Here is a 144179-nt window from a genome sequence, read left to right as displayed (position 1 = left end):
AAGGCAGCGCGGTGAGGTGTTATGAAGTAAAATGCCACTGATGTACCCTCATGGACTCTGCCTGCAGGAAGAGAACTTACTGAAATAACATTGAATCCTCTTACAAATGCAGTGAAAGGTGTTCCTCTGGCTCGGGACTGCTCCTTCCTTGGTGACAGCTCCCAGGTCCTGCAGCACATCCTGACCGACCCACTGTAGTCTTTGTGTCCAGTGCCCATGTAGGTTAAAGATCAGCCTTACAGATCTGTAAAGAGTTATATTTGCAGGCACAGACCATTTTGCAGTGAAAAATAGAGTAATTTAAAGTGAATATAGTTTAAATGAGATTCAAGCCCATTGACTGCTTTTGTATGAACTTTACTATAGTTCCCCAACACATTTCTCTCCAGCTATGTCCCTTGTGCCTGAACAAACTTCCTAATATGCCACCATTTAAGTGTGTATGGACTTAGCCACAGCACAGAGCAAAAGTAGTATTTGCTACCGTTGACATGAGCCAGAGTAGAAGTCACTATATTTCCAGTAAGCCACACACTTAAACACAGCACTGGGGAACTGCGCTTCCCCACTGCACGGCTTGCCATCTCCTCCGGAATCTGACCTTCAATTACTCCTCTGCTATCTTTTTTCTTTCACTCACATACTCATTTTTCCCCACTGAACACCAAAATTTTTCCTCAGATTACTTAGATTCTCAGCTTTTCTGCTACTACTTGATGCTGCCTGTTCCTGCTCCCTGCCACCTCTGGAAGTGCATGTATCCCAGCAATCAATTTCTCATAGATGAAATAAAATAGCTGCTCTTGTGGAGAGGAAATGGGAGGGGGGAGGGAAGCAGGAAAGAAGTAAGTCCCTTAGCTTTGAGCTCTGTACCCGCCAGTGCTTTTCTAGCAATGCCCTCCCAACTTGCCAGAACCTGTCAGTCTAGCCTTCCTACTATCACTTCCACTTTGAATTTCTGCTGGAATGTACTCGTTTGTTGATTTCCCATTTGCTGTTTGGCAAGGTTAATGAGGAGCAGCTGCAATACCTGTCCTAACTCCTTCATCTCTCCTCCTCCCCCCTGCCCCCCTCTTTTGAAACCAGTCGCAAATGTACAGCTGCTCTGGCTTGGAGACCCTACACAGAGCTTCCAAGCAATGTTTGTTAAACAGACCTTCAATTAGCTCTAAAATCCCCAGGTTCAGCTCTGGAAACACTCAACTTAGCAGCTGAGTTTTCAGTTCAGTCACCTATCAACTGTATTAATTTTTAAACCCCAATCTTCCTCTAAACTCTCAGCATTGAAGGAGGGTCTCGCTTTCTGCATCCACCTTTGCTAAATCACACAAGAGTGCATGAGGTGACATTTTCTGCTTTCTAAGAGGCCAAAAGACTATTTTGTTATAATATGTTCAGTCCTGCTTTTAATGCTTGCCACTTTCAGGTTCAAGTGACCTCAGAATCCATCCCTATCCATCATCTATCAGAGTCATTATATTAGGCCCATCACAGTGGCACAGGAGAAATGAGGTCACTTTCCTGGAAGAATAGTAAATGCTGATTTATTTAATAAAAAAGAATAATCTGTAAGCACAGCAAACTGCATAATGGAGTAGGATAGTGTGAGTGCCTCCCTCTGCTTGCTAGATATTCTTCTTCCTTTTAAATGCCAGTGATTACTTCTTTCCCCTAGGAAATCCCTTTTGCTCATTTATTGCTTGTATGTGACAAGACTAAAAGGAAAATCTGAGGCTCATGTTTGTATATGACTGTATTCAAAATTTTACTATGTTTTACTGTGTTGCTATGTCCAAGCATAGGTCCTCTCCAGTCCCATGTAAACACGTCTAATTATTTAAATATGGAGCACAAATTCAAGTGGTCTGGAAAAAACAAGACTTTGGCAGTGTAAAATGTTACAGAAGGTCGAGTGTAAAAGGCAAAGAAGTAAGCTAGTAAAGGCAAAATTGCTGTAAGACAGCACTCTGAGCTATTTACTTTCACAAATGCACACTGGCAAATATTTTATTTCACCATTAAAAAAAAAAAAGCCTAAAATACTTTCTACAACCTACAAACTTGTTTATCTAAGTTGCACAGGCTTTCTAGACATTCTAACACTGCTAATGCTGTTTCCTGCAAACTCTAAGGCTTTAGCGGTAGTAGAAGGGTGCATAGTAATCTGCAAATTTTTAAAGGAACAGGAATCTGAAATCATGCTTTGTTGCAATGAATATTTTCTCCTAAGATTCAACATGCTCCCTTCCTCTGCACACATCCATGACTGTGTCCTCATGCTAAGCAGGGTGAAACACTTGCAGTTCCTGGACAGCAGATCCACACAGCGTTTGAATGCCATGAAATATCTGAAACATTCAAAGCTTATTAAAAAAAAATATGGGAGTCATCATGAGAAATGTCTGTTTACTTCCCACTGGAGGAATTTGAGACAGTTCTGAGGAAGTAGCACTTAATAACAGCGCAACATTTTTGCAGTCACTGTGACATGGACTCAGTTTTTCTGGAGAAATTGCATAGTCTGGAAAACTATCAACACAGTGAGAGACGATATATCTTTTCCTGTTTAGAAAAATATGCTTTTTGGTATGGCAGAACTGCTATATTATGGGGATATTTTAAGAGCAGAAGGGATCTTTTAACAGAATTATAGTGAGGAAAATCAATCTAATTCATTATGGAAAGGGGAACAGTAAATGGAGTCAAATGTTTTAGAACTCTAAACCAAAGTGTATTCCATGGGGAAACTTTCTTTCTTTCTTCCCTTTCTTTATCAGTTAAATATAGCCTTGAACACTGTCAAACAGTTTATTACAGAAAAAAACCAAACATGCTTGTAACAGCGTATTGTCATCCTTGTGTCTAGAGAGTAATGAAATACATCCTTGCACCTTGATTCAAGATGAACATCTCTGATGAATTCAAGTAAAATTCTGGTGGCTTGCAGAAAATTTGCAGACAGAAGGAGAGGCCAACCTTGCTGTGTAAACTGTGGTATGAATTAGTTATTAAGCTTTATTGAAAATATTTATCAATCTTCGTTATTTAGACATTTTTGTTACTGTAGTATCTGAGTGCTTTACATTTTTGTGTTTCTTCTCTATACATCTCTGCACAGTACATCGATTTTCAAGATGAGGAATTAAAACAGAGAGACGGTGGCTTACCTTTACAGAGAGCTTGGAGGCTACCATGGTCAGCACTGCAGGATCTTATAGGCAGGTGCATTAACTCTTGCAAATGGCAGCCACAATAATTTTCTGTCACCTAGATTCTCTAGACAATATATCTAAAAGGATTTCGGTGCTATGATGCGGGATCACTTCATTTCAAAGACAATTCACTTGGGTCGGAAGCCATCTAAACTAGCGTATAACGAAAAGCCCTGGAAGGGGGTAAGCTGTGAGTCACATCCAAGCACAGTTGACATTAGTGATGGAGAAGGTACTTTCCTTCACAGCCCTTGAGCCTTCTCAAGAAGAACAGGTACAAATGTGCAGCTGCTCTGGCTTGAAGACTTTACACAGAGTCTTTGCATTCGAACCTGGTGATGGGCTACTCTTTCCTGTGAAAGGGCAGCTGGAGGATGAATATGCAGTTACAGTGGTACCTTGTGTCTCTTTGCATACAGTAACCCCTGCCTGAGAGGTTTCAAACTCCATCTCCTACTTTCTGTTAGAGTGCCTTAATCGCCAGTCTATAAACTAACTGCTGGGAAGTGAAAGGGCATGCAAGGCTCTCCTGCAGTAGCTGTTCCACTCTGGTTCATAGCTCTAAAGGAAAGGAGATGAAGCAAAATTCAGCCTTGCCAATAGGCTATGAGTTGCTTGGGAAAGAACTCTCAGTTCCCTGGCTAGCTGATAGGTTTCTCCTTACACATTTTATGTAATGTAAAATATAATCAGTAAACAGACTAACAAACAAAGTAAAATGTCATACTCTGCATATGTATATATCTCTCTGAGATCAGTGAATCTTGAGTTCTTTGCTATAGACTGGCATAGTTTTGCCAAGAGTGTTTTCCTTGTCCTTGAAAAGCTATACACAGCTGGATGATTAAGATACTCTGCTGGGAAGTTGCAGATAAGGGTCAAATGCTGTAGGGCAAACAATGAAATTCAACTTGAGTTTTCCACATCTGGGGTGGAAGCTCTAAAGCACTAAGGTCCTGAACTGAAACAATAAGCAGCAGAACTAACAAAATGTGTTTTGCTATATAATGCTACGGCTACACCTCGTCACTACAGTGATTTCAACTCTTCCCACTTTCAACTTTCTGTTCTGTTGCCTTTCAAAGCATTTCTGAACTTTTTTGATACATGCAAATGACCTCCTTTACTTTGAGATATGAACTGAAAAAAATTTAGTGGGATAAATGGATCAGGACTATCCAAATCAGATCAGAACAAGTACTATTCCTTTTTCTGGTTTAGAAGATGAGTCACCTTTTTCACTGGATGATCAAGTTGAGTTGTAAAACCCTGGCTCATGTTAGAGAAATCTGACTTGAGGCCAACCTTTTTCCTCATCAAAACTGGGGCTCAGATAGCACACACAAAAATAACTTTTAAAAGTATTTAGCAGCTGGTGAATAAATAAATCACAACAATCAGGTCTATGAATATAATATATTAGAAAGCTTGGAAAAGATAGCCTCTTCTTAATTACAGACTGTGAAACATCACCTCTTTGTGGTTGTAAATAAGGGTGACATTTGACTTTGAGTCTGAAGAAATATGGCATCTGCAGAAAGCATGTTAGATATCTATTTTTCTTATTTATTTTTCTTGACTTTTGCTATGACTGGTAAATCAGATCTGGTTTATTCTTGGGCTTGGTTCCCATTCTCTTAATTTTTTACCAAGTTTTTACTGTCTCTGCCAGCCTCTACAATATTCCTTAGAGACAATTAGGAGTGGCTTGCAATAAACATATAATCTTAGAATTGATATAAATGTGTGTGTACACACATAATCTGTCTCACTTTATAATTCTGAATCTCACTTTCATATTTCCTGAGTAAGACCAGGCCATTTGTAGGCACTGCAGTAGCAAAGGAATGAGAATTGTGCAAGCCAAAGGAAGCTTCAGATACTGTGATTTATTCATGCAGTAAGGCTGTCATTAACCACTGTCAGAAGATTTCATTTCAAGAGTTGTTATTATTGTGTGTCAGGAAAACTTTGGTGATGGGGAAACTATTATGGTTTTGTACTCAGTTGCTAAAAGGAATTTGGTCTGCTAGTGGCCAAAGAACTAAAAATTAGTATCTCAGGAAATGAATTGGGTATGATCACTAATCTGTCAGGCAACATCTCCCATTGATTCTGGGGCATCTGTAAATAGACTTTTGCCATTCTAAGTAGTGCTGAACAATAACCATTTGAATTATTCACTGTGTTGATTACCAGACTAATATATGATACTGCCAGGCTGGTGAACTGACAGGATCTCATGCCACAACTCTACAATTCAAAAAAGTATTCCAGAAAGTGGAGGAAGACTCAAGATGAAACCAGAATCCCAGGTGCAGAAAACCAGGAATAATGGTAAAACATGTGACCATCAAAGACATGTTTCCATAACTCAATAAAAGCAACTGAAAGAAAGAATCTTATCTTATTTTTTAGAAAACAAAACAAAACAACCTTTACATTGTAATTAAGAAGCTAAGCAGTCTGTTTTTGCAGATAGAGCAATCAAGAATACAGGCACACATCTTCATTCAAAGAAACAGATGACTGAAGACTTAAATATAAGGTCATAGGAGTGGGAAGACCAGTGGAAGCTAGTGAAGGACCAGAAGGAAGGACCACATGCCTTCCTAGGCATTCTCAACATTGATAAAATGTCTGGTATTATTTTCCAAACACTCATTAAAAGGGAGAATTTCCCAGTGTACTAACAGAGACCACATCTTTCAGCAGGCAGTGCCTTATCTTAGATTTAAGCTACATTGCTGTATATTGATTTGTTGACTCTAATCAGGATGTTCTTCTAAGCAATTAAATCTTGTCTGAATATGTAGGAGTTGTTACTTGCCTCTACTAATCCTTAGATTTCAATCATTATTGACATACAAGATTCAACCACTACTAGACAGAATGTGCTGTGACTGTCCATTTTAATGGATACTCTGTCCATTGTAAGACATATCCACTCCCATGCAAACTCATATCTTCTAGTGTAGTCTCCTGCCTTGAATCATGCCCTGAAGGAACCTGTCCTCCTCCGTTGACTGCAGAGGGAACCTGCACTGACTAGTCTCTGATTCTAGCACTCAGTTTGATGTTAGTCATGCCGCTTCTTTTCATCCCTAATCAGACTACCCAGAGCAAGTTCACATGGGCAGTGATGAGGGGAAATCTTTTGTTTCTTTGGCTTCTGCAGCACAGAGCGAATATTATCATTTACATCTCCAAGGCACCAGCAGAACATCAGTACCTTCCCTGGCCAGAGGAACGGGAGGGAGAAACTCTGACTCAGACATGCATCTGAGTCACAGTCCTCGCAGCAAACATCAGGGTGGTGCTGCTTTCACCATGCTCCTCTCTCAGAGCTGCGCTTGTACTCACAGCCTCACTTGCTCCCTGTCTGCATGAGACTGTTCTCATGAGGGACTGCAGTACCTGCCCTTGTGTACCCGACGTTAAAATTTGGACCACATTCTTTAAGCCATGGAATAAATGTATAATAATTTCTTTGAAAGAAAAAAAAATGTACCCAATAAATCCTTCTAAAATATCCAAGTCAGACCTTAAGCTGAGTCTGGCTAGACTTCAGGCACTAAACAAATATTTCTGCATGCCAAATAATCCTTTTTCAAGTTGGAAAGAGAATGCCATGGAGGAATTTAATTTAAAATTGACAGAAAATCCAAGAACAACACAGAGCTGGAGGTTTCCCAAACTGTTCTTCCCCTTTCTTACGTCAGAAGCAGAGGATGACATAGTGACATTCTTAGACACCAAATAAAGACCAAGCAGGTGGTCAGTATAAAGGGAGTGGTCATCCTCACACCTTCTGCAATGGCATGTACTACAGCTAACATAGTTTTCATAGTAACTAAAGATAAGAACTCTTGCAATTACCTATAGGACGTTATTTTATTTTCAGGTTGAATAAAATAAAAAACTATTTAAAAGCTATAGGCCAGGCACGTAGGACACTTATACTGCCTTATAAAGTGCACTGCTTCTGCAGTATTGTTACGAGCAAAGCTGGGAAGGGCTCAGATGAGAATTAAATTTAATGCAAGAACATGTCCCCATCTGCCATCGATCTCAAGGCATTCAGACCTCTACACAGATGCCTTTACTTCTAGCTTTTCTAGAGACAAAGCAGCCCTAAGACCCAGAAGTGAATCTGGGCCTTGTATGAAGATTCAGAGGGCTGATAGAAATAATAATTATTTGAGGGCCTGCTGCAATTCAAAAGAATGAGTGTGGTTCTGGTGGAGTTTGAGGTGCTCCTGTAGGAAATGGATTTATTTCTGCCTCAGAAGACTTCTGTGTGTGTTCTGAGATCTGAACAGAAAAAATGCTTTCATACGAGCATCTTTGGCAGCAACTTTATCTGTTTTCATTGAAATTTCCTTTTGGAATTTACATGAATTTTTCTAGTTAGGCAGCCATTACCATATACCCACAGTAAAGTTTTTATTCTCTTACATTTTTAAATAGTCTTGAACCAACATAAACAAGAGCACATAAATTTAAGATGGAAATTATACTAAGATACCAGAGGTTATATATGATATGTGAAAAAATGCTGAGTGTTGAACTGAAATTGTTTGCTTCATCAAACTATTTTTTTGGTTTCCTGTGTTGTTGCTGATGTTATTTAAAAGAAAAGAAGAGAAGAAAGCTCAGGTTTATAAGAATCAGGCTGCTGCATCATCAGCTTCAGAGTCATTATGCTTGGCTTTTCATTTATAGAGTGCAATCACATTTATAGTTAGGTCATCCCTGAAATGTGTATTTATTCAGCTGCGCCCCCTTTTTTTTTGAGCAATATCAGTTCTCATACTAGTAAGAATGTGTATTCTGACAAAGAAGTAGAAACAGAATGAATCCATGTTTGGGCCATTTGGACCCAATAGGAAGCATATTGAAAATGGGGCTGCCAACATGCTGGATTTCCAGAGACATCTGAAGAGAAATTTTTAAAGCACCTGAGCGATGATGTGAAATGTTCATCCTACTGAAAGCGAATGCAACATCCTATCAGCCACTTTGGAATTCTTGCTGGTGCACAGGAGATGCACAGAAATACCCGTGTTGGCTCCAAGCGTGCTGCCTCGTGTAGATGTCACCACACACTACTGGGAGGGGAGGCTGGCTCAGTCCTGCGAGCAGTGTACCAGCAACAGTGCAGCACAGTGCCATACCTGTGGCACTCATCTCAGCACAGGTTTTATTGCAGCAGGGTGCTGCCCTGCTGGCGCAGTTAGCTTGCTCCAGCTCTGGATGCCCATTAGTCAGAGGTGGTTTAGGGGTTTCTGTGGGGCATTCAGCAGGAGATGGAGATGAGACCCTGCTGCTGCACAGGATTGTCACTGACATGTATCACCAGAAACATCAATTTAGGCCATATAAGGATTAGGCTTGGGACAACCACTTGAAAAGTAGGACCCTTGTCAAGCAGCTGGTGAGCCAAGATTCAAGACAAGCCATATGGGGGGCGGGGGGGTGGCCAGGCCTAGGAAGTCTGTATCAGATCACATTTGTATCCCTCCTAGTTCAATGTCCTATTTCTGACTGCAGGCAGTGCCAGTTATTTCTAAAGAAATTCAGCTGGAGACTATTGCAATATATCCCCAGGGAAAGTCTAGTTTTATATTTATGGCTTGTGTCTTGAACAGAAGATTTATATCTATTTGAAAAAAAGCTTGATAAACATTTAGGTTTTTGGACAAGACACTCTCCAGTCCCTGGGGAGAAGCATTTTGAAAAGTCCTGGAAGGGGTGATGGGGGCCTCAGACAGACTGTTTAAGACTCAAGCCTCGGGGGTATGGGAGGAGCTTATGCAAGAGCAAAGTCACTTTAGGCTTTGCAGTTTTAGGCTAGAAACAGGGTAATTTCCAGGAAGATGTGAAATTCACATCTTCTGCCATGTTAAAGGAAAGTTTCTTTTTCAAACGGCATTTACTCCACTCTGAAACTGAGGACTGATAACCACCTCAGTCCCCACCAGTGTGAGGTGCTCTGCACTTCCCAGTGAACACCCAGCAACTTCCAGAAAGTTTGGTTCATAAGTCCGTTCCTCTCTGCCCTGCCAAACCCCATCTGCCCCTGTAAAGCATCAGACCCATCTAATCTGCAGCTGGATGAATGGTGATACACCTCAGATGAATCCTGTAAACCTGCTTCCCCCTTCAGAAGCACTCAGCTAGCTAAAGATTTACTAGACTGTCAGGGGAAAACAAGGCATTCAGGAGACCCTCCTGATCCCATCCTCAATCTCATTAATTTTCTGCTTTCCCAAGTGCCCTGGTGGCTGCGTGTTAATGAAGAGCTGTAATTGGTAAATGAAATTGATTACACAACTGTTTGAATGAGGCAAATTGTCCATCTCTAGAGAAAAGGTATAATTTTCTACTGTGCATAAATCAAATGCAGATCTCTTAAAAGCACTAGGTAAGTAGAGAGCATTTCAAATTGGCTACAAAGTGCTGGACAAAGCACTTGGCAGAAGGAAGGGCATGGACAAAAATGACCTTAGCAGCTCTTTTCTATCTCCAGTTTCTGTGATTCTATGAATTTTAATTCTATGCTGCACAATTTAATTACCACTTGCAAAGAGCTGCAGAAAATGGATAGCCATTTTCTACTGTAGGCAGATCTTTTCTGTCATCTGTTAGCTGTGAGGGTGCTTAATTGTTCCTACAGAAATGTGGACATAAAATTGATTCCTGTCTCTCTGAAAGACTGTACATTAGGGCATCACAGCTAGAAAAAGCTGTCAGAGCTAGTCCTAAAAAAACCCAAAGCCCTCTTCAGTAAAACAGTCTGAATCCTGCCACATTGCAAGACTACTCAATATCTTGTCCTTTAATCATCCTAATATCTTCATATGTCTGGTTTTGAATTGCTGCAGAATAAAGGAATCAAAAGGGAATCAACTCCCTTACCCACTTATTCCATTTATAATAGCCATTTTACTAATGCCTAGCTTTGCCTTTTCTTTCTTAGTTAGAGGAGAAATGTGTTTCTAGGCTATTTTTGGAAACAGGGAATAATTCTTTTTCCTTGTGAGATGCCCTTGCAACAGCATTAATGTCACACCTTCCACTCTCTACTATCCTTACAGAGGTCCTCCAAGCCTGATGTCACTTCTGTTCTGTACATTCTGGTTCCTTCATATTACGCAATTGCTCCTGAAGCTGTAATGACAGTATAGAGACAAAAAGGTCTCAGTGTCTGGCCATATAAATTCCTCAATTAGCCTGTTTATTCATGAGTTCATATCGTTTACAGTTTATTGCCTGTGTATCCCTTATATTTTCTGTTTGCTGCATCACGATTTTCTGATTTTTTTGGTCATTTCTACTGGTTTCAGAATTTCAGAATTTCAGATGTTCTTTGCAGATGTTGCTTTTTGCTGTTGCATCAACATCTGCCTTGTCCATTCTAGTGCTTCAAACATGGTGCGTTCTAGCACACAAGCCTGATGTAGTCCATCTGCAGACCTCTCATTCCTAGGACAGCCAACGTTTCTGTTATAAGTGATAGATTTCATGATTTAACATTTTTTGTGCATAAATATACATCCTATTCATGGTTCTCATGCTACATCTGGGCAGTTTCATCTCACAAATTCTCTGTTATTGCAAGAATTAAGGAACTCATGGTATTTTTGATCTTCTTATAGTAAGTCATATTTTGGGGGTTTGGTCTGTGCTTGTTGTAAGGTAACAGACTGCTCTGCGATATGAGTAGTGCTTTGTGATGGATGTTAAGCATGCTATGTTCTTTCATTCCTACTAAACTAAAAGCCTGTCACCTGTGGCAGCTGTGAGATAGGTTTTACAGCCCAGATGATACCCCCAATTATTATCTTATTTTTTCCAAGTGGAGCTATTACTTTTAAATGATTAACCTGTGCTCAGCAACAGCTTCTTATATTGTGCTTCTGTTGATATTTTTTCTCTTGTTTGTATTGCATTGATTTGTTTATGTAGTGTTTATATTTTATAAAACCTAAAATGATCCTAGACATAAAGCCCCTTCATCTTCCAAGATTTCTAAAAATGCCTAAGGATGGCAGGTGTCTAAATTTTTCATCAGTATTAGGAGTTTTACTCCATTTGATAATCGTAATAGAAATTATTAATTCAGCATGGTTCATTAGTCCATAAAGGTAACTACCCCACCATTCATTATAACATGAATTTGGACAAGAGGATTAGGACCTTAAGTAGCTCAGATTAGCTCACAGGAAGTTAGAGTGAATAGTTTTTTACAATGAGGCAACAAATAATCATTTGTATTCAAACGCTTTCACTTCTGGTGGCCTGATTTATTCCAACTCCCTGCACCAGAAAGGAAAGCACTATGTTCTGTGAATGTGCTGAATAATGAATTCTCCCTAAAAACGTGGTGTAACAGACAAATAAACACTTTAGCCATGGGAAGGCAGCAGCAGAAACATGTTGAGCCTTGCCTAAAGCCACACAGGGTGTTAGTGTTAGAGACCAGATTAGGATTTTGCAAGTCACTCATCAGCAATCTCGCTTGACTTGGTATCAGGGAGTTACTCACAAAGAAACTTGGCAAGCTTTGCCAGTGCTCCTACCATTGGCACTGAGGTGGGATCTGAGGACGTATATGTATAGGATAAAGATTCTGCCACAGCTTCCTTGCCCTGTAGTGTGTATGTGAAGACAAAAAGAATCTGGCAGAAAAGTGCAAAAACTTTAGGTAGAAGCTGTAGCATACATTCTGTGAGACTGTGAAGTAAGTTGTGATGGGTGGGGACTATGGTTTGCTGAAAAATCACTGCGAGCAGGGAGGTGGCCCTGCAATATGTTACCACCACCCCCCAGTTGTTTTGTTTCTTTTTTTTTTTGTCAGAAAATGGATCTCCAGGATCTATCAGAAAAAGGCAAAGCTTGCCAAGTGTAGTCAATCTTACGCTCTTTTGGACAGGATCCAGAAGCCTACTGATCTAATAAGTTACCTGGAGCTAGCTTATGACCATCACATCAAACTTACCAATACAGTTCCTGTCTCTGATACCACTCCTGTATTTGGGACATCTGTGCCCTAGTTGCCCTTCAGGAAGACCCAATGACCTAGGCTTGCTGAACTGGTTACTCAGATAATTCCCTCTAACAGTACTCCACCAGGCAAATTGACTCTGTTTTTTCTAGTTACTTTCTTTAAGGATTATGTGCCAGATAAAATAAGGAAGATAAGGATTTCTTAAATGGAGGATCACATCCACATACCTTCACACACATATACCATACCATTTCTAGAATCCCTGAAGGGAGTTACAAATAGGGTGTAAGGGGATAAAGCAAAACTCTAAGAGCATTTCTGCTCTCCTTTGTAATTCTTGCAACTCCTAAGAGCCTGTGGATTTTGATCGGTATCTTCAAGACAAAAGGCAAAGTTCCCTTTTTTGTTCACTCTCCAGCATTTGGTAACAGTTTAGTACTTGTAGCTGAAGAACATATGCCATTTTTAAAGCCTATTGCAATGTCATTTTTCTCCCCACACTGCAGCAGTTTGTTTTCCCCAGCTCCTTATGTGGATGAGTGAGCAAGGATGGACAGCAAGGGTTAGCATAACTAGTGGCAGTACCCACTGTTACACCAGCATAACTTGAGGTTCATGGGGCACCATTCCAGACACAGGACTTTGAGACCTACCAGCTTCATGCTGCTCAATGAATGATTTAATTCACAGTAATTGCAACATCTAAAACAATCTTCCCTAACCCAAGTGGAATTCATAATTGGACACAGACGTATTCCCCCAGCTGCACAATTCCTACAAAAGCACTATTTAAAACTAATGGGCCAAAGACATTCTCAGTGTAATTCCACTGAAACTGTTGGTGTGAATCAATCTGAAATTCAGTAAGTGGTGCCTAAACCCTTTCCAGCTATGGGCATCAAAGCCTGTGATGTGATACAGCACGTGGGAAATAGAGGCAGCAATGAGAGTGTAAGAGCAGAAAGTCTAAATGAGGAAAATCTAAGCCTGATCAGCATTTTTCTTTGTGGTCCAGGAAGGTTTGTCACACATATATTATACATATATATTATAATTGCATATATACAATGCAATTATACTGTTGCGCATAAACATTTGGAGGAATTTTTCTTAATTTCAAAGGTTTCCAAAATACAAACCTGGATAATATTACAGATATGTCAGGCAGATTGGGAGCCACCTTAGTTTTCAAAAACATTGCGAATGCCTTTATGAAATAGATCCTTTTTTTGGCTAGATTAAATCAAGAGCCATAACAGAGATGTAGAAATATTAGATAATCAGAGCGCATTTCAAATACAAACATTTTGTTACCTCTGCTCTGGCACCTATGCTCATTGAGAATATTTAGTTTGTTGGGAACTAAGTGCATTTTACTCTGATGGCACCTAGTCTGTGCACTGACACAATGGGCACGTGGAAGAGAAAAATGAAGCCGTTTTAACCACTAAAATGCCGCTCCACTGAGAAAAACAACTGAAGCTCTAGAGAGTGTCAAGATTTGTAATTCATGCCCAAGGACTGTCACAAGGTAAGCAGCAAATGACCCCAGAAGAGATGGTGGGGACTTAGAGGGTTCTTTTTCTCAGAGTTGTTCCACATGTGAGGCCAAGAAATCTTGGCAGCAATTCTCTGATGAGGTAATAGAGTCACTGATCACTTATGATCACTAAAAATCTACTGCCAGCTTTCATAAGACTGGAGCTGGCAGAGATTTAGGATTTCAGTGTAGTTAATTACATTCTACCTGCTTACATTACTCTGCATTTTTAATACTATAAAGTATTATATTTCTGCAAATTGCTGGGTATTAATTTTAGGAACAATAAGGAGAGCTACTCAGTGAGAGATGACTATCAGTTGTGACTTACAAGTTGAGGATAATTTTTGTACCTACAGCTGGGCAAATACTGCAAGGTATTTTAAAAAGTATAGTTCAATTAACCATTGTAGGAGCAATGGTTTGTTCTTAGAGAGAAGGAAAGAAACAAACATATAGTTGTTCAGATATATGTCAGGTGCATATTTATATTGTTCTTTTGAAATGCATTTCTTTTAATGCTTGTAAAAGTTTACATTGTCCAACCAGGCAAATTAAGTTCCCTGTTGCACAACAGAAAAAAAGATAAGACCAAACATTTAGACACGATTTTAAATAGAGAGTTTGCTGGTAAGTAGATGATTACAAAAATTCTCAACATGTTCATTGAACAATTATGAACAAATAAAAGAACCATAAAAAACAATATGCAAAAGGCTACATTCGCCCCCCAAAAAATCGCAACAAGATTTGCACACTTCTTTCCAAGCATGATCTTGCTCTGCTTGTAAAGACTGTAGGGATCCTATAGGATCAAAGTTATTATGTAAGTCTGAGGATTTGAATTAGAATTAAAATTCGAAGACTTTTTGTTTTAAGTGCTTCAATGTCTCAGTGACAGTGCTAAGTAGAAAATCCGCCTCACACAAAGACTTGAAAGGCCCTCCCACAACAGTGTCACATAGAAACACAGCATTATTACTCACCATTATGTTTTCTGTCTGGAATCTTGCCACAGTGAACTGGTCAGACTTGTCATTGCCTTAGCTTTGACCTTAGTAACAAATGTCATTGCTGTCACATACATGCTCAGTCCTATCAATCAATCAACTGAACTAGCAGTATGCAAGCTACTGGACCAGTTTGCAGTTTCAAGCCTACACAGCTGCTCCACTGGATTTTTTTCCACGCTGTTCATAAAATGATCATAAAATTCACCTGATTTGGAGCTTTCCTGTGCTGGCTACTCAGTTAAGTAGTTTAAGGTAAGTCATATCATTACATTACACTTTGCGTTGAATGAACCAGGGCCTCAGTTCAAACAAACATGAGCAGCTGCGTGTAGTTCTACCTTGAGGCTGACCATTCTCTAGAAGGTTTGTGAAGGCAGATGAAGCACTGTAGTTTGAACTCTTTCTTTCTTTTGTAGACTTTTGCGTTCTGTGTAATCTATAGTGAAACAACAAGCAAAGCTGAGTCGTGGATGGTATCCCTACAAGCAGAAACTGGAAAAAAGTGCCTTTGAGACAAACACCACTTTGGTCTGGTGCATTCAAAACCTACACATAGGTTGGTGTTTTACTTGGGACTCCTTTTCTTTGTAGAAATGGAAGCAAAGTCCCAGGTCTACACACTCCAGAGTGTTGCCTTTTTCCAACTTCCATTATTTTTTAGCTTTGGCTTGTATCTTTAAGGCTGGTATATACAGCATCATGGACTGTTCCCTATGGGTATTTGAAAGTGGACTAGTTAACTGTGTAGGTAGGTTGGTAGTAGATAGGTAGACAGGTTGACACAGTAGTTAAGATGTGCTTGAGAAAACAGGGAAGAAGAAGAATAAAAACAGCCCAGGACACTTGCCTCAGAGACATATCATGGCTGTAAACCATTCAGTTTCCAGTGAATTTAGGTCTCTGCCAAGTGTCTGCTTAAATGTTTGGTCCCATAATCTAGGCCTACCTTGAAAAGAGTTTGCCATTAGGAAAACTTTCTATCATCCAACTGCCTTGTTTCTTCTAGTCTTTTCTTTTGCTGCTCCAGTCAAAGTTGTTTTTCATTTAAATGCGGTAAACATAACAAGCCCTTTCATGAAATGTTAGAGGTCAAGTACACTCCCCATTTTATTTAGTATATATTTCTTTACTTCATTTAAAAGAACAATAGCAAAACCGCAAACTGAAACCAAATATCATCAAGCACTGAAAACACAAGGGTGCTTATGGCATTGCAGTGCTGGAAAAAAACACCAAAACATTTTATTTCCCAAAGCATTCAGAAAAGCACATTTGATCTTCTTATTTCATTCTTTGGTGCCTGATATTTCAGCCATCCATCCTGTGTTTAATTCTGTGTTGTCCTACCAGAAAATCTGGAGTCTGTTCCTGATTGTACTGCTTACCTACTGTGTGACATGGATTAAAGCACATATCCTTGTGATGCCTAAAGACACCTGAATTTAAAATGGCTGCAGAGTTGTATTTAAGAATATAGCTTGATGCCAAAAAGCTTACACATAAACAGTCTCCTTCTATTCATAGTACCTAAATGGGAGATAGAGTGGATCCACTTTGTCTCAATAGTAATTTTTTGGGTTTGGTGAAGATGCAAGGTATGCTCTGGCATTGTCCAATGCAAGTTACTCTGCATCCACCCTTAGGTGTTGGAGCAAGAGCTGCCCGGACTATGAGTACCATTTCTGTGGTTTCTCCATTAGAGGAGTCCCCACTCCTACTGCGCATGGAAGGCAGAAGGCACCCCCACTGGCACCAAGCTCCTTACAGCATCACAGTTACTCTAAGATATTCTGCTCACTCTTTCTTGCTTCCTCCATCCTCAATACTGAACTCAGATCTGCACTTTGATTAACTACTTTATTGGGAGTTCCTTTGCCTTAGACCTTCCTCATTTCCAGAATGTAAGTATCATTTTTGGTTGTCTCCTCAATATTTCTGTCTCCAGACTTATCATCTCACACTTCCAACCATTTCTTTTAACAATAATTCTAAACAAAATAAAAAATACAGACCCCAGGAGGGGGAAATAAAGAGAAATCCAATCTCCTACACCACTAATTCCAGTCCTTTTCTAGTTTCATGCTTCCTAAGATCTCTCATGTCTGGACTCTGTGTTCTGTCTTGTGTTTTGTCCACTCTAGGTCTAAATATGGCATATTCATTTGTTTGAATTTTGTCATGCTACTATTTTTGGTAATACTTTTTAATTTATTTTTTATCTTTTTACAGCCCCCAGTTCTGAAATGTCCTTTGAAACTATTTCTGTGGGAAGGACTGCTGAACTGCGCTGTTCTCTCACATCACAAGCCTCTAGCAGATATAGTTACTCCATAAATCAATAAAACCAATAAACAAGATGAAAGAGTTTTTGTTATCATAACTGTTAATTAGCATGATTTACCTTGTTTGATGTTCTATAGTTTTAATTTGTCATGACTTATATGCATTCCTATACTTTATATATTCAAGACAGGGATGTTTATGAGCTTCTGCCATTTTGTACTTTTTAATAAAAAGATATTAATCCATAAACTTCCATATTTCAAATGTTAAAATACCTTAATTTCAAAAAAATACACTTTTATGCTTTTTAACAGAAGTATATCTTTAAAAAACAGAAGCATTTTGATGATCCAGTATGTTCCTTTATAATTAGCCCTAGAGGCAATGGGAACATTACAAGGAAGACATTAAATCTATTTCAATTTCGGTAGTTTGCTGGGTGAACATGTATGTTATATCCACAGAATCAAGAATCCTCCAAACATTTTGAGTTAATGATGACGTGGAATTATTCAGCATCATGAGAGTCGTAACTGTGAACCATTTGTACATCCTTGCTCAGGTACTATTTGGTTTGCACCATTGGAGGAAGGAACTTTAAATTTCTCTTGGAGGGGTAAGGTTAAATAATCAGGAAAGATGAACTGCATCTGGATAAGTCGCAGTGGAAAGCTACCAGAAAGCATCAGGATAGCAAGCTCTTCAGAGGAGAAATAACAGAGAAGGATAATAGAGAAAGGTTTGTCTGGCCCAATAAAAGAAAGACAGAGAGGGATTGTAATTACTGGCTAGAAATATGAAACGAGCTAGAAGGCCAGTAGGGGGAGAAGAGGTATCTGAGCAAAGCAACAGAAGAATAAATGAATTTTAAGAGGCACTGAGGACACTGAAGCTATGTCGTTAAAGTATATTTTTAACCATTCAAGCACTTAAGTTTTTAACCCTGTTTCCAATAAAGAAAAGTAGCTATGAAAAGTGAATTATTTCTGAGCTGGACCATGGTCAATTTATGTAGAGTATTATATGTAACACAGTTGTTTGCAATAGGAGAGGACTGGGCTGTTGGGCCAACATTTCTATAGACTCAGTGTCTCCAAAAAGCTCGTAGCTAATGATGAGAAAAGATGGGGAGTTGTATGAAGAAACACCTGAGGAGTCAGATCAGATGTTAACAGCTCCTTCTCTCTTGTACTCAAGTGTTTCCCATTTAGACATTTCTGTAGATGACTGCTGTGAAAAAAAAGAGGAAAAAGATCCCTCAGTCAGCCTGGTAATCACATATGAAGACCAAGAGGACCAATAGCAGCACCTTAGTATTCTGCTCTAAAAATATCATAGTATGCCACTGCTATTTTCCAGTAGCTTCAGTGCCACATTCACGGTGAAACAGTTTGTTTAATTTTTACTTGCCAGTTCCGCTGTGTGTGCATCAACTCTGAGTGTGCATATGGTCAAGAGGAGAAAGACCTTAGAGTTTGAGTAGCGAATAGGAAAAGAGAGCCAAAACTATCAAGCAAGGGGGTGCCAACTACTCATCTAGGACACTGGCACATGCCAGGAGTTATCCTGTAACAAGTACTGAGTCTGGAAAAATGCTTTCTCATGGGAAAAGAGTTGCCTGCAAAGAAATGTTGGCAATAGTGGCTGAGGCATCTGTCAAATCATTTCCAGGAAGAAGGAGAAAGGTACACAAAGATTATAGGTCCATTGTTTCCAAGGGAAAACAAAGATGAGGAGAAAAAAAATTGACACTAACACATTTTGTTAATGCTCTAAGAAGTTATATAATCATTTTTGATAACCTAATTTCCTAAGGAAATGAAATGCAATAACATGTGTTAGGACTTCCTGAATCTGGTAGCCCAACAAAGGCAAGGCTGTCACAACTCCATGTCTCCAAGTCCAGCCAGTAACAAGGCTAAGCACGTATTCCCATTAGGCATACATGTATACGTATGCACAATATACATACACATGCACATACACATGTATACACATACACACATACACACATACACTGATGGCTGGCCACACAGATCAACACAGACAGCATCCATGCAAGTGCAAACAGCAACGGCCTCATCAACTCATCAACTTACCAGATGTCTGTTGGAAATACAATACAGTGGAGAGGAAACAGTCTAGAAGGTTCCTGGAGTGCATGGAAGATAACTCCCTGACACAGCTGGTGATTGAGCCAGCTAGGGAAGGTGCCCCACTGGACCTGTTGTTTATGAACAGAGAAGGACTTGTGGGTGATGTGATGGTTGGAGGCTGTCTTGGGCGTAGTGATAATGAAATGATAGAGTTTTTGATTCTTGGAGAAGTAAGAAGGGGGTTCAGCAGAACTGCTACCTTGGAATTCCGGAGGGCAGACATTAGCCTGTTTAGGAGACTGGTTGACAGAGTCCCTTGGGAGGTAGTCCTGAAGGGCAAAGGAGTCCAGGAAGGTTGGGCATTCTTCAAGAAGGAAATCCTGAAGGCGCAGGAGCTGGCCATCCCTCTGTGCTGAAAGACAAGCCATCGGGGAAGAAGACCTGCCTGGATGAACAGAGAGCTTTGGCTGGAACTCAGGATAAAAAGGAGAGTTTATGACTTTGGAAGAAGGGGCACGCAACTCAGGAGGACTAAAAAGATGTCATGAGGTTATGCAGGGAGAAAATTAGGAGGGCCAAAGCCTAACTAGAACTTAGTCTGGCTACTGCCGTAAAAGACAATAAAAAATGTTTCTGTAAATACATTAGCAACCACAGGAGGGCTAAGGAGAATCTCCATCCTTTATTGGATGCAGAAGGAAAGAGTGACAAAGGATGAGGAAAAGGCTGAGGTACTTAATGCCTTCTTTGCCTCAGTCTTTAATAGTAAGACCAGTTGTTCTCTGGGTACCCAGCCCTCTGAGCTGGAAGACAAGAGACAGGGAGCAGAATGAAGCCCCCATAATCCAAGGGGAAATGGTTAGCAACCTGCTACAGCACTTAGACACGCACAAGTCTATGGGGCCAGATGCGATCCACCCAAGGGTATTGAGGGAGCTGGCAGAAGTGCTCACCAAGCCACTTTCAATCCTTTACCAGCAGTCCTGGCTAACAGGGGAGGTCCCAGCTGACTGGAGGTTAGCAAATGTGATGCCCATCTACAAGGAGAGCCAGAAGGAGGATCCAGGGAACTACATGCCTGTCAGTCTGACCTTGGTGGTGGAGAAGGTTGTGGAGCAGATCATCTTGAGTACCATCATGCAGCATGTACAGGACAACCAGATGATCAGGCCCAGTCAGCATGGGTTTATTAAAGGCAGGTCCTGCTTGGCTAACCTGATCTCCTTCTATGACAAGGTGACCTGCTTAGTGGATGAAGGAAGAGCTGTGGATGTTGTCTACCTAGACTTTAGTAAAGCCTTTGACACCGTTTCCCACAGCATTCTCCTGGAGAAACTGGCTGCTCATGTCTTGGACGGGAGTATGCTTTAATGGGTAAAAAACTGGCTGGATGGCTGGGCCCAAAGAGTTGTGGTGAGTGGAGTAAAATCCAATTGGTGACCAGTCACAAGTGGTGTTCCCCAGGGCTCAGTATTGGGGCCAGTTCTGTTTAATGTCTTTAGCAATGATCTGGACAAGGGGATCGAGTGCACCCTCAGTAAGTTTGCAGATGACACCAAGTTGAGTGGGAGTGTTGATCTGCTTGAGGGTAGGAAGGCTCTACAGAGGGATCTGGACAGGCTGGATCAATGGGCCAAGGCCAACTGTCTGAGATTCAACAAGGCTCAGTGCTGGGTCCTGGGTCACAACAACCCCATGCAACGCTACAGGCTTGGAGAAGAGTGGCTGGAAAGCTGCCCGGCAGAAAAGGACCTGGGGGTGTTGGTTGACAGCTGGCTGAATATGAGCCAGCAGTGTGCCCAGGTGGCCAAGAAGACCAATAGCATCCTGGCTTGTATCAGAAATAGCGTGGCCAGCAGGACGAGGGAAGTGATCGTGTCCCTGTACTTGGCACTTGTGAGGCCACACCTCAAATACTGTGTTCAGTTTTGGGCCCCTCACTACAAGAAAGACATTGAAGTGCTGGAACGTGTCCAAAGAAGAGCAATGAAGGTGGTGAAGGGTCTAGAGCAGAAGTCTTATGAGGAGCGGCTGAGGGAACTGGGGTTGTTTAGCCTGGAGAAAAGGAGGCTGAGGGGAGACGTTATCACTCTCTACAACTATCTGAAAGGAGGTTGTAGTGAGGTGGGGGTCAGTCTCTTCTCCCAAGTAACAAGTGATAGGTCTAGAGGAAATGGCCTCAAGTTGTGCCAGGGGAGGTTTAGACTGGATATTAGGAAAAATTTCTTCACTGAAAGTGTTGTCAAGCATTGGAACAGGCTGCCCAGGGAAGTGGTTGAGTCGCCATCCCTGGAGGTATTTAAAAGGCATGTAGATGTGGTGCTTAGGGACATGGTGTAGTGGTGGGCTTGGCAGTGTTAGGTTAACGGTGGGACTCGATGATCTTAAAGGTCTTTTCCAACCTAAACGATTCTATGATTCTATGATTCCATGATCCTGTTCCCCTCTCTGGCTGATTAGGATGAAAGCCCATTAGTGGAAAATATATACATGTATTCCTATGGTAGCTGGTCCTAGACACCCAGTCTACCCCATATCTGGCCTCTGGATCCCCACGTTTTCCTACTTATTAGCACCTGGGCAAGCAAAGCCCTAAGACCTGCAGCCCTACTCCAGCAGTTGGTACTCAGACCTACACACACACACAGAGGCACACTACATAACGCTCTAGTAACTGGCCTCAGACAATCTGTGTATCCAGTAACTGGCCCTTGGATCCCCTTCTCTTCCAGCTGCATCACGTACAGACACACACACATGCAACATGTCTCTCTGCTAGCTTGTCCAGACCTAGTAGCTGGCTTTCCCAGGAGTTGTCTCTCAGACCCTCTGGTCTCTTCAGTATCCTGCCCAGACTTATGGTCACTCCAATACTTGGCCTGACATACACACACGCAAAATAGGCACACTCTCCACTTTCTCCAGTTACCAGCACCAGAGACAAATGGGACCTTGTGTCTCGTGGTGTCCTCTCCAGTGGCTGTCACTTAAGCCTCCATACACACATATGCACACAGAATAGAGAGCCCCTTACTCAGGAAAATAGTCAAGAACTTTACTAAGAAGATGGGACAGAGTGTGGTGACCAGGAACAGGGCATGGCCAAACAAGTGTACTGACCAGCAACCTGTTTACATGTGACAGCTGCTTTTATAACCTTTTCTGTCTGTTTTCCCACACCAGTTACCAAAGATCCCAAACCACCTTGATCCCTCCTTTTTCCAGACCTCAGTTTCTCCCCATCCCAAAAATGCTCTTCCCAGCATTCCATGATGAGTCCCATACCCCTGTAATCCCTTCAGTCTGTGAGGTGACCAGGGAGAACATCTCCCATTGACTCATCTGGTGGGTCTCACATCTGGACAATGGGGCTGATCCTCCCCTGCAACAGCCCTGGGAGTAGCTGGGTCAGGGTGCACCATTGGCTCTGCTCAGGTTTTGGGGTTCTCCACACATCATTGTTCCTCTGTGGCCTGCATGTCTGTGACTCTGTGGCTTGCTTTGTGCATCTGCTTCTCCTTTTTGCCCTTTCCCCTTCCCCTCCCCTTCCAAACACACATCTTTTAAACCAAAGATTAAATCACAACCATATTTTTCAGAGGACCAGAGATCTCAAAAATGCTAAGTCCTGAAACATTTTGTAAAAATGAGCTGTTGAACAGCAGAAAGAGACCCTATTAGTTCTTCACTCAGGGGAAGGATGGAGTATGAGTCCAGCCTTTGTTAGCTACAAGAAAATCTACACCAGGGATCAAGCTTAAGATATAAACTTATGGGAAAGTGGACTGTGTTAACTTCACTATAAATGGAATTAATTTGAGCAGCAGTTAGAGGCTCCTTGACATATTGGAACATTTCATGCTGTATGTATGAAGTTAAGAGCTCTGTAGCCAATATTGCCACAGTAAGAAGCTTTTTTCCTTGCAGCTAGGAATAAGAAACATGAACATAGATAATGTGATAAATAGCACATTGACTGGGAACTTCATTGCTTGGGAAGCCTATGATTACAGCAAGAAAAGCACAAAAGCTGTAACCGTAAATGGGATAAAATAAATTTGTGTGTGTGTGTGTGTGTGTAATAATATTAAAGTAAACCTAGATAGATCTAATAAAAATATTGAACACTGAAAACAGAATTAGTAACTTAGTCTGATAACATGTTGCATGTGGGCTTCAATGTCACATGATAATAGACCAAACAGCATGTCTCTTACTTTATTTGAATCCACATAAAGCAAGTATTGCTTTTAAAACTTAAATTCTGAAATAGTCAGTCTAATACTTCAGAGTCTCCCTTTCAGTTTTGTGTAAAATTATGTCTGTGTGATTTCTGTATTCACTGATAAGTATTAAAATGTACTGTTGTAATTTATGTGCCATCTATGCATTTTCTTATTTGTTCCATTCACACTGTTTGGAAAGACTGAAGGGAATAGTACAGAATGGCAAGATACTGGTTTCTTGTTACGCTAGGATTTTCCCTGAAGAAGCAAGATTTGCCACAGCAAGCACGATTAGAGTAACAGGGGCATTTAGAATTGAATTCAGGAAGTGTGTGTACAGGTATGCTTTTATGAATCTGATTTCAATGGGACAAGTTCACGTACAGGATTATATCAGATTTAAAGCAGTACTTGCATATCCTCATACTTCAGTGTAACAAAACTGCTACAGATCACTTCCTACCACAGCTCTGATAAAAACAGCTAAATATGGTTGGAATGTAACAGATGAGAAGAGTTGTTTTTAAAGGTTGCTTGCTATAGGTTATTGGGAGAACAGCAGTTTTTCATTTATTCCTGTGTAAATCTGCAGTGAAGAATTCCAGGGAAGGATACAGATTTAGCAACAAACAGATGAAGTGGTTGGGACGTCTTGGTCTAATGATATTTTGCATGAATTTTTAAAAAAATGGAAGAGTTTATTCCAGATCTTTATCCAAACATTTATTTGTTTAGGCAGTTTCCACAGTAATTGGCTGTCGCAAACACCCAGAGTCTTATAGGGCTGGCATATTGGCCCTGCTCTTAATTTATAAAAATAAATCACAACTTAGATGTCACTTTGCCGTTCCATGTAGGGAACTGATAGCCAGCTGGAGAATGTTAAGGATATTGTAGTTAACTTTTTTTTTTTTTCATACAGTGGCAATGAAATTTGTTTTCAAGGTTGACCGAAACATCAAGACAACATAACAGCATCAAGACTGGTTAGCACAAGTCAATATTTTGGGTCCTCATTGTTTCCAGTGTGGGAAATGGCTTTTGGTGAACTGTGCATCACAGAACTCTTCACATTAGATACACACAGACACAGATGCCATATAGTTGGATATCTTTCCAATGTAAGGCTATTCCCTGCTGGTAATTTCCTGAAGCTGTATGAGCATCTTCCCCAAAACTGGCAACAGGCACCAGCTAGAGCTGCCTGGAAGACAAGAATTTCCATTTTTATTAACATCTTAGAGGATTCAGCATTTGTTTTGTCCTGCTGTTTTTGGAAGAAAAAGCACATTGGAATAAAAATTGCACTGGAACAAAATCATCCTCTCTTAGGAGAAATAAGAAAGACCAGCCCTACCATTGCAATACTTATTGAGGGACAGACAGCACAACTGTGCCATTGAGGGAGACTGAGGTTCAGACCCCTGCTTTGTCTCTTTTGGCCACCTAGATGACTGCTGTGGGCTCTGGGCTACAAGATCAGCCTATTGTCATCATTAGTAGACTTTAAATTATTGATATACTAGCAAAATCAATACCAACCAAAACAAACAGCCTTTGTTGAAGTAGTAATTTCCAAACCTACTGAAATACCTCCACAACCACAATAATTTGTAATTGCTCACAACAGAACCACAGGATCCACGAACCCTATATTTGTGCAGGTAAAATAAGACAAACTTTATCCAATGCACTAAGAACTAGTTCAAAAAATAAACAACTCTTTTGCATCAGGATGAACTTTTCAACAACAGATAAAGGATAGGAACATTATTGACAGAACATTTTTCACTAAATAATAGTTCTATTTCTGAGCTGACAGAGATGATTTTGCAGGGAAGCACATCTTTAAAATGTGCATCTGGAAAACTGACATTTGTTATTCTATTAGATACTAAAACACACTGACCTGATACAGATACTGGTTTTACAGCTCACTATAATCTTGTCTCCCACATGCTGATCTGTCTCTACATCACATACATAGCAAAATAACCCTCTCCTCCAAAAAATTTAACTACTCTTTTTCATCTCAATTCAACTAAATTATCAGTCTAAATGGAATAATTTAAGAGCTTTTAAAACCTATATTTAGCTTTAAGTTTCATGCTTTGACAGACCCAATTGTATGAATTCTTTTCAGCAGCTTGTTTCTCTTTTCCAGCTATGCCTGCTGGAAGGGCTAAGAAGGTACTGTATTTCCCTATTACTCTTGCTTCTGTTTCTTTTTAGAGTATTAGTTACAACGTTCCTACTATTAAGATGTATTCTTCAAGTTTCATTTCAATTTCTTATTGTTAGCAATGAAGGTGAAATCTAGTGTTCGAAGCAGATTATGCTGTATCATCCTCCTGAAAGGGTCTTGCAAAGCTTTTCTATTGTTGTTAGTAGCTGCTGTCACATTTAAGATACCAGAAAATGCCACGTAACCTGTCTTCTATGTAACTCTTGTGTACTTGGCTAACTAAAATGTTAATAAAAATCAAATTAAAACCATCTGCCCATTCTGCTGCTGCTCCAAAGATGCCTTTCTCAGCTGTCTCTCCTCCTCTCGCTGCATGTGACATGCTATTGCTCCAAAGGCACCCAGTCAACACCCTATTTTGACACTTACGGTGACAAAGGGACATCTGCAAGACAGACTGGAAATAGTAGGTCTGTGGATTTTAGAGAGGTGAATAAGAAGGGATGCACCAGAAAGAACTGGTATAAGGAATGTAAACCATGCATTTTTTATTATTTTGACCTATAATTCAGGAGCAGAGGGAAAGCAGTAGAATTAAAAGTCAGTAGATTTAAAACTGATAAAAGGGAAGGGATATTTCAGCCAAAGTCCAGTTCAGCTACCTTTTATCTGTACCTATTTCGCACAGCTAGAAAGAGTAAAAACCAGTAACAGAATACTACATTTTTTTCATGTTAGAAAGTATAACTGAATATACCCCAGAAGTAGCTATCTTGAGTAAAAATGTATCATCAGACTTATAAAGCTACTTCAAAGCTTACTAAAGCTTACTAAGCCAGTTATTAATGAAATTGTTAATTTTTAAAAACACTAATGAATTTAAAAGTACATATTGCACAGTTTATAGTTACTATGAAGGGAGATCTCTAACATAACCTTTAAAGTCACTTGTTTCAGGACATGAAATGTTCAGAATAATGAACAGTCAGGATAATAATAAGGTAATGATGGTTTGCATACACTTATGTGTGTGTGAAGAATACTGTGTGTGAGGAAACAGAGAATTAGGCCCCATTCACTTCAAAAATATTTTAAAAGATTAAAAATTATGTTTTTAAACAATGGTAAAAAAAATCGTTTGCTCTCTAGTGTATTTGAGGTAAAAAAATAGGCTGCCATAGACTTTAAGAGGTCATCCAGTCCATTCTCCTACCCTAGGCAGGGTTACATATAAGCAAACTTCAGTCTCATAACTCACCTGGAAAATGTTTGTCTAAATTGTTCTTTAAATCTCCAGTGAAAAACTCCACAGCTTCCTGAAGCAAACTAATCTGGCACTTCACTATCTTGCTATTAAAAAGCTTTTTTTGCTAATGCCCACCCTAATTCTGTTGAGGCAATTCAAACACATCATGTCTTGTCTTGTTCAGAGTGGCTATTATCATTTTCTGTCCACATTCTTCCCTTCCCTAGACTAAACAAACCCAACTCTTTCAATCTTTTCTCACAAGTCATGTTTTCTGGACCTCTAATAATTCTTGTTGTTCACCTCTGGATTCTTGCCAATTGGTACAGACATTTCTCAAACTGTTATCTACCCTTAGCTGGACACAGTATCCCCGATGAGGCTTTATTCATATAGGGAAGAATTACTTCCAAACCTTATATAGCACACCCCCATTTATACAGCCTGTACAAGGATTCCTTTTTTGCAGTAGGATAAATCTGCTGACTAACATTCAAATTCCCTTTCGCAGGTCTGCCACCTACTCAGTTGTTCCACACCTTGAATTTGTCCCTGTGACTGTTCCAATCAAGGTGCAGCACTTCTTCATATTTTTCTTCACATTGGGGCATTTCTTTGAACTCTTGAATTAAAAAAAAGAGCAATTTCTGAGTTCAAAAGATGAGATGCTCCAATCCAAAAGAGGAATTGTACATAGGTTTATAGTGATGGAAAAACAGGGAAAAATATGTTGCCATATAAAATTAGATGCAGTTTCACTACTCGAAAGTTATCATTAACACAGTCTCTAATCTCTTATTATAAATGGTGACAGTAAAGTGACCTCTGGTACAAATTACCTCATTCTGGCAACATTTGAATTTTGACTTAATAAAAGGAATCAATAACTACTTACTTATCATTCATAAATAAAAAGAAAAAAGTATGTGATCATTAATCGAATGAATAGAAGGACTTCAGAGAAGAGTGAATGGATGCATGGGATGGGATTTCCAGTCTTGTCTAGAAAATTCAGAAAAAGAACTCCGTTTTCTTAACTTCCTGTTAAGGTTTTAGAGTAACAGTTTTCATTCTCTTCAAATGAAAGAATGAGAAAAAGTCTGTATCTACAAAGAAATACTTAAGTCACAAGCCATCTTCTTTCCTAAGAACACAAATCATTCCATGATCAGCAGAATGCCTGAAGCCTGATTCCCTAGATCTCCAGGTTTTCTGGTTGAGCTATCCTCTGAAAAACAAATTCTAGCCAAAGCTTCTTTCATGACTAGAGCACTAACATTGCCTTGCTGTTCTGTTGCTGCTCTGGTTTCTGATATTAAATTTGAGCTTCTGCTCCAGGTTTTCTCTCAGTAGAGACTGCTTTGGATCTTCTGGCGCAACCACCAGTTTATTGAAATTTGCAGTTTAGTGCCTCTGAAAACTGAAGTAATCTGTCAGATCTAGCTGAAATTGGAAAAGGGTTTCAAGATTATGAATAGAGGCAAGAATAACAGACATCAAAACTGGTTGTTAACATCAATCTTATTTCCATAGGAAATCAAGCTAGAAAGCTGTCTATGCATTATTATGTGTCTACCTATAAAATACACACTGCTTTGTTCAGGCTTTCTAGAAATAAATGGGACCAAAAATAAGGTCTTGCTAGAAAATAAATTTTTTGAGGATCTGAGTGTGAGATGAAACCAAGGAAAATGCTCCCGTTGGCCAGAGAAAGATTGGGTAAAAGTCATATGAACACTGAGACAAGAGGTAAAATGAACACTGAAATTTCATGCTTAATTGCAGCTGACATCAGTGAAATCCCCTGTCCTAATTCACTCTGCAGCAATGACAAAGACATTATAATCACTAACCTTTAAATACCAGTGATAATAACGCAGAAGAACAGACATGTTAGAATTTGAGCTGGCCAAAGCTTTTAGGTTTTCAATTTTAAATAATTTACACGTTTCTGTTATTTTCCCCTTTTCATTTAGAGCTATTGGGAACTCTCGGGTGTCAAAAGCAAACTGTGGAAAACACTATGAAAACGTGTAAGATCTCAGCCTAGATATTTTCTATGGTCATGTATCTGAAAAGTGAAGCAATAGCCTGCTTGTCAATTTTCAGTTGTGATGTATTGTCTTTTTCAAAAAGTAAACAAAATCCAGTCCTCCTCTCCTCCCTTCCAAACCAAATAACTGACAGGGTCTTAATTACATATATTTCCACTTAAACATTCATTTCTGAGGAAAAGGATGTTTAAAAAGAGGGAGAGGAAATAAAGTAGCAAAAATATATCTGATCTGTTTTGAACATGATCATTAAATTGGTAATTTTTCCTACCTTCTTGCTTTTCCAAGGTCCCCTCTGTCTTTCCTTTGGAAATTCCTTGCATTGTTTCAACAGCAGTTCCTAGTTCATTAATTCAGGCTTAGGCATCCAGTTCTTTTAAAACGGGGTTCCCTCAATCATCTTCTGGTCATGCAAGTAACCTTCTTCTCAAACACTATTTTTTTTCTCTCAAAAGCAAATCCACCAGTATTATATTTCCCTATCAGAGAACAAATATATGAATTACAAATTCTTCCTTCTCCCCCCCCACAACAGCCTGTTGATTTCATGCACACTTTCCCAGCAGCTTCACATTCTCCCTGCCCCCAAATCCATGAGGTTTCCCATTCCCACAGTCTACTCCGGCCCCTCTGAACACACCATGCTCCTTATTCCCAAGGACTCAATAAACAGCCCAGAAGCGGGGTATCTTCTCTGTCAGCTCTTCCGTATAACAGCACCAGTATGACAGTGGCAGCAGATGGGCTGCCTTGCAAGCCTCTGCTAACAGCACAACATGACAAACCAGTCTTCCCGTGGGGCTCTAATTTTTGGCTGGTTGGCAGGCTAGGAAGTGGGAGAATCCGACCTCCCTCGCTTCTGTACATTAGACAGGAAACAAAAGCCTTCTCCTCCCTCAGTGATTTCAGAGAGAGACAGGCTTAAGACCTTCACATTGTGCAGACAACATAGACTGCCCCATCCTCCTTTATTGAGCTGGAGAAGGTAAATGCTTCCCTCTGCTACATCGCCTGTCTTCCCATGGCATGCCGGAGAGATGATTCCTGCTGTATACACCTGCCTCTCTTGCTTCCAAACCACAGAAAAAGGACAGATTGCTGTTCCCTTGCTTCAGCGATGAGCAAAGTACAGTGTGTGTGTATGATAAAGGTCCTCAAGCCTTTTGGAGATGTTCTGTTTGAAAATAATAATAATGTCTATCGTGATACCTTGACTGTAAGTAATTAGTGAATTTCCAAGTATTCTGTTTCTTTAAGTTGTTTGCTTGTTGGATTTATTAGGTTCAGCCCTCTAAACATTTACGAATGTTTTTATGTTACTAGTGTTTTTATATGGAAATCAGTACAGGCAAGTTCACACAAATCAAAGAGAATAGTTGTTAGTAAATTTGACTGCAAAAATCAAGGTTATTATAATGAAAGTGAAGCTCTTTCATTTACCCACATGTCAGAAACAAAATTAAGACAATAATTTGCAATGTTACTTTGGGGAACAACTCCCAAAAGCTGCTCTTTCAAAGTAATTAATTTACATATTATTTGGTCATCTAAATGTAACATATGGGACTCAATAATAAACCCAGGGTGCTATATTCTGTTAGTAAATATAACTTTTTAGCATTTACATCACAGTAACACTAAATACTTACAACATGAAAAATTATTTTACTTAGAGTAATACCCTAAAATAAAATAAAAATAACTGATTTCTCACAACAGCTGACCTATTAAAAGTACCAATTTGCTGTCTTCTTTCTCTGCTTTGGAAATACACTCCAGTTCTGATAAACTGACAGACCATAAATAGTTACTAGCTAATCCTTGTGGACTGAAAGCTCCCAAGATTTCTTGTTCCCCTCCCCCTTGGCAAGAATTAAAGACTTCCTTTTTCACATGGCAAATCTCCCTTTCCACATATTTGCTGTCAGAGCTGTTTCACTAGGTCTTTTACCTTACAAATCCTAATTCTTTCTGTTCTTTTCTTTTGACTGAAATCTGTATGTACAGGCAATAGGAGTAGTAAGAATACACATACTCTTCCTCCTCCTGTCCTCCTCTTTCAAGGCACCCAGCTCTCCAATGTCCAGAGGTAGTTGGTTCCTTTCCTTGCATCCACTACCGTATAGGAGAGAATTAAAAGCCTTATGTTTGTAAGTTCATATATACTTTGCATATGTAGAGGAAAAATGCTGTGATTCCTGTCAGATCGCTCATCCATGTCACCTCTTCCTCCACAGACAATTTTAGCTCTATGCCCATTTCAGTTGCTTCCTGGCTGCTATCCCTAGGGAGAACAAGCAGCAAAGAGGTGAGCCGCACAGATGTGGAAAAATGTGGAGTGCGGGCTGTTCTGCCTCGATGGAGGAACTACAGGAAAACCAGCATTACCCCCAGTTTTACATTACTTCATAGCTGCTAGAAACCCCCTTGGTTCCTCAGTTGACACCTCCTTGCATCAGTGAGGCTTAAAACTGGAACAGTCCACCTTCCACATGAAATCCATCTGCAAAGATTAGTGTTTCTGCATGAAAATAGCTCAACAGTTTATTTATGATAGTTCCCAAACTTTTTCCCTTGGAAAAATATGCTCATGTGTTACCACTTCCACTGCACATTCATAATTCACCAACTGCAACCTTTAAGAATCCGATTATGTACAGTTCTATATAGCTGCATTATATGTGGATTCAAAACTCCCCTGTAAAATTGATCACAGTGTCTGTAATGGGCTTACAAAAGCTTCTGTCAATTTAGTCACATCCTGACTTTTACGGTGTGAAATGCACAGTAATTATTTGCTCCATCCATCTCTGTTATCTTTGGTGAGATGAAGCTGGATGGAAGTTGAAAGCTTGCAACTTCTACAGCCAACCTGAAGAGAGAAAGAAGAGTCCTACCAAAGCAGCTTTCTGAATGGGAGTCAGCAGAGATGTTAAAAGGGGTGTCAAAGGTGACACCTCAGGTAGGAGATGTTACCCTAGCTGATTCTAAATACCAGTCCTAATGTGGAACCAGCCTTGCCTTGAGGCTTTTTTTCCAGGCTGCTACTCACCTCTTCAGTAATACTTTTGAAGAGGCTTGACCTGGTGTTGAGACTGCACTTCTTTCAGAATGGGTCATCACATCCAAGCTCACAATGGATTTTGCTGTAAGAAATTGTCTTGTATCCTGCCTTTTGCATTAAGACCCTCACAACCAGCAGCTTTAAAGCACCTCAAACCTCCATCTGGCCACTCTGCCACACCAGAGATGCTCTGTAGGTGTGTCCTGCTACATGCAAAACATGCTCTATGAACTGTGAGTGAACTCACTCGCTGTGACATAAAGATGTTGGCAGGGAAAATCTTCAGTTGCTCTTTTTAAAGCGTTATGGCTATGCCAGAGCAGGAGCCTTAGGATGGACTACAGTTTAATTTGTCTTTGAAATGTTTGCTTTTAGCCCAGTTGTTTCTTATTAGAAAGCACTTTCATTTCTTGTCATTCATCAGCACTTTTGTTTGAACACAATGTTTAATAGTACACTATGGCCATCAACTTCAGACATCAGCTTTTTTTCTATTAAAAAAAATTTCCTTCTGTGTTGAAATAAATAGTGTGATGTCTGAATCTTGTGGATACATTTTTGAAAAGAGCTTTTTGTTTTATGCATCTTTATGTGCCAAAAATGCATGCACCCTGATTTACAACATACATATTTATACATTTGTGTAAGTAAGCAGACTCAAACACTAACTCACAGAACTCTACAGTGAGTGCTTAATGGTAAGTATACAGCCTAGCAGGCATTTGGCGCAGGCCATCTATCCCTGATGTGGTTCAGGGAAGGTCATAGCCCAAAAACTGCGTCCAACAGGCACTTCAGATGCAGCCACCCTGTTTCAGGGAGGAAGAAAGTTTAGGCACATGGACAGAGGGCCAGGCCATGGCACTTGGCCTGTCAGCCAAGTCTGGGGCACCAGTTTGAGGCTGTTTTGTTTAGTAGCACATCCTATGCAATGCGTTTTTGTATTTCTCCTGTAAAAAATAACATTGAAATAGGAGACTTTGATTAAAGGACCAATTTAAAACATGTAAGTTATTAATGCTTTCCTGCTCTGTTCTTCTGGCAAATTGTACATTAGAAAGGAGCAATAAATTATAAAAATATCATTTTTCCATTTTTGAGAGAACAGCTGGCAAGGGAAACACTAACATTAAAAAAAGAAAACAGAAAAGTTTTTTTTTAATACTAGTATTAAAAATGAAAAATGGTCAAATAAAAGTAATCTAGTTATTCAATTATTACTTTTTCCAATTAAAAAACATCCCTTAATAACAGGCTGTTGTATGCAAATTGTAACTCAGGACAGATCCCCCTGCTAATTATTGATGTTTTTCCTATTACTTTTTTGACTCCAGTTATTCCAATATTGAATGGAATCCAAGACTATGCATTTAATGTTCAATTGGCTAAACTTTTTCTCTGCTCACTTTCAGAGATTTTTTTTTGCAAGAGGCTTTTGCAATGTCATCAATCCACTGCATTTTGGGAGAACATGGACCAAGTTCTGCACTGATTTACACACTGCAGAACATGCAGTCCATTGGTATCTGTCAGGTTACACAAGATTGCATGGAACAGAATTTAGATCCAGTATATTCTTACTGCATGTTATCTATTAGTCTGCTTAATGTCCAGAGAAATAGATTTTTTTGCTCTAGAACAGTTTTATCTAACTGGATAAGTAAGCTTTACCTTCAGATTTTTTATAATGAAATTTCTTTCTTGTATATAATATAAGAATTCTAGAGAACCAATGGTAGTATTGAGTAATATATATTTATTTATTTATTTATTTATTTTTTAAAGCACTTCAGACAAAACCTTTTGAATACAAGGCATGACCGTATGTGCAGCATTTTCTGCAAGGAAGAACTTTGGAGAAAGAATACACCTGAGTCAAATTGCTCGGGTGGCAGGAAAGTCCTTTGGAAATGTGGTAATGACAACTTGTGAGTGCTAAGCTTTCTTGTTTCTCCAGCTTTGTCACTTGGTTTAATAAAATATTCTCTGTCCCTGCAAGGTTTGCTTCACTTAAGGTACTGATGTCACTATTAAAGCAGAGCTGATATACACTGCATACTTTAACTAAAGACTGTTATGATATGATAAAATTTTCTGTCTTCAGCATGCTAATTCTGTAAACCTGAAAGATAATTTTTCCTAAGGAGCTTCTTCATTAATACTGATTCTCCACTCTGCCATTGAGTCTTAACACTGTATAGTTCTACAGACTTCAGTAAAATCGTGCTGATATGGAAACATCGTAAAAGTAGAGGAAGAGACCATATCAATTTAGATTATATGGTTTAGAACCATGATTCTGGTTTTCCTTCAAAAAATTATGTGTATTAACTAACAGCAGTAGAATTATATTGGTCCAATACCTGTATAAGATCAGAATCAATCCTTACATAATATGGTCAGGCAGATGAAAGCTGGAACAAGTCCAATTGTTCAAATTTACAAATATCCGCCAGTCACTGTATATTGCTCTGAAAAACAAGTAGCAGCTGTAACCTGAATTTAACCAGTTAACCTATATGTGTTTGGGCATATAGTGTCCACAACGCTTTAACACAATGACATGTTATTTTCTGAGTTAGCTAAGTCTGACTTTGCTAACATTACTTACCACTTTTAGCTAATCCTTCCATCCACCAGGTTTACTCTAGCAAGGAGGCTGCTAGCTATTTGCTCCCGTGAAGGCTGTGCTTGCACTGCATATGCTGTGTTGCAACAGCTTGGAGTTGTTGCACTTTAAGGTTGATTTAATGTTTTGGCTCACCTGGGGCTCAGACAAGGACCCCTGTCATGCCCAGTCTGTTTCAGCTCTTCAGCATTCATTTCAGCTACTACACAGTCCACATGTCATTCAGGAGAAGCCAAGATAAAAAGGTTGCTAAAACACAAGTTTAGATGATAAATGTCCAGAAGAAACAGGCTGGAAGCAACACTTACAGCAAGCCTGTGTAAAAGTGTTCTCAGACAGACCACTGTCATGGTATTGGGATGGTTCAAGGTGATGTGCTATGTTCACTTATTCTGGCCATAATCAAAACCCTCAGGGTGAACATGCCACATGGAGAAGTGATCTACACCCATCCTGGACTTATACACATTTCAGGGTGGCTTTGCTTCAATGAGCTCTAGCCTGGTCCCATGGGCTGAATGTGTAGCTGGCATGCAGTAGGTGTGCTCCTGGACTTCTTCCAAGTTAATTTCATCCCAAAGGAATGCACTTCATGTGCTCCAAGAAAACCCTGTGATACAAGCCACAGCATGGTATTAGACTTACTGAGACCAAGCTTCTCTGGAACTAGTACCATAATCTGACTAAGAGAAGGAAAAGGCTGGTGCACACAGAAATCACAAAATGCCTGTCTTCCTAATGAATGTTTCAGATGCCCAAATTATTCCTAGTTATGAAGAATAGTATTCCTTTTTGATGTAAACTATGCAGCACCTTCACCATGCTAAAGCAACACTGGTATTTGAAAGAAATGCACTGAGCTGCATTTGCTGTACACTTTGAGCACATTCTCAAAGAAGAACTCCTTACCTACTCCATTTTAGCACCCTTTCATGCAGGTTTCCATCTTTACTTGCTCTTTATGTCCTGCTGCCTCACCGCTGACAATCTCCCTGGTAAAATAACTCTGGGCATCATTGCTGAAATGGACACCAACATAGCATCAAAACACAGTAAGCTGAACCTCTTGAAGTACCCACTCACCTCTTTCTTTTCATTCGGTAGCAGTGAAGGGTTGTTAGACATGACATTAAATAACCTTCCCTCACAATCCCAGCACTGTCAATGTTTTGCAGCTAATGCCTCCCTTCACCATCTGTGCATTTACACTTAACTTAGTGAATGCAGCTAGGTTATATGTAGGCAGTTTTTAGTAGGATAGCTTCTAGGTTGGAAGAAGAGTTATGGTTCATGGAATGGTTCATAGATATAATATTGCACTTCCCTATTTTCAGAAACCCTAAGTTGAATTACTCTAGCAGTTAAGTCCTTAAATTAGTACAAAAGGAAGGAAGGAGGGAGGGAGTTTGTTTACTTCTTAGGAGAAAAAACTTCTTAGGAGAAAGAAAGACTGTGGAAGAGACACTAGGATTTAGGAGAAGACACCATGAATTCGGAGAAGGTAACTTAATGCTTGGTTCTGCTGTAGTCTTTTTGTAGCTTGCATCATTTACCTTCATCAAGTCACCCAGACTTTCAGGGTCACCACGACCTATCTTCTGCCTGTTTATTATGCCTGCTGCTAACAAGAAAATATGATTTCCATCCCTCGCAGTCAGTCCATGGTTCAAAATTTGTTTCAGAATCTCAGTGAAATTTTAATCTGACGAAACAAAAACTCTGAAAACTGTCAAGTAATTAACAATCTAATGTTTCACTTGGTTAATGCCAAATGCTTGTTTCTGAAAATAATCAGTAGAATCACATTAAGAGCTGCATTAATCTCACATAACTTCAGAAACATAGGTATGTCATTTAGGGCATACTGGCTGCCAAGACTTGTTCTGCAGCTGATGGAGAAGATACCTAAAGAGGCAGCTCAACCCATTTTCCTGGGATGAATGAATACATTCCTGGAGGTGCTGCTTCTTTAACCACGGGGGATGCCTAGATATCTAGCATTGACTGGATACCTGTAAGACACCAATGTGAAATAATGTACAGTCTACACCAAGACACCTTAAAAACCTCATGAAATGAAACATAACTAGACGTTATGTTTTGACGTTATGTAAAAGAACAGGAAAACTGAGAGGTTTTGTTTAGATTTGAAATGCCATGGACATGCTTATTTTTTGAAAAATAAATGCTGCTTCTTCTTCAGTCAGGCTGCCAGAAAAGGGTTTGACAACATTTTCTGGCCAGTTCTAGTTATAGCCATGTGTGCTAGCTTGACAATGGTCTCTGGTCTTTTCATGCTCAGTGTTTGAAGAGTGTATAGTCCCAGGAGGGCTACTGTTCAGCAGGGTTTGTAGGGCACTTTGGTCAGCCAGACAATGATAACTAATTTACAAGCTGTGGACTTACAAATTTTATGAGTTCCATGAGAACAGGGTTTACAACATGCAGAAGCTTACAAGCACTGAAGAAACCACCTCCTATGCTCTGTACTGACTCTATCACATGATTATTTTTTTTACTGCTAAAGTGTTACATACTGGACTTCTTAAGCTCTTAAAGACATGTATTATTATATCCATATTATTTTCATCTTCTCTTTCTCTCCAAGTGTCTAATAATATTTAGTGTTCCACAGTGGGATGCAAATTTTAGTTTTTAATTTGCCAATAAATTTCAGAAAGTGTCTTCCTTTTGTCATAGAAAATTTCTATAGCTTTAAAATACTACTGAAGTTTTATGTCATTGCTTCTTTAAGCAATGTTTGGATGCTGTAATGAGCCAGGGAGGCAGATGCCTCGAAATTTCAGAAAAAAAGCTCACATTGTGCAAACTTTTCTGACTCACTGTCTTATTAGACTGTAGCTGAGGTTTAATATGGTCTGCTTCTCTTTGTGATGCCAGCTGTATTATTGTTTTAAACAACTGTTCCATAAAACTATCTAGCACCAATGTCCTATGAATCATTAACAATGTTGTTTGCAAGATGATTTTCATCTTCCTCATGTTTTGCTGTAGTAAATTTCCACTTTAATACAAGCCACAACTGCATCCTTAAGTGGAAATTCATTACCAGTAAGCTGAGTAGAGATATCTGCAAACAGAGCTTAGCTTTTGCACTTCTTGTTAACTATTAAAATTTAATAGGTTCTGACAACATGTTCAGCCAAGTGCAAGACAGAACTGAAGACAGCCCTTTGACTCTTAGTGATTAAAAAAAAAGTGACAGTAGTAGCATGTCAATTCAGACAGCTAGGGACAGAACCTGGAGTTACAAGTACCTGTGGATTTTATTCAGATACTGATTCTGTAGGTGACAGGATCCTGCCAGAAGCATAGACAATAAAAACCCTACAGATCACCACTTTTGTGGATACTTCTTTATGGCTCCAAAATGTGAGCAATAGTGTGAGTAAATCGCTTTGTCAGTACAGAGGAGGAAAACCGGGATAGGTACTTAACAGGAATAGAGAAATCTGTGGCCATGTAGGAAGTGATCCACTGAATTACTGGTTCTGAGGTGGCCACATTCGTGTTTTATAGATGCTTGAGCTGCCAGCCATGATTGATGGCTACTTATGACTGCACATAGAGTAAGCTATGACTGTGGTCTTTTCATCTAAAACTTTCTCTGATGGCTGAAGTCACAGCCATCACAGATAGCTGCTATTGTGTTTTGGCCTACATTGTTTGTTCTGTCTTTTGCCTAAATCATACTATCCTTTCCTTTTACCCTACCAACTGGATTGTAACGAAATACCCATCTTCGACAAGCCCGGTAAAGGCTGAGTGCTTCCTTTCTTAACCCTGAAGAAAGATCCTGAACATTGAGGAGAAGAGATGGTGAGAAGAGAAATTGCATATGGCAAGTAAGGGAAACTGTGTTGAGGCCACAGCAATTTTATATTTTTGAAATGCTAGCATGCCTTAACAGAGAATAATGGATAACATAATGGCAAGTAATGGTGGAGCTTTGCAATAATTTTCCAGGCATTTCTGCAATTTCAAAAATAAAACACGAAATACAAGCAAATCTGTAATTGCTTAGAAATAGTTTCTCCCATTTATTTTCCTGAACTTGAAAAATCAGTCAAAATTTAGGTAATTTGAAACATTTTACCAGCTTTGACCAGTACTCTTATTGATGTCCTTATTATTTGTATTACAGCACTAGATGGGAGTTCAAATTATGGACCAGACCACACTGTGTAAATGCAGCCCTGTACTAGTCCTATTGTTTCTGTATAATACAAGAAAAAACATCACTAAAGAAAAACAGGGCACCACAAGGAAGCAATGCAGCAATGCTGATTGGCATAGCAGGCAGATCATCTTGTTAACCACTAACTTCCCTGTAAGCATCACAGCAAAGGAGAGGCTAAAAGAGGGATGTGAAGAAAAGTGGCAACGTTTTGCTAGAGGGAAGTCCACCAAAAGGGAGGAAAGTTTGACAGAAGGGTTAAGGATGACTGTCAGCCAAATTTGATTAATGATTTGTGGAGACTGGCATAAAGGAGAGATGGAAGGGTCAGCACCTAAAAGCAAATAAGAAAAGAGTCTGGATGGGAATAGGGTACAAAATGCACTGAAAAAAAATAAAATCAGCACCTTACTTAGAAAGACAGGAGATGAAAACAAAGAAACAACATTCTGAGAACATACTCCAGGGATTGAGGAGCTCCAGAAAAGAACAAAGCCTGGCTTTCTTACAACTCATTCCTCAAAGAAAACCAAGCAGCTTATTGCTGTGAGACACAGGATAAAGAAATGACCCAGCAAGGTATATGCACTCAGTGGTTAGTGCAAGACAAAGGCCTGTTTTGCCTTAACCAAATGCATTTTCAGACGGGAGCATTTGTCAATTCTGAGAGATATAGTTCTGGGAGGAGTATCTGATAGCAAATATTTCTTTAAGTCGGATAGCATCTTGCAGGTGCTCCTAGCAGAACCAGACATATGACTGTACAGTGTCTCCAAGCACAGGTTGTGAGATGTTTTTTCGTAACGGCAAGGGGCAAAAAAGAGCCCGGGCAGCATAACACTACTGAGTTCAGTTTGCTAAGTGGGCCAACAGAGGGATAGGCTGCATCAGGAAAAGCTTTCCACACAAACACACAAACCCACAAACAGTTACACACACAGTTACATGCACACACAGTTACGGTTAACTGAGACCTTCCCCAGTCACTGCCTCAGTGAGACCACACTGTCAAGCCTGGGGAAAATGTAACACTTCCTCTGACTGGTCTCAGTGTTGGGATCTTGGATGGCAGCTTGACCCCAACACATGGTTCCACCTTCACATTCACCACTGCTTCTATTCAGTGTCAGACATCTAGGTAACAATATTCCCCCCTGATTGCTATTACCTAATATGGCTTGTTAGTCTAGCCAATTTAGAAGAGCCGTTAGAGAAAACTCCATACACGTTAACTTGCCTTCTGAGTAGAGCCTTCCTTCTAAGCCATGCTAGAAAAGTTGGCAGTCACTCTAATTTTAAAAGTCACTTTGTGGTTGCAACACCATGAACAAATGAACAAACTGACAGGCAACACTTAGAAGAAGCCCTCAAAATGTAAAAGCTCTGATAAACTCTCTCTAGTAACCCAGAAAGAGGAACACAAAAACTGAAATTTGCAATATAGCAAACCTCAGGGAGAATAAAGATTACTTCTATATGATAGGATATAGTGCTACTGTATTATCCACAGCCTGCAATCAGTTGGCCTGCTCACATTTTACTACTTCACCTTTCACCTCCAAGTGTCCTTAGCTCCTTTACATTCACAGGATGTGAATGTAAATGTCCTTTACATTCACAGGATGGATAGAGAGGAAAATAAGGTTATGTTCATTGAACAGTTCGCGCCCTTTTGGCCACACATTCCTACTTGAACTTTATATGAAATTGGTCATGAAACATAAATTAGTATTATTTAACTGTCTTTACAAATCACCAGCTATATTCAATGAGATTACTGTCCTCTCACATTAACTTGTGGTTTGACTATAATCTGGTTCTACTGTGAATGTCCCGTGGCTTTGCCCTGAAGGAAATTTTTTTCACTGCCATAGACAGTAAGCCTGAGTCTCCTTGATTCTTTTTTTTTTCTCAGTAGTTTCCTATGGCTTGCAGTCAGATTTGATGTCAGTATTTAAAAAGGGGAAAATTGTACTTTAAAACTTAGTGCTGCAACATTTGTATATATGAGTAGACATGTTCATGCAGAAACGAGCACTGAGCCCTGCTCAGCCTGAATATTTGTCTGGAGGTAGTTAACCGGAGAAAAAGAGTGTGATACTGACTCTGTAGGCATAGAGAAATTTCTTCGGTAAACCTCATTTACCTGTTGAAGGGCAGAAGGAGTACTTGCATGAATAAAGGCTGCAGTACATAGACTATAAATTATACACAAAACATAGGAAAGAAAATAAGAGGAACCTGCTAGATATAAGACCTGAAAAACTCTTTTTTTAGTCTACACAGAGACCCAACTTGGACATTTCTTCTAACTCTTCTGAAGCCAGCCTCATGTGCACAAAAAGCTACATGAAGACATGTGTGAGGAAATGAAGCTCTGTTTCTCTGTGAAGACAGATGGGTCCAGGACAATGAGAAAGCAGGGACTGAGTCAGCACACAGTGTGTAGCAGCAAGAACAGCGCACAGCATGTAACAGCCTGGATACCCAGATGTATCGTGGGACAGTGTCCTCAGCCTCCAGGCATCTAGACTGGTCTCAGCAGATTGCAGTATACAAACAGGATCATCGTACTGTTAGCTTAAATGCTTTTATATAATATACTGAGATTAAAACGTTTCTTTGACTACAAAGTGTATGCTTCAATTTGCACAATTACCTAGATTAAAACTCTTGTTACAAACTGGTTTTCATGTTTTCACTTCTTCCTGGGGGAAACTTGTTTAGGATTAACTCTCCTTGGAAAATCTCTATGTGCAGTTTAAGTGTAACCAATTTTGAGTTCACTGTGTGAAAAGAAAAACTTTGGCTTCAATACTGTATATAGCCTGACAAATTTTTACTCTGATAACTACAAGAACATTAAATGTGGAAATATGGAACTGAGCTTGCTTATAGTTCTCAGAGGGGTGATCTGTATTCATAACCAAACTGGAAAAAAACACTGCCTAGGGATTATATAGTTCTGTCTGTTTAAGAGCTGTGTACTGGGTAGTTACAGCAGCAAACATTAAGTTTGAGAATTTGCATTGGAAAAGCCAGTAACAAGAGGCATTTCCATTCAGCTGAGTGAAAGACGTGGGGATGATCTGAAGAGGACCTTCTTGGAGTTGCATATGTGAGGATCTAGGAGCCGAAAGCAGAATTTGGGGGCCAGAGTGTTTATCCAGTGAATTAAACACGACACTCATACAGTGGTGCACACATTATACCCAACAAGAACCAAAACCTCTTTCCCATGGCAAAATAATCTGCCCACTCTAATAAGTAATGAGGGGCAAAGAGGGAGAGGGGAGGAATCCCGATGCTCACAGACAGGTCTCAAAGAAGAGCTTTTCAATATCTTGAAAGACTGTAGTGCTCTAGAAATCACTCACGGCACCAGAAAAAGAAAACTTTTTCTCAATCCACTTTGGGAAGTGAAACTGGCCATTTAGCAAAGGACCAGGCCTAAGCTGCCAGAGCTTTGAGATAAAGGACATACTACTCTGAAGTATCAAATTGTAGACAGGAGCTGGCATACCCCGTAACAGATTGACTGGTCCACTCTTTCTTGTCTGGAAAGGCTGGAAGCCCTTGGAGTTTCCTCCGGCTGCCCCAATGCTTGTTTGTATTTAGAATTACCCTTAGGACACGCCAAGGTCAGGCAATCTGCTGGAGGGGGTGCTTCTGCGAACCAGTAGTCTTGTCTTTCTGTAAAAGTACCTACAACCTTTGCTCACTCCTCAAATCCAACTGCCAATATATAAGTAAGGGCGAGACAGCCGATTACACACCATAAATGTATGAAGTTCAACAGCATCATACCACTTCTGAATTTGGAACTGCTTAGAGCTGCTAGCAGCCCTTTTCCATGTTCCCCAGGCACAGTGATGTTGGAGTTGCTTTTCAAAGCTTGAAGTAAATGTTTTCTTACTTTTGTTGGTCAAAATAAAAACAGCGTGAGAGTGCAGACAAAGCTAACAACAAGGTCTTTGTGTGATCAGTTTACCCTGTACTTGCTTTTTGCAATTGAGAAGAGCTGTAAACCTTACCTAGAAAGCTTGCCTAGGAGGGAAGGTTTCTAAGAGTAGTGTTCCCTTGCAGCTTCCTCAGACAAGGCTGGCTGCAGTTTTCCCTGTGGGATGTAAAATAAGTTTAGGCACTGCCAAACAAATAGGACTAATAGTGTTTTGCGTTGCATTGCATGTCTAGCAAGATTTCTCTTCTCCAAAGTTCAGAGGCTGGATTCTGATTCAGAATTCAATGGAAAAATGACACTGATGTCCACAAATGTGGGCACATTCTACCTGAAGAGAAAATGAGTTGCTTTAGTTGTATGTGAAAAATTTCAGTCAGCAACAAAATGAATATATTCCAGGGACAGTAGCAGCAAATATCAATTCAGTGACTTAAGACAATAAGGAAACCTGTGTGTCAATCACAACAAATACAATACACCTGAGGAGAAAAATTACTTTCATCAGCTAAAAAAGGGCAATTATACTGGATGACAACAATTCTGCTAGGTAGAGGTGACAATGATACACATGAAGTTGAAGTAATAATGTGCCTTAATCACTTCTCTGATTCTTTATTTTGTCATTTTGGTTTGGAACGGGTGCATAAGTTAAGTTTCTAATATTGACAGCTGTATAAACTCACTTGACATAAATCAGCATAGCCTTACTTCCAAGCAGCAAAGTTGATTTACATGAACCAAGGTGCTGGCATAGACTTTTTGAATGTGTTCACATAACTTTATTCCTGCACATCTCCAGTTTTTGCCTGCCTGTCCGTGTTACATACACAATAGCTTTCAAACCCCCAAATAAAGGTTCATTGAGAATACCATGGAAAAGTTTATTAACTTCGAGCTTGAATTTTAAAATGCTAACCACAGACTACACAAACAAAATCACTGGAACTACATCAATTTAGAGCAGTGAAAAATCTGACAAGCAGTGACCTCTTTCTTAAAAATGCTCCAATTTTTTTCCACTGAGAGATCTCTTTGGTTTCTGTTTCTACTTCCTTTAAATATAAATTATCTGAGGACTGCACAGTAGAGAAATCTGTTATGTTACAGAGACTGAATTTCTTTTTCTTTTCTTCTTTTTTTATTCAAAGTACAAAGGCTGGACTGCTAAACTTTATGAGGCCTATAATAGGTCCTTGGCCTGAAAAATATTAAGGAATAAAAATAATTAATAATAATGTAATACCAAGCACTTATGTCATGCCTTTCATCTGAGGAAGTCAAATCACTTTATAAACAGCAATGAATTAATAGAGGAATGTTTTGCCACAGGCAAAAAAGCGAAACAAGAAACCATCCCTCTACTCCCTGCTGCCTCCTGAACTCCACAAAGGCAATAATTCTGTGAGTGAAAATTATACTGCTGTTTAGTGCTTATTTCCTAGCACTTCTGGAAACTTGGATCGTGCTGTTCCTCTACACAAAGTCTGTCAGTATGCAAGGAGCCATGTGGCAGGACTGGTTCAAGTAAATTTCGGGCCTCTGTAATTTTCTTTTCCTAGTTTTTCTGCTGTACCATCGAATACCAGGAAGTGAGATACAAATCACTGATGCATTGATTTGTTACTGGTTTTCTCCTTTTTTGCTCTTAGTGGTACATGGGTGAAAACAATAATTTCGTGCTCATGAAACAATGGGGTGCAACTGAAGAAAGTCCGGAGCAGAGCAGTAAGAACAACTGGATGCCTGAAAGAAATGACCTGTGAGCAAAGATCAAAAGAGCTGGGGGTGTTCATCCTAATGAGGAGTAAGGGCAATCACAACAGAAGCCTTCAAGTGTAAAAAGGTTACTGCAAATAAGACAGATATAACCTGTTCTCCCTGGGCATTGTAACTAGGATGAAAAATAGTGGACTTCAAATACAGCAAAGGTGGAACACTGTCAAAACAATGATGAGCAGTATGACAGCTAAGGCCTGGAATAGACTGCATTTACTGTGAAGTCTACATTATGGGAAGTTCTTCAGATTAGACAAATATCTCTTGTGTGGTGGTACTGGCATTGTTGATCTGGTCTTTGAGCAGGGGAATGGGTCAAGTGGCCTCTTTGGCCCCTTGAAGACTCTTCCAGGCCCTGCTTTCCATGGATCAGCTTTTAGGAAAACAGTGAGTTTTGCTTCCAGGGTCAGATTCAACACAAGGACTCTAGAGGCTGTAATCCTCCAGTTTCACAGTGCTGAAGTAAAGTGGATGAGAATTAGATGTTAAGTCATTAGACAGGGGTTTGGGGAGATCTGCACCTTTTCCTTATGAAAGTGCTTAAAAACACCAGAAGCACTTTTTAAAACTTCGAAAGACATTATGTTTAAAGCAGAACAGTGTCTAAGTCTTTCGAAACAGACAAAGTTTTTAGTTAATAGTTTAACAGAAAGTCTCTGAATATATTGTGTCTATGCACCTTCCAAGAAACAGTCAGTCAATAGAGTATTCAGCACGTTTTGTCCAGTATCCTGGCAAAGACAAAGGAGTCAAACCTAGGGAGATGTACCAGACTCATGTAACCATGCTTCCTTCTTGCATGGTCAGGAAAACAAATCCACCAGTTTCACAGAATTGTGACCGTATTGTTCTTAGTTCAGTGAAAGTCAAGTGAGTTTTGCTTACATACGCTCTCCATATCTAGTGAGGGTCTTTAAGGGGTAGACAGTGATCATCTTGGTAATGCTAGATAGTGCAACTTTAGGTGTAGTTTTTGCTTGAGATATATATATCTAAAGCATTGCAGGCAGCTAATCACACTGTTAGAGTTTTCTCAGGTGGTTCTCTTGAAAACGAATATCTAAATTATGTCTAATAAGCCATTCAGACTCTGCTGAACCTGGGGGGGATGTATATACTGTCTCTTCATTGTATGTGATCTGTGTTAGATACGCCACACAATTTAGAAAAGAATAACAAAGGGAACAGTATAGGGAGGGAAAATAGGGTGAGAGATGCTGGACATAGCCAATGGAGCCGTTATTTTTTAGTTAAGTGGGAAAGAAGTAGGACATGACATTACACTACTTGGGTAAACATACAGGATTCAATCTACTGACGGACTCCAGCCCTTTTCCTCCACTCTGCTTAGAGAAGGGCAATTTGGCAAGAGGTTGCTGCAAAGTTTGTGTGTGCTTAACCTATCAGAGACTGAGAGAGTCAAATGCCTTGGGTATCCTGCCTAGAACGAGGTGTTTGTTTAAGTACCACTTGTTTCCCCCTAAGCTCTCTGCATAACTAGGGGACAGAATAACACTTTTCCGAAGAAGAGTTTGGAGAATGTAAGACAGACAGCTGATCTGAATCATTCTCTGGGGGAGTCTTTTTCTTTTTAGTGATTATGGAAGAAGTCTGAGGTGGCTAGCTTCCTATTTTAAACACCTGAATGAGGGAGATGCCCTAAGTATAAAAACTTCCTCTTTGTGGCTGTAAGCATGAAATATCACAAACAGATTTGCTACCATATCATTAAAAGAATTAGCTAGATACAAACACAAGATTTTGCTCCCAGATTTGATGAGAAATTTTTTGCCTCCACAAGCTTGGGACACCAAGCTGCTCTCAATGCATGGAACCAGGACTACAATAATGTACTTGTGTTTTAGGGGGTTTCCAGTCCCAAAATCAGGCCTGTTCTTTTTGGAGTCTTTTATCAGCTCATAAAAGCAAGAGGAATTTAAAGCTGCATTTTCAAAATATTTTACCCTGTTCAGAAAGCTAAATATGCTTCCTTATTTGCAACTTTGTGCTATGCTGCTTGCTATACAGAGACATTTGGGAAACTCCAGATGCAAACCTCAGTGGTATAGATTTTTTTCTGCTCACATGTGAGGAGTAAGGCCCTGATCCTCTCACTCAAATACACTAGCTCCTGACATATCAGCTAAAAAAGAACATGTTTAGACGCTGACAGCCCATAGACTGCGAAATGCTAATGAAATGTTCCCATTCAACAACAGATTGCATACATTTTACCTAAATTATTTCCATCTTACATGGTTTCTTAGCACATAGTTTTTTCCTTTGAGCAATTCTAAGAACTACTTGATTGTGATTTCTAGCACCTTTTATTTCCAATGCATGCATCCCAGCACTTCCTACCAGCCCAGAGATAGTCATGTTTTCAGAAGTGCTTAGATGTCCTCATTATGCTGACACATCCACATTTTCAACAGGAACTTCTATCTTTGATTTCCTCTACTGTTGCGTGCCTTACACTAGACATGTTTGAGCTCAGCTATCAAGACTAAGACATGCATTCAAGACTGACATTAATTTCCACAAGAATAAAGGGTAGAGTTAATAAGGGAGTTGCTCATGGAAATTAACAAAATGTTATTTTTTCAATATTTAGGGGATTTTCATTTTGTGTAAAATGTTCATGATAAAAATTTGTCTTGGCAGGCATGGCAAGAGCCCCACATAACCTGAGCCTGAAGATGTATTTATCTGTACCTTTTTCTTTGAGTGGCCATGCTGAAAACAGTAAGAGGATTTTCAGATCTAAACTTCAGTGTTGTCAGAATACATAATTAGTACGAAGTCACTTTTTTAATACAACATAAAACTCTCTAGATAATACAAAAAAAAAATTTAGGAGTGAATAAATAAAACTCCCTTGGCCAACTGACCAGTTCTTTGTGAGGCAGTTTCTTTCTTTGGACTTGTCCTCAGACCAGCAGATATTAGTATCTTCCTGAGTTTCCATAAACTCTTCTCAATTCCCTAGAAAATCTGTGCCTTTTGACCACCCCTGAGGTTAGACTGTCTGCTGGTCCCTGCCTTCCTCAGGTGTTTCCCAGCTTTTTCCTCCTACATGAAGCTCCTTCCCTCTTTTCTATGACAGTATAGATGACTTTCAGTCCTAGACGTGTGATGCCTCTCATCAAGGTTGCAAATTCCTCTCCTTTCCTCTGATGCCAAGTGCAGTAGCTAAGATAAGGTGAGCAAAGTCATCTTCCTGCCTCCTGCCATAGTCTGTCAACCCAGCAGGTCATACAGCAAATGGGTGAACTCAGAAATAAAACAGATACCATTTCACAAGAAACAAAACCCAGGTTTTGTATAATACTGCTTATCACAACGCCTACATTGCCGTTTGTTGGGGCGATTATTGAGCATATGAGTTATTTAGAGAAAACTTCCTACTAGTCCTAGATAAAAGCACTCGCTTCTCTGTCATTGTGGTACAAAGGTAGGAACAGCACCCATCGTGACACGTTTTGGAAAATGTTGGCTAAATAACCCCATATAGAAATCACCTCTAGCATTTAAGAGGGCACTTTCAATTATAATATTCAGGAAATGAAATGGGAATTGAATGTAGTGTTGAATATCACAAAAAATAATCATCCAACAAAAGGTCCACATTTAGTTAATGCTAGGCAGGAGGAAGTTTAGGCACTTTTTTGAACATAAAAGTGAACCCAATTGTATTTGTCCAAAAGGCAGGATGGAGAATTAGTTTGCTTTATGAGTAATATGGGCTATCTCCAAAGGATGAAGTGTGCAGAGCTGGATATTTTATCTCTGTTTGTGGTGAGAAAGGATCCCGAGAAGGGCAGTGAAAAAGCCCTCAGACTTACTGGGAACCCCTCTAAACAAGTCAACACATGACTATAGTAATGTGTCTGAAATGTCACCCACTACCCAAGGGTCGACACACCTGAATGAGACCTGTCTGTCAGTACTGTAACTAGCCTGTATTGAATCTTTTTTTTGGTGCTGTTTTCTTCCAGATGAGCAGAACGATGTTTGTTCTGCAGCATTCAGCTATATGGGGGGCCATCTTCTATTGACATAAGAGCAGTCCTCCATAAAGTAGGGGAGTGGAGTTCTCTGCTTTCAATTTGTATTTCTCACAAATGCTTCTCAGTCATCAGTTTAAATGTGCATTCTGTCTCATTTTCAGAATTATCCTTGTCTTTTACCAAATGCATGTTCGGTGTGGATAAAAACCATCCATTAGCCAGACACATGTATGACCAGGAGTCTCTAGAGTCTTTTTCCTTCCTGTAATTGCACATCCCAAACCCTATAAATCCCTCTACAATTACAGAGCTTTAACAGAAAAGAACACATTCCTGCCATTGCTTATAACCTAATAGTGCCCTTTTCTGAGCTTGTGTAGGTTTGAGTCTTTTATGCTGAGGCAGATCTTGGAGACAGGTCTTTGGCTTCCCGGGCCAATGTGCTACTCACCCGTCCATAAAAAGCGAACCCCATATCATTGCCTTTGGCTGACATAGCAATTTGAGAAGGAGACATCGGCTCCTGTCAGTGTTTGGAAATGTGGGCCGTGGGATCCACACTGCATGTTAACTGGACCTTAGTAGTGCTCTGATGGGGGCTGGGTCCAGGTTGTGGCAACTCCAGCTCCATTCAGACCAGCCATATGTGTTGGAGGTGTTTAGGAGATTCATGCAATTTGGCATCTGGACACCTGCACCCTAAGTTTAGGGTAGTTGTGTTTCATCACAGCCAGATGAGGTTAGATAAACACACAAAGGTGTCCCTGCTGATATCACCTTTGTAAGCAGAGAATATTTCAGTGGTATTTTCTAGCAGTTTTATTTCTCCTTCTGTCTCTGTGCCCCAAAAACACTCCTCATGCCATAGAGGGATAATTTCATTCTGCCATCAATAAGATGTGTATGTTGTGGGTTTTTTTTTTCTTCCAAGAGTATCAAAGCCTACTAATCAGGAAGCTTTGTTCATCTATCCCTCAAGCAGTGAGCAGAGGTCAGATTTGAAGTAGAATATGTTGAATACAAGATATCTGTCATTGAAAGATAGCCTTAACATCAGCCAGATAGCCAAGATCTTGAGTTTACTAAAGATAAAACGACAACATTTTAACTCCCCTCCAAGTCTTCTTTAAGGCTCTTACTCAGCAAAGCACTGAAGCATGCCAGCAAATTTAGGGTTATGCTTGATCCCATTGACTTCATTGGGATTATTCGGGTCCTTAACACTATGCACAGGGTTGAGTACTTTGATGGATTGACATTTCATTCCTCTTAAGCATTTTGAGAGCTCACAAAATGATGTTCTGAACTGGTGGGGAATAGACTGTAGAAATATCTTCTTTTTCATGATAGCAAAGCTTCATAAATAAATCATGTTGTCTGAATAATTTCTCCAAGTTAGTTTCATGGGTTATGAATGGTCCTGTATAACCAGCTGACTTCCTGGTTTTGTGCAGAGGGAAAAAAAAAATTAAATTTTGTTTTCCTCAATGTCAAATGATTTTTTTTCAATTTTATCCCTCCTCCCTAAAAGCCCTGAAACTTGTTCACTTGAGTTAACCTAAGCTGTTCTGTTAATCCTGAAGTAAGTGATTTGGCTTCCAGTTTGGATATTTAACCATTTTAAAGGCTCAATTAAATTAACTTTTGAATGAAAAAGCCCCTCAAAAAGCCAAAATGTTTTCTATGAAAAAAAATTCTGAGCAACAAACATTTAAAAAAATGTATTTAGCTTTCTGCAGTGGAAACTAGTTATTATGTATTATATTATTTATGTGTTACTATGTACTATATTTTAAGGAAAAAATCCCTTCTTTGCCCTATTTTTGTATGTAGTCCTCATTCTAAGAACTAATAATTTCTTTAATGTTATTTAAATTCCATAGAAATAAATATTTTTCCCCATACAGGTAGATATTTATAAAAACTGAAGGCTGTCTTTTTATGGTTTTCTTTTTATCACTGTTTGGATAGCTCTGTAGAATTTCATCTCCCACTTCAGTATCTGCAATAGAATTAAAACCCTTTTTTGTATAATTATTATGAGATTCTTATGTGTCATTCATAGACATTTAGATTAAAATTGTTTTCTTATGAATTTGCAATGGCATTTTTCAAACTATAGAATTACTCAGCCTGCAAAATGCCATTAGTACTACAGATACAGGAAAAGTTTTACCAGTTTTTGCTCAATGAAGTGATCTCCTTGAAGTTAGAAGGGACTGCTCATACAAATAAAATTTTGCAATAACTGGGTTTTAAGGCTTATAAAACAGTATATTAATGCAAAGAACTGGGGAGGTTATTTGAGAAGAAAGGGGAGCACTAGTAATAAGGCTGATCTATTAGAGTTTTTAGGCAATGCCTAACCATGCAATAGTGAACATGGCTTTAATAGTATTCCTCTAGTGGCAATGAATCAGGTCACTTCAATGTAAATTAACAGATATAGAATTTCTTATGCAGTTAACTTGACAGGAGAAGGGGTTAAATAAGGTCTAAAAAGCAAAGAATTTTTCAATGTTTTTTCCATATTTGTCAGAGTTTTTAAAACCACTGGCTTTCATTTTAAATTGAACAAATATTAGTATATGCCTTAGGATGTACTAATGTCTAGCTTGTCCGGTGTTTTAGTACACTTTTATCTTTGATATTTAAAATGCAGCTTTCTATAAGAGATATGAAAAAAACAAGCTTTTGAAAATTTCTGAAAATGTTGATTGGTTCTATTTTTCTAGTTCTGTCGTACTCCGCTGCAAATAAAGTTGTGAAAAAATAGACTCATAGAACCATAGAATGATTTGGGTGGGAGGGGACCTTTAAAGATCACCTAGTCCAACCCCCCTGCCTTGGGCAGGGACATCTTTCACTAGATCGGGTTGCTCAAAGCCCTGTCCAACCTGACCTTGCAGACTTCCAATCATGGGGCATCCACAACTTCTCTGGGCAACCTACTCCAGCGTCTCACCACCGTCATCGCAAAAAATTTCTTCCTTATGTCCAGTCTAAACCTACCCTCTTTCAGTTTAAAACTGTTGCCCCTTGACCTGTCTTTCTTATAAGCCCCCTTTAAGTATTGGAAGGCCACAATAAGGTCTCCCCAGAGCCTTCTCTTCTCCAGGCTGAACAACCCCAACTCTCTCATCCTTTCTTCCTAGTAGAGATGTACCGACCCTCTGACCATTTTTGTGGCCCTCCTCTGGACCCACTCTAACAGGTCCGTGACTTTCTTGTACTGGGGACCCCAGAACTGGGCACAGTACTCCAGGTGGGGTCTCACGAGAGCGGAGTAGAGGGGGAGAATCACCTCCCTCAACCTCTTTTTCTGAAGCCCAGGATACGGTTGGCTTTCTGGGCTGCGAGCACACATTGCCAGCTCATGTCCAATTTTTCATCCACCGGTATCCCCAGTCCTTCCCCACAGGGCTGCTCTCAATCCCTTCATCCCCCAGCCTGTATTGATATTGGGGATTACCCTGACCAAAGTGCAGGACCTTGCACTTGGCCTCATTGAACTTTACAAGGTTCACATAGGCCCACTCCTCAAGCCCGTCAAGGTCCCTCTGGATGGCATCCCTTCCCTCATGCGTATCAACTGCACTGGTGCGTATCAACTGCACTATCAACTGACATCAGCTTGGTGTCATCTGCAAACTTGCTGAGGGTGCATTCAATTCCACTACCTCTGTCATTGATGAAGATGTTGAATGCATGCATTGCTCTCCCCCAGATGATTCTTCATAGTCAAATAGTTACAGGAATCCTTATTGTATTGTATAAACCTTCTGTCTATATCTTGCTCTGTCTCATGTTGTCATGGTTTAGCCCCAGACGGCAACTAAGCACCACACAGCTGCTCGCTCACTCCCCCCCCCCCCCGCAGTGGGATGGGGAAGAGAATCGGAAGAGTAAAAGTGAGAACACTCGTGGGTTGAGATAAGGACAGTTTAATAGGGAAAGCAAAAGCCGCGCGCGCGAGCAAAGCGAAGCAAGGAATTCATTCACTACTTCCCATGGGCAGGCAGGTGTTCAGCCATCTCCAGGAAAGCAGGGCTCCATCACGCGTAATGGTTACTTGGGAAGACAAACACCATCACTCCGAATGTCCCCCCCTTCCTTCTGCTTCCCCAGCTTTATATACTGAGCATGATGTCATATGGTATGGAATAGCCCTTTGGTCAGTTTGGATCAACAATCCTGGCTGTGTCCCCTCCCAGCTTCTTGGGCACCTGGCAGAGCATGGGGAGCTGAAAAAAGTCCTTGACCAGTGTAAATGCAGCTTAGCAACAGCCAAAACATCAGTGTGTTATCAATATTATTCTCATACTAAAACCCAAAACACAGCACTACACCAGCCACTAGGAAGGAAATCAACTCTATCCCAGCCGAAACCAGGACACACGTGCATGCATGCCTAACACACATGCACACAGATACAATATGCAAGGGAATATGTAGAGATATGAATAGAAACTCACTCTATTTGTCAGATGTTTTTTAGATTTCGTATCAAGTCCTGTAGATGCATTGCGTACTTCAACTGCATGTAATGTCTTACAGACCTTCTATAGTTCCATGAAAGAGTCAAGAGGCATGTGGGTACAGGAAGTTACCAGCAGAGTCACTAGCAGCTGTGCTGTGCAGTAGGTTCACAAATGATCCAGAAGTGAGAAGGCTGACTGGGAAAAATGTTGACATGAAATTTTAATAAATGCAAAATAATGTACATGGGAAAAATTATATTCAGGATTCGTAAATCAAGGTAGGTTCTTACTCGGTGTGAGTGGTATCCCCTGCTCCCGACCCCAGGTAAGATACCTGGGTGACACTGAGGGCATTATTTTGAAAGCACCAGAGAGCACTGAAAAAGAAAGAGAAATCTTTATTATGCCACTGTGTATGCATCTGATATACTGTGCACAGTTTGGGCTACTGCACCTCAGGAGGAACTCCATAGGACTAGGACAGATCTGGAGAAGGCTGGCAAGGGTGGCCAGAGAAATGAAATGTCTTCCACATGTGTAACGACTGAACAGATTACAACTCTTCATCTTGGAAAACAGATGTTAGAAGGGAGCTATGGTTGAGATCTATAAAGTACAGAATGATGTGAATAAGTTGACTGGGGAATGATCATTCATTATTTCTTACAGAACAAGTACTTGGGAATACCAGAGGCAGGATTCAAATGAAAAAATAGGAAATGCTTTTGCCCAAAATACACAATCAAATTATGGAATTCATTATCACAGAAGATTATGTACACCAAATATTTAGACACACTTAAAAAGGTACAAGAGAATTCCTGGAGGCTAGGCAGATATTAAACACCATCCTACAGATACAACCTCCAGATCTGGAAGTTTTTGTTTATGATTGTAAAATAATACAGCATCTCAGAGTAGAGATTACTGTACACATCCCTGCACCTAAACTATTTCCCTGTATATTGGGCCAGATGAATCTTTGGTCTCACCTAGCACATCATATCTCATGTTTCATTAATAACTATCATCTAATGTCCCTTAGCCAAAATATAACTTCTGGGATTAACCAATGCTTAAAGACTGATTACCTAGTTTTAGAGAGAGTATAATTTATTTGTTCAGGAATAACATATATCCTTTTATAGATTTAATTTAATCTTTCAAAAATTCCATGAAATCTTGTATGAAAATATCTTATCAGATAAATCCTCCTTTCTGACCATGTATCTGTCATCAGAAGATTTTTAAGAGTAGGTTAAATCATCACACAATAGAAAGACTGCTAATATATTTTTATTGCAAGATAAAGTTCTGATTCAGGAAATTGCTTCCTCGATAGATAAAGTTACTATTAACAGTAATACACCAGAAATTAAGTCTACTGGTTTATGGGCTATACCTCAGACAGTTAGAAAAAGAAAAGTCATTACCATGGCAAACCATTAGAAAAAAAATAAAAATAGCCAGGAATATCTCAAACAATTAGATGTAAACTGAAAAACCTGAAGTCAGTTCAGAAGAAATTGCCTAGTATTATCATCTGAAAAAAACCTCAAAATAATTGTGTTCCAGGCTGAACAGGAACTCAGTTTTCTGCATGATTGTACTTTGATAACTGACATGGCTGATGCTCAGCATCACTTTCTTTTAAAAGACCCAAGATAGATGTAAAAGTAAGGAATCTAGTAAGAGTGTTGCGGCTTCTGATCTAGAGGTATATGATCTGGTATTTCCAGTATCGTTGTATACAAATGGGGCCACCACACAATTCAAGACAATAAATCTGTCTGGTAAAACAAACTGCCTGGGCTTGCCTAAACAGAACTAGAATTAGGTCTTCTGACAAATTGGGATCTAAGGAAGATCTTCAGCAGGTTGATCATGTGCCTGCAAAAATGCCGCTCCAAACAGCTGCAGGCACAAAACTGCATGTGCGAAAATGGAAGGAAAATTAAGAAGCTTTTAAAAATAAAAAGAAAGATGCTGAGACTGGCTGAGGCCATTTTATGCTCCCAGCATTGTTTAAATCATTTTGAACAAGACACATATTAGTACTGGGAATCTTATGCTGGCATAAAATTAGCATCTTGCAGCTATGCCAGAAAGAAAAGAGATGTTTGAGGGAGAGAACAGGCATAGGAAGAATTTGGTTACATGTCACATTCTAGATTATATGACATGGTTTGGCAGCAATTCCCCAGATGACCTCTGGAGTCAGGGTGAGTTAGAGCTGGCCAAATGAGTTACGAATAAGAAATAAGGCGACAGAAGAAGCTTATGTAAAAACTGATTCAGATTTCAAGCCAAACCAAGCCCCTTTGTAAAGTGCTTAAAATGTAATTGGAAGTCACAAGAAAATAAAAATGCACCAAGAAGCAATATACAAGGAGAAAAATGTATTTAACATTTTTTAATTATTTGAATATAATTAGTGCTATAAACTATTTCCAAGGCTCTGGTGATTATTCAGGGAATGCACTTCCATTAACATTTATTCCTTTAGTTTGTGAAAGACACATCAAAAGATAATATGTCAAATCTAGCAGATATGTCCATTTCACACATGCAAAATATACAAAGCCTTATAAGCACTTGCACAGTGATTTATCTTTACTCACACAACTAATCCTACGGAGTTTGAGGGAATTACTTTAAGGAGTAAAGTTAAGCCCTGTGTGTTTGGGTGGGAGAGGAATGTTTTAAACATCCTGCACATAGGTAAGATAACATTGCTTATAGCAATCCTTAGGAAAGTTAGTAATTTTGATCTTTTTTCTTAATGTATTCCAGCTGCACAGCATTTAGACATATTTACAAAGCTGCAGTAAGGTTCCTTTGTTGGTTGCTGGAACCTCACTACATAAAGGCATCAGAGACAAACTGGATGGAGTTCAGAGGGAAAAAATAACATTGATCAAGGGGCAGGAGGAACTGGCACATGGTGAAGAGACAGATAGCTTAAGTAAAAGTTGACTAAAGCAGAGGCAATGGCTGCCTGAAAACACAGAATTTACCAAACAGAGAATGAAACATTATTCAGGATGCTATAATTAAGGGGACCATTCCACAGAAACAGAAGACAGATAGGTTTTCTATTGCTTTGACTGTATAACAGAAAGCTATCCTGAGATATCCAATGTCTTCCAGAGATACATTTTGGACAAAATACTTGTTTCCCAACTTTTGTTGAAATTTTCTTACAAACAAATTTGCAGTCATATATCATTTAATTAAGAACTGAAGCCTGTTATTTTCTTTGTGATGACTGAAAAACCTGTTTTAACAACTGACTTTCAGATAATTTTCTCTTTTTTCTCTCCGTTTTATATTTTTCCACTTGCAGTCTGCATCAAAAAAAGTTGCATTTGGAGAGACAAAAGTAAAACAAGCAAAAAATGCAAATATTTTTTTCTTCAGGTTAAACAGAAATTAGGAAAAATGTCAATTTAAACGTACACACTCACACACAAAGAAAAATAGGAAGAAATGTATAGAAAAGCACCAGAAATTGTATAACAAAACCACTTTTATACTCCTTTCAGTATAATACTTTGATTTCAATGAGATTTTCTCTTTCCAGTTTTTGTGGATTCAATTTTTTCTTTACCCCTGACCCCTGTGCAGCTGTGATGCTACTGGAGCAGACTGAGAGCAGGTTCTGGCTTTTTAGTCATAATCTGCTTCCAGGTCTCCATCAGCTCTGATGGGAAAAGGACTCAACACATCATTGATTATCCTGCACGCTGAGCTATATATACTTCCTTCCCAATATGTTAGGGAAAGAGAAGCAAAGTTTTGCCTGTACCATGTTCCAGATGATGTCCAATATCTAGGAAGTTATAAAATAGCTCAGCTGGATCCATTTTCCTTCCCACACTACACTGCCCAGCAAGCAGTGAGGAAAGAGTAAAATACAAGAAAACTGTAGTCATCTCATTCAGTGAATGTCTGATATCAATATCTGACTTGATTTGTTCAGATCAGTGCTGTATCTGGCTCAGGATGGCTCCCAACCATCAGCAGAAGCTGCAACAACAGCAAGCAAACTGACTCAAACTGCCATAGGAAACCTTGATTTGATTCTGTTATGAGGTGTAGACTGATAAGATCAATTCACTGTTCAATATTTTTGAAAATAGCTTGTTCCCTGAAAAAGAATTGGTCCAGTAATAACTCAGACAACAGTATGCACAACAAAACTAAAAGCAGAAAAGGCAAATTAGGTCTAAAAAGCCAAAATATTTTATTAGCAGAGGTGTCTGCCTTTTGCTTAGAATGGGGGGTGTCAAGCAGTGATTTTATTACATTGAAGCATGTAAAGCCTCTTCTTTAAAATGCAATTTATAGGGAGTAACCCAATGTATCTCCAATGCAGTATTCTCAGCCTCTCTCCCTGCTCAGCCCCTCCTTCCCATAGCTAAGTGAATCTTTACAGCTCTAGAAGAACTTTGCCTGTTATGTGGTAGGTGATAAGGTTAATGGAAAAATCAAAGCCTGATACGTGCCTAAAAGGTACAGTAGTGACGCTGGCCAAAAAGTTCCTCCAGCTGCAGACAAGCAATTCAAGCCAGCAGGAATTCCTCCCTGTGGCTGAACGTCAGGACTGAACTCTTCCCTGGATAGCACCTTCCACAAGCCACTAGCTCGACAGTATGGCAATTTCATTACCACTTTGCAGCATTTACAGAGTATTTCATTACTTTCCTACACCCCATCCCCGTTTTAAGATTTATTTAATCATTTTTGTATCTGTATTTTTAATGGAGAGTTCCGTTTCAAAATGGGCTTGAAGCCAGAGATGTAAATGGAGGGCACAATATATTGCTTCCTGAAAGATGACATGAGGTAGAGGGGAGAAGAAGAGGAGAGCGCAGGAGGAGAAAGGAGGAGGGGTAACACGTGGGAAAAAATGTGTTCTTAGGGTTCAGGCTAATTGAACACACCAACAGAAGAAGATAAATGATCCTCCTGGGCAATTAGCAGACTAAGCAATATTAATAAAAGCATATCTTAGAGGAGACCTTCAACAAAGATAAAATGGCTCAGATGGAGGAGCTGAAAAGAAGAGCTCTGGAGAGTGATGTGGGAGGGAAGTGAGATGCACAGAGCAGGCATTAAATCAAAATAGCTAGATTTGCAGCATTAGAGCCAAGTAAAAAGAAAGGTGATGCTTGACAGACAGGGTGGCCCTTTTGAATATTATAAGGATGCAATTCAGGAGGGCTTAGCCTTCCTAGAGATGAAGAGTTTCCAACATGCTGGGCCAAGATACAATTATAATGGTAGATTCAGAGTCAGCATTAGGTCTCTTTATTAAGCAGTTCTTCCAGTAGCATTTATGCCTGTCCGTAGCCCACTGGCTGCTGGCACAAATGACCCATCCTACAAGAAAAAAGAGGTCAGAGCTTGACAGCTAACTTCTGGACTAGTTTTTTGTCTGGTCTTTTTTTTGTTTGTTTTTTTTTTTTTACTCTGAGCTCCCTTTCTTTAGTGCCATAGGACAGAGGATTGAAAGGGATTTTCCAGGGTCATTGAGCCCTAACTACTGCAGCCTCAGGGAACATCATACAATCTCGGTAACAAACCCCTGGAACTCTACTTTAAAACCAGCTTGGATTATTGCCTCACTTCCCCTTTGCTCCTGCTGAATGGCTGTTGCAAAAATCTCTGTCCTTGAACATTTAGGAATGCTTATCAAATTTCCAGCCTAGACGTATTCCTGTCTAGGTTATACCCATTTGTTCTTGTGCCAATGTTTTCCTTTAGTTTAATCACTCTTCTCCCTCCCTGGTGTTTACTTAATTGCTCTTATCTGCTTGATTTAAGAGCTTGTTATGAAGTGGTTTTAACTGTCTTCTAGTTTGTTTCTAACTAGACTGTACAATGCCCCAAGGGGTTTGGCAGGGGCTTTCTGTTGTTGTAATTCTCCAATTATTCTTAATCCCATGAGCCATTCCTCTATCAGGGATGGTTTTGAGGTAATTAGAAATAGCACTGTCATGGTATCACTGCTTGGACCAGGATACTAAACCCAGAGTATTCTGTTAACCAAAACCCAGACCCATTTACCGCTGTGAAAATTCATAATGCAGACTCATTGGGGTCTATGGGATCCCATCAAAATGATGTTAAGACATTTTTCAATTTAGAGCAACTGAACTACTTCTTGGTCCAAGGAATAATTGGACACTGTTCAAATGGCTAGGGATGTTATTCAAATATGACTGGGGTCTAAGTAAATTGTTAGCTTTCAACAGATACTGAGAAACAAAAATCATATTATTGATAATATTCCTGCAACTGTTTAAACATTTATATAAATAAATATACACTTAGATCTCTTAGTGTATACAAGACCCCCCTGCTCTTTTCTCTCTCCAATTTATTGCCATTTCTTTACCAAGCAGGCTTTGTATCGGAAGATAAATACTGCCCCTCCCATTCATCCACATTTTGAAATGTAATTCCTACAGCTAGACAGAGATAACTATGTCTTTTACACTGAGTACTAAAACCAACAGCAGCTCAATGGAGGTGTTTTACAGGTGGAAAGCATCACACCAGTAATGTGTCTGCAAGACTGATATCTTGCATTGAAGTGTTAGAGCAGTTCCCTGCACAGTAAGTCCCTGGTCGCCTCCCATTTGCTGGGACTCTGCAGCCTGACTGCACTCATCTAGGCAGTATGAGCAGGTGAGAGATAACTGTAAGCTTTCCATGTACCTGTTTTGCTACTTCTGAGCCAGGAGACAACATATGTATTTGATTTGTTTAATGAATGGCAGTCCAATTTTAGAGCAGAGGAAATCACCAAAGCATGAATTTATGGTCTCTCTGAGGTCACCTCACTTGTTGACAGGAATTAGTGGTGGGAATTAATGTTGTGGCAGCAGCAAAGATATAAGGAAGAAGGTGTATACCTGGAGGTCTTCCGTGACTCCTAGGTGGAGGGGGGACAGGGCTGAGGATGTGCCAGCAACAGAAGAGGCTCAGTTGGCAGTGGCTTGCAAGCAAGTATCTCCTTGAGTCCAGGATGTTATGACAAGTGAAATAAGGAGACTTGGATAAAAAGTCCAGTATGTTCTGACAGCAGCCTGCCCCACTGTTTGGATATAACATGAAAAACTGAGTCATAAAGGACTGAAGCTATACAGTACAACTTTGTGCCCATTTTAGGCTACATCTTGAATTACAAAAATTACAATGACTTCTTAGAAAGGAAAGGCTTTCCTTTCTACTAATACACTGTAATATTTCTGGAAGGAAGCCAAGGTGTCAATTTAAGTACCCTCTCAAAGTGCAAGGGACTGTGATATTTCCAAGTCACAATGTCAGCTCAAGCCCTTCTGGAACATGTGCCAAAGTCTTTCCAGCGAGAAGAATGCCTTGCATTAAGCGTGTCATCCCTGGGCTGACCCTCCGCTCCCTCCCCAGCCCTGGAGTCTCAGCTTTAACCTTCATTCCTGTATCCCGTTTCTCAGCCCCATGGAAAAAAATGCCGTGGAAACACCCCCCATCCTCCTTTTACACATTAATGTGAAATGAAAAATTCTCATGGCTGAGAATTGTTCAAGAACAAGGCAATCCTGCATGGGGAATTTTAATGCCACGTTTTTTTCATGACCTGGATGATGTTGATGTATGCACATTGTACTCATCAGTACAGCTTATAACTTCTGTCTAAGGAACCAGCCCTGCAGAGGGTTTCACAGGTATGCAAAGGTCCACATTTGAGCTGTCCCAATGGAAAGCAGCAGTTTTGTCTGGGTAGAACTTGTTTCAGAAAGACTTTCTGAGACAGGATATCTCTGCCCATAAGAGCATTTCTAGACTTGTGTTACTTCCATTGATACATCAGGTATCTGATGTATATTTAGAAATCCAGCTAACCATCATGCACTTGTAGTTTAATGGAAATAAAAGGACAGCCCATTTTAAGGCCTGACTGATTGAAACTCAAGCCCTCAGAAGAATATAATTAGACATATTTTCAAATTAAACTGAAATTTTTATGAGGTCAGACTCCCAACAATTGATGATTCCTGATTTGGATATAATGAAATATAATCTACTTTGCACGATTTTTTAAATACTGCAAGATATTAGTCTGTGTCTTGACTTCTTTGGGCCTCAAATATTTTCCATTTTTTAAAAAACATTGGAGCAAAAGTGTGTGTGTGTGTGTGTGGCCAAATTAAAGGAAAGAAAGCACAGAAGAAACATGTCCTTGCAAGTACACAGCAAGGAGGTTTTACACTTTTTCTGTAAAAAGGAGAATGGCAGTTGCCCTTCCAGATCAGAGAGATGTAAAGATGGAAATGCACAAAGAAAAGAGGCAAAAGTGACCAAATGAAACCACTGTCACAACTGAATTTTCTACAGTCTCCCAATACCTGAGCTGATCCTTGGCAATTGTCATTACAGGCACTGCTAATTTCCTTGATTTCAGTTTCAGTTTCCCTGACATTCTCGGTGTATGTTGTCATAAGAAGATGAATATGAGAATGTCATCATTCACCATCAGTTTCAAGTAACTTTCTATAGTACTGGAGTGGTAAAAAAAGCCAAACCAGTCTAAAGAATTAAAAGACAATGAATTAAAACAATAGGCTTTTTAAAATAAACATTTTAACTCAGTTTATAATTTAGGGAGGAAGATTTTTAATGTTTTTCTTTGACAGTACTGCAAGATCAGTAATTACAGAAGAGAAGAAAACCTTAATAATTTTTTATCTAGATCTTTCTTTTTAAAACAGATTTTGACAGGAAATTATTTTTTCCTCCCTACACATCAGTGTAAAAAAACTAACTAAACAAAAAAAATGCCAAACCTTACATGGCATTAGGGGAGACGTTCAGATTTTTCTTAGTTAAGGTGAGCCACATCACTAACTTCCATTTAGGGTGTTCACCTGAAAAACAGGAAACCTCAGTCTGAAATATGTGTGTCTCCCACACTCCAGGAGGGTGCCCTAACTAATGGGCTATGGGCTGTATTGGATGTTTTGCATTGTTTTGATTGCATTCCTGTTATAGCCTTAAAGATAGTCACCAGAAAACTGCTTTTTTAACTATAAAAATTGAAATGTTCATTGTATCTTGCCATCCTAGGCATTGGCAATGATATTGTAAAGAACTCCTGTTTGAAAGTAAAATATACAGTTGTAGGATCAAGGTTTCTAGCACACGTAGACAAAAAACACCTGTTTTATTAGGCAGTTTCAGCAGTCTTGCTGCCAGAACATCATAGATTTGAAAGAAAATACAGGATATCACAACTTAATAGCAACGGGAAATTCACAGGAACTTCACCCTGGTGTGAAATTATTAAGCAGGTAGAAGTCTTCTAGGAAAACGGGACTAATAATCCTAATCTTGTAAAAAGTAACAGTTTAATGACTCATTTCCCCCCCAGGAGGCCCACATACACATTATGACATAGAGTGCTAACTTTCTGCTTGAGTGTGTATGTTCTGAGGTCTGAAAGATGAGACCCACCATGGTCAACATTGTGATATTTCACCCCATACTTGGCCATGATTTTAGCATCATTCCCAAGGGTTTATTATCACTTACAACTGATATGCCTTGTTCATTAGTGGTTTGGGTTTTTTGCTTTTGCTTAAAAAAAAAAAGAGTTTGGAGAGAGAAAGAATTGAATACCCTGGAGCTTCAATACCATTATAAATGGACATCATAAAGGTAGAGGTTATTTAGACAAGATGAGGAAAGACGCAGTTCTTGCTCAGTTCCCAAGTTTCACACCTTGAATCCTGGACAGCTGAGTTCCACCTAAAAATGCTCTGCTGGGGAAAGGGGTCTTTGTAGATCTAATCAGTCATTGTTCTCCTCAGTTCTATTTTTTATAATATGGGTGCAAAACCTAATTCTGCATTGGGTTTTGCACATACAGCCCAGAAGAACTGATTTCAGGTGTTATGTAAAAGATCAACAATTCTAAATCTCATTTAAACACATACATACCATATACACACATTCACATAGCTCACACATTCACAGAACTCACCGCATTTTTACTACCTCTCTTGAAAGAAAAAGCCAGGCAACTTGCATTGGGTTTTTCTGTTTTGTTTTGTTATTCAGTCCATCACTTTTCTTTTACAATTAACATGGAAATGTCAACTTTTCCCCCTAGTTAGATCTTTGGAGGGTTTTTTGTTTGATTGTTTGTTTGTTTTTAGTGAAGAGGTATAGTAAAGGAGATCCTCCACTGCTGTAAATCAGGATAGTGTCAGTGATTTAAAAAGAGACTGACTTAGGATCTGGTGTTTAGAGTATGCGTTCTTTTTTAGCTGGATATGGGATAAATTAACAAAACTAGATTTCTGCAATTGCTTAACCTCACAGAAAGATAATGGATTAGCCTGAAAAAGAATACATATATATATATATGAGAAAGAATATATATAACTTAAATGGAATATATATGCAATAAAAGTATTTAAAATAAATATAGCAAATAATAAATAATATAAACACACTATTAATACATTTAAGTTTATTAATATTTGAATTTACTTATTATTAATAGTTAAGTTTAGTAATAATAGTTTTATATTTAATATATTTACATCAAAAAAGTTGGTTCTTTGCTTTTTTTAAAATTATTTTAAACAAAAAGGAATTTAGGCTGACTTTATATCTGGGAGAAGTTAGCCAGAATAACACAGATCAAAATTCGGAAACCCACATGGGCACAACAGGCTGACCATGAACAACCTTGGAGTGTCTTTTGTCAAACTTTCCTCAGGCATAATTCGTGATCAAGCAATAAAACCAAAAAAGAAGAGTGTGGTGTCAATTAGCAGTCTTTGCTTAGAGAGAAAAAAAGTCTTCCCTAATGGCTAACTTGGCTTCTCCTTCTTCCTAAGGATAATGGCTCTGAAAAATTGGTGGGGACTCACCCTTCAAACGTAATGCGGTTTCAGCATTAGGGCTCCTACAGAGGAGGGGCTGGGACAGTCTTCTCTTTTCCCTGCAAGTGAGAGGAGCAAGTTGCTTGGAGCACTCACAGAGAAACTCTGAGTCCATTTCCTACACATTTTCTTTGTTCCTAAATTATCATTAACCTTAGGCTGTCATAGGCATCTCGCAGTCCCTCCAGAGACGGTCGAGCTCTCTTCTCAGTTATGCTGGTGAAAATCCAGAGACTGTTTTGGAAGTATCTTGTGTTTTAATATTTGTTTGGCTATGGCTACCGTGGGAGCTGATCCTGTAAGACACCGAGTGCTGCTATTAAAATTAAAGGTCTTGGTTGTGATTTTATGCATGCTACTTTTTCACTACCACAAACCCACTGGTTTAATTGGGCTTGTTACTGATTTCCACCTGCAAGGGACATTTACATGGCCAGAGTGACAGCTGAATGAAGTGACCTCCTCAGAGGACTGGGCCTGTGGTTTGTTTATGAGAAACCGATACGGGGCTGAAAGGCTGGAGTGGTGATTACACAAACCGCTCGCCTGCTTCAGCTCCGTCCCGTGTGCCAACAACAACAGTGTAATGCGCTTTCAGAATCAAACCTGTACATGAAAGCTGGGGATGAACAGAGGCAGCAGTCAATGAGCAGGACTCCTGCCAGCTTCCAGCCAGCACGGGAGTTTTGTTCCTTTTTAATTCACTCGGTAGCCAGTTTACGCTTGTCTCTGGTATTGGGTGCAATTCAGAGGTGCTGCAGGAAACCAACAGGAACGTTTTGAGAGCTTTGGCACCATCCCCACTGGCAGCAGACACCATCCAGCCAGTGTTATCTTTTTCCTTTGTTCATCCCCATGACGTTTCCCAACTCCTCCCAGCTCCTAATTTAATTTTACCACTGAGTAATGTACTGCAGCTTATTTGACTATATCTTCACATTTAAAATTTGAATGTTTGCATTTCCTTACCTATATCGATTAATGAAATTGAGACACAGTTATTGTGGGGGGAAGAGTCAGGAATATAAATAGTATAGATAGTATAGATAGATAGAATTAAGCATAGTTACCTTTAATAACTATATATATATATTTGCTTTAATAATGAAAGAGTGAGTGACGTATACATATATAAGCTGCCTATAAGTACTGTCTAGAGAGATGAAAGTTTTAAAATGCATAAATGCTTGTTGAGGACCATATAACACTTAGTTCTTCGTCAATGAAAGATGTGATAGAAATGGAAATGAACCTTTGAAAATCACTGGTTAATTTATATGCTATACCGCTCACCGCTAAAAGAAGACAGAAGTCATTACAGTAACAATGAAAAGGAGTTCAGAGGCCAGCACATTAGAAAAGCGAAGTAAAGGCCGGATCCTCATCTGCAATGAATCAATACACCTTCGATTGAATCAACAGAGCTGCTTTAATTCCATGCTCTTCCAGTTAAATAATTAGGTGTTTCTTTGTAAAAAATTTCCGATATATTTAGGGAGGGAAAAGATTAGACAGTTTTTTTATTTGGAGAACACAAACAAAAAGGCATACATTTTAATGTTATACACTCTTGTAGCTCCACTGAACCAAAAGAAAGAGCTGCTTACACCTGCTGTTGATCTAACACAGCTTAGCTCCTTCCTAAAACATCTTCTAATGTCTCCAAGCATTTGCTTAAGGTTTTGTCATTTTGTTTTAATTAGCTAGGGATAAAAAAACCCTCTAGAAAGATAAAGGGAAAGGCTTAAAGAAAGGGAATGCAAAGATCCATGGGCTAAGAGGAAAAAAAACCAAAACAAATTAAGTTTTAGGCAAGGGCAAACCACACAAATACTAAAATTTAACTTGTGAATATATTAAAACTATTTAGAAATTGCAAAACTCTTTAAGTGTAAAACTCCCTAAATTTTGAAACTGATCCTAAAAAGGGATAAAAATAAATATATATGGAGAAATGCATCATAATTACTACTATTTGTAATATTTTAAGAGAGTATATGATTTTAGAAAGGTGATATAATAAGATTTGCTTTACATTTTTGCAAAGAGACAAAACATTATTCATCATCTCTCATACACATAACTAGAAACTGGAGGCAGATAAATAGCATTTTTTGTGCTTTAAAGACTGTTCAAAACTGAAATTCATGTGTTAATATTGCAAAAAATGTTTGTCCTACATTGAGATACAAAGCCAAAATATCACTTTTTCATATATATTTGTCATTTAACCTTATGACCAAAGAGAAATAGTCCTGAGCAAATTATTTGGGAACATATTTCTTTTCAGCTTTGTTCAACAAACCTCCCTTCACTCAAGATCTTCTTAGGATTGTAGGAACCGTATTTTAAAGTTTTCCTGTCACCATTCTTTTGCAATCTTGGGTTGAACACTGTTTCCTGAGATACACTTTGCTCCTCTGATGTCTGTGACTGACATTTGTTAGACCTTGGGGTTAAATGCGATCCATCATGCAATGAGTTTGGCCTGCATAATGAGATATGTACGATGAGATATGATGTATGATGAGATATCAGTATGATGAGATAACCTGAACTGCAGCTCCCAGGAATACTGTAGAAGAAAGGGAGAGCCTGTTTAGTGTGAAACTACCCTAAAATAAACAATTCTGCTTGAAAAATATTTTAGCATAACTAATATCAATCCAAAAGGAGTGTCTTACCTCCCCTCCCGCCCCCTCCAGTGAACAACCAAAAAGTTCGGGGAAAACTCTAACTTCCTTCCTGAAAACGCATACAATGCTTTTCATAGAAACTCAGACCAGTAGTACAAGGCAGGAGTCCAGTTTACACTGCGATCACTTCTATATCACTCTGCTAATGAAGAGGAGATATAACACAAGCAAGAAATTACCTTAGGTTCACCAGTTTTATTCATTTTGTTTTCAACTGGATGTAAAGAATTTTATTCTCAGTGGATTTTAAACAGTTTGACACTAACTTTGGAGGACAAAGAGTTTCTGAACTACCTAAAACCTGATAAAGGGACCATTTTACCTCTCTGCTGGTCACAAAGCAGTTGAAGGATCAGTATACATACTCAATGCTCATAAAGCTGGATGACTTTCATAATCAAATCTAGTGGAAGAAAAAGGCCTTTTTGTATCATGTCTTTCCTCCAACAACCCAGATCAAAAGCAAGGACATTTCTCAGCAGAACAGCCAGTCACCAGCAAGGGATCACAATGTTTATCCACCTCCCTGGGGGCTGAAGTGTGCTTTTCCGCTCTTGTTATGTTAACCTCTAATACCAAATGTTAGTCTTGCCTGCCTTGTGTATGACATTAGCAGGCACAGGGGAGTTACAAAAAAAAAAAAAAAGAATATTTTGGCTCTTCACAGCAAAACAACAAAGACAGACCATTTGTGCATACTTTAAGATGCTGTCCTGTGATTGCTAAATATTTTCTGGCTGTGTTGTCTCAGTCGTATCCATCTGTAACACAGGAGGTCCAGTACTTAATCTGTGTTTGCAAAGTTGTGGACATTTTGTTTGAATCTTAGATATGTAGTGCCCAGGAGGAGACTTGTCATTACCATTCTGCTCGCATACAAGGAGGCGAGGTCAGAACAATCATTGTATAAGCCAGCAAACCCAAACTCTGCTTTGGTAGAAGTTATTAACAAAATATTCAGGATCAGATTTCCTGCATCATTTGTACTGCACTATGCCAGAACAGAGTCGTCAAAGGGTGTTAACATTTTAATGCAAGCTAGGTGTAAATCTATTAATCAAAATACAATTTTTGCAATAAATACATAAATACAAGGTAAGTATTGCAGTAACAGTTCATTCTCATTTAAGTTTTCCAAATCTTTATCTTAAAATACTCACTGAAGATTTTTTGAATGTCTGATCCAGATTGATCTTACTGATAACTTGCTTTTTAAGTAGACTTTCAGAACTGAATCCTTTCAAGTACAAATGTTTCGAAACCAAAACAATCTTTTAAATAGAGATTTCAGTGTTTGGCTTTTTTTTTAATCAGACCTAAAAGTACACTTTTTTCTCAGATAAAATGTTAATAAAATTTTTTTAGGGTTTTTTTTTCACAGAAACAAAACTGTTGTATATTTTTGTTAAAATACAGTGACAAAGTGAACATCTAAGTTGAGATCTTGGAAACATTCAGTACTAGCACCAACTGTTCATAATAACCTGGGACTAGTGGAAAAGACTATATTTTCATGTCAGAGCTAGACCCTGGGTGCATTTTTTAGTATAGAGGATGACTATTCAATTGTAGCTTTTAACAACTGGCCTGAGGAGGTGGTAGCGTGAAATAATTGCAAAAGGGATTGCGCCTCTGGCTGCTGTAGAAGAAGCAAAGTCATGTCTTATCACCTTCCTCTGCCTGTTGACATGACTTTGTAGCCTCAGTGTGCACAAAGTGTTATCTTTGTTTCTCTAAATTCCTCTAACTGCTGTTATTCTTGTGCTTTTCAGTACTATTTACTTCTCTAACTAGCTATTCCATTCACTTGTCTTCTTGTTTGCCTCCCAATTCCTACACACTATCAATGTACTTCACTTTTTTCACACAAAACCCAGAATGAGTCTTATGAAAGGGTAGGTAATGTGTTAAGCACTTGGTTGGGACCACAGAACATGTGTTATACACACAGTCCCACGTGTGCAGAGCACAAGGAGGTGAAATTGTCTATAAATAGAAGTCAGTGATAGCAGCCTGCATACTGAACAGCAGTTGCAATGATGGACCAGCACTTTAGAAATAAATCACTGTAGATAACACAGTATTGTTATATCCAGTTTATCGCTGTTGGGAGATGAAAAAAAGCCATGAACTGAAAAACAACCATGAGATTTTAGCCCAAGGCACCAATTACGTGCAAGCTGAAATTCATAAGCATGGAGTGAACCACACGGACACCCTAAAAACACAGACCATACAACCCCACCAGGCATCTGGGCAGTGAGGACCTCTCTGTTCGCATGCAGTAGTACAACTTCTTAATAAATTCACACTTAAATGCAAACCCTAATCTTTGAATGTTTTTTATATCTTCTTTTCACAGGGACAGCATGACTATCCCCTCTTTTCCTGCCCCCCCATCAGTCTGTGCATCCCACACAGCCATACACAAGACTGACACAAGCACTAATTGCTAACCACGCTCCACAACAGTAGGGGGTGTTTTAACAGCACAAGCCATTCATGTGTAAGCAGGGACTTGTCTACTGCCTTTTAATAAGTAACCCAAGGATAATTCCATAGAAGTTTTGAATGTTCTTCATTTTATTAAGCTGATTCAGAATACCATCCCTGGGAAAAACACACTGAAGCATGGAAATTGCCTTAAAGAACTTGAGACGGGACTGCAACAGAAATGACATGTGGCATTTCTCTCAGTGCGGAGTAAGGCATGTTGCATGGTTATTTTTTTCCAAGTGAAACAATTACAACTTGCTGTAGGTATCACATCACAGGACGAAAGCCTGGGGGGGGGGGGGGGGTAGGACTTAGAGCTGCATTGCATGCTAGGAAATGTTTTGGTTCTAGCTGGGCTTTTTTAGGAGGATTTTCTGAAATTTACTCACGTGCTTAGTCAGAACCCAGATCTGTTACCTTTTCAGATACAGTACAACATCCATTCCTTTCCTGAGATGTTTCGAGAGATAGAAGTCTTGTATGGAAGGGGGAAGGTTGCAAGAAGTTAAGGGAAGATACAGAGAAGGTATCAAGATATGACAAAGAAAGAGAGTTAATCACTGATTATGTGGAGTTTGGTATGGACAAATTTAAATGTGTGATTATTTGTTTAACATTCTGGGCCTAGCCCAGTATGGTCATGTTTCCATAAAGAAATCAGGAATTCCTGTAGTTTTGCTTTGTTTGGGGTTGATGGGAGCCAAAATATTTGTCTTTATCAGCTGTGTTCTGACTGTAATACTGACTAGTGCCTTGCTGCAAGAATAATCTCTGATTTCAGAAGAACTAGCCAGGGTTCTGGTTAGTTTTAAAGGTTTATTTGCTCTCAGGATGAAAGTTTCACCCTATTCACTTCATAATGTTTAGGCAGAGACCATGGTAATTAAGGGAAAGCCAAGATGCATACTTAGACTATAAATAATGTCATGAAAACTGTCCTTAGTACCTTTAGATTGCAACTACTTACACACATTTCAAGCCATTACACAATATAATGATGTCTTCCTTTATATTAAAAGCAAAGCCTGCAGGGATAGAGCCTGTCTTTAACAAACACAGCTGGCTACTTAGAGAAGCCATCCATACTGGGGAATTACCTTCAGAAGGAACTTCTCAGCAAGGATAAAAAGCATTGAATTAAGCACTAAAGCGAAGATGAAAATCAAACACAGCGTGTTTACTAGAGAGAACATACCATGCAATTACCTTGTAACAGTTGTAAAGCCCCATAAAGTTTCCTATTGTTACTTGTGTGACGAAGCTTGCATGACTCATGCATTAGGTTTTGCCAGTCACGGACAATTGTGTGACCATGCCCATCTTGCTGTAATAAACACTCTCTGTTGTCCTCTGCTCAACACGTGGTTTCTTCATTTTCCTTCCATGCAGGGCATTAACCTCAGTTGCTATTCTGGTCCTCGTGGTGCTTGATAAAGAAATGGCTCAACTACAGAACTGGAATGAGACACATGACAGACAACAAAACATGTAAGTAGGAACTTTTTATACAATCACAGGCATGGGTTAAACATCAATGATATTTGGGAAGAGAGATTTGCCATGACCGTGTAGCAGAAGAGTATTTGGCATGAGCTGCCTTAGACAGTAGAGAGAAGAGTTAGTTATAAACTAAGAACTTAACTTCAGGCATGGACAGCCTGAAGCACAATCAACCTCAACTGTCAGTAGTACTATTCAATCAAAAGAACATGCTGGATTTTTCCATTCAGTCTCTTTTTTTCACCATCCTCCTATGATGAGAGCTGGGGTCAAAAGCCTAGCAATACCATGCCATAAAGTCTTCAGGCTAAGAAGAAATTATAGTATTAAAATCCTCTATGCCTTTGCTTCTTTCCTTCTTCCCCCTTATTCCTTACAGGCTGAAATTTTCCTTCCGCTCCTTCCAAATAAAAGTGGGGAAGGATGGATTCTGGGTTAAAAACTTTTGTCCATTTACTTGGTTAAAAAAGAGACACATGGCAATGAAAAAAAGGTACTCTCTTTCTTTGAATTGAGACCAAAAAAGTCTCTGAGCATGCAAAAAACCCTGCTGCCTGTTCACACAGTTCCTAAGGAGTGGTCTTGACTGTAAGTGTAGCACATCCTTGATCAGCTATCTTCATGGGTGTCTCTCACACTGCATGCAGACCACCAGCACATACCTTGCCTGAGGCTCAGCACTGCATGATGCCTCCAGGCTCTGGTCCTTGGATGCCCACATGTTCCAGGGGGGAATCTGTGGCTATGCTAGAAGATGCCTTTGCAAGCTTGCTTTCCATATGCAGAGCCAATCTGAGCTTGAGAGCAGGCTCTGGACTTGTGTGTTTCCACTTAAGCCCATGCCACTTGCTCAATCAGGACTCTTCCAATAGTGCACCTTAACGAATTCACGTTGGGGTCCTGCTCCTACAGTGCATGGAAGACCTTGTTGAAATCACTGCTTACGTCTAATACTAATAAACTAAGCGTTCCTGGGCACTGAGATCAACCAGCATGGAGCAGCCCACGTCCATGCTAACGACCTGCCTACAAGGGGGTAGGGGCACACAGACTGCCTGCTGGGGATGGGCCTGGAACAGTCCAGCTGCCAGACCTGCCTGGCAGCTGCTGAGGAGACCATCATTTGAAACAGTCCCAGTTCAAGCTGGGAACTTCCTGGCAGTTCACTAGTGCAGACTATCACAGTGAGCTTAAACTTAATACTACAGACAGATGCATTAAATGTTTTGTCTGTAGACCCTGAAAGAGTACTTAGGCAGCTAGATGAATGTACTGCCTAAGTTTGGGAAATATCCTATTTTTTAAAAAAGATAGGTCAGAATTGACAGAGAGCATAGTTTGGCCCAGAATTGTTTAAAACCCCTGCCTGTACATCTGCATTAGCTCAAACAGGACTTTCAATTTTAGGCTGCCTGAAAGTCGATCCATGCCATGTTTGCTGCCCTGCCCCTCCTCCAGCAGATGTGATTTCACACTAAGCTTTTAGAGAATTAAAATGTAGAAGCTCAGCCAAATGGGCATCAACATCCATCAGATAAAACGTTCGAATAAAAATTGGTTTAATTTAAATAAAAGTGCCTTGTAAGGTCAGAACACACAAATACTAACTACAGGGTATACAAGCTAGTGCTGAGAAATGTCCCACTGACTTCAAAAGCCGACTTCTGCTATTAAACACACCTTGTCAGCTGTACTTTGAATCAAGATTTTTTTCTGTTCTAGCAAACATAATCTCAGAACAAAAAGAAGAACCTTAACTAAATTAGTTTATGAAAAATGTCATTACCCAATTGTATTTCCATTGTTACACTAACTTTCGTTGTTGCTTGCAGGCGAGCAAGGCTGGGGAGCATTTCTCTTCACAGAGTGTTTTACTGTTTTACCTTCCTTTCTTTGCTTTGCCTTATTTTCTATTTCTTCCAGTAGGGGAAACTGACAAATGAGAAGAACACCTATTTGTGACACTAAGATTAGGAATTTAAACATAAAAGTCAGGACACATTTCCCTGTGGCTGGTGTATTATCAGATGTATTGCATGGAACTGTGCCTTTCATTTCAGTGACAGGTTACCTGCTTGAATTTAACAGACACAGCTGATGCCATGTTGGCAAACCAGCAATGATCTGAGGCCCTTCACTTTGGAACTGCTTGACTTTGTGGTAGATATTTTTATTTTTATTTTTTATTTTGAAAAAAATATATTTGTCTTCTCCTTTTCCTTCATTCTCTTTCAACTTGCTTCAGCTATTATAGTTCCACTGGACCGCAAAGATACAGAAGCATCAGTCCAGGAGAGAAAAACAGTACTGAGGTTTACCTCCCTGCTGGGGAAATTTTAGTGTGTACTAGTCTTTTAGTAAGCAGATCTGCTGTGTGTGGCAGTCAATTCCCCCAGTGATAAAGTTCCTTAGTGTCCCAAACCAAGGCATATGGATATCTAAAAGAAAATTCCTGAAGGATTTCACTGGGCAGTTTTCTTCAAAAGCTCGGTCAGAGCACTAAGTACATGATGTTCCAGAAAATATTTGTTTTCAAAGATGATGTAAGTCACACAGTCATAGGAAAGATGGGCTGAGAGAGACTACCTAGACCTTCCCTTGCCCTAGTGCAGGATCAATTACAGCCTTATGGGTCCTGACAGATTTCTTTACCTTGTTGGTGTGGACCTTCAGTGAGGCAGATATCATAGCAGCCCTAGGCAACCAATTCTGGAGCTTGGGTTCTCCAGTTTTTCCTCATGTCTAACTTGAACCAGTCTTGCTGCAACTTATCAATTCTTGTCCTAGTCATTCAGGATGTGCGCTGGTCTCTTCTATGCAGAAACTTTTTATGAGCTTGAAGTTTTCAATCATAACACCTCACGAGTTCGCTCTTCTTTGGTAAGCAATTCCAATTTTTCATTTTTCATCATATGTTATGTTTTAAACTATATTACACATCTAATCATTGCTTCTGTCATTTTCCAGGTCTTCTCTGACTTGAACTTGGTCAGAACTGGATCCTACATCCCAGTTGATGTCTTACCAGAGTACTTTATGTGTCTTGCAGGCTAGGCACCTCTTTATAGGTCCCAGTGTGGAATTTATCTTCCTTGCAAAAGAATGGTTCTGCAATTCCAAGTATCTTCTTCCTCATCTAGGATCATTAAAAACTGAAGGTACCTCATCCCAGTTCCAGCATAAGTACTGGAACCAAACTTCTTCATATAGCTTTAATTTGACTTTTTTTTCTTAGCATTTATGTGAATAAGAAATGTCTTTTTTGCAGATAGTCGTGCAAGTACTGTTCAACTAATTTGGAAACCATAACAAATGAGTAGAGGCTAAAAGTATGCCTATTGTTACAAAGAAGATTTTTGTTTGTTTGTTTCCAGAAATGGTGCCTATCATCAACTAGCCTTGTTCTGCTGCAACAATTCTTAATTATTCCTGCAATAAAAACTGTCTCCGGGAAAACTAGATACCATCAGAAAAATACAAGTATTACACAAGTCCAAAATATGTGCTAAACTGATAAGTGATGTAACACATCAATATAGTAGAGAAGATCTGTAATGATCCATAAGCCTATTGCCAAAACATAGCTATATATTGGCAAGTGGAAGTCCCGCCTTGTACATTACTTAATATATGGCTTTATTTTGATATAGGAGTACAGATCCCTACATTCCATTAAGCAGGGAAACTTAGAAATGAAAAGTAGTTGTAAAACACTTAAAATCTTTGGCTGAATACTGCTATGTTGTGTGTGTAAAATATTTCACATGAGAAAGTGCTAGTAGTTGTACTTAGTAGGTACAAAATAGTCTGTTACTTATTATTTTAATTAACACTGTATTTATAATCCCATTTCATCTCACTTTGGTAATTCTCAGTCAAGAAAATAGGTTTACAGGTGAACTACATAAAAGCCAACTCTGTAAAGTGTATTGCTTTTAGGAATAGCTCTGAAGAGCAATGACTTTCAGGGTGTGACCTTAATTCATGGTTATTGCCCTGCATTTTTTCCATCCTACTCATGGCATGTCTACAGCTCTGGGTACAGGTTTTTCACTGTGTCATCTTTGATCTACCATGTTAATTTTTATGAGCTGTTGTAATTATTTTAAGAATTTATCATATTATTTTTTAATGAAAGAGGAAAAACTGCAGAAGACTAATTTCCAAGAAATGCTTGTCAGAACCAAATTTGACCTTGTGAACCTTGCTTGGAATTTCTCTTTAATACTTCTCATTTCTCCAGCCTGGGTGCAAGAATATAAGGAAAACTCAAATCTGAGCATACACGATGGCTCAAGTTCAGCACTAAGGCAAATGTATGGAAGGCCAATATCAATGAGGTTTCAGCAGTTCTTTAGGCTCTGAAATGGTACTATTGGTATTCTTGAAATAATATTTAAATAACGTTTAAATAAATAGTTTCTAAAATAACCTATTATTTCCCACCACCATTTCTACCAATTAAAGAAAACCATGCTTGGATTCATTTTTACTTTTAACAAAACATTTACAACATATGTCAAGGAAAAATCTTTTCTAGAGATGTTGTCAGACCCTTTATTAAATTCAGGAAACTCAGACAAAAGTGATTTTGACATTTGAAAGGCGAACAGCCTCCTGAATTGAAGTTCTTAGTTAGACAAAATGTTCAGAGCTAATCTTCTGCTTCCACATCTTCTTCTTTGTCTTCACTTCAAAACTACCATCTCATAAATGGAGGACCATATGGCTGGAACATATTTCTGTCGCAGGTAAGTGTGTTGTCGATGTATATCAAAACCACCATGGAAACAGCGCAAACTTGCTGAAGCGCATGTGGTGTCCCTACAGACATTCCCCCTTTCAGTTATCTATTCGGGACTTCAACCACAAAGTGGTGCTGTTGCAAAAGGTAACGTTAATGGGGAAAACCAACTCCCTGCTTTTATAATGACCCAAGGCATGCATTAAACCCAATAAAATTTTCATCCATTTACATACTCACATGCATATCTTCTTTATAAATATTCAATTTTTTAACATCAAACGCAATTACAATGGTATCTGCTAATATGTAGAAAAAATACACGTCTTCAAAGTATACAAAATGTTACATATTTTGAAGTCTGATCAAGTGCCTAATTAATCAGATCAATGTCTAGTAATTATTCCAATTAAAATCCCCAGAATTTAAAGATGACTTTCTACAGGACGCTTTGAGCAATATTTCAAATTCTTCAAGACAGAACAGAGACTTGTTCAAAGTAACAATTTTTTTTGCCATGTCAGAACTCAGATCCAAGGACTACATGTAAAATAAGGTGACCATTTGGGACCTTTATTGTTTCTCATGAAAAATTCAGAAACATGTTTAAAGTGTAAAAAAAAAATCCAGTTGTGCTAAGGGTCAGCATTAAAAAAAAAAACCAACCACACCCCGAATAACAGATGAAGATATAAAAATATCTAAAAAACCCAGCTTCAGAACAACAGAAATGTCTTTAGAGGAAAGGTTGGAAAACTGCAAGGACCGAACATGTCTCCATTTTCTGTAACTGTGAAAACACCCTGTCTACAATGCTTTTTACAGTGCACACATATTTGGCAAGATTAAGGTGTCACATCTCGAATTACAAGGCGTCTGATTGCCCACAGACCCACACACAAGTACAGGGCAAAACCCCTCAACTTGTGCAAACTGCCTGGCTCTGATAGGTTTGCCTCCCATCAGAGGTAGGCCATCCCTCTGCCTGGGACATTTACTTGTAGCCTACTTATTTTCCTTCTTTTTTTGCTGGGCTAGCTGCAAATGTGAAGTTTCTGGGCTAGGGCTGTCTTCAGACACTTAACCCTTTGCCTGCCTCTGGGGGAGCATTCACCAGCCACAGGAAAATTTTCTATTCCTAGCTCTGTTTGTCTACTTCAGGAGATTAAAGGCTGAGTCATATTTTAGGCATTTCTCAGGTCTGACTACAGTGCTGGGGCTGGTGTGGACAGGATCTCATTCTGATTCCCTCCTTTTAGCTGAAAAAGCTCTAAAGAGGATGGAAACTGCATTCAGCCAAGTGGGGAAGACAAAAAGGCTCTGGAGTTATTCAAGGTGTGAGTGGTTTTTTGATTGGCAAAGCAGCAAGTTTTAGTAGAAAATTTTTAGGAGGCAACAGTGGAAGATGACTCTTTCCTTCTGCTGCATCTGGGCAGTTAGAGGGAATAAGCAACTCAGGCAGAATTTATCGGACAGATACAGTTTGTAGAGTTCAGAGTTGCCTAAATAGGATTATTTTATGGTTGAAAAAAGTCAGGTAGAGGGCAACCACAACAAACAACTTGTACTGTGTTTCAATCCACAGTGGAAAATATTTCAATAAAACTGTGACCACTATCTACGTAGCTTAAAATGTCTTAAAAGGAGATGGTACAATGCTTTGACAGCATGAGAGGGCTAATCATCCTTACACAGGGAGGGGAAAGAGGAAAAACTCCTTGGTTAAATAACAAAAGAAAAAACTTCATGAGCTAGCAAAGGAAGTATTCTTTAAGGAAACAATCTGGTGACTCTTAAAATTTGAAGTGTTGTATCATATCTTGTATGACCGTGTTCTTATGGTTATGACTTGCTCAATTATGCTTGAATCAAATAGAAAAGAAAGATGACTTAAGCATGTAAATTTAGAGGGAGACTTAGAGGCATGCAGCTAAATTTATCAGCCATCTCTGTGAGCAATCACTCTAAATAAAAAGTTTGGAAACCAGTCGCTGCTGGTTGCTGATGAACTTTCCATGTTTTTGGCACTCGCCGTCCTTTACTTAATGGACTAATCTGCAAATCAAAACAGGAGGAATATCTGGACACAAATCCATCCTAAGGTCTATTCTTAACAGTGAATATTTCTCCAACACTTATTTTTGTGTCATGGGGGGGTGACTTGGTTGACAGAAATACTGACCAAAGAAATAAATTTGTCTAAGATTTGGAAGTAATTAAAAAAATAAATAAAAAAGAGGAGTCAGAGGGAGAGAGCAGAGGCTTATGGCATTCTAGTTCTGTGTCTCTATTTCACCTGTTTTACATGTCCTATAATGACTTCTGAATATGGGTAAGAATAGCAACACATGCTGGCAGTTTGACCAAAGGGTGTGCATGTGCATATGTGTAAGTGTGCATGTGGGAGACAGAGAGTATGGGGAAAAGAGGGGGGTGTGTGGAGTGGATGGACCATTAGAGTGCAAACACAGAGACATTCCTGCAATAAAATACTTGTCTTCTGAGAATCACAGTCCGGAAGAGATGGTTATGATTTAACAAAAGAATTCTCTAAAATGTTCCCTGGTGCTAATACTGTTCTTAATAATATGAAAAGATTTTGCCAGGAAGAGGAATAAAACCGTCAATCAGATTAAAAAAAGAAAATAGGCACATGATGGTTTTTTTAGAACACACAGGGGAAAAAAATGACCTTTATGATGGTTTTGTCATTTTCAAAAAAATGCCTCATTTTCTGAAATTCCCCAACCAGGCAAGGTTATTATAAATGGTAGGTAGGGAAAGCAGAGCGTGGCAATAAAGGGGTTAATCTGCAGAGCACAGAGCCATCTGGCTGAGCTGGTTTGTTATAATCGAGCAGATTATGTTCACGGGACTCAGAGTTTAAGGCTCCTCTCCCATAGAGCAACTCTGCACAACCCAAGCAGACCAACTTTGGGACTTTGAATGAACATATTTACATCCACCTTTCTCTTCATGTCGACTTTTCTGGAAACATTCACACGGATGCCATGGTTACTCCTACCACGGTAAGGGAAATTTGACGTTTTCTAATAGGGTCCTAAGAGGGCGGGGAGGGGAGGGGGGGGAGAGGGGTCCTTTAAAGAAGTATAATGGGGAGGAGAGGGGGGTCTTGTAAGCAGTAGGTCTGTCCCGAATGTTGTTGCCTTTCCCATTGTGCCTCCTCCTTCCCCCACCCCTACTTGCCCTATAGCTTGCTTTAGTCCTGAGGTTCCTCTCTCCTCCTGCTCTGCACGCTGTTGTTCAGGTCCCTGGCAAGAAAACAGCAGAGGAGAAATATGAGGTGCTAAAGGAATCTGATTTAAGAGGCAAAAGTAAAGGAGACTCTTGGTTTTATTTTAAGAGGGAAACCAGCAACTTCAGATATAACAAAAGGGGTTGCAAATCTTGAGTGTGCATTGCAGGAACCAGCCTCAGCATACGTAGCATGCTTGCCCTCAGGGAAAGTTAGAGCCCATGACAAGCAAAGTCAAAATTCCCAATTTCTAGACCTCGCCTGTCTCAGGTAACTAACTTCACTGGAGCTTTCTTTTTTTGTGTGTGCCAGACACTGGAAACCCTATTCATGACCTTTAAGTCAATCCCCGTTCTCCTCAAACCCAAACACTAAATTCTCTGGGAGGAACTGGAGATCAAAGGATTCCTTGCACATCTGTGTCTAGGTGAAAAAGATACACGCACTTTGTGCTAGGCTGGCAGGAAAACTATTCTTACGCTGCAATTTCCAGCTTTTGGTAAGTGCCTTCTAGGAATGCAGCACACAACTAATCAACACAGACACACATATAGAGAGCAAAATAGAAAGCTGTTTCTCATTTAAACAGCTGAAATGCAGCTTAAAGCATCAGTTACTGGCGAGTCCTTATGGAGACACCAAACTGCTATTAGCCAAGAGGGCAAAAAGTCCTTGAATGGTTTAGATAGTTTTCTGATCAGTTCTTAATCCTTCATTAAAATAAACGGGAAAGCTCTGTGTTGGTCCTATCTCTTGAACTATAAATATGCAGTATCCGGAGAGATGGATATTTTGGATTGAATAGGGCTGCTATGCACACATTCTCTGGTTCCTATATTGCAAAACCAGTTATTTAGAGATGAGTGTGTGTGTGTGTGTGTGAGGGGGGGTTGCTCCCCCCCCCCCTTTTTAAATAGACAGGGATGTGTGCTATATGGTCCAGTCAATTGTTATGAGCTACAACCTTTCAGAAAGCACTCTTTGCTCTTAGGCTCATGTGATTTGTTGCATGAGGAGTGCAAATGGTATGTAAAGTTTGCCTTTACATTGTGCCTTCAGGAAAATACTCAAACAAATAGGAGAGACATTCTCAGGCACAGAAATACCTGATCTGTGCAAGCCTGTAAGTGGAGGAGTGGTGCAAGAAACACCTATAAATACGATGTAAGAAAAAGGAAAACCTAATAATAAAAAAAAGAAAAACTCACTTTGTGGCAAGGCAGACAAAAGCAGTAGAGGATGGAAGAGAGTTCGGCATGGTTCCAGCTGCTTGTAGTAAAAAGACTGGTCTTAGATACACGTGTCAGTACCAGGAGCTCTGTGTGTGAGCATGTGTGTGTGGGGGGGAAACTAGGCATGATTGCAGGTGGTGGATCCAAAATATGGGGAGAAAAGGATGTACCAGCAGAGCTAGGAGGGGAGTGCTTTTTGTAGAAGGGTGCTATATGTTGAGGTATGCAATACATGCAGGTTTAGGATTCTTTTTCTCCCAGGGAAAAAAGAACTAAATGGTACATAGAAAGATAGATATAAGGAGTTCAGAGGCAAAGTGTTATATACTGAAAATAAACTGCTATGTATTAAGTATTGTGTATTGGGGTAATAAGGGCAGGTGAGCCATGCAAAGGTGGTCAGCTTAAAAGGGGAACTGCTGCAGGTCAACTGGAAAAAGAGGATTTTTGTGGGTGGAAAAAAGTTTAGGAGCTCAGAAGGGGAAGTAACACTTGAGAGGGATGGGAAAAGGTGCAGACTGGAGGCTGGGTGAGGATATGAAAGGGACATACAAGGATGCTAGGGTCTGCAGGGGGAAGGTAGGGTATGGAGTGGGAGTGGAGGGAGAAAAGTGAAAGCACAGGGCACAAAGGATATTTGGAGGAGGAAGAAAAATGTGAACTATTGTCTATTTGGAGAAAGGTATGGAAAATAATCAGCTACATGATGCTTGTGGGGGGCGTCTGAAGGAGACACCTTTGATTCTGTCAAGAAATAGATACGAGGATGCATTTGCGAGGAAGGTGTTAGAGTATGAAAGCAAAGGCTTGTGTGGTGATAGAAACACATGCCAAGGAGAGGAATGCAGAGGAAAAAGTGAGCTGGATGGAGACAGGGTGTGGTGATGGAAAAAGGGTATAGGGACCCATAAAGGTATGTGAGGGGGTAGTTGCTTAGAGAAATTTCAGAGGAGGTTGGAAGCCTGCTGGAGTAGTGCTATAGACATGTGCTACCTGGTTGCAAAGGAGAGACAGAACTGGGGAAAAAGCCATGTGAAGGCGCTGTGAGGAAATGCAAGATAATGGAAACCATGGGGGCAGGGTGAGCTGTGACAGGAATATAAAGATGTGGCAAGTCTTAAGAAGCATGAGAATGGGGAAAAATGAGGAATACAGGAGGCATGCAGATGAGATTAAGAGCTGGGTTCTCTGTAAAGATGCCTGGGCAAAAGGTGGGTTAGAAGAGGTACAGGGAAAGAGAGCACAGAGTGGGAGGAAATTTGGTTTTGTATCACTTTGTAGGCAATCAGTGAAAGTAGTGCAAAGGTGCAGGAGTGGCTTGGCCAGCAGAAACAGAGGATGCCTCTTTACTGGGCAGTTGGCATGACATAGGGGAAGAACAGGCAGTATGTTACAGGGGAAGCAGTTGAGGAAAATAATGGCAAGTAAGAAATGGGGAGGGGGGGGAGCAGGTGGAGGAGGAGAACACATACTCGAATTAAAAAAGTGTGATTTTCTGTTAAGGGAGATGTTACAAATGTGCTTATATCTCTGTGGTAGGTACTGGCTAAGTGAAGCAGCAAGAGGGAACGGAACAAATGTGCTAGTGGAGAAATGGCTAAAGCTATAAAGGGGTGGGAGGAGAAGGAATGGGAAGGGTAACTACCTGGAGGGCCATATAAGCCACATGGCTGTACTAAGTTCAGGAGTAAAGTGTAAAGTGTGTGGGGAGGTGAGTGGAGTTAGGAGCTGTAGGGCATGAAGTGGAAGTGGATGAGAGTGACAGTTCATGTTACAAGGGGTGAGAAGCTTAGTGTAGGTTGACATACAATGGTGTGTAAGCAAGGAAAGTACCTGCCAGTTTGTGTCTGGTTGTAAGGGCTGTGGAAGGGAAGGTGAAAGGAGTGAAACGTTTTGTCTGATAAGAGAGATTTGTGCACACAGCGTGCTCAAAGTAAATGAGAGAAGTACAGGTAAGGATTGCAGACCTGGGTGTGGGGCCTGGGAGAAAGAAAACAGCTTATGGGAAGAGTGATGAGGAGTGGGAAAAAGTTTATGACGGCTTAAGCCATCTGTAGTTATCCGCCTCAGTTTAAGGGAGGCTGTCTAAGTGTGCAAGGGGCCGTACATGCATGCATAGCAGCATGAGAGCAGGTTGGGAGTTAAGTGCAAGGGGAGAGCAAGTAGGAGGTACAGGTAAAGGCACATAGTCAGTGATGATAGGTGCACAGACATATGAGATGCTGGTTTTGTGTGTGGGTCAGGGACAGATGTATTCAGTGAGTGCTGTGCTTACATGACTGGCAGAGTTGTAGAGGGAGGGATGCGATGAGAAGGACCCAGCCGGTCTGCAGGAAGAAGCTGAAATCAGTGAGAGGCATGTAAGAGTACTGCGTTGCTGTAAGGGACGTATATCTGTGTGGAAGTTACCACAGAAAACATGCACCCAGGAAGCCGTGCTGATGTGTAAGATGACTATTGAAGGCTGACTGGAGAATCACGTCCACTGCGTTTGTGGCACAACTTTCCGTGTCGAAATAAGTTATGTAAGACACACAATAGAAGTGAGGTTTGTGAGTGTTAAGAAGCAATGTTTGCATTGAGAAGGAGGGTAGGGAAAGATGACTAACTGAGAAAATGGTTTGGTGCGTGGGTAGCGATAGGATGGAACATGTGCTAGATGTGCTTGCCTTCTGCATGGTGTGCACAGCAGGCAGACTCTCCTTTAGAGATTTTGCAGGCTTTTTCTAAAGAACTAGTGAATAATCCTGAGAAAATCTCAGGATGCCTAACTAAAATATTTACACCAGCTTCGTTTGGAAGCATATCAATGCACCTTATTTTCATGCCTTAAAACTTCAAAACTATACTACCACTGCAACAAAATGGCAGAGAGATTTCTCTAGGACCAGTTAACAGGGCTACTAGGTAGTTAACAGGGCTGTTGAATGAACAACTATTGGGTTGAAGTAGAGATGTCAGTCAAAGGAAACAAGAAAGTACTCGCTTTCTCCATGGCTTGAAACAGTACTGGAGTAATGTGCAGCTGGTTGAAGGTTGAAAACATAGGATACATCTTGGGTGTGAGAGAAACACTAAGAATGTATTTCCCTTCAAAACAATTGCATATATTGAAAACATCTGCTTTTCAACTCTGTTCTACAAACATCTTCAAATGTCCAGCTTGCCTAGGGCTTTGGTGTCTTCTTAAGCACTGTCCTACACTGGGTAGGAAAGTGTTCATTTCCATCCATAGCTGATCAGAAGATTGTGAGTAACCCTGCGAGACTTGCACTGGGAGACAACAGCCCAATCACACCGAACTGCTAGGCTTGAAGGGCCCAGATCTTACGAATAATCCATCACATGAAAGTTCATGGAACCCTTTCCGCTTTATTCCAGGGATCAATTCCTGCCAAAAAAATAGGTAGCCTGTAAAATATTCAGCTAATAGGCAGTTACTGCTTGTGCAGCCATGGGCTGTGTTGGGAACCCGTTGTCCTACTTTATGCGCTAGTTTCCCACTGCAGAGTTCAGTTCAAGCTCTCTAGCTGGCTAAGTTTTCCTGGCGGTGCTTGTAGCCAGCGGAGTCAGTCCTCTGGTGGCGGTGAGCTTCCCACCACGGCAGGTTGCGGGCGGTGGGGACAGTGAAGCAGTTGTCCATGAGGGGGAGACGCGTGACTGCAGCCAGCGGTCCCGGCCACTGGGATTCAGCTGGGCTGAAACCACAGACCGCAGCCTGCTCAGCCCACTGCCACCACCGCGGCCCAGGAGGTCAGGGTAATGCCCTGGCCTCCGACCACTCCGTTCCCTCCCCACCTAACTGCTGAGAAAATAAAAAGCAAACGATGGCATCAACCTGCCAGCTGGCCGGGAAAAGAGAAAGGGATTGATGGGTACAATTAGTGCTGGATTGTTGCAGGAAGGGGATCAAAGCATGAATGACCCAAGCTGCATTCGAGTGAGAAGAACATGGGGTATTTGTGCCCGCCTGGACTCCTTTGTAGCCATGACACAGCCAGAGAAATGTGTTTGCAAGGGCTGGAACATCTGGGCATCCCTGCAGATGTTTGCTGGTGCGGAGCCATGTGTGTGTCTCCTCATGGTGCCTAGGAGAGGACAGTGGAAAGAAGCGTCATGTGGATAGGGATGACAGAGGTGGATGGCAGCTGTTTCTGTGTGGGAGATAGCCATCCCTGTTTGTACATCCGTCAGTGGAAGATGTGGGGATAAGTCACTTTCTGAGAGGACAGATGGGATGTGCGTGTGAAGACAGAAGTGATAAGGGTGGATATGGAGTAGTTTCAAGGTTGTGAAATGAGTGCTAGAGGGAATATACAGAGCTATGTTCCTGATGGTATCGTGAGCCTTAAGTCCATAGGGGAAGGGGACTCCTCCACAGAAAGCCTCAAGGAAGCTTATACTTCCCAAGGAATTAAAAGAAGAACACACCAAGCATCCAGTTCAGTTAAGACTCTCCTTCTCTCCTTCATATGGTACAAGCATCTTGCTGCATGAGCAAGCTAAGCAAGGTGGCCCTTTCCTTCAGGGCAGAAAGCATTTGGAAAGATCAGAACAAGATCATATACTCCTCCCTCTCTTATCTTTCTCTACCTCTCTCCTCTCCACCTCTTCACACACACGCAAAAGGGTCTTTCCCAATTCGGCTTCTAAGTTTCTCTTTGAAATTTCCCTCTGCGGAAATGTGCGATGAAGATGTGTGTGAATGAGGACACTGGTGTGTTGGGGAAGGTTGTGTGCCTGTACGTGTTGAAACAAAGTTCATTGGTAGTCATCTGGAGCTCAGAGAAGTAACCTGTTGGTTGCATTTCAATGCACATGGAAAGGATAACAGGTAATTCCACGCTTCCATCAGGCAGTGCTAGGAAAGCGGCATTCATGACTCATTGCCACTCTGCCTGTACTTTAGAGGGAGTCACTGGCCGCCTAGCGATGTAAATACACAGATTCCATAGGACAAGCTCCATTTGTGTTATCTATTACAAACTTGTACCAGAGGTGATGAAAATATTCTTGGAGGATTGCATCCTGTAAGGTAAGATTTGCAGCACTCCTCAAACATTTTCTGTGCTTCAGCTGCACGTGTTGTCCATAATGGAACCACAGCAATAAATGTGTTTCTTCTCAGTTGCTCTTTCACATCTTACAGCAATAAATTTCCTTATTTTGGGTTTGTCCCTGCTATAGATTTTACATGTTTTATCTTACATTAGCTGAGTTAGCATGTGAGAAAGTATTAATCTAGTTAACTCAGAAATATATATTTCCAGGCTATGCCCTACAAAAATTCACCCACACTTGCCAGAAGTCTAAATCAATATCATTAGAGGTAACTGGCAGTTAACTGGAGAGTTACAGAAGGAAGAAGTACATTGTACTCTACGTGAATGTTTAAAGGCTCATCTACGCTCAGAAGTGAATTCAGGTTGTGAATGTGAAATTTAAGCCCAACAGCTGCTTCTGAATAACTCTGTGGTTAGACAAGTTCTAAGATAGCATCCTCTCCTGTGACTTCTGCCTCAGCCAGGAGGTGAACAAGCACACTCGCAAGACGAAAGCAGATTTTGTCCTCTTGAGAGATGGGATTTGGACAGTATTCGGTTTCTGCTCCAAACCAAGATCAGATGTTATGGCTTTCAGCTGTCAAATACAGACCTCATAAATCCAATGGAGACATTTAACCAGTTTTCCCAGTATGCCGTATTTGAGGTAAATGTGTAGTACCACTAGATGCTGAGATCTGTGATGATCTTGGTTTCAGAAATACTAATGATAATGATAAAACTGATGCCTTAGAGGAATAAAATAGATAATGCATAGTCAGCTGAGTCAAAAAAATGCTCCTTAGATGCAAAGGCTACAGCAGAAATATCTAAGAAATGCTTTGGAAGAATGTGGAAACATGGCTGTGTGTGTCCTCTTTCTACCATTCCCCACACTTTCCTAGCCACTCCTAGTACGTAAGCGGTATGCACAAAACTGAACTGCAAGGTAACAACAAAAATAAAGTCCAGTGACACCATCTTAGCAAAAGAGAAACTTTACTCTGCTCTGGAGTAGTTAAAAAAACCATGGTCATTAAGAGGGACATGCCATTTCATGTGCTGGGGGTCTTTCCTGGATTTGTACATCCAAAAGTTAGAAACCATTTATTCAGTTCATCAGCTCCTGTGATAAGTACAAAGCTATTTCCTCCAATCATTTCTCAAACAATTTGCAGAGTCTTATTTCACATGACTGACTTGCTAAATGGATGATGCAGGTAACTCCATAGGATAAGTTTTCTTTGCTGTTTATTGATATTTGCATGTTCTCTTACTTAGACCCCCCAACATCTTGAGCAACTTTCCTTCCTTTTTGCTGTTTACTAAATATACTCCTCAAGTCCTTGACACGAGCTGTTCTTTGTTTAATCCCATTTTTTGTTTTACAGAGTGCATATGTTTTTTTTCTTTTAACCTTTTCTTCCTTTTTTTTAATCATACTTTTTTCAGTTTTCTGACTTCCCTCAATTTCATCCACATCTTTGTGGCACTAGAACATCCAGGAGTAAAGGTGACATTCCAAAACCAGGAAGATCTCTTTCATCTCTTTGTCTGATACCACCTTGCATTTGTATGTGCCTTCTGTAATTATACTGACTTTCTGCACTCTCTAGTTCTCTCTTCTCTTTCTCTCTTCTGCTATAAAAGAACCTCTGTGTAATAAATCCAGCACTAATTTATTGTTTAAATCATGGCTATCTAATTTTCAATATTATGCCTTTCCAACTTCTTCCCTGACATTTAATATAGGTGCTTTGAACTGATTTTCCCTAGACCTTGGGCTTTTCCACTCTGAGTCTCTTATTTTCTAACCACTTTTTTCTAACCCATTTTTCTAACCACTCTCTGTCCTTCTATATAACAATTTTTTTTGTATCCTTTCCATCCTTTCTATCCATTTGCAGCCCACTCCTTCTCTTCTGTTTTATTTTTCTGCAACTGTACCCCTTCATGCTTTCAATGACACAACTGAAAAGAGTGGTAGGTCGCCAGACACTACCCCAGCCTTGATAGTCATCATTTACCATCATCCTGTTTTATGGCTTATATCCAGTTTTCAGCCCAGGTTTGTTTTGCAGAGTAGATGGCAGACATGTATAAGCTGAATGTACATATGTGTGGGGATAATGCATGCATGCATTTGTGTGAATGGAAGACGAGAGGTCAATATGTGACTGCGCTGTGAGAACACTGCATCCTATTTCTTTGTCCTCCTTTTTCTGGCCTTCCTAGCACTGTCCTTGCCCTCCCTTTAGGCTATGTAAGACTGCCATATAATCGTTCTTTGTTGCATTGACCAACTCATTGCCCTTCTTGGAATTTTTTTACAAACTTCTGCCCACTTTCCTGTCAGGGAGTCAGGCATCTTGTCATCACACCGGCATGCTGAGTAACTCCTTCTCCACCTCAGCTCTGCCACTCACACAACCAGTATCTGTTCACAGGCCGGGCTCCCTAACGGTGCTCCCAGCTTGTCCTTCCTGACCACCGTGGACCCCACGTGGCCCTCTACTTCCAGTTCTCTCTTAAGCACCGATTTCTTTAGTAACACAGGGAAAACAGCTGACTTCTTAGACTGGAAGTGAGATCCCTCAAGACTTTGGACAAAATGCACTTCTTTTTAAAAAAAAACTACGGAAAATAAATTTTCATGTGATGAGGAATGCATGTTATTAAAACATTTCCTGTTCACAGGGACTACCTAGCAGCTACTTCAGACATACACAAAGTTGAAAGCAGCTGTAGTTAAAAACTCCTTGGCATTAGTACCAATGAGAGCTATCAGATTTTTGAACATGATGGCCCTAAGACCCAGAAAGCAGGATTTTCAAAAACAGAGTTGGCACTTCTTTTCAGAAGTGAATGGAAGTTTTAGCATCGATAGTAATAGAAGCACAATTAATCCAGTACTATGAGGATCTGAAAGCCCTACAAACTAGAACTCTTTCAAATATTCTGGGCCTTGTAAATAAGAATATGAATACTTACACTTTACAAGTCTGTGTGTTAAAGAAAAGTCACCCTTTCTACTCAGGCGTGTGTGGTGAGTACTACCATCTGCCAAACACATCCTTCAGTTCTTCTGTGTGGCACCTGCACATAAAGCAGCCTACATGAAGCAGGCTTTGCATGCCAGTGCTTGATGCCATATCCTGGCATTAGTATAGGTGCCATCTGAAAGTCAGCCCTGGAGAGACTGTGTACTGGTGGTATAGAGTGGCTGGTATAGTCTGGCTGCTTCTGCTAGCAGGCGTGATTTGGAACAGACAATTTTACGTAGTGAAACTCTTTCTGAGAGATGGCAAATATCTCACCATATCAGAAAACCTTTAGGAAGTATTGCCTTAGTATGTCTTTCTTCCTGGATGGGCTATATATGGACTTAGAAAAATGGTTGAATCAATTTATTAATACAAAAGCTATTCATGAAGCAATCTGGACAGAGACTTTGTTTTTCTGCTGAGAGGTTGCATTTTCTGTATTCAAATCGCCTTTATAAGGTTGAAACACTCAAGAACAATGTTTATCTTTTGTGTTGAAAGAGTAACAATTACAGACTAAGAAAAGCAAAACAATCTAAATACTACTACAAGATGAGTTTGTTGTTTTGTTGGTTTTTTTTTTTAACAAAACAAAACAAAAACAAACAAAAGCTTCATGGAGTTAAATCTTGCCCTGGGAAGCTAAGGCTGCTTTTCACATCTGCTAGGATAGGGAGTGGTCTCCCTTGGAAGAGTTTGCATTTTGGGGAAACAGATACGTTTTTAAAGTCCAGTGAAATATTCTGATTTTTCTCATTCTTTCTGTCTTTCCTCTGTTAGGAAATCTTCCTGTTCATTTTGCTTTTTTCTCATAGCTTGTTCTCATTTGCCTCATTCCTCTGAAATAAAAGCTGGTGACTTTTCAGTGTTTGCTGTCCTTTGAACCACCATTAAGCAAATCTGATTGGTTTAATTGTTCTTTGGTGAGTTAATTTGTTTACCTTAGTCTTTCTCTGTGTCTCTGGTTCAAATTATGCCTTTACTTGACTCAGCCTCTGATAACAGGTTTGACACCAGCACCTCCACTGAACTCAACAGATTTATTTCTGATTTACAGAGAAGCGGGAGTCCCCAGCTGGGTAAATGTGGAAATTCACCTGATTGCAGGCCGAATTCTGACCTCAGTTGCACCCAGGCAATCCTATTAGAATTAGTGAGACTGTAACCAACCTTAAATTTGAGTCTTGGTGTTTGTTTTTTTAAAAACCATGGATACACATCCAAAGCATTTTAGTATGTTGAATCATAGAAATCAGAGAGGGGAAGAGAATATGCCTATATTAGATGACTGGTATACTTGATTGGAAAAATCGTGGCAAATCCATTTCTTTGCTGGAATTTGCCAGTTCCTCACAAACAAACCATTCCCTTGTCTGTTCTCCTAAATCTCAACTCAGTCCCCCTGGACACCAAAGTTTAAAAACCTGGCAGGCTTCCCCCTTGCTCAAAACCCTGTCTCCTTTTTGATCCATCTGTTGGCTGCTAGAGACACCAGCCATCCACAGACCCGGAAACTGGTACTTGCAGCTACAAGGACAAAGCCAGTAAAGCTTGCTGACCTGGAGCAACCCAGGGCATGATACTGTCCCCTCACAGGGGACTCTGAAAGCTGCTGGGCTTGGGAGGTCAAGTGGAATTCCTCAGAACTGGAGAATTAAAACCAACAAAATCCATCTCCTAGCACAGTCTAATATCTCCTAATATTGACTGTGGTCCTCAGATCCCAGCCAGCCAGATAGCATATTCTTCAAAGCTCTGTCATATATAATTTTAAATTGATCAAGTGACTGGGCTTCCATCACTCCACTTAAAATCTTCATACTATCCCCCATCCAACTTGAGCGCCACTCATTACTACAGAATTTAGTGCTTTTCCATGTAAAAGTTGTTAGCAACAACACAGTCCTGGGTGACAGTAGGATGGCTGGCAAGAGATGTTTTTAGAGTAGAGGTTTGGTTTCCGTTTTATTTTTTAATTAGTTAACTTCTAGTGGTCATTTTTTATGATGGTATTCTTTCAGGAAGAAGTGAAAATAAAGGGTATCATTGTTGAAAATGACAGAAATATTTTAATAAATAGTCTGTTTTGGGGAACAGCTCTTTTTCAAGAGAAAGGCTTAGCAGCATCTCCCACAGATAATTGAAGTTTGTCTATAGCCTGGCAGCAACCTGGACAGAGATCCAGAAAATAACTTTATACAAATTGGCATGCCTACACAATACAGCACCTTGCTCAAGGAGAGTCTCCTGATCCTCCAATCAATTAGCAAAACTGCACCAGGATAACTAGCCTTTTTTCTGCTTGGATGGCATTGCAAAGCTCTCCAGAAACAAACTGCCCAAAGACACCCTGAAGATTGGCGTTAAGACATCCTGATGTTTACAGAGGGGGCCAGCACCCTGCAGTGCCTGCAGTTCAAGCACAGGCTGTGCCATGCAGAAGACAGCCACTTGCTCTGCCATGTCCCTGCAAACATGCTGAGGCTCCTCTCAGGTACTCAGACTGTTTGGTGGGGCACACGAACTAAGCTACAGCCTTTTTCCAATTCCCTCAGGATAACATGCTCTTTTAGGATGACTGGAGTCAGAAATCTTCTTGGTCCTCTAAGGGAACTGTGCCAAATCATTGGCAAGAGAAAGGTACAGACAACTTCTTGCTATTTAAGATATTCAAATGTGTACACACATGGGTACCAAAGCCTTCCTTCAGCCAGGTCCATAAATTTGATTATTTTAATTTTTATTCATAAATATCCCTAGAAACTTCTTTATTCTAATTGCTTTCTGAATTTTCTCCAGATTAACTGATATTTTTTAGTAACACATGGAAACTTATAGGCTACAAAGTAGCATCAAAAATTACTTCCTGGTTACCTGGCAGATTTCCACTGATGGATTTCACTTTGGTTTTTTCTGCCTTTTCCCATCCATCAGCTTCTATCATCCTCCTGTTGAATTTTCTTGAAAAGTCACTTGCTAGCTCCGGAGATAACTAGCTTAACAGAGGCCTAATTCTGACCCCACTTCCATGGAAGAATCCTAATGGACCCCCAGGGAATAAGTTCATCTTAAGGCAGTGAAAATTTAGACCAGAGTCAAGACCTGAGAACTCAACAGGGAAACTATTGCAAATAACCAGGGAAGAGAGTGGTTGTTTCTGCACAAAAAGTTTTCTTAATGGAGAAAAAATTTTCCAAATCTGAACTAGCAAAATTTCATCTGAAATTCTCCTCTGACCTGTCTACTGTTAGACAGCTTCAAATGTTATCTAATCACAAGTCTGATACCACCCTGTTTGCTTACTTGCTTCTTCTGTTTACCCTTTTTGCAAGTATGTGCTGATGTGATGAAGAGCGGATGACTTCAGCTCTTTCAATTTTTGCGTCTGTGTATTTCATCCAGATGAATTATCTCAGGCAAAACCTGAAAAATGAAACCCAGCGTTTTACCTTTGATCTGAGGTAAATAATCGTAGGTGCCATTACCAGCCTTCCACAGGAACATGGTCCAGAATAAAGGACTTGAAAGGAATCTCAAAGATCCTTCTAAAAGCCATGAAATGTTTTAGCAATTTTATTTTTTCCTTCCTTTTTCTTACTGAAGAGGAACAGATGGGAACAGAAGTAAACTCTGCCATCTGGAAAGACTGAAAGATTACTATGAAAAGGGCCAGTTGTCAGTTTGTTCAGCACCAGCCCATCTTTGCCAATTATCAACATCAAAACCTAGTCTCAACAAGGGCTAAATTACGCTAAAGATGAATGATTTTGGAAAGCCATTTTTTCAGTATCTTTTTGTCATCTAATTGTTCAACTGTCTTGAAAACTACAGTTATGCACAGAAACATAAAAGAAATTAATTTGAAGTTCTGTCTCTTATATCACAGGAAATTCTGTGCCTTGGTCTTTCCTGCACTACATTTAACACTGCAGTCTGGATTCCAGTTAAAGTCCATTAGCTGTGTCATAATCTTTTAATATTATGCTAATTAGAATTTATTTATGGGTAATTTGGACCTTGTTCTTATAACAATTTGAAATGGAAATATAGCACCTGTAAATCTTTGAGTGGGAAATCAGAAGCCTAAAATCTATCATAGCTCTGTTCAGTCTCTCGATGCTGTCTGACCCACTGACTTTCCTGCTTTAGATATTGGAAATTACATGTGTATGTAATACATATATATATACGTATTATACATATATGTGCATCTATGTTTGTGCACTGACTGTACATAGAAAAAGACTGAAGATGTCCTGTTCCTTATCTGAGTAGATTTTCTATTTGTTTTCACAATGCCTTTGGTTTTAATTTTATGATTACATAAGCAGGTATTCTTGCTTTAAACTTTCCACTGAAGGACATTTGAGCAAATAATATACCTTTTCCATACTAATGAGACTGTTAATACAGACCCCTCAAAATATGTTTTCCTTCAGAATACACAAATAAACAACCTGTGTCAACCTTGGACCATGGATCTAAGTTCTGGGAAATCACCATCATTGGTGGTGTGAATTCAATTTTTTAAAGCTTTCTTTGTTTGTGTTTCGATCTTCCTACACTCCTTTTAGGTAAACATATTGCATCTCTGTCTCACATCTTCCACTTATGTGTACAGTATCTCTTAATTAAATTTGGGGACAACCTTGTAATAAAACACTGTCACGTAACACCATAAGATTCCTTGATGCTTTCCCATCATTTCAAGTTTCATTAAACTTGGGCACAAAAGCAAAATGTGTAAGTCTGAAAGTTTTAATTTGGATTCAAGGTAATATTCTAGCTAATATATATAAAAAGCTATTCAACAGTTCTAACCAATACTTCTTTTCTTCAACCATGCAGAATGCATACACACTGAGTTTCTTGGTAAATATCCTCAGCCCTGTTTTGCCATCTTTTGCAGAACAATTTTGCTTCTTAGTTGCAAAACAATTCTTGCCAAAAGCAGGAGCTGCATAAGCTGGTACTTTTTTTCCATGCATAATGCAATCCTTTATGCTTCTTTTACAAGTTGGCTCTGATTGCCTTTTGTCAATTTTTCTTGTAGTCCTCAATTTTCTCCTGTGTCTTCATGTTCTTACGGGTTTGTGGTTTGGTTACTCAGTCATCTGTGGCCTTCTCTTGCTTTCCCTCCAAAACATGCAATTTGTTTTGTTTCTGCTGTGCAGCCTGGCAATTTTTCATAGTTTTTTTTTTTCCCAAACATACATCAAGAGTTTGTAATATTTTTTTTTCTCAGTTTGACGCCTTTGTGCCGCATCACCATCTGAGCAGATAGGGTCCACAAGCTCCCCTGAAATTGCTTGTTTGATTGAAAAAGTCTCAAATATGTTGTGTAAAAAAGTTTTGTCCCCTTTTTTTTTCTTTATATGATGCTGATACCTTTCAAAATTTCTTTACCACAGTCTGGTAACTGCCTTGCTCTTCCTCTCTTAATGCCATTATATGAAGCAAATCTAGGACCTCTGACCAAGCCCCCAAGACATACAAGACATAATTATTGTTGCTCATGTTCTTTTTCAATAGCATTCCTTATCTTTGTGAGAAGACAAATTCTTGTTTGAATCTCTTCTGTTTGACTGCAGGAAAGGTTAGACTCTTTGAGGACCTTTGGCATATCTATTTTCTCACTCATGATCTTCTTTCTGCTCTTGATACTCTACATATACTCTTTCTCATTTTTCTCCTGCTTTCTAGCACTGTGCCTTGAGGATGGTTAGACAGAACTCAGAAAGAAAAAGGAATTAAGGGAAAAGAAATGTCCTCATCCCTCTCTCAGAAAGAAAGAAATTGAAACTAGCTTTTAATGGTTAAAATCAGTATTTTTGAAACTGTTTAGAGGCACAGAAAAAGAATGGCTGCATCAGACTTCCAAACTACATCTCCAGTAGTGCACTATATAAGCCTACAATCAAGATTCATCACAACAGTTTGATCTGAGGGACTTTAATAAACCAGCTGTTGGAGATGTTATCCTTCAGGGGGGCTCAGCCCAGAAGGAAGAGCCATGTCTGTGAATAAAATTGCCACAATATAATGTTGTACAGAGAGAATTCCTGTGTAATTTGCTATTGAGTTTAGGGAAAGAAAATGTGTTGAGTTTGTTAGGAAAATATAAAGGAAATCTCTCATTTGATGCAAATCACATGGAGTGAAATGTTTACTGTTAGCATTTAAGGTTTAATGGTGAAAGTGAGAAAAATATTGCCAAATCATAAATATCTGATGGAGAACATAAATTGTACAGAAAGAATGCTTTACATGAGCACAATGAGAAATTTTCAGCCAGTTCTATTTCTAGTATTGCTGACTGCACCTGGCTACCAAGCCTTAACCCTTAGTGCATAGTTTTCAGTCTGTATTAATCGACAATTTTATTTGAGAGAAACAGGCAAAACCACACCACATCATTGCCATGCAGCATGGTTTTATCACTGCAAATAGATTCTCTACTGTGTCTGGTTCTAGTTGTGGAGGAAAGTCAATGAGCTTCTCAACATCAGAATCATAAACTTATCTCCTATGAATGTCACCTCTGCTATTTTCTTTGGTGATGGGGGGCAGAAAATAGAGGGGATGGAAAACTCCCCCCTCTTGTTGCCCTTGCATTGAAGAGTGCTGTAGATGATACTGGCATCAGCCATATCACCACTGTGTTATCTCACCATATTTAGAACATGTGGAGACAATCTGGTGGTGAAAACAGCAATGACTGATCTAAATTAGTGTTTCCCTCATTGTTGGCACTGCTAGAATCAATTCCCCTCTCCCCTATGTTAGAGCTCTTTTGTGCTTTTCAAGAAAATCAGCTTCTTTCTGAGAGATTTAACAGTCTGTGGAATCACTGATGCCATTTCAGTATAAAGTGAAAGAGCAAAGCCAAAGCAAATGTCTGACAATTTCGACCCTTAAAAGTTGCTTTCAGTTAAAATTGAAACAGTTAACAGTAAGGTTATTTTAATTCTTCCTTTTTCTTTTCTTTTCTTTTTTTTTTTTTTTTTTTTGAGGGAAAAGCTATGAACATTGTCATGAGATTAATGGTTCATATCAACGGCAGACTGGTGCGACATCACAATTTGTATCAGAAATCCTAAAAGTACAGTTCTAAGAATGAATATAAAAAATGCGTCTTTCACAATTCCTCTCGAACTGAATAGGTGTTCCCAATTATGATTCTTTCTTTAACTCATTTATAACTTCCTTTATTTCTTGGCAGAACCAAATTTTAAAGAGAGTACCTTCTGCATTTATAAGGGTGACTGCAATCATGTTTTTTTAGCAGATGCAGTTCCTACTGGTACTCCCATCTTTGTTTGCTTCTCAGCCATTTCCACATTTCATTTATGTCTCTAATTTCATATTTCATGTAAGAATGCAAGCAGGTGAAAGATTTTATGCATGCAGACACCTCCTCATCTAGAAGGGAAAGAGGTTTGCTAGGTTTCAAACTCAGTGTCCCACTACAACATATATTAGAGAAGTGGAATTTGCAATTAAGAAAGCAAACTGAAAACTTTACACTGTCTCACTGATAAAAACAAAGAAACACCCTTTGCAAAATGATTCTAACCAATTATAAGGAAAGAAAGACACCTCTCAGGAGCACAGGCTTGATACCTCCAGCTGTCCTGAATTAAATTATATTTAAATCTGTATTCTGAATACATGACCTTGATGTTATTCAACAGCTTTCAAAACAGAAGACATGTAGAACTTCATCAGATGATGATTTAACTGTTTTGTTTACTTGCCTTCCCATTTTATGAAAGGCTTTAAGTAACTCTGACCCTTGCTATGTTCCCTCCTAGATGTCGTTGTTATACAAATTTAGTATAATGGTTATGTCTTCACTACAGAATTAGAATAATTTATCCACAATCAAAATTGTGTCAACTCTTCTTCAAACTTATTCTTGGAAATATCTAATTCCCACAGAGTCAAAGTCCTTGTTCATGAAAAAAAAAAAATAAAATTAAAAAATGCTTTATTGTAAAGCTTAAAGTGTGAATTTAAAGCAAGCTATGAATTTACCAGCATGTCCATGTGTGCTTCTGGTATATGAGTGTCTGGTTTTGAGTTTAAGATAAATTATTTTCCAAGTAACAAAGACTAAACCAAAACAAGTTGTTTGTTGGCAGTTACATGAATGAAGCCTGGTTTCTTGTGAACTTGTGTCCTGTGCCTGTACTCCTTCCCTGAGCTTCACTCCCTTTCATTCTGCAATACCTCAGCTTCCTCCTACTCTTCTGTCCTGTAAGCACCTACACAGTGTCTAGTCTCTTTTCCATGTTCTCTGATGACTAGTTTGGCAGGAGTCAGCATATGCTTTAGCTACTTGAGAGCACTGCCTATGCTAATGCACAGCCTAAAAGCTACTGAGCTTGCAACACTTTGCTCTTTATGAGTGAGACACTCACTAACCTGAGTGTCTTCTTCCACCAATTATCACAAAACTTGTAGGAACTTAATATTTTTGAGAATTTTACACCTCTATAGATTTGGTTAAAATAAACTTGCAAATTTAGAAATTACTAGGAGGGGATTAGCAGGCAATGTGATAATGCAAAATTTTCCTTAGTAAAACAGGCTAAAAAGGCACAGTGGGAGTGCACAGGGGGAGTTGCAGGGTAAAACAACACCTATATTGCTAAAGAATATTTCTGTTCCACTAAATATTTTTATGTTTATTCTGTGATCCAGCATAATTTTTTACAACTATTTAGGAGCAACTGGGGGTCAGTCCAGACTGTCTCTGAGTTCAGAAATTCTGGAGAAGCAGCAATCTCTTAATTCTTTTTTGTTTTCTGATGTTTACTTTCCTCAAAATAATTCAAAGAAGGCTTTACCCTGTAGTTCACAAACAGGGTCAATCTCTCCTCCTGTTTCATTTTTTTTAATTGTATGTCACAATACTGGAAGCATTTGATCACAGCCTAGACTAAGAGCCTCAGTGCTGATAGCCCAGTTCATACAGTTGTCTCATGTAGTGCCTCTGTAAACCCAGTGAATTCAAAGATTTATAGTGGTTCTGGGCTCTGGGTCCTGCTACTGGAAAAGGAGTGTACTTGTCTGACTACCTGATCACTACAGCTGTTTCAGAGGGATCAGCAGTCCCTGAGAGTTCATTATCATGCTATTGGAGAAAACTGGGACCAAAGCTTTCAGGCTCTTTTCCCCACAACAAGTAGGAACTTGCACTAGCACACAGCTTTTAAGTTAGTAAATTCCTTTTATCACATGATTGTAGAGGGGTGTGCATCTGAAAAATGCAACCCTTCTCACTGGGCATGCAGTTTTTCTCAATTGTATGCATCCCAAAGAAGAAGGTACTACCTGACAGTCAGCGCATTGTATCATATTATAGTGTGAGATCTTGTCATAGGACTTTATCTGTCAAACAAACGCCAGCTAAGTATTCCATATAACTGGGTGAAAGTCTTCAAGTCATGGGCTGAAGATACCAGTTGATAGATAGTTAGTGTCTGCCACAGAAGCAGCCCTGGATTCTTTAAAAAGAATTGGATCAGCTTGTTCATGTGTTTTTAAATCCCTAAGTTCTACTAGTATCCACTCACTGGGATACATATTTTCATGTTGAACTCTTGCATTACAAGTATTTTCAGGTGGGAATTTTTCAGGCAGTGGTCTGCCAATGCCATATCCACACAAATGCATTCACATCTGAATCAGTTTGAATGAATGCTTTAAGGAAGATTTCATGAGCTGTTATTGGTAATGCATTTCTAGAACCTAGGTACAGCATGTTTCAATACTCTTCCATTGGCTCTTATTAGTAACACATTGCTGAAACCTAGCACAGCTTTCTGTCATTCAGTCAGTCATTCATTCATTCATTCTTGTTTCTTTTATTCTTTGGGTTAGGTTAATTTCTTTTCTTTATACTTTTCCATTAATTTGTTATATACTCAGCTTTTGGGGTATAAGCTGATTCACTCAGATGAACAGATAATTTTTGAGTTATTTCAGTTGGAACATACTTCTTTCATGTATCAGTTGCAAAGCTCTCTTTGGCCTCCATCTCTAAAGCTCCCCGAATATAATTATTGTGGACTCATTGATATGACCCTTCTTGCTTTTTAGATATAAAAATGGCATTTATATTGACCTGTGTAGTTTCAGGTTATAGGTGATATATCTACTTAAAAAAACTTAAGAAAAAAATTAACAGGTACAGTCTGAGAGAATAGAAGCATTTTTTCTTGAACAGAAGAAGAATTGCCTATCAAAATTGTTTTGTCAGTGTTCAGTACCCCTTTTTGTTTTGCTTTCCACAATCATTCCTTCAAGTTCATTCACTTTTAAAGGAATTTTGGACTTTGAGCCCAGAGTGGTTATTGCAAATTTGTAAAAATTAGTATCTGCATGGGGACTTCTTGAAAATGGAGTGTCTGTTGGAGAGGATGGAACAAACCCATTCCATACATGAGTGATGCATCTAGCAGCACAGCCTGACATTTAAGCAGTACGTATACAGCCAAAGCAAGGGATAGGGTGACCAGGGCCGTCACTTCAGAGAGGCACCAAAAGGGAAGCATGCTAGAGCTGTTGCCCTTTCCAAAAAGAGGACCTTTTTGGATCTCTGGGGATGCAGGAGTCTTTGCTGGCAGCAGCTGGAAGGAGCCCAAGGAAGAGGGAAGGGAGGGTGAAGGGTTGCCAAAACAGGCTCCAAGGTGTCTTGCTGTGATTCTGACCAAGGGCTTACAACAAACTGTCCAGGAATGAGTTCCAGCTCAAAAAAAGCAGTCACTGAGGGAAGGTTATTTGGCATGCCTGCCTGAATAACAAATACACTGGGATGGGGGCAGGGGTTTTGTAATCCACTTTAAATCAGTTCTCAAAGGCTGAAGCTCAGCCCTTACAGAGAGCCAGCAATGGGCACTTCCACCACATTGATTGCACTTATGGTCTATTATTCTGAGAGCTTAGCCTGAGCCCAGCCTCCTTACTAGTCTTCTAACAGAGTGAGTTTCACACAGAAGGAAGAAGGGAAATTCATTGATATATTCCTTTTTTGGACATATTCATTCAGTTCTCCACACCTTAATGTTCTGCATTGATCTAGTGATATCTGGGCCATGTGTGGTGGTGCCAGCAATATCCAAATTTGTGCAAATACCCATGAAATGTGGTTTGTTATGCATAGTTTGGCAGTTTGATGTAGGTAGTCTGCCAAAATGAGACAGGAGCCTTATCAGAAGGAGACAGGAAATTCTCAAGCAAATTTAGGAGTTGACTTTTGAGTTAGGAGTGTTGACAGGCACAGATCCCTCTGTCTGGCAATTATCAGTTCTTCCACTTATAGCCGCAGAGCAAATCCAAGCGTCTTCAGATTTTGGTTGGGCAGGAGGTGTGTTCAAGGCTTGGTTCTCCAGAGCCATTCTAGTTCTGCCCTTCTTGTTCTGACTTCGGTCCAAAAGTGCAAGGGTCATATTCCCGTGCTCCAGAAATCTCAGAGAAGCAGCTGTTGCTCATGAAAGATTTCCATCCAACATGATAGAAATTTCAAAACATATCTGACAAGATTGCGACATTGTCAAACCAGAATATAAATTCAACTCTGGACTACATTTAATCCAGACCCAAAACACTGCCTAGGAATTATTAGAGGTGCTGCTGCAAGTCAGTAGGTTGTTTTCCTTCTCAGGTATCTGTGGGGTTTTTTTGTCTTTTTCTCATCCGTGCATCACTTGGCTCTGCCAGATAATTAAGTAACTGTGATCAACTCTAGCCACGAGGATACTCATGTCTTTGTGTTAGTATCTTGTATGATTGCTTCAGCACCAGACAATACATTCAGACGCTAGTAGGAGTATGATAGGACACAAGGTGAATGACAGTTTTTCTTGAAGTGGAAAACTTACTCGATTTTTCACTAAATTATTCTGTCTGTATCAGCAGTTTGTTATTTCCACAGACTTGGCTCATAAATATTGGATGTCTGCCTAGCTGGGAAATTGCATTTCCATTTTCAACACCTGCTATGTGCTAGACTTCTATGAGAGGGCTAGCTAGTTTTCTGCAAGGATGGGATACTTACAGTTAGAATTGTTACCCGTGACTATTGTTAAAAAGTGTTAATGCTCATCCCAGTTTTACCTTTCCTGCAAGATGACCTCAGTTTGCTATTAATTTTGCAGTACGTTTAGGATTCTTACTTTACTTTTGTTGTGCTTACAATGTAACCACATAACCATATCTCATGCAGACATAAAAGATTCTATGCTCTTCCTTATAAACCCAGGCTATGATTTTCTTGGCTGATACCTCCCTCCACACCCAGCCTTCCACAGTGTGTTTCTTAGTGGCTGTTTAGCAAGACATAAGCATTTGCATTTCATGGCGCTATATCTATAGAGGCTGCTGAGAATTCAGCATATCTGCTGAGGTGTTATGTAAACAGAGGACATTTTTGATAATTGTAATTATACACGGTTGCACGCAATTATTCATGGAAGCTCTGAAACCATCATTATATGTTTTGTTTACTGGATCTCAATAACTATTGTAGTAAGACAGACGGATTCAGGGCCAAATCTCTTCTCTGTCAGGCTGGTAAACCTGGATTTCTGCCCATACCCAGCATGGGTATGGAATCAGTATGATATCTTGGGCTTTTCTTACACAATGATGCATAAATATGTAAATGCTGAACTATTCCCACCCCAAGCTTGCAAGAGCACACTGAAGTACAGTGTCCCCTTAGCGCTATACACCATGGACATATCCTTCCCTGCCTCCTACTTACCTTTACCCTAAGGCTGAGACTTGCAAGGGTAACACAGGGGCATTCCTTCACAGTCTCAGTAAACAGATAAACAGATGCACACAGGCATGTATTATATCATTAACGTGGCAGATCAGTGCATACCTTGTAGCCTAATGCAGCCTAAGATGCTGTTTTCATTTCCTATAGTTTAGGAAATCCAGCAAACTTAAACTGGTTGTTTAGGTTGTTAGTTTTTTTTAGGATCTGTTATCTTTTGCTTCCCAGTGAATTTACAAAGACAATGAGTTCAGAAATAGACATTTATGCATAACTTGAAATAACATATCACAGCATCTCTGTGCAAGTTGTGTCATCTATTAACCATAAATTTGCAAACACATTCTCATACATGAGACACACCTCTCTCCTCTTGCAGCAGCCCTAGAGTTCTCAAAAAGAAAAAGATACAGTCAAGAAAATCACACAGACTCATAAATGGACATGAAGAGATCACCATTCTCTTGCTCACAGATTCTTCCCTGTAAATAAGTATCCGTTTATCTATCTAGAGGCTCAGAGTTAAAAAGACTAATGAGCACAGTGGCAGGAGATTCCTGTACTGAATGGATTTGTTGCTAAAACCAAATTCATTGCATGCAACGAGTATGAGTTTAGCTTACAGCTGGTGGTAGAATAAAGATAAAAATGCAATTTCCTGCCTCCCAGACTGAGTGGAATACACCTGGGAATGAACAGGACTAGGGAACACAATTGTCTGGAGTCCTTGAAATGGAGGCTGGGTGGCATATAAGTTTTGCTGTGGCACTTTCCATAGAAGCACATTTATCTGCTGTGTTCATTCCTCTGGACTATGCTAAAGGTTATCACTGTTCTAGCTTTTATACTAGTTTCAAACATTTACACATTAATCAGCAGAGATATGGCACTGAACTTTCCCTTGGAACTTCTGCATATTTACTGTCTTGCATGACATATGTATATATCATTACTGGATGTTGATAAGAACAAACGAGAAGGAAATATTTAACAGATGCAAACAAGCACTATACTTAGCATATGATTTATAAGTTTAAAATGGAGTCCAAATGCTAGTGGTGGGAGCCTTGTAAACCGCATATGCAGTATTATGCTCTGCATCACCACTTAAAAATGAAAAATTAAACATTATTTCCATTTACTTAGGCTACAGTGAATATCTTCAGTGCTTTATGAATTACTGAGATGTGCGTTCATGCCAAACTAAAAGCAAAAAATAAAAAACCCAAATACCCACAAGAAAACTCAAGTCTCTCCTCTTTACAAGGCTTTTTGAATCAGAGACCAATATGTGCTTATGCCATCACAGTACAGTCTGGCCCAAGACAAGGCACAACAAAGCATTGCAGAGTACATGAAAGCAAATTAATTCACTGGGAAAGTCCTTTGCAGGTCAATCCTGGAAGGCAAAGAAAGTGATCTCCATTTTCAGCCCTCTCCAAAATAATCACTTAATACTGATTCAGAAGGTCAGGTCAAGTGGTCTCAGTAGGATAGGAACCAATGGGAACACTCCCCAGTATCAGACTTCCCTCTATGACAGCTAAAAATGGGGTTCATAACGCAGAATAGCAGTGAAGGAGGGGAAAGAGAGTTTTCATGAAAGGGGAAAGCATAAACAGAGAGAACATTCCTTCAGAGAAAGCAAAGCAAAGAAAAAGTAATCAATTTTTTCTGCCCACTCTTAAAGTGAAAACATTAGGACACCATAGACCAATCCAAATGAAGTTGATGGAGAGATTCCTAAGGACTTTGGTGGACTTTGGAGTTATACTGAACTTTTGGTGTTTCATGGACAGGCTGCTGACATGTGGGTAGGAGGGATCCAGTCCTGTCCACCTTATTCCAGAAATAACACAAGCAGTTGATCACAGAACTATGGGGTCATGCCCTGCTTGTCCCATGGAAAAAACTAGGTAGGCTTTTGTGGTGAAGACAGTTTTCTTCCCCTCTCTCGTCACAATGCCTGTGAACTGAAAAGCAGGCATACAAAGCAAGACAATACTGTTGAGGCAGATAGAAATCAAGAGGTAGAACAAGCTACACTAGCTGGTGAAGTTATGGTGCTTGGGGAGACATGAAGCATTGCTGAGATGGAGTGTTTACAGAAAAAATCCCACAGCTCATATTTGTATTATGTATTTATAAATTCCTGGAACTCAATTTTATAGGGTTTTTGATTAATGGCTGTACTGCAGTTCAGCTCCAAGCCTATTGAACTTACTGTACTGGAACTGAGCAAGACATACACTAGCCAAATATGAACACTACTACTGGGCTATGATTTAAAGGTGGTTCATTGCTCAAAGGCATTGCTGTGGAGGCTCTGCTTATTGTACATGGAGAGCTCAAAGCTAAAGGAGGGCCTCTCAGAAGCCGCCTTAAAATCAAAGTCAGATACGTGTTTGTCTCGGATACCTCCATGGCAGAAGAGGTGAAGAAGAACGAAAAATGCGGTGATTTCCCCATCACTTTTACAATATAGTGTGTGCAGCTCTTGTTGATGTACGGATTCTCCTAATTATATATTTATGTCACTTCAATCACAGTATCTTCCAGGAGCATGGCCAAATACTTGATTTTCTTATGCTGGTGGTGTATGCCAAGTGTTCCCACACTATGGTATTTGACATTAGTGCTGTTTCTCCCACACTTCAAAGAAGACATCTGTGGTTATGGCTGGCAAATGCCGACTTAATTGTTGATTATCATAATAATATAGTAAAAGCAGTCTCATTCTGTTGAGGTGGGAGTCACTTCATTAAATACAGGCCTTATGGCTATTATGATTTGTGAGGCGAAACTTGATGCCTGTAATCTCTTGGTGTGCCAACTGGAGTCAAATGAAGGCAATGTAAAAAAAACTGGATGAAAAATCTGAAGATTTGCCAACACTGAGAGAAACTTCTACAGTCCCTTGGGTTGTGGTCTTCTCAGACAATGCAGCCTTCAGCTGCAAGATGGAATCACTTTAGAAGGTGCAAACTCTGTTCGATCCCAGAGCTGGTATGTGACAACAGGATCACTGGGACATTTGGACCCACCCTCTTACAATCACTTCTGGTGAAAAATAAAACCGAAGATTGACAATCGTTGTTGATAATACAAATCTTTGGAAAACACAAGGAACATTTGTACTCCCTCTGAAAGCACAGGTATTAAGGCAACTAAATCTATTTCATCTCACTTATTTCTGAGTATAGCATAAAAATGAAGCTGCATGTGAAATTTGGAAATGCTCAGACTCTCTCTGTTAAGAGAATAGTCTCTTCTTCCATACACTGGGTAACAACAACAGCTAAAAGCAGCCCACTCCTCTACACACAGAGTAAATCCTGGAAAACTGAATTTGCAAGTAAAAATTAATACTGAACAATTGTTTCTAAGAAAGATTTTATCCTTTAGTAGTTTGGCTTTGTGTTTTTAAAAACACAAAACAGTTGCAATGATGCTGGCTTATTAAATAGCCCCAGTCCAAAAAAATGAAGAGGTATAGAGTTGCTGAAAATCATTTAATTACACTTTTGCAGCATAATGGGCTTAGTCTGTTTTTAATGAAAATGTTACTAGTTGTTATGACTGCTTGCATTTGGATGAATGTCCTTTATTGTTAAATCTAAAATATTTTACATAGGTAATTAGCATGATCTATTTATGGCAGAATTACATCTTTTTTTGTTTTGTTTGTACTGGGTTTCTTCAGTACTCATCTTCAATTACCTTCATTTTTACTTAGCTCTTCTTATTTTCTTTGAGCTTTGCAAGGCATAGTGGCTATCTTTTCTTACTCAGGGGACTATTTTGAAAGATAACTGTTTGGAGTGACCTGTGTGTTTATTTTTAAAGAAAACTTTCATCGGTGTCTATTGAACTCCTTGGTTTCCAGATGGTTCAAATGTAAAGCAGGATTTTTCTTGCTGTCCCACACTGTCTCTTGCACTGCTGTGATGGTTTAGTCACAACTAATGGCTGTCAAACAAATGAGACTCTGATTTGTTATTTCAGAAGTCCCTGATGCATGATTTAAGGGTGTGAAGTGGGTCAGCCACCAGTCAGACATTGCAGCACACAGTCAAGCTCCAATAGGAGTGACAGACAGTCATAAAGTTGCCATTTTAATGGGAGAATACTGGAAAAAAAGTTACAGTCTGAGCATGTTAACTCTGGAGATAAAAAAGTGGTGCTTTAACGAGGAAAGGCAAAGACATCGAGAGTGTGTTCATATAACCATAGACAATCAAGGTTTTAGATTCAGATACATTCCCAGGTTTCCCAGGCTTTCAAAGTAGGAATGATGTGAGGTAGTGTGAGTGTATTTGAAAATACCAGAAGTTAGAGTTGAGCCTAAGAATTTGGATGAATGTGGTATGCAGAAGACCATTCACACTGGATAGTTAACTTATTCAGAAACTGATGATTCGTGCCATCTTAGATGTAGTCATGTCTGGGAGTATCAGGGACCAAAAGGGTGGAGGAGTCATGAGTGACCTCACTCTTCAGCTCCCAGAACTAACATCTCTTCGATACAGTACTTAGATGGATGATGTAAAGAGATGACAGGCCTCCCTGTTTGGTATAGCTGTGGGTATAGTGAATTTAGAGGATAAACTCTGGTCTCCAGTATCTTGACATACTGTATTACTGAAAATACGAAGGATTAGAGAATACCAGAGGGATCATGTATTTTCATCCTGACTCATTAAGTAATTTTGAATAAGTATTCCCAAAGGTTTCCCCAGTGTTTCTCACAGCTTTATCAGTCCAATTCCATCTCACCAAAAGGAGACAGACAGACTCCCACTGACTTCTTTTGGAGCTGGATTGGTCCTGAAATGTGCTGCTTGCTTAGAAGCCCAAAAATAGCTAAAAGCATATTAACAAAGTGCATGGATGCTCATTAATTGGAATTCTTTTTGCATAAATTTTATGCATTTTGTGGTTCATGTTTCTGCCTGTCAGATTATAAACCAATCACAAATACAAAATGCATAAAAAATTAAGAAAAGCACAGGATCACTGTCTCTGATTATGTCATGTATCCTGTCTGAAAGGAGAACAAGGACAGTCTGCCTTTGGGACCAGTGAAACTATGACCATTTAACAGGATTCATACTTGTAATTCACTTCTGTACATCCATTTTTTAGGGTGATACCTTTTTTCTTCACTAACGTACTTTAACTCTAGCAACTAGAAGCCATTTTTATGCTTTCTCTTGTGAATTTAGTGTGAAAATTGGAGGAAAGGACTTTCTGAAATGTATTGCAGTGATTCTACACACTAACCAAGAAACATACTTATTTTTTGCAGAACAAAATTGTCAGCAGAAGGTAGTTTTACACAAACTTCACATGCTAAATCTCACAGTGCTATGGTTTATCTGTGTAGGGAATATCATACCGGATTCTAATTTTTATCAATTCCTCATTCCAGGAAAGCTGTGTCTCTGTCAGAAAATACAGTAACAGGACTTGTCCAGATGGTAGACACAGATCGTAGAGGCAGAGCACTCTTCTAATTACTACTCCTCGAATATCTATACTGTTTAAAAATGTTGAGACATTTTTCAAAGGCCATAAAAGGACAGGAGCTCTAAAGGTATTGTCACTTCCCAGAGTGTTACAGAGCTCTTTGGTAATCCATTCTGAGATCTGAAAAGGCACCAAAAGACTTTTGGCAACTGAAGGAGTAAGCACCTTTAGACAAGCTTGAAAATCCTACCCATGATGCTGGTTTTTCCTCTTTGTTTCCACAGGTCATGACTCACTGAAAGGAATTGAACACATTTATGTTCTTTCTTGAACTCACATTTTGGCTAAGTCATCACTGTGAGGTTTCACTATGTGTAGGAGGTGCAGATAGATACACAAGAAAACTTCACTGATATTATTGTGATCACCACAAACATTTTCTCATCAGTAACAAAAAGGAGTCATTACACATTGTTTCTAGTGCTTACACATGGTCAGGTAAACACTTATTGAGAATTAAGACAGTCACATTTAGATTTAGCTGAAATGGATTCTACATGGCCTTATGTAAAACCAAATAAGGATCTGTGATCAAAAAGTAGTGTCTGGATAACTTTTATTAGCAAAATCAGTATCATGGTTTACATAAACAAGCCCATATACATGATCAACCATACCATGAGCAAAAACCACTGTTAGTATCCCTCCGGATGTGAGGGGTGAGTGGGTTCACACCTTTCCCAAGCATTGTGCAGGCTACCCACAGACCACTTGATCACTGCCTACATCAATTGTCAGTCTACCAGGTCTGCATCTAGCAGTATCATTTACAGCTATATTCATATAAACCTTTAGTACAGATATTCTGCAGCTAGGAAAATAGTGGCAAGCAATAACCTAGCTTTCCCTAGGTTTTATTTTTAGTTTTTGTAACACAGATGAGTGAAATGCACAGTTGAGAAATATCTAAATATATTTTTGCCCATACATGAATAAATCCAGGGAGCCTTGGGTACAAGAGCTATCTTCATCTCCCACAGCAGCTCCCACAACAAATATAGTCTCTCAGTTTTTATGGTGTACTCAACAGTATCATTGAGACAAAGCTAATTAGTACTATCATTTCCATTTCACAGGTAGAAAAGTAGCTTTAGAAAGCTGAATTCTTCTTTTACTTTAGAACCACTAAATGCACTCTAGCTACCCAAGGTCAAAACTACAATGAAGACAAATCAAACAAACAAAAAACTTCAACTGTGTTACTAAGAGTCAACTTCAGCAAATACATCTCAGACTAAAACTAACATGATTTTTCTGTACTGGTATAACATTGTGGCAGCTACATGTTTATCAGTAATGCTACAGTAAAAAAATGAAGTTAATTTTAGCAGCGTAAACAAGTCCTTAATGTCTTTCCCAAACTTATAAAGGCAATTCCCATGGGAGTTAGGAACTGAACACAGGTTAGTGACCTTAATGACAAGACACTTGTTTCTGACTAGTTGAACACTGAGAAGAAATCCTGCAAAATTTCTGGGAACTGTCATCTTTCAGTTGGCCTCAGCAGTACTTGAAGTCATGAGCATTCGGAAAGCCACAAATACAGTCTGCACAATGCTAAAGGCCAGTTCTGATAAGACTGTAGATGTTTCTTTGCAACATTTTTTCTAAAACTGTATAAAAAGTCAGGTTTTAAATTTATTGTACATTATTCAGTTAGTTATGGTAGATTTTTAATTATTATTGCTATTGCAATAACATCTGGAGGCCTTCATCGGGATCTGGCCTCACTGCCCCAAGACCGTAAGACGCAACTTTTCTGAGTTATAGTGAATGAGACCCCACAGACTTCATCATGTAAGGGAGAGGAAGTGGGGACATGCTTCTGGCATCTGGGGCTGGCCGGCAACCAAGATGCTCTGGGATTGTCCGATGGGCACATGTCCAGTCAGGAGAAGGGCCATAGCACTAGGCTGCAGCTGAAAATAAAATCTTCTCGTAAGACTGCTTTCACACGCAACCCCATGAGGTGAAATACTCAGCTGCAACGCAGGCACATGACGTTTCTCCTGCTCTGTGACCTCAGTTAATCCAGCGTGCAGGTTCACAGAGCAGGAGAGAGGCCACAGCGGTGTTTGATAAAGACAGGAGGTTTGGCCTTCCCTGCTCCAGAGTGATAGGAGCCTCACGCTTAGTGCGCAACGTCTGACAGGGCTCACGTACAGGCATGAAGTAAGACGTCAGTCTTCATCCCACAAAGCTCAGAATCCGACAGAAAAGATTTAACATGTGGCTTAAGAAAACAAGACAGGGAAAGGGAAAGGCTGACAAGAGAAGAGGGTACATTTATGTATGTAGCTGGGTGCTCAGTTCACAGACATGCCCCTCAGGCAGTCTATACCAGCAAACACAGTAGTAAGCTGTACTTGTAAATATATATATTTTTGCTTACTCAAACTGTAAACAGTGATGACAGCTGGGAGAAGAGCAAAGATGGGTAGGAGGGAGGAGAGGAGAGATGTTTTTTAAATTTCTTATGAAGAAATAAATTTGTCAATCTCAGAAATGGTGAAAAAGTTCACTGGCATCAAAGCATAAAACAGTTCCTGCGTGACACATGCTGACAATCAAGGTTTGTTGGTTTTTTTCACTGAATGATATTGTTTCAGAAAGCATTGGAATATTTTCAGTTAAGGGCCAGATCCTCACAGTGATGCAAACCAGAGTAATGACACTAGTCAGTGATGCTATACTACAGAAGATCTGGCCATCGAGGCAAAATTCAGATGCCAGTATTGTTAGACAAAAGGAACTTCCAAGGCTTTTGAATACTTTTCCCTCATGTCTTTTGGATGATATTGTTCATTCTTATGATTCCACTGTAATGATAGTATCCTTCAGGTCATTGACTTGCTAGTACCTAGCAATCAGATGAGATTCTCACTTTGTAACAAACAACCACACCATACATCCCAGTCTTCCCAAATACCTGAAAACGTTTTGAATCAGAAAAGTCCAATCAATTAAATTCAAACTGTGTGGAAGGAAAGCCTATTCACTTCAAACAATTAAACAATTTATGTTTCTAAACATTTTTGTTTGTTTGTTTATTTCTTTTAAAGTTCAAGTCAAGCAAGCTGTTTTGATCTCTTGAACACAAAATATTTTCAGATGGTCAACTTGTAAACTTTTTGACATTGACTCATGTTTTTTCTTGCTGAATTCATGACTTTTAACTCTTTGAGACGCCCTCAGCTTTTGGGATTCCTCTCCTCAATTTTAAATAGTACTTCAAACCCCATTTTGTTTCATCTTTGTAACTGAAATATGCTCCAGTGATTTAAAGCATTTTTTACTTTTTTCAATCCTAAGACTTAGCTTTAAGAACTTACCACTTGCTTTGTTTATTTGTTCTATGTGTTTAATCTTGTTTCCTTCTCTATGTACAGTTCCACTCAACATAGGTTCCTACCCTCTCCTCATCAGCAGAGTATGTGACTGCACTTTGATTTGGTGGGATTTTTTAAAATTTTCTTTTATTTCAAATGCATATCCTACTTTTTTTTACATTAAAGAAGACTGGTCTGTGAAGTAAGCTTTTTTCTGGGCTTAAACAGGCTGACAGGGTCCTGCAGTCTACACAGAAAAGTTAGCATTGCAGTAGACATTTCTATTGAGTGTGAAAAGAGGATTTCTCAGCCCTTCATGGAAGGCTTTGAATCAAATGTCCTATAGAAACAAATGAAGATAATGATATAGAACAGAAATACCCAAAAAGCAATTTGTGCAGGGTCTGATTATTACACCATTCAAACTGGAATGAAAGTGCTAAATCAAAGCACAGGCTCTCCGTACCATGGCAAGCTGAGTTCAAAACTGAGATTCTGACATAAACTTTGGCTTCTTGATCTTTCTTTATGCCAGAGAGCCAATTTGCACTCAAATGCAAGACGTGCACTATTCCTGAACACTACAGAAGTGGTGCATCTGAAATCATGTGTGAGGGGACGTCAGACTGCCGCTCTCTCAATACTAGAAAAATTCTAATACAAGAAACTAAGATCCTAACACCAATTTCTTCTGTACACCTTAAATAACACCATCTCAGCTTTGCAGAGCTCTAAGTGACTATACGTCAGCTCAAGAACTGGAGTAGAGGTATAAACCTCAACTGTTCCCTGCTAATTTGCTTCATTTTCTTGCATTCAAAGCCTGGTCTCCTTTGCCCACCTGGGCTAAGGTTTTCAGGAACTTCTCTGGAGTCAGCAAGTATCTGCTTAGCAACATGAGAAGAAGGGCCTATCTTTTGCAGCTCCTATCCATCCTCTGGAAGCTGTTCTGCAGAGATGGTAGAGAGGAACGTTTTCTACTGTTGCTCAGGACTATTGGTGGAGTAGACATCAGGAGGAACTGGGGCCGTGGCAGAGAGAATGAAATAACAGTTGTGTGTTGCAGAGACCCAGAGGCTACAACAATGATAATGGGGCAAAAACCAGAAGTGTTTCTCCATGTCCTAGCAACACATAGCCCATCTCACCCAATTTCTGTCAATCTCTGCAATACATGAGGCTCATGTAGTGATACAGTCTGTGTGTCTGTTGTGATAAGTCCCTCCCAGTAAGTTTTTGAGCTTGGCCATTGTTAAGAGACGATCATAAGGTGTTTGGCTTTTACGAAGGTCATGGAAACAGATGGCCAGAGAGAAAAGATGGGAGTGCTATGTTAGTGCTCCCACTGAGGAAAGTCCAGCCAAGAAAGAGAAACTTGTAGACTTCGGTACCAGACAATCCACACAGCATAAAAAGTTAAGAACATCCAAACTGCAGCAGGAATTTCAGTTGCAGTTTGAGTTTTTAGACCAAAGAATCCAACCACCAGACACTAAGCTACAGTAAAACAAACTTCGTTATTGGTATGACTCAAGGATGTGTACTACTGCAGACTGATTTTAGCCATCGAGAGCTCAATGTGCAACATCTCAGCAGGTCCAAACCCAGAAGCTGCTCTGGCTACTGTTTACATTGGCTCATTTCAGTCCAACTCTCTGTCATACCACAGGCCTCCTGCAGGCCTGAGGCAGGTCATCTTGTCTCTTTGCCAGACAGTTTTTCATCTGCAAAGCAGGAATAATTGGAGCACAGTTCAGCTCCATGGGAATATCATGAAAGTAAATACTACAAAGATACCAAATCACAAGTTTTATAAAGTTGAGGAGAACAGAAGGGGATGTCTAGAGCCACAATTCTGCCAGTTGCCTCTGCCAACAAAGCTCTCTAACAGGATGACAGCACATGACAAGAAAAGGGATTTAGCTACCAACAGAGCGATGCCCTTTCCCAAGCATAAGCTATACAACACAAGGACTTTGCAGCAGCTTATCTATGTCAGTGCTGTACAGGTAGAGCTTGTTTTACAGAGACTTTTATTTTAAAAACAAAAGAACTATGCAGGAAAAACTCTAGTGTAGATCTGGCCTGGGCCTACAGTTGAGTGTTTGCCAGGCTGACTCCATCAGCCCAGTATTCCTTGTAGACAACAACCACCAGAGGCATGATCATGCTTTGTATAGATATAGCTACCTTCCACAAGCAACGTAGACTAAAGGAGTAAAAATCCGTTTTTGCCAGGACAAATTCAGAGAGTCTTCTACCCATATGGTTGTGTTGGTGGCAAGAAGAAGTAGTGCAGACCCTGACTGATCCTGCTATAAAACAGTGCATCTTTGAGATAATCTCAGTCAAAATTTCATAGTTGAACAGGTGCAACTTTTCTATGTGGTCCATTTTAAAACTGTTTCTTTGATCTTTTTTCCACCTGTAGAACAAGCACAAGCTAAACTGATAGCAAGCAGAATAAACCACTGAAAAGACACTGTGTCAGGATTATAGTTTTGAATATTTGAAGAAAGTGAATATTAGGAGAACAGAATCAGAAAGAGAGGGGGCCCCTCTTTTGTCACTCGTGCTTGGTTTGCACAAGTTTAATTGCATCAGCTGCAGTGGAGTTTCCCCCACTCTAAACTAGTGTTAGAGAGAGAGGTGAGGCACAGGGAACATCAAGAGTCCACAGTGAGAATTTTTGAATTAGCTAGTGAACTGAACAGGGTGGACAATTTTTAAGTGCATACATTTCTTACACAGAAGACTGATGGGAAGGCATAAAGAGACTAATACTTGTGAAGATGCTAAATGCAATTTATTCCAAGAAAAAAGTATCAAAGGGAGTATTTGCCCAGGAAGCAATTTATGTTGTATGCAAAGCATAGAAAAATACTTGGGAAGCCACTGTTAACAACAACAAAAAAATCCTCTTTGGCATCTACTCCAGAGAATAGCAACCAAGAAAAAAGAAGATAATAAGTTTCTGTGTTGCATTAGTTTAAAAATTCACTTGAATGAAAGCAAATAGTATAATAATTAACTGAGTCAGAGACCACTGTTCAATTAGATGTAGAATTTAAGGGAGTTTATAATAACAACACTTACAAAGAAAGACTTGGTTGGTCTTATTGTTATGGAAAGGGGAAAAAAGTTGTGGCGAGTTAAATGACATTTATAAAATAGGAGGGTCTGATCAAACTGATCCAGCTTAGTCCTCCACAGCAGTAAGACCTTAAAATTAGGTCACGGGGATGAAAGGAGAATTTAGTCTAAACTATTTCATACAAAGGCTATGTGACATATGGAACATGTTACCCTAAAGAGTAACTAAAGCAAGGAGCATGAATGTTTTCAAGAAAGAAAACGACAGGGAAGTGCATAAGGAAATTTCCAACCATGGAAGCTTCAAAAGGAATACAATTCCTATTTATTTATGCATTTATCTAGGGTAGTCAACCATTATCTGTGTTCAGAGGGGAAATGATGACAGGCATTATTTCTTCTTTCCCTCTTCCTAACTGTGGTGTTTGTGGGGTTTAGTTTGTTTTGTTTTCATTAGAAGGGCTGCAATTTTGCCTTCCCAGAACACAAAGGACAAGAGCGAATAAAATGTTAATGGCTATGTATTTTCTTTCAATATGTAGTGGTTTAAAATCTTCATTCTTTGTATTCTCTTTTGCTTTCACTAGGAGTTTTATGAGTGTGAAGGGTTTTTTTAGTACAAAATTGACACTTTACTTGTTTTTACATATCTGGAAAAACTTCATGTCTTTGAAAATGTTCTTCTGGCTTAGTCTGTCTAGTATTAGACACTGGCAAGCAATCACCAGAACAAGCCATGGGACAATTTGTGATAGTACTGCTGGTCCTATCCTGCTGTACTTGAGTTCCTTGAAAAAGTTCTTACACAACCTGCCTGCCAGGTATCTCAGATACTGTCTCCTCCATTACACATTAAGCTAAAGAGGTACAGTGCTTTTTTGATTACTGTATGTCAAGTGCCAACCTGTAATGTAATGTTTTAAGGCAGATGCAAAGACTATACTAAGTAGAAAAAGAGAAAAGCCAAAAACAGGTCAAAATTGCAACCTCTCATCTGAACCCTTTCAGCTTGTAGGAGAAACCAGACTTCAATCACAGCCTCAGAATGGCTAATTCACAGTGGTGCAGATTTACCTCACCTAACACAAAGCATACCATTTAGACAACTCAGCACAGATAGGCAAGATGGATATTTGCCTTCAGTGTGCACACTGGAAAGGATTTAAAGTTAACCGTCGGTGATGTGAAGGGTTTAAATCCCTTAATACAGCTGTGGGGTTTTGGAACTGAAATCAAAGGAAAATACTGAAAATTAATCCAGAACTTTAATTTCAAATCTTGAACCTAAGACCTTATTGTAGTATGAAAATTTCTCTTCAATTAGAAACAAATAAAATAAAATTGAGAGACCATTGTCTTTATACTGTGAATAAAACTCTCTTTTCCACTGCTAAAAATTGCAGGTTAGGAGGAAGGCAGTGAAATTGCAATAAATTTTTGTGGAATGATACTTGCATTTTAAGGTATTTCTTTCACTAGAGTGTAGATAAGCTAGCCCCCTTTCTTTCAGTAGTTATTTTCTTCTTTTCACATAGCTGTAGACCATCTGAGCCAGCAAAACAGATGACTCCAAGTTTCACAGCATAGACTCATGTTTTCCCCAAATTTAAGGGAAAGGAAAGAATTTGGAGAAATTACGATCTTAGTTTCATCTTGTTCATAGAACACAGAAAAGAGGACAAGAAGATAGTTTGGTTTTACCACCTTGTTCAGAATTTCCATATGTTTCCTTCCTTCACTTTTGTTAGAGGTCTGACATGGAAAGGTCTTCTAAACACAGAGTCACGTTTTCTTCTAACATGTACCAAGGTAAATCTGAAACAGCACCACTCAAGTCAATAGAGTTATTTTAAGTCTAAACAAACAACCTAATCATAAGACACAGCACTGTTTCTTAAATTCCTCCAATTTATTTGGAATCATATTGATTGTGAGCATTAACACCTGACTCATTCCCTATTGGATTTCCTTGTAACAGCTTACCAGTACTGACATTAGTGTAACAGAAAACTGAGCCAGCTCAAACACTATGCCAGATTATGACCTCAGTTATATGCAACTCATTCTACAGTCGCCTGCTTTCTGCGTGACCAAAAGCAGAATTTGGCGTCGAGCTTTAATTTTTAAGAGTTGCATATACACAATTGTCTCCAAGCATAATATCATTTAATAATTTAAAATGGGAATAAATGTTCTTTGCAATTTTCTTTAATTTCTAGCAGTCCCAAAATATGTGTCTTATCTTTTCTAAATAACTCTAGCACAGTATTTTGCTTGTAAATCCAACGTCTGCACATGCACTTGAGTCCCATAGTCCAGATGACCTGAATCCCACAGTCTTGACCTGCCAGGTTCTCTTCTGCTTTCCACTAACCTATATTTTAATCGAAGCTATACTGAAAGTTTGAAATCACAAACTGTACCCCCATATGTATGCTAACAAGAAAGAGGCCTTCATGACATGGCCAAGGTAGATATTTCTGAGGCTTGATGTGCTTTCAGCCCAGAGATGTAGGTTTAGGGTGAGATGATGGGAGCATGGGACAGAAAAGAGGTATGTGTGTGCTTTTGCCTTTTTCTGGGAGAGCACAGGAGATATTTCCTGAGTATGTGTAGGCTTCCCATCAGTGCCAGCCACAGGTAAAGTTGCCTTCCATTGGAAAAGCCCTTTACTCCTGCTTGTAGCTCAGCAAAGCTCTTTGTATTCCCATCGTCAAAAAGGCCTGAGAACTTATTATCCCCTTTACATCCAGTTATCCCAAGATGTTGACTGACCTCTCACCTTTAGTAAAGAATTTCCCCATATGTTTGCCTCCCAAAAGTTCCTAAGGATGTGATTGCTTTGTTTTGTTTTTGCAATGGGCTCCCTTCCATCTTTTCTAGTAACAGACTGAGATCAGGTTAGGAAGATGCTGGTCTTCCACAGGTTTCAGTGAACATGCTCCCCCATTTTCCAGCACTGTTAATATCCTGTATCATTTTAACATGAGCCTTTAACTCGGAATCTGTACAGAACACACTTGTTAGGTTAAACTCACCACACATTGCCAGCATTGCCAGGGCCAGTACCTAGTCAGACAGGAATATAAGGGGGAGGGAGGAGTGTCCCTCCCTTCACACCCCCCAATCCCCCCACTGCCTGGCTTTGTTCCCATCAGTGTTCAAGTTCAGCTTGCTCAATGCAACTCTGCCTGCAGCAAGGAGAGCAGGGGCTGCTCACCCAATACTCCCTGCTGAGAGGAAGTGGGTGGAGAGGGGGTGTTAAGATGACAGAAGTGCAGAGAGCCCAAACTTCTCCCCACTCCCTTTCCTTGCTAGCCAAAGTAGCTGGCTGGGAGCATGGGAGAGTAAACTGCTCCATGAAAAAAAAAAAAAAAGAAAAAAAAAGAAGGATGAAGTAATTGACTTTTGTAGCAGAGCACAGGGAGTGCGTGTGGTGGTGGAGGGAAGATAGGGAGGAACTGTGACTCTCAATATATTCTGTACTCTGCTCCTGGGGAGATGCAGCTGTGCATCTCCCCTTGTATAGGCTACACTGTAAGGTTACACTGTCGTCCAAAGTAAGCATCCCTAATTCTCCCACTTCCTGAAGCACAACAGCATTTGGCTCCTTTTTAATCAGGGATTTCTACTGTGCAAATTGAAGTCTAGGACCAAGCTTTTCCTATGTGTGGAATTAAAAAAATCTCTCCCTTGATTGTTTTGTTGGTTCCTGGGGAAAACTACTGAACTGTTACGGCTGATTTACATTGGCCTGCTCCTTTTTTTTAAGGCTGATTCCAAGTTATTCTTAATTCCTCAAGGCACCTGAGATCTTCTCCATGAGCCAGCCATGGACACCTTTGGCAATGTTTTCCACATCCTTTTTCCTCCCTCTGCTTGCTTCCCAGTTACTTCTGACTTCACTAGAGTAAGGACTGTTTCCCTTTGCTACTGCTTCAATAGGAAGAAATATGGCATGGAAGTACTTCTGATTTTGGCCAGCTGACTCAATGGACTTTGGTTGGGGCCAGCAGAGTGCTGGAAAGAACCTGAAGGAAGAGGCTAGTCCAGCGGGTAGAACCAACCACAGCCTAGACCTCATGAAAGGAAGGTCTGAATGCCCACTCTCTCATTCTCTTCTCACATGACCTTGGGCTCACATAACCTTAGAAAAGTCACATAACCTGTCTGGGATTTAGTTTCCAAACTGTAAAACAACAGCAAAAAACACTTGATCACTAAAGCCATTCTTAACTATGAAAAAAAGCTTCATGCTGCAGCATTGCCATGCCTGCAGTAAGACTGCCAGCAGCCTTCCCTTACCCTCTGTTAGCTCTCACGCACTCACAGCATCCGCTCTTGCAGTGAGGGTTGTGTGTCCAAGCGTGATTTCTTGCATCTAACAGCAGTGAACACCTGATATATCACAAAAGGAGTAAACTCCTGCAGCAGCATCTCCATAGCTTGTATGTAATCTGTGAGTCAATTATCCAATGATGTAACTAACCTTTGTGGTGTTCAGATGTCAGTAGGATTCTTTCATGAAATGTATAAAGTGTGCATATGACAGTAGGTGAACAAAAGTCTATTAAAAAAAATACTGTTTCTGTTCCTAGTTCCCACACCCTGAGAGTTCCTGCCCTTCTGTAGATAAAATTTTTCATAACCAGAATTTCTTCAGTAAGAAGAAATTTTCTAAAAAGACGTTCTAGTTATTGACTGTATAAGGAGAGGCAAGGCCAGCTGCTGTACATCTCATTTGTCTCCTTCCCATGCCCAGTTTAAAACATTGCTTTTCTATCAAATATCTGGAGATCATATGCCTGGCAAGAGACAGCATGTGTTAAAGTACTCCCAGTTCTAAAATTCTTCTTTCAAAGATTTTTGGCAAGAAGGAGGGGAGGCATTTTGTATCAACAGCAAAATGGCATCTGGATCGAAAGATAAGAAAAGCATGGTTTCCAAAAACCAAGGCAGTTTTCAGATGAGTTTTGGACCTGGCAGAGGTGAAGAGCCTGCATTAGCACAATAGGAGAACACAAAGATCACACTGACTTTGGAAGGTAGGGCTCAATTCTGCAAATTAGCAGATGCTTTGGATGCAGCTTAGCAGAGCCTTCAACCATGAGCTTCAGGAGTGAGCAATCTACATTTCAGTGGGGCAACTCACAAGCTTAAAAAACATACACTCTGCTAGACTGGGACCAGAATACTCTCACCATCTTTGAGCATTAACCCCTAAACATAGTCAAACTCCCAGCAAAGTGTTAACCGAGAGTTAAAATTAGAAAACTTTGTGTCTCAAGGAGAACCACATACTGGAAATTTTATCCACATGAACATTGATGAACTAGGGGACTCACAAGCAAAGTTCCACTTCAGGCAAATTTTTACAAGGAAAAAATGCAGAGTAGCTAGATTTACCGGAACAGTCTTTACCCTCAGGACAAGTCTACATGTAAACAATTTGCTATAAAGTAATGACAATTAGTAGAATGACTTTTTTCTCTAAATGGGCAATGGCTTTTTTAAAGATTCAGATACAGTGGGAAAAAGCACAACAGTCTTTCCTGGGTACGTATTATATTTGTGAGCTCTTCTCCGTAAGAAGGATTCAGGGGTCTCACTGTGCAGCTGGGAGCAGTTCTAGGAGAGCCATTATGATTTTAGTGTAGAACTGAGCAAGGTTGTTGGAAGAGGTGATCTCTCATATTAGACCAGCTTATTTATCTTGTCAGAATAGACTTTTAGGCATACAAGCTCTTTTTAATCTAAAGGCTTACATTTTATGCAAAGAAACAAACTTCTAACCTTATATTTCCCCCCAAAACCCTTACCTGTATTTTATCAGAAATACAAGAATGCTTTTCTCTGAGAATGACTTTAAAAATATAATATTAAGCTGGCTGCAAGCAAGCTACTGCACCTGTGCAAAGACCATGGAAAAGGTATTTAATTATATACTGCAATGCTAATTTCTCACTATGGTCCTGATGCAAACAATTCAGTTGCATGCTACATGTATGATAAAATAAGGATCAAACATCAACTGTCTCTAGTCATATTGTCATTCCCTTGCACCCCTTACTGTGCAAAAACTTTGTCCAATTCATGCTGAATTCAGTGAGGTCCTACTGTTGGTTTTAGAGTATTTGGATCAGGCCTGGAGTTCTGTTCTTGAGAACTGCATCAGATACTTTGCACCCGCCTGTCTAACAAGACTTTTCTATTTGGAGGTTTGTGAACCTTTGAGGAACAGGGAGAGGCAATTCAGAAAGTGACCTTTGATTCACAATGTGGCCATGGATGTATTTCTGTACAGCTTTAAAGAAACCTGGGGTCATGGGCTTTTGCAAAACAAACACAGGTGCAGCTTTGGCTGAAATGAAATGGGGCTTCCACACCAAGCCTCTTGCACCATGGCTTGCCACAATCCCAGTCCCATGGAGCACACCTGGGGTGGCAATGCATTGCGTGTGGAGGCGCAGCAAGGCTCATACCTGGTGCTTGGGAGAAACTCTCAAGCAGCAGTGCCATTCCTTCTAAGCAAATGGTACCTTAAAAATTTGCCCAGGTCTCTTAAGGGGCAGTGTTGCCCTAACAGCATTCCTACTCTCAAGGCAAACATCTGTATTCAAGGGTCGCAGTAGAGCTGTCAGAAAACCAAAGAAATGTTCTTTTTTCAGCAGAAGTATCTCAGGTTCTCTTTAGGAACTGTTTTTTATTCAAACCAAACAAAAGCTCATTTCATTTCTAACTAGCATTCCCTATTACTGTGTTTCTGTTTCCTTGTGGGTGTGAGGTCTGTCTGCACCCATAAACTAGGTTTAGGGATGCAAGATTTTTCATACTGAGACTCTAACATTTTTGAAGCTGTAACCTTTGTTCTCTCCTGTTTGCTTGCTTGATTTCACTGTTTTCCTTACGTCATTTAAAAAAAAGAAATTCAAAACTATTTAAAAAGATGGAAGAGGAAGTTTTCCATTTCTAAACCAAAGCAAAATAGAAACCCTTTTGTTTTCAATGTAAAATCCAGCAAAATAATGATCTTGAAATTCACAGTTTGAAACACTTTTCCTTTTGAGTTTCTTAACATCAGAAAAACTAAAATAGCTTTTTCAAAATATCTCATTTTTTTTCTGCGATTTTTTTCCCTATAAAATGAGTTATCCAGTGGGAATGTAAATGTAAAAACACGTCAGACCATCCTATTTCACAGGGTCTCTAGAAGGCTGATTTTTCGCAGCCTAACAGGAGAGGGGCAAAATTCTGATGATCTGAGAGTTGTTTCCCTTTCTCCTCCTGCTACCAAGTTAGATAAAACCCACCTCTGGCATTTAAAAATAGAACGACTAGAGCATTTTATAACAATGTGGACCACTCCACCTTAACACTTTCCATGGCTTCCCTTGCTCTTTCCAGAAACATACAGCAAACATACTCAGAATTGAACACCAAATATATCCAGAGGCCAGGCTTGAACCCCGCAGAATTGTGGGGAGGTGAAAGAAGTGAGTTTCATCTGGAGGACTGCTCTCAACTTTAATTATGGAGAGCTTAAGCCCTCAAAGCATCTCTCTGACGAAAATAAGAGGAACTGCAACTACTGCCTGACTTTAATACAAAACAATTAATCAGCCCTGGTTGAGCCAAAGTAAGTCCAGGTTGACTTGAAAGGTCAATGGATCTTCAAACTGTTTTAAAAAAAGACTTAGATGGAGTTTCAGGGCTGCAACGAAACATGAAACCAGGCCTCTTTGGTGTGGCTTTGGGCTTGTTACAAACATCTTGCAGAGCTTGAAAACTGCTTTTGATTATCAATTTAACTTCCCTTTCCTTAGTTTAATCTCATTTTTCCTGATTGCACTCCTTTGCCCCACCCTAAAATGAACCTTCTTTTTGACCAATGCTCACGCTGTCGGGATCTTTGCACTGGGTTTGCTGTCATGCCCCTTCTGTCAGCTCATAGCAAAGGCTTGCACGTTCAAGGCAATTTCCTCAAAGGTCAGTTATACAGCGTTTCTAGTAATTTTTGCTGCTCTTTCCTAATTTTCTTTTCGCATGACAATACCTTTCAACTTTCAAGCAGCTTTCCCAATTTTTCTGCTGTGCTACAGAAAGTGGCAATTCCTTCCTAGCTCTGCAATGCAATGCCCCAGTATTTGCATTTATTAAATATTGTGCCTTTCCAAGGTTTTAGATCATTCCTGGGTCTGATCAGGTATTGCTCCTTTCTAAATTTCTTTTTCCCTCTGCATATCATTGCTCAACACCATTATTCCCCCAGCACACTAGCTTGTGATTTCTACTTTGACTTTCATTTTGTAATTTTCTGCCAATATTTTATGTCTCCATCTCCCCAGCAGAGATTGTATTTCTCTTTGCTCACTGCTGTTTGCATCCCCTCCAAATTTAGCTGCAAATTTAATTTGTTTGCTGCTTGGCCCTGCTGCTATTAACAAACAGTAATGAAAAGATTAACACACAAACAGTTTATCAGCTTAAATTATCTACTACCACGATTTAGTTCTGGTGCTTTCTATTCTTCTGTTTGCAAATGACTTCTCAAAAAAACCCCCCAAAACTAGGCAAGTGCAAAGCTCTGAGCAAATCTTCTGGTTTTGTAAAATTAGCACAGGTCTAGTCATTGGAATTTATTGATTTAGCTAATAATATAACCTTTAGATTTCTTGTTACTTTGGACAGTTTTCAGAGCTAGTGAATAATATGTAGAAATACTTCAGCTTTTGTGGAAATTGTTTATCCAACTATGGCTTTAATTCTTTGTCATGACTAAAAACTGGTTTTATTTCCGTGCATTTCATGTTTGTCATTGATCAATCAAACTTCCATACAACATTACAGATGGACTTTCCTGATCCAGGCAGTGCAACATGAAAACCCAGGGGCTGTTCCCCAACTTGAAGCATAATACCTGTATGACCTTGCAAACATCATCTGACTTCTGTGTATTCCAGTCTCTGCTCTTTAAAATGGGAACAATGGCACTCTTCGTACTATGTCAGTATTAGCCAAGATAAATGCTTATGGAGTGCTCAAATATCAGTGATGTGAGAATGGTAAAAGAAAACAGAGGATGATTTATACTGAGGACATTTATGGAAATATATTTGTTAAGATGCCTCGTTACTCTCAAAACGGACAGGCATCTCCCATGCAGCATGCAGAGCATCATATTGCAGGGCACCTGCAATGCTATCGTGCCTTGTGTGGAGAGAGGAAATCTTTACTTTTGCTCTCTTAGTAGGGCAACAACAGCCAGCTTTTTGAGGGAGAAACCAAAGGATGTCAGGGTATATATCTAGTGTAATAAAAGCCCAACACCATTCCACAGAGCTCCTTACTTTGCAGATGTAGAAAGTAATGAACAGAGATTTTGACTTGACCAAACTCTTCCAACAAATCAGAGAAATCAGCATCCCAGCCTCCCAAACCCTTGCCCTGACCTTCTCAATACACAGATTAATTAGTCAACTGGTTAATGCAAAATTACACTATGGCAGTCTGGGCAGAGACAGACAGGTGTAAATATCATGTCACAAAAATTTCAGTGAGGAAAGGAATCAAAATAGAAGAAGACCTAGTTGTGACTGAGGAAAGCCTGCCTACTTCTGTAGTTGATTATAGACCTGGGGATGTAGCTAGTGCGGCTGATATTATACCGGACATTATTAATAGTTGAGTTCCTCGGTGGGTTTGCTAGAGGATGCTGGGGAGTGTCAAATGCCTCCAGGGGGGTCTCGAGTGCCCTGAACTCCAGACGATGTCGGTGGCGGGGGAGGAAGGTGAGGGGCCAAAACCTAACAGAATTAACTTTGCACAAGGTGTGAGAAGTAGCTGCTGTTCCAAGTAGTGAGGTAAGCACCGAGGAACTGCTCCTGACCTTTCTCTTGGAAACGGGCAGGTATGTGTAAGGCAATCACATTTTGATCTCCAAAAAGATATATTTGTGGAAAGATCAAACATAGACACACATGCCGTTGCAATCAGCTGTGTCTGGAATGAATGGGCATTGCTGCAGTTCTACACAGTGCATTTAACCATTCAGAAAACAGATTGCTCCTTGCAGCAGATGTATTATCACAAAACTGTCCCTCAGAAAGTTGTCACTAGTTGGGAAACCTGTCCTCAATGACTAGTAGGGTCATGGTCACAACAGTAATCATAAATAGTAATGTAGATTGGTTCGAAGTGCAGATGAGTTTCTCATACTTGGGTGAACAGCTGTCTTGCTGTGCTTTGCTCAGCCAGTCATTTAAAGAAGAAAAGGAAATGTCAGTGATTCAGTAGGCTGAACTCCGTTTCAATAATAGATTAGGTATATACCGTTCACTGGAGGCTATTGGGGCTCAGAGCTCAGATGTGTCTTCTCTTTTGAAAATGGCCTTGACTAATGTATGATTAAAAGCAACTGACCTGCTGCAGAGGTTTAAGAAACTTTGGTGGCCTCATCCTCAGATATGGTGTGTAGCCACACTCCCCAGCTCATCTGCAAGAGGAATGCATTAGTTTCAAATTCCTTCACTCTAACTTACGGTTTTGTTGGCCCCGAGGATGGGAGGGTTAACACTTAAAGCTGCCATAACTCAGTCCCACTTGATTTTGTCTCTGAATTCTTCGGCTTCATAGTGGGTCTGGTTCTTGTGAAAGCTTTAGCTTCAATCTGTATGTGTTGAAATTTCTGTATCTTGAGAAGTGGAAATGTTCAGGAGGGTCATAGCATCCCTAGGGCCATTCATCACTCTGCAGCAATCTACCTTAACAAATCCTTGTACAGGCTCATATTGTAGAAATAGTCAATTACTATTCTGAAATACAGTGCAAATTTTCATATGCAATTATTTCATACTCCCATCTTTCTCAATATTCATAATGCAGTCATATTTTTCTTGTTCTGTACCTTTTCACTGTCCCCCTAAGCACAGAGGAGAAGGGCTGCATTTCTTCTCAACATAGTTACGAGGATGAGGGAATCAACAGGGCATTCTGCTACTTGTTGCTTTCTGTGAGTTTGTGAAAACAGTGCTTAGCAAGCAGTGGGAATAATTACACTGTCAACTTTGGCAAAAGCCTGAATAAGCTGTCAGCCACCACAAATGATCATTAGTTGCTTGGTCTGAAGAACAAAAGCTGCTTTTAAATTTTTCAGAAAGTGCCAAATACTTCAAGCTGACTTACATAAATCTTGTTGGGTATTACAATGCTGAATGTAAAATTCACCAGTCACTTTTCCTTCTATTCCAGTTTCTCTTAGCAATGACTTAGAAGTAAATACTTAGGCAGTATCTCACAGTACTAGAATTTCATTATTTTCACAGAACATATTAAATGACACTTCACTCTTCATCTGGGTAGACTGTTCAGAGACTGATCAAAATAAAGCAATACAGATTTTTTTTAAATCACCACAAACAAAACAAAACAAAACTAAACAAAGCTTTCCAACACTACATAAAGCGTTGAGTCTGAAAAGAGCAGAAAGTGATTTGTCAGAGTGTATTGGGGATTTAATTTATTGATGGGAGCAATAGGCAACCTTATTTACTTCTCCTAAATTTAAGCCTTCCCCAAGACCCCTAGATTAGACAGCATTAATAACCTGCTAAAACTGCAGTGATAGGCAGGAATACAAACCATTAAAATAGAGTAAAACTAAGCTACAGTTGAAAGATCAAACAACTTTGCAATGCATGAGCCTTTCTTTTCTATGGTGTTTGTTCTTACCTGCTGTGCCACAAATGTCAGCAATCTCTAAGTCAAACTTGTTTAGTGCAAATTAACAGCCGGCTCTATATTACCAGGATATGCTGGTTTTCCTACCATGCTGTGATGAGTGCTCCCACAAACCCTCTGGACCATTCATAATGCCTAATTGTCACTTAGTCCTACTCCTTGTTCCTTTAAGGATCTTCTTTGCTTCTGTTGCCATCTTGGCAATCATTTTTGAAAGCTGGGGTAGTATCTCTGAATAAGGGGGCACTATCACTATGTAAAGGGACCAACTCAAAGAGGCTAATGTATCTTCCTACCTTGATGTCCAGTGTTTTTCCAAATTGCACATAGCAGAGTGTTTTCCAAGCACATTTAAAGACTGATTTGAGCCCTCAGCCACCTTTTTAATTACCTCTAGCAAGAGCTCAAAGCAGCAAAGGTGCATCCCAACATCTAGAAGGGCACATGGAATAGCACAGCACAAAAGCAGAGCTGGTCCGAAGCTTCTTAGCAGTTCAGGAAAACCAACTTCCTGGAATATGTCAGGAGCCCTTGCTGAACTCCCAGTGTATGGAACAGTAAAGGAATTGGGTGATACAGGAGGAGACAGAAAACGAGGTGGATATCCCAGCAGCAAGACCGTGTCAGGCTGCTAATGCCCACTCTAGGTAGCTGCCTACTGTCTTTGCGGCACAGGCACAAAATGAGACGAGTAATCTACAATTATGTCCAGCCACTGAGTCCCCAGTCAAATGATGAGTTCACCATAAACAGAGAGGTCAACAAGGGATACCTTTCATGTGAATCCAGAGAAAGTGCTGGATCAATTCTTCTGGCTTCACACGATCTAAACCATTCTACAACCACAGGGCTTCTAGGACAGCTATGTACTAGGTACTGCACAGTAAGATGACTATACTGGTTCAAATGTGTTGTTGTATCCAATATATACTGAAGACCTGTTTAAGTCATGTGCCATCATACACCTTAATGTTGACTAGGCTGTGTGTCACAGCTGACCTGACAGCCCATGGAAACAGAAACTGAGCTCAGGTACCAGCGTTGATACTCTAGCGCTATCAGATATCAGGCAGAAATTAAGTGGAAGCAGTCACCGATTATGGTCTTCTCTATTTGTATCTAATAACATTACTTCAGCTGATACTGGACTAGGGAGCATGCAGCTGGGCTGTGCTCTTATTCTGAGATCACCATGGAAATGTTTTCCTATGCTTATTTGGGACCCAGACTCAGGCCCCAAATATAGTAATCTAGTCTGTACTTCCTGTAGGAGTGTAAATAGTATTGTGTCCATTTCTAGGACCATTCATCACACTTACTTAACTGCAAACAGTCCACAAAGACAGCTAAGATTAACCTTTTTGGGATTTATATGTGGAAAATTTCAAGATAAACCTTGAAGAACAACAAAAATATCTCACAATATGCAGCTAACTAGAAAAAGTTTGGCTTGAACAAAATCTGTCTTTCTACCTGAAACGAATCATTTTAATTTTAAGAATTTTTAATGAGAGAACAGAAAAATTCATGTGAAGGACTAAATTCTTGGGGGATTTTTATACCATTCTCCAAAAGGCTGAAGAAGGAGCTATTGATGCTTGTGCTGGAGTAGCTTCTGCTAAGGTCCATACAAGCCTGTGCTCCAGGAGCCTGGAAGCTAGGTCAGTCTTCTCTTAGACAGGATACCTCAGTTGAAATCTTGCCTCTGAATGCAAGTCTCCTCTATAGATAACTTACTCACTATATACTCACTCGCTATACTGAGTAAGCACTTCTTCTGTTTTGTGTATTACATTGTGTAACTTTTAAAACATGTCCAGAAACATCAGAATTATTTGCTTTGAAAATATGAAAACATAAACATTTTGATGTTTTACATTTTTCTTTCCCTTGTATAGGTTTAACAACAATAAAAAAAAAAAAATAAAAAAAAAACAAAAGTAGAAAGTACAAATTGCAAATTATTCTCAATTTAGACAGGCACAAAGTTCCGTTTTGGGCAAAGAGCCATTTATCAAAAGAAATATTGCCCAGCCCTGTAAATGAATACACTTTTAAGGTGTCTTATACTCAAAATAAAGCCAAGGCCATAAACCAGCTGCAGTTTCCCAGTGATGTCACATTTCACAGAATAGTGCCTTAGGCATATTCTGAGGTGCTGGACTTCACGGGCAGCCTGACAATTTCAAGTCATAGGCTGGAATTTCTGAATGCAACACTTATGAACCTCCTAGGTGAACTGTCTTGGAGGCACTCTCTGAAAACTGTAATCTCATCAAGCATTTGCATTTTTTTTCCAAATTTTGCACTGCAAAACATCCCAGAAATATGTAAAAAATGGTTCTGAAACATTTTTACTTTTGCAGCAAATAATTTGCCAAGTACAAATCAAACTACAAGTCACATTTCGGAGTAGTTTAACACCCTTCCCACCAAATCCACAAGACATTTTACATTAGGTTCAGAAAAATACTTTTAAACATTTTTTTTCCATTAACGGGGTTCCTCCATGGACAAGAAAAATAGTTTATTTGAACTGCTCTAATTCTGAGGTCCCTATCCCTTCCTTTTTGTGTCCAGCCTGACAGTACAGAGAGTCTGCAGGAACTCCAGTCTTACTTTTCCCACCTCATCACCTGCTCCAACTTGTGTATTTTGCTAGTGCCACTTAGTTTTGAAACTAAGCAGACCCGTGATTACATGCAGCTGCATGTTGGCATGAATAATGCTTTCAGCTTTTGAGCTGAGCATTGTCAGAGCTTTGCTCACCATCCTATCGACTTGTGTGTCATACTGCGTGTGGGTTAGCCCTTCTGTGTGCTGTAAGATATCTGGTGAATGACATCTGTTTTATAATATTTTTACTGTTTTTAAAAGCATATAATTTACTGAGGGAAGACCAAATAGCACAGGAAGAGGTCTTTTTATACGGCATGGTCTGGGCTCTGAGATCCATCTACATTAAGTTAGTATTTGTTTAGGTATGACAGTAATTGTATGGTAACTGAAAATCTTAGATTTTTTTTCTCCAAAGCATAACATTGCTGCAAGCAACAGTCTAGATTTAGGTGAACTCATACTGTGACAAACTGAGAATGGAGAAAACACATTTCTTGTCCATAAAAGGACAGATCACACATCCACAGAGGGTAGCTCTGATTTTGCTGCAGTTCCAAACTATGAAGTGGGACTCACTGTTGCTAAAAGGAGTTTTGCTTAGAGCAGATAAAGGATTCTCCTGTAAAACTTTTTTCTTTTTTTCTTTGCCTTCTTAAGTAGAAAATGGTTTGCCTTCTTAAACAGAAAATGGTGATTTGAAGAAATGGAAAATTTTCTGTTTAAGAGGTCTGACTTCTTGCAATTTCTTCTGGGAAAAACACAGAATACCCAGAGCGTTCACCAGCAGGTTGAGGGAAGGGATCCTTCCCCTCAACTCAGCACTGGTGAGGCCACATCTGGTGTGCTGTGTCCAGTTCTGGGCTTCCCAGTACAGGAGAGACATGGACAAACAAGAGCGAGTCCACAAAGATGACTAAGGGACTGGAGCATCTGTCATATGAGGAGAGGCAGAGAGATCTGGGGCTGTTCAGCCTGGAGAAGAGAAGGCTTGGGGGGATCTTATCAAAGTGTAGAAATACCTGATGGGAGGGCGTAAAAAAGATGGGGCCAGGTTCTTCTCAGGGGTGTCCCAAGAAAGGACAAGAGGCAACAGGCACAAATTGAGATATAGGAAATAATATTGAAACATGAGAGGTTTTTTTTGGTTTGGGTTTTTTTTACTGTGAGGGTGGTCAAACACTGGAACAGGTTGTTCCAGTTAAACACAAGCCATTTGATGAGTAGGAATTTGAGGGATCCATGAGGTGTCAACACATAAAAATGGACAACACTTAGCAAAGTCAGAACTTCTTCGTTTTACACCATTAGATAATCTGCTATTCTGCATAATCTTGCAATTTTGAAACTAAACCACTCTGTAGAATAGACTCTGTGAAAGTAACTTGGCCTCTCTCTGCTGCCAAGACCTGGACATACTATCCCAATAATAGCTACCTACCTCTGTAGAGAAAGGACCTAACTGACGTATCTGCCACTATACATGGAAAGAGGAAAAGTGAGGTCATCCTGAAAAGCCCATTAAATATAAATGAAACACTGAAAAAAAAGTCAGAAAACAGTTGCATTCATTATAAAATATAATGAAAAATTATCTTAAAAGAAACGCATGGCCTATCTGTATCTGTAACATGCAGAAGATGTAAGACATTGAAAACCAATCCAAATTTTCATGTGTACAGCATCTAGTAAACTTCCCTATTTAGTTGTTTATGTTGACTTTCTGTTTCTTTGAAGATCTTACAGGTGAACAAGGTGATGTCCATCTTGTTTTATGTGATATTTCTCGCTTATCTTCGTGGCATCCAGTCTACCAACATGGATCAAAGGAGTTTGCCAGAAGATTCAATAAATTCTCTTATTATTAAACTCATTCAGGCAGACATTTTGAAAAACAAGCTTTCTAAGCAGATGGTAGATATTAAGGAAAACTATCAAAACACAGTGCAGAAAACAGACACTCAGCAAGACGTGGATGGAGATGAAAATGTGAAATCAGACTTCCAGCCAGTTATCTCAATGGATACAGACCTCTTAAGGCAGCAGAGACGTTACAACTCTCCCCGAGTCCTCTTGAGTGACAACACGCCGCTAGAACCACCGCCACTGTACCTCATGGAGGATTATATTGGAAATTCAGTGGTGGTGAACAGAACCTCCCGGCGGAAAAGGTATGCGGAGCACAAGAGCCACCGAGGGGAATATTCCGTTTGTGACAGTGAAAGTTTATGGGTCACGGACAAATCATCTGCGATCGACATTAGAGGACACCAGGTAACTGTGCTGGGAGAAATTAAAACGGGCAACTCTCCAGTTAAGCAATACTTTTATGAAACAAGGTGTAAAGAAGCCAAGCCTGTAAAAAATGGCTGCCGTGGCATTGATGACAAGCACTGGAACTCCCAATGCAAGACATCCCAAACTTATGTTAGAGCACTGACTTCAGAAAACAATAAACTGGTAGGCTGGAGGTGGATAAGAATAGACACCTCCTGCGTGTGCGCGTTGTCAAGGAAAATAGGAAGAACATAAATCTGCATCTCTTTGCGATATAAATTATTACTTTAAATTATATGATATGCATGTAGCATATAAATGTTTATATTGTTTTATATATTATAAGTTGACCTTATTTATTAAACTTCAGCAAATCTACAGTATATAAGCTTTCTCTCTCAATAAACAAGAGCAAAGGGTGTGTGCCTCTGCTGTGGGCAACTCCGGGTTTTTTTTAGACTATGTTTGTGACACTGCTTGTCGGCAGCTTACCATAACCTTACTGTAAAATCTGTGTAAAATCAGTATTTTTCATTCAGTATTGTCAAGCCAGTGACTGTCATTTAGTAAACTTGTTAAAAATGAGATCAATGTCAAGAGTTGTGTACATATTTATATTCCCCACTCTATACATTCACATTTAATTGGATGCAGTGTTGACTCCTCACCGCCAAAACAAAAATGGACCAAAATGCGTGTTGTAGCCTGCAGATGATGTCAACTTTATGGCATCAAGTAGCCATAAAATACAATTTCTATGTATTATGCCAGTTTTGCCAGTGAAATGACAATTTTCCCTCTGTTAACATTTCAGAATGACTGCTAATAACCCAGCAACTTTCATTTATGTTTTTGAAGCACATTTGTTTTGCAACTGTTTCTAATGCTGCCAGTTCATCATAGAAAAAATATGAAAAAAATCTAAAATATTTGTAGCAGAAACTTACTGAAGCCAAGAACCAATCTAAATAGATCTTAATATAATACATAAAAGATGATTTCTTCAGAATTTACTAGTTATTATGATCAGCCTCTTCTTCCTCACATGAATCAATTATCTTCTGTTTGCATTGTTGCATCATTCCTCTCTGTCTGAGTTTTTAAAGCAGAAACAAAGCTGGTGGTGTCTTAACATTAAAAGATCCCTTGGCTTGCAAATTGTAGTAAAGAAAGATATGATATCCTGGCATGGATATCAAAGCCACACACCCGTACGAAGCTGTTCTCCTCAGCAATCCATTCTCCATTTTTCACAGAGGGAAAAATGTGTAGAACTGCTCAACAAACCTGGTAGCTTTCACAGGGACATGAAATAATATATCTTTTTGTGCAGTATGGTGACTAAAATCCAGGTAGTCCATAGTTATAATGAAGTTCTTCAGTTATACAGGTGAGTTGTTACTTAGGACAAGACAAATGTGCTAGCATATATATACCTCAAACTCTTCTTTGTATTGTCATGTAGGTCCACTGGGGACAGTAATAATTACACTACTTGAAGAGTCTATTATACATTAGCTGTATTATGCCCTGAATGGGATCCTATTCCCATAAAAGTAAATGGGAGTCTTGTCATGGATATCAACAGAATTAAGATTGGACTGCATATGTTATCTGTGTCTATCTAGATCTTAACACACACTCAGGGCTGAAAAATGCCAGCCATTCAAAAAGCATTACAGCTGTAGTGGTCTTAGGTTTTTACAGTACGGCTTTCACTGTTGTAGCGTGTTCAGCATTGCAAATGAGAATGAGATCAGAGCACTCAAAACCAAGGTTGCAGGATGCCTTTGTTCATGGAGTTTTCACTACTGGAGAACCAGCTTCAAGCCTGCAACAGGTCATCAAAGGCAGCAAATTGTGTGGTCTCCTCTAATCCCTTACAGAGAGCATTACACATCATAAAACCACCGGAGAACCGGACAGGTTGCTCATGAGGCCAAGCACTGGAATAGCAGTGACTCTGAAAGCCATGTTGGAGCGTGTAGGTATAATTCTGCAGGGGAGGCCATAAACAAAGGTTTTGAGGACCATCTCAATTTTCAACATGAGGCCAGGGTATTTACCTCACAGGAAATATCATCACCTCACAGGACTGAACCCTAACTTTGCTTCAAGCAATAATAACTTCAGAGGTTTGATACCAAGGAAATCGTTAAAAGGAAAGAGAGTATCTGGACTCAGAACTCAGTACCTGATAGATCTAACTAGAATTTTTCCGGCATTCTCCTCCCTTGGCAAACATTAAAAAAAAAATCCTCAACAGAAGTTTTTCTAGTTTTGCTAGCAGGAAAGTTTAAGTTTCAACAGGGAAAAAATAACCCAGACCCATTAATTTTTCAACTTGGAGGGACAAGCATATTTTTCAGTGTCCTGTCCGTCTGAAAATTTTTGCAAGTTAAAAACCTAATTTTACACCCTTAATTCCCAAATAAAGATCATTTTCAGGTGCTGTGAGTAATTGAGAGCAGATATTGTCATGGATCATTAACTTTAGAGATCCCCATGCTTCAGTATGCCAGATAGGTCTATCTCCATATGAGAAGAAGAAGTAAGAAAACTAACAGAGCTTGGTTAGTCACTGTTGCTTACAGACTATCCCATTAATTGGAAACTACCTTCTTCCTACAGTGTGGATGCCACACTTATTTACATCACTGTAAATCCAGAGAAATTCTGTTGAAGACAGGTGAGAAAACATAGGTTGCAATGCAAACAACATCAGAGTTGATCCTAATGCCTTTTTTCCTGCTCACTGAAAATGAAGGGAGGTTCATTCTTTATAGGTTCAAAGAAAACAATTTGTCATTTTCCACCGTAAATCCAGTAACAGGAATTGGTCTTTGACTCTTAACTTTACCAATGCACCAAGAATTTTACAAGCAGCCAGCAAAAATGTATCAGAGTAAATACAACGCCCGTCATCTGAAACACATTAAACGAGAAAGAAGCATGGTGCGTAAGATTATTAGATCGGCTGCCTCTTTCCCACCCCAGTCTAACAATGAACGGAAGTGTTACCCTCTGGATCTTATCCAGTTTCCACTAAAGCAAATGGAAAAATTCTCACCTTCTCCAGTGGAAGCTGGATCAGGCCCTGAGTGAAGAAAAACCTGCAGATCTCAACCAGGGAGTGGAGCAATCGCACACATCAGTTACGCGTTCTTGTAAACCCTGTGTACGCATAAGATGCTGTATAATTTTGTAACAAGTTTGTAAACAAAGCCTGTAATAAATTTGTTAAGGCCTAATCCTGTTTTCACTGTAGCCGGGGATGGTTTTATTGTTAGATTCAGTCATGGCACAATGAATTCAAAGTTCCTATCCAACTTTTTTGTATGTGCGTTAAGTAATTAAGCAAATTATTCAGCTCGCAACGCTAGTTTAATTTGAGTATTCTAAAACACACTCCCATTAGGCAGCTCAGATGCTCTGTCAATATTGTTTTGCCAATAGATCATTATAAACACACGTTTTATTTAGCTTTTCTCCCAAACGACCGAATGCTATTCTGAAATTGCCTGTCTGTGTCAAACTGTATTTGCTCCATTTTTTCCCGAGTTTTTTTACAGTCCATTTAGTAATAGTAAAAAATGCTCCACTGAGGTTTTGGGAAACCATCTGCATTTATTTTATCACCTTTGAACATGTGTTCAGGAATGAAGTCTGTGCAGCGAGTTTACTGCTACCAAGAGATTTGTGTGGCTGCACCAGGAAGAAACTTTGACTGGCCTATACAGAGTGTGTGCCTGAAACCACTCTGCTCATACTCTGTTATTTTGGTGCTTCAGCAATCAGAGTCTTTCACTCGGCTATACATTGTGTGTCTGCAGACAATACCAAACAGGAAACAAGTCTGATTGGGAGTTCCAAAATTAAGAATTTAAGGATAATGACCTGCTATTTCTGACCTTTCAGCAAATGCATTTGAGCAGCAAAGTAAAGCGCATACCCATTCATTTCATTTAATAGAAACATTGTGGCAAAATCAATGGGATTCTGTGTTCTCCACACTTGGTACGCGTATGTAATTCATCATGCATGTGGTGGGGGGGCCGGGGGAGGAGGAGGAGGAGATAAGCACTACAGCTTGTGAGAAGTAAAGGGCTGTGCTCCGGGTTGGAGCATTTTAAAGTGTGGAGGGGTTGTTTTCTGAAATGCTTTGCCTGTATTTTGTTACAGCAGATGGCAGAATGACGAAGCAAGCACAGATGTGGTGTAAAAAAGTCAAGCAATATAAGGATAACAAAGCCTTTCCTGGGAGACTCAGCCATTCGTTACCGCTGTAGGTCCGTGCCGTTCTGTGCAGGTTATTGCAGAGCTCAGCAACGACATTCCCAGTTAAATTATTTAACTAACCTCTGTGGCAAAAAAGTATTTTTTCCTGAAACTTATTACATCCATGAGCTGGATAATTTTCCTTTTTTTTTTTTTTTTTTTTTAATTGCTGCTTTGGTACCTCTGATGAACAGCAAATGATAATGCTTTCCATGATGGTCCCCAAATATAGCTTTCTCCTTTGTTTTACTGCTGAGCTTTGAAGCCAGCAGCACCTGAAGGCCATCCTTTCACTACAGAACTGGCCTTTTGATGTCATGACCTCATGTTTCTGGACATGTTCATCACAGGGGCCTATTCTGGAGCTGTTAGCCACACAATTAGGTGAGATCATGACCAGGCTGCTCTAAATCATGCTTGAGAAGTGGCTGTGTGCACGGTGGCCAAGGAGCAAAAAAAGAGTGAGGCAGCCCTACCCCATCTTTACATCCACCTTCCCAAATGCCCTGCTCTGCTTTCAGTCTTGCAAGTTTGATGATCAAGGGCTGCATGATCAAGGGTTGCTTCCTGCATGTCCAAGGGTTGAGATGCCAAGTAGGTCTTTGACAGAAGGACAGTTTCTCAGTTTGCATTTTTTGCCTGCCCAGAAGCGTGCCTTATGTGAATCTGGATGGACCGTCTGTAAAAGGGTGCTGTGGTTGCAACATGTCAGTTGTTGCCTCTCTAAAACACAGCATGTTGTTACTATTTACCTATGTCACAGGGAGGAGAGAGCATCACTGATAGACCAGCTCCATTATTTGTAAATTACATTGAGACCATTTGACAGAAAACGCTAATGTGTCCAGGGGAGGCTGCTAAGGAAGAGGTAGGATGATCCTTTTCTCTAAGCAAAAATATTTCCATGGAGGGTGGGAAAAAAGGAATGTAAGTGCTGAAAAAAACAGGGAGTCATAGCTGTTGGGTAGCAAACATCTTACAGAGATTTAGGAAAGCAAGGGAAAGAGATTGTTCGACTACAACCTCAAATTAAAGACTCTTTCCTGCTATGATAAGGGTTAAAGAAATACCATTAGTTCGTCTGAAACATGAATTCAAAAGGAAAATGAACCTCTATTAATTGGGTCAATCCCACTGCATTGATTAGGAATTAACTATGCTCACTGAGCACAGATGATGAAGTCTTGCTCTTGGTTAGACCTGTGCAACCCCTGTTGTCAGCGCTTAGGACTATGAAGCTGTTAAGTGAGGGCAGAATTTGGCTCAGAAGGTTTTAAATCCAAATTGAAGGCATAAGAGGAAGCCTAAGTTGAAAATATTATCCACCACACAAAACAAGTCAAGGTTTTAAAATTTGTGTGGTAAAAATTGTTCATTACTTTGTCTAGTTCCAGGGATTTAAGTTTTAAAATGTTTTGAACTGTCTGATAGGACCAGGGCACATACATTTAGCAGCAATTTACAAAAAAACAAAAAAAAAAACAAAAAAAAAAACAAACAAGAAGTATGCAGTAAAATTCTGTCTAGCACTGTAAATAACTTCTGTTGATTCCCATTTATGTTCTCAGTGTCTGAGAAAGGAATTTTAATGCAAATCTTGGTTTTGTTTTACACATGGTATTTTGTATAACAAGCACCTCAACTTCCTCCTTGTAGATGTTTGCGGTGTGCAATCTTTGTGGATAATGGAGCAGAAATATGGCTTTAAAGTTGCTGGGCAATGTAGAATTTTTAAGTCTTACATTTGTACAGTAGATAGTTAAACCAAATGTGTGACAATGATAGAATCTGCTTCTCAGGCTCAGAGATTAAATATGTTTTAAAATATCGAATGGCAGCTTTTGTCAAGTTATTACAAATACCTTGAGTCAGATTCATATATGACACAGCCCACTGCTCACATGGAGTCCAATTTTTTTTTAATCTTTGTTATTGCACAAAGCTACTAAATGTGATTCCCATTTAAGTTCAGAAGATGATAGAAATTTGTTCATTTCTACACCGCTGACAGAGCATACACCATAACCCCAATATATGAGCCAAATCACAGGTCAGAGCATGATCCCTGAATTTTTGTCCTGAGGAAAAAAACTTCCAGGAAGGAAATTTTTCCATTTTGCAGAGAGTGAGAGCTCAGCTGCCACAGTCACAGTGGCACGATATCACAAGGACCTATGTTTGAAGTCTTGAGGAGGTAGAAACTGGCCGACTGGAGGGCTGAAGGGTAGAAGAAGTGGGATGGGTGGAGCAATAATTATGACATTGGTTCCTTGAAAATTAGACCCCTCAAACACATAAAATAGACTGTACAGCCATCATGGTCCTCCTGATCTCAGGATCTGACTCAGAGGCACATATCCCCTAGGTCAATGATCTTGGCTGTCTTGGATTCCTGAGACTTGGCATCAGGACATAGTACTTGTCCTAGGTGGGTGTAAAGGTGAAAAAAAACCCTTCTTCCACCATAATCAGGTAACTGCAATTATGCAAAGGGAGTTCTCATGGGAACAGTTTTGTCTCAAATTCCCATGGTTTTTTGTTGTTGGTTTTTTTCCACAGAAATGGAAGATATGGGTTCCTGAGAAAGGCCTGCTGCATGTAGTTTTCTCAAGAGGGATATAAGGACACTGGAGAATAGAAGTTAGACAGAAAGAGGAAAATTCTCCTTTAGTAGATTCATTCAGGGATCTATTTTCCCTTCAGGTTTCCTCTTACCATGTTGGTGGTTCACTACAAAAACATGTGGTGAAGTCTTCTGACGTAGATCCTGCTGCGGGGAGCATTTATATCTGAGTGGGAAAGAGGACCACCATGACTGGATTGAGGAGAGGGGCTCAGCAGTCTCTGTGGCTCCTTTCTCTGTTTTTCTAAATGCCATGGAGACTGGGGTGTGTCAGTGGCACAAAAATGGAGAGCCACAGCAGTATAACTGCACTTCCCCATTCACAACAGCCAGGCAAAAAGGGCATGAGGTCAACTCCATCATCTCACAGGTTGATCCTGGGACAGGCCCTTCATCTCCTCCCATGGAATCTTTGAGGAGAAGAATCCATGCTGCCATTTCGTTAATCAAGTTTAAGAAAAATCAAGTCAATCCTGCAGCAGCTCGGACCTGTATGACACAAAGTGAAAGACTAAATAGGAAGGCAAAAGTGGGCAGGGTTTTTTTTAGCAATATTTACTCTTGCACAGTTTCAGTTGCATCCGGAATGTATAGAAAAAGTCAGTCTGAATAGTGGAAAGTGTTTAAGTCACCCATATAGTTTTAGGAGGAACCACTACAGACACAGCTAATAAATACGTAACTCTACTCTGATCTCACGCAGGTTTAATGTCTGACTTCAGTAGGATTAGTCCCAGTTTTTACTGATACAATAAAGCTTGGAATTACGCCTGTGACATTTTAAAACAGGTGGTGAGCTCTGTACTTGATCAGACTCTCAATTTCTGTATACTATGTAGCTGCTGCCTGCATAGCTACATGATGAATACCAAATTATTTAATGTGATAGATTACAAGGGGCCTACACTTCTATCCTGTAGCAGCTTTAAACTACATCTGCCCTGCATGGAGGGAAATTGTTGTCAGATCTCAGATTGATTCAATGTAGTTCACCAGGTAAACGCAGGGGCTTTCCATGGCACCAGCTAAATAGTCTCTCCTGAGAACCACCATGCATAGCATTCAAAATTAACTTTACTTCTTGCTTCAGATGTAACTTCATTGGGCCTTGTTTTGCTTGAAGAAATGATGAGAAAGAAGTAAAAGCTAGATTTGCAGGTACTGGCATTCAGAATTAAATTCTGAAATCCATAACGGTTGTCAACACAAGAAACACTGGAAAATTAAGATAGCATGTGCACACGTTTTAGCTTTCCCAAGCATTTTTCAGTAAGCAAATGTTGAGTATAATTAACATGATAATTTTTTCTACATTAGAAACACTCCAGAATTACAATCTGAAACAAACTGAAATTATTCATTCTGGGTAAGCATCACATCCCGAATTTTGTAGCCTTTACCATCCTTCAGTAATGACTCAATTTGCAAACTAAGGCATACAGCTTGACTTTGTGGGCTTGGAAAATTTGTTTGAGATTTTTCTCTTTGTCTGCTTTTCTATAAAGTCTTCATAAATGCCAAAAATTTTACAATCCCTAAACATAATCTGAAGTGCCTGCTTCTGTCAGCCCTAAAGTAATTCATTATTCCATGAAGTGTTTACTAAATATTCCATTGCCCCAAGCAATGACCTACTCAGTAGGAACGGTGCAGGCTGCAGAAGTGAAGAACTACAGCTCAGGAGATGAGAATATAGCAAATAACACAGTAGCTGATAATAAGAAATTCACTGGAAAGCCAAAACTGGAGTTTAACATGGACAACAGTAGGAGAGAGAAGCAGCAGCTGAGGAAAAAAATTCAAAAGTTTGTAATCTTAAGAAAAAAAGATCAGCTGGCCTTTGATAATAGCAGTAATTTTTTTTTTCCTCATAGGGTTCATCCCTCTCTGATTACTGCCTTGTAAAATCCATTCCTTTCCCGTGAAAGTAAAATAGCTTGAGCTGAATTTCTGCTGTCAGGGAGATTTTTGTGCTTAAAAAATTTAGTGGGTCTCTGCTAATAATCAGGGTAACCACTCCTAACAAATTCCTTGCTTAAACCTGTAATCCCACTCTGTCCATCTGGCTGTGGGAGTGGTTTATAGATTCATTCTTAAAAAAAATACACAGTCAGGATTTACTGAGGGCCAGTTCCATAGCTCAGGCTGCATTTAAGTGGATTTAGTTCACTCAGCCTGCTTGCATAAGTCTTGATCCAAAATAGCCCTTAATCATATGCCCAATTTTAAAGAGAAGAATAGCTGTCTTGAAGTTGGTAGGATTAACCCTGTGCTTAAAGCTAAGTGCATGGTCAAATGTTTTTATGAATGAGGGCAATAATAAGGTTCCTTTGTGATTTTATTAGTGATAATAGCGATTCACTAAAAAAATAAATGGAACAAGAATATGAGCAATCCTAGTAGTTCCCATAAATTTTGCTTGAAAGTCCTAGGAAAAAAAAGCACAACAAGTAATCTGTAAACATTTAAGACCTGATCCAAGGTCCATGGAAGTTTGTAAAAAGCTCTATAAATTTCTAGAGGGTCCTGGATTATGTGCTTAATAATTGAACCATGATCAATAAAATGCCATGGATTTATAGGATAAAGAAAAGAACATACCAAATAAAATTGATCATTTGTTTTTTTTAAATCAAAGAACAAAATTAGCAGATAAAGTAATATCTAGATTGCAGTAAAGCATTTGGCAGTACTTCACAAATTCTTACTTGAAAAAGTCATTCAAATATACTTGGATATGAATGCAATCACCTGGATGGGGAGCTGGGGAATGGAATATGAATTACATGCAAAGATAACTGGAAATGTGCTGAAATGGGGGAAGAAGTCATTCAGTGGGTAACTGCGGAAACAGCTTTAGACCTGGGGTGAAATTATCAAGACTACCTCAGTGACTTAGGTGCCCACATCACTTGTTTGAAGGCAAAACTTCCCTTCGAATGCGGGGCTTGGCAGCAGCACTCTCTAAAAGGTGCTGAGGAAAGAGAAGAGAAAATGTTTTGGGTAATAGTTTGAGATAACTTTCTCCTTGCTTTGTGACTCTTACTTGTTTAGCTGCTCAGAAGGCTGCTGCAGCTGCAGATGAATATTCTAGTCATATGCCCAAAGAAACTTCCTCGCAATTTCTCAGTATTTATCCCTCCTACCGTTAATATACCCTATCCAAGACTTAAGCAAGTTGCTACAATGAGGTCCTAAGCCCTTCTGGGTCCCTGGTAGATGGCTCCAGCAATTTATGGAAGATTTAAAGCAAACACATGGAAAGCTGAGGGATTCCTCCAGCATAAGACTGCTTATCTAGAATTTGGACTAAAAGGGTCCTTGGCATAGAAGTCACGTTTCTTCTCCCTACATAGTAAGAGCTCTAGGAGTAGAGTCACCCCAAGCAAGGATGAGCACTTTCGCCCTCTCATACTGCTTTGCTCAATGTACATTTTATCCAAAAGGGAAGAAACTAAGCATCATCCACTTACAAATGGAGTGTTTTACATGCAAAACAGGTCCTATTTTCTTGCCTTTCCACTTCTGTTGGTAGCTGGGCTTAGCATAGCCTTAAACTCAGAGTCAAAAAAATTTATTGCTCCCACTATTGTAAGTGATTGTTGCTATAAATTGAGTGGCAGAGAGTGGGACACACATCTGCAGTTTGGCCACCCCAGTTCACATTCATGAGCACTTTGCATCAAGGTGACTGACTAGGTGCTGTGGGGCCAAGGCACATGCATCCCTTCTAGAGGGAAGTGCGTCAGGCCTAAAGTGGCCTGACAAAGTAAGGTATCAGTTGTGCAACACGATTGCCCCACCCCTTCTCCCAGTTTCACACATATGGGAGAAGTTTTGCAAAAGTGATAAAGTAAATGTAGAAGTCCTTAAATCTAGATCCACTGCTATCACCAACAGGGGAACCCTGGCAAATATGTTCTAGAAACAAGCAGTGGTGTGCCACCATTGGCATTAAAAATAGCTGATGCCAGCCTCCTGTCTTCCTGGAAGCGAGTGCCATGCAAACAATCAGTGCAGACTTACTTCTGTGCCCAGTTCTTGCTCAGCCACAGTTCTTGATGGCTGCTGGAAGAAGAACGTTTGATTTGCTCTTTAGGAGCAGAAAGGCAAGTACTTGTTAGCGGCACTTTGGAGATCTCCTCCCCACCTACTGCAAAATACTCCAGCACAGACACTACTTCATTGGCAGCAGATGGAGGAAACAGGCAAGGAGACTTTTCAAACATTGAATACAGAATTTGGTTAGGACCATGACAAGAGATCCTGGGAGATTCATGGTTCTTATCAGCAGATGAGACTAGTTACTGGGAGAAATGGATGAACAAACACTCACCCTCCTCTGTCTTATGTGATCTGACTAGTACTCCAGGTGCTTAAACTTCATGTGGGATAATGAAAGTACTCGGGCTATTTCCTTTCTGCATCTTCCTGTGTGTCTCCTTCCTGCACTTTTGACTTAAATGCTGTTTAATGTCATCCTTGCTGTCAGGATGGGTGAGCATCCTTCACTGTGGAGATCCAGAGGTGTTAAAAGGACTAATAGCTGTCACTGAAGCTGGCAAACTGCTGTTAAGATAGCACTAACACTTGCTTTCACATCTCTCTCCCCTCGGCAGTTAATTTCTGGCTCTGGATGGAAGTGTCTGTGTTTCCTGACTGCCTTGGAGGGGCTGGGCCACTGTCACAACTAATACAGGGAAGTCTATGAGGTTATATGCCATGTGGTTAAAGAAAAAGTTACCATCTCGGACACAACAACTGATTCTCTAAAAAAAGCCGACCAATTCTAAATGAAAGTTGAGGTATAGGGTGCTACTCAGGGTAAACCAGATTGCTGTTCCTCTCCTTCCTAATTAGTTCTCCAGATTAATTTATTAGTCTGTCACCCACATGTGAAGGACTCTAAGGAAAGGTGGCCAAAACCAGACTGTGAGATGAATTATTTGGCCAGCTGGAAACAGCTTGTATGCTGCAGGCTGGGCATCCCTGTCTTAGAGAGTGATGGATTCCATCACAGACTTAAAAAGAGGGTCAAAATGATGATATATTCCTTTTCTGTCAGGATCACAACCTCATTTGCAGACCACTTCGCTTGTCTTCAAGCCCGATGTGCACTGACAGATTAAAAGTAGGAACTAGGTATGAGGAAAAAGGGGATGGGGCTATTTGAGAGAGATTTTTGGCACTGCCAGAGTCAAGTGCTCAGAAAACATGAACTAGCCCATAAAGAAATGAGTTTTCCCTTAAAATAATGAAAGATATAATAGTTCACCACAGGTAAATATACATTTATATACTTACTGATTCCCTTTTGCCCTTGGTGCTAGACTGACTATGAGATGGCTGTGATTTTTTTTTTTTTTTAACAGACCTACTGTGCTCTGCAATTCCAGAAGCCTCCCATGGGCTCGAAGACTTGTCCCTAGTATAGTTTACCTACAAATCCCAGCTAGGTAAAGGAAAGTGGCATGAACTGAGAAGCTCAGGACCAGCATTTTGACTTAAGATGTTCTGTGAAGAGGAAGTCCCAGGTGTTTTCAGCACAAGTGTGAGCTCTGAAAATGAAGTTAAAACTGTCAACACTGACCAAAAATGAAAGGGGTCATGCAACAGCATATATAGGAGATGAAAATCCCAGGGCAAATGGCTTCAAAGAGTGAAAAAAGAGAGGAAGAGAGAGGGGGAGGGTGGGAGAGAGCAAGGGAGGAAGAGACAACTTCTTTGAACATTTGGCAGTGGGGACAAAATGCCAGTCTTCAAATAAAAATGTCCAGTTTACAATAGAGACGACGAATTGGGTACAAGACAGTCAACCATTTCTTGGCTGGGCAGGGGACAGGATAAACTAGCAAGAAGATTGACTAAGGTTAAGGAATAGTTGAGGCCAAGAAGCTGAAGACCACCCACGCAGATCAAATAGGAAAGCGCTAATGGGAAAGACATTTTGCAAGTTAAAAATATAACCGATTCCTTAATCTGGGAACACAGAGATGTAAAATAACAGCTGTACAGCAAGGCAGAACAAAGTTTTCTTCGGTGGTTGAATGAAAGGTGGTTGAATGGAAAGACACCGTCTGCTTTATCGGACATAGGCCCTGCCAGGCCCTCAGCCAGGACGGCTTCGTGTGGAGAAAGGCAGAGTTGCATTCCTCCGAGATGGCAACACAGCTCTGTCCCACAGGCCACCGCAGCAGTCTTCAAAGTAACAATGAAATATTAGACGTTTTAAAAGGATTTCCCACTATATTGATGTTGTTCCCATAACACAAGCCAAGGAGTAGGAAGGCAGCACATCAAAACACATTTGCATGCACTTGGAAACAGGCATCTCTTCTGTACCAGATAATGCTTTCTACTGCCTGTAAAGGCAACATTTGGACTGCAAGTCCATGGAAAATCTTCCTACAGCACCTGCACCAAAGGCAGCATGCTGAGAAAGCAGCCTCCATTGCCGATGGTGTTTGAAGTAATTAACAAAACCCATGGGCATGTCAAACCCTGTAGAGATGAACACTTCGGTTCTGCCCCAGCGTTCAGCCTGACCACTTCCACTGCTACGATGACAACACCTGGCCCTACAATTTAGGATTGCTATGACTGTAGCGGCTGACCCAATGTAGAGCACAGACATGAAATATACTATGATTCAGACTAATTGCATAGCACTCATGCGCACTTCAGTTCAGAAGTACAACTGATGCAATGCAGGCAAGATGTTGTTACGGTTGTTGCAAGGAGTTAATTATTCATCTGTCAGTGGCACCTCTGCTTGAGAGTGAGCACTGATAACACTCAAAGCACCACAGAAGAACCACAGGTCACAAGATGCAGGAGACTGCAAGCTCAGGAGCTGAGAATGCTCTTTGCACTTCCCAACCATCACATTTTTTAACAGCACGGGACACAGTCACTGATGCTGTCTGCCTCTCCTCACTCTTCTTTCTGCCAGCTCAGTGTTCCCCACTATTACAGCTCTTAAATCTTTCCTTCAAGCTGCGGTACGTGACAAATACAGAACAGTGACAACTTCTACAGTTTTTTATCTTACAGTCTTATCAGCTCTTCCAAAATCCCCTGCAAAGCTTGGAAAAGTCACGAAGCAGTAAAAGACCATAATCTTGCAGCGTAACAACTGACTGCTTTATGACGTAGTAGCTACTACTCACATACTCCCCTGGGATAAGGTGTTGGCATGCCAGAAGAGAAGGGTAGCTTGCTGAGCTTACTTATCAATTTCCTGCAGACTAACTGCATTCATAGAAGACCGTGTAGATCCCTTGCTGCTTCATAAAACTTTAATTTGTAGACAAGCCTCTCAGTTCTATTAAAAATTCCAATTTGTGATGGAAATCAGGCTTCCAAATTTAGTTCCTTATCTTTGCAAATATTATTCTTTATTATTCCAAGGTTATTATCCCAATATCCTTATTATTCCAGTATCCTTATTATCCCAGTGCTATTCCATATTACTCTTCAGGAACTACTTCTGAAGCATTCAGTGGCATCCAGGTTTTTAGCTGACATAATGGGATATATATCAACGGTGAAAACATTTACTGATACTATTTGGTGAATCAATGCATGATAGAGATCTGAGAATGGCATCCATTGACACCTGTTTGAGACGTAGCATATCTTTTAGCTACTCTGCCTCTTATCACCTTCGCTGCTACCTCTGTCTTTTATTTTCAAATCCAAGAATACTGCAAAATGAAATTTACTTATGCAATAAACAGGGCACCTGTCTTGCACCTGTTTTAAGTATTTACTAATGACAGTGAAGCACTGAGCTGCCTGACCTAGAGAGAAAAACAAAAATATTACTTAAAATTGCAAGGGAAAGAGCCTACAGAAGACTGCTTAATCAATGTAATCTGGCAAAGTGCTGCTTACTGGAACAGACCCTGCTCTTCAATACTGGCTAAAGAATAGAGACAATTTTTCAAGGCTATGGACATTCTTTTAATA

General features: G+C 39.7%; 1 protein-coding gene across 1 annotated transcript; it reads left to right on the top strand.

Moving 5' to 3' along the window:
- The first annotated feature begins 78227 nt into the window (after nt 1-78227).
- On the top strand, nt 78228-132535 carry NTF3 (neurotrophin 3). The gene is made up of 2 exons (XM_072850458.1): nt 78228-78392; nt 128768-132535. The coding sequence occupies exons 1-2, from the start codon at nt 78375-78377 to the stop codon at nt 129560-129562; spliced, it is 813 nt and encodes a 270-aa protein (XP_072706559.1). The 5' UTR covers nt 78228-78374; the 3' UTR covers nt 129563-132535.
- Nucleotides 132536-144179: the final 11644 nt, after the last annotated feature.

The sequence above is a fragment of the Ciconia boyciana genome, chromosome 1 (assembly GCF_034638445.1).
Source record: "Ciconia boyciana chromosome 1, ASM3463844v1, whole genome shotgun sequence".
NCBI lineage: Eukaryota > Metazoa > Chordata > Aves > Ciconiiformes > Ciconiidae > Ciconia > Ciconia boyciana.
The sequence above is the reverse complement of the archived record's forward strand: the minus strand, read 5'-3'. Positions and strand labels throughout refer to the sequence as shown.